The 144,179-nt window shown below is 37.8% G+C and overlaps 1 protein-coding gene across 5 annotated transcripts; it reads left to right on the plus strand.

The window, feature by feature from the left end:
- Positions 1 to 28,036: 28,036 nt before the first annotated feature.
- LOC310903471 (uncharacterized protein) lies at positions 28,037 to 120,078 on the plus strand. 5 transcript variants are annotated; one of them, XM_083846782.1, is made up of 5 exons: positions 73,531 to 74,799; positions 95,412 to 95,556; positions 97,085 to 97,225; positions 118,009 to 118,063; positions 118,750 to 120,078. In XM_083846782.1, exons 1-5 carry the CDS (start codon positions 74,680 to 74,682, stop codon positions 118,802 to 118,804), a joined length of 516 nt encoding a protein of 171 aa, XP_083702908.1. In that variant the 5' UTR covers positions 73,531 to 74,679; the 3' UTR covers positions 118,805 to 120,078. The 5 variants fall into 5 exon arrangements, 3 of the variants coding, with proteins under 3 accessions (XP_083702910.1, XP_083702908.1, XP_083702909.1); XM_083846784.1 differs by lacking the exons at positions 73,531 to 74,799; positions 95,412 to 95,556 and adding an exon at positions 28,037 to 31,234 and having other exon boundaries at positions 118,750 to 120,073; XM_083846783.1 differs by lacking the exons at positions 118,009 to 118,063; positions 118,750 to 120,078 and adding an exon at positions 101,431 to 101,865.
- The last annotated feature ends 24,101 nt before the right edge of the window (positions 120,079 to 144,179 follow it).

The following is a 144,179-nucleotide window of genomic DNA, read 5'->3' on the forward strand; positions in this document are numbered from 1 at the left end:
GCAGGCTGTCCCCCTGCAGCCCATGGGTCCCACACGGAGCAGATCTCCACGCTGCAGCCCGTGGAGGAGCCCCCGGTGGAGCAGGTGGATGTGGCCTGGAGGAGGCTGCGGCCCATGGAGAGCCCCCGCAGGAGCAGGCCCCGGGCCGGAGCTGCAGCCCGTGGAGGGGAGCCCACGCAGGAGCAGGGGGCCTGGGGGGAGCTGCCGCCTGTGGGGGACCCGTGCTGGAGCTGTTTGCTCCTGACGGATGGGCCCTGGGGTACGGAGCTCTGTGGTAGCAATTCTTGAAGAGCTGCTGCCTGTGGGCCGCCCCCACAGGATCTGTTTGGGAAGGACGGCATCCCGTGGGAGGGACCCCATGTTGGAGCAGGGTCAGAGAGTGACTGAGAAGGAGCGGCAGAGGTGAAGCGCTGTGGACTGACTGCAGCCCCCATTTCCCCATTCCCCTGTGCCGCATGGGAGGAGGAGGTAGAAGAGGGTGGATGGGGGGGGGGGGGGGGGAAGGTGTTTTTGGTTTCTTTCCTTTGTTTCTCACTTCTCTAGCTAGTTAGTAATAGGCAATAAATTTTACTAATCTCCACACTCTGAGTCTGTTTTGCACATCACAATAATTGTTGAGAGATCTCCCCCGTCCTTATCTCAACCCTTGAGCCCTTTGCATCTTATTTTTTCCCCCTTTCCCTTTGAGGAGGGGGAATTAGCAGCTGAGGTGGAGCTCGGTTGCCCACCTGAGTAAAACCACCACACCAATATACACTTTTACTCCACACAAAAATGTAGAAGAGACATGGTGAATTCTTAGCTACCAATGGGGAAAAATAAAATAAATAAAAAAAAAAATAAATAAAATAAAATAAAATAAAACATATAAAATAAAATAATTCTCCCTGATATTTTTGCATCTGATTTTTTTTTCACAAATAATTCATGCCTCAGCCATAACTGATAACTGTTTTTTAATCAGTGTCAGTAATTGAGACAATGTAGATGTAGATTTATCTGTAAAATAAAGATTATACTTAAATATTGTACTGAATCACAACCTTGAAGTTGTTATAATTTCTTAATAAAAATAGTATTTTTTCCTCATAGTAAGCAAATTTGATTTTCTGAATAGACGCATTTCCAAAAAGATACTCAGTTGCAAAACTTGTGTCACATATTTTTATTTGTGCTAAAGTCTATTTGTGATAAAGTCTAAATTTAAAAACAAACTCAATTTCAGGCAATGTTCATTTTCTTTGCAAGAGAACTATCAAGATTTACAATACACAATGATTTCTTTTACAAACCAATCTCAGTTATGACCATTAAAGTCTCACAGCAAAAGGATTCCTCATAGAGAACTTGGCTCTGTCTATGGCTCCTCAGTGCTCCCTCTCTTTGTCACTGCAGCCTTTGACACTCTCTACCCTACATACCTCCTCACCTATCTTGCAGATTATGTTATTGTTACTCATTTCTGTCTTAAGGTATTGGCTTGTGGATCAAAGACTTGGCAAACAAAAAGCAGGCTGCTAGCTGCCCCTATAACATACAACTTAATATTATCACTACTTCTACAGATACCTTAAAGGAGGCTGTAGCAAGGTGGGGGTTGGTCTATTCTCCCGTGTGCCTGGTGACAGGACGAGGGGGAATGGGCTAAAGTTGTGTCAGGGGAGGTTTAGGTTGGATATTAGGAAGAACTTCTTTACTGAAAGGGTTGTTAGGCGTTGGAATGGGCTGCCCAGGGAAGTGGTTGAGTCACCATCCCTGGAGGTCTTTAAGAGACGTTTAGATGTAGAACTTAGTGATATGGTTTAGTGGAGGACTTGTTAGTGTTAGGTCAGAGGTTGGACTAGGTGATCTTGGAGGTCTCTTCCAACCTAGATGATTCTGTGATTCTGTGATAGGGTAAGTAAATCCCGTAGGCTTCCATGTTTTCATGGAAGCTGAGCAGAACCACAGGATCTTTTCCTCTTCCTCTCTTCCTCTCTTGTACAAATAACCTCCATTTCAGTCTGCGCTTGTGTAGTGCAGTTCTCCAAGGTGAATAGAGAACAGCTATCAGTGCTGTACATGTTGCTTTCAAAATTTTCAAGTTCCTGACTTCAATGTCTTGACATTCTTTTTCTTACTGGCTTGTTGGGGAGGGAGGTCTGTCAGGTTTGGTGGTTTAGTGTTGTTTTTTTAACAGGACCCTGGGGAAAAAAAAATTGAGAGAGTCTGGTGTGTAATAGAACAACTGTCTTATTGTGCATTTAGTAAGCAGGATGGAAACAGTTAATTTTAGAATCACAATTAATGATTACTTATAATATTTTCAGTCACAGTAAATAGGGTGCTTAATTTCTCTCTGTCCCCTTTGTAGACTGAAATTGTGAAAGTGAATAGAACAAGTAAAATTAAAAAAAATAAATTAAAAAAAAATAAATTAAAAATTAAAAAATTAAAAGATAGAGTTCAAGACAGATGCAATAGCAACTAAACAAGTAGAATATTTTAAAATCTGTTTAGAGTACTGTTTTCAAGCCCCACCTGTCTTCTGTCTTCTTTAATTGTTTCCCGTATCAACTGCGTATAGGCCAATCAAAGAAAGACAGCTGCTGTTTTTATTGCAAAAACCTATTAAAATATGTTTGAAAATTATGTGAAATTAACAGAACAGCTTCATTAATGTACAAATCATATTTGCAACTCCACTAGGGGCTCATTAAATGTCTTTTGAAGGGACTGGAGTAGCTGGAAGCAATGACAATTCAGACAGATGTCTCTGAGTCTCCTGCTCAGCTGTGTTCTTGCTCTACCTCTCTCGGTCACTCAGCCTTTGCAATGATTTCTTGAAGTGTGATGTCATCTAACTGAACATCTTCCTTTTACAGAGTTGCTGCTACCCTTTGTAGTGTGAAGCAAGTTCATTATGAGGTTGAGGTCTGTGATAGAAAAGGGCAGACACTTTTTGAAACAATAACCAGAAGCGTCTTTGGACCTCAAGGGAGCTTCTTGGATTCAGCTGTGTTCCTTTGCTCTGAAAAAATATGCTTTCTTTGCCTTCTATTAACACTGCAGCAGTAAAAAACCTGCTGGAATGCAGTTGTGGATTTCACAGAGTTGATGTTTTCATTTTGTTTCCATTGTTATCTGGAGATGTATAGTAAGACAAAACAGAAGAGTTTTCTCTAATTTTCCAGAAGCTAGTTCAGATAGATCACTATTCACAGAACACTAGCAAATAATTAATTAAATTTAAAAAATAATAATAAAATAAAATAAAATAAAATAAAATAAAATAAAATAAAATAAAATAAAATAAAATGTTCCCAGTGAAGATTTTCTCCTACTTTTCAGAGAGCAAAAGGATGCCTTTTAGTGAAGGAGAAAGTTTCAACACCTTCCTAAAATTAAACAGTTTTATTATAGATAAGTCACATCCATAAAAATGAAATGCCTTGTATTATTCTATGCTCATATTTATAAGCTTTTGAGTAATTTATAAGAAAGATCAGAAGTATCCAGAGCTTCCTATTTTTTTATTATTTATTTTGAAAAAAAAGGCATTCTGATGAAATAGTAATTTTTAAAATTAAAATTAAATTAAATTTAAATTTAATTTAAAATTAATAGTATTTTTAAATTTTATTTTAAAATTTATTTAAATTTTGAATAAACATTTTTCTTCATTATATTCTAATAATAGCAACCTAATCAAATTCAAATGGATGGGAGACTTTAGCATCTACACTTATCCTGAAAATAGTAATCCATTCCATGCTAGAAATCCAACTGAAAATATCAGGCTTTAGCCATCCTCACCCTCCTGCTCTCTACATTCCTAAGTGTATTCCTAAGTGATTCATTAAAGACTCTGGTGATGTGTTGGCAATTCCCATATCTCTAGTTTTCTGAAGGTCTGAAGGAAGATAGAAATCTAGATTCTACTGAAAATCAGTGACATAACGTCCCTAACTCCTTAGTTTTAGTATAGTATAAACCTTCAATTAATGGAGAAGCAGACAACCCTACCCTTTTTCTCTTCTGTGTGATAGTGATCTGACGTATGGTAGGAGATACCTGGATTTAGGAGATACCCTGATGGATGGACCCCTGGGTACAGAGCTGTGTGGTAGCAATTCTTGAAGAGCTGCTGCCTGTGGGAAGCCCACACAGGATCAGTTTGAGAAGGACAGCATCCCGTGGGAAAACCACCACACACACTATTGTTTAACAGAGGTAAAAGCCCTGGTTTATGAAATAGAAAACAAGAAACTCATGTAAAAGTACCACTAAACCAGTTGCAAATTCCTGGAAATATCTACTGAAACAAAGCCCATTGTAGAGGGATAGCGTGGATGGGTGAGGGTGAACATCTACACTGAAACAAGTATGTGGGCTACATACCTACTGGGTATGTGGCCCATAGGTTGCTTCCCTATGTGGGAAGCATGAAAGCAAATTCAACTGTTTGAATTTTACATTCAATGTGACTTTTCCCTGTGCTAATAACAGCATATTCTGTTTTTTCTCTTTTGGACACCACCAAGAGCTTTTGCAATGTCTCCAGGAGGATAAGAAGCAAGCTGTCCATTTAACCTCACATTAAAGTTCAGTGACAGTTAAAACGTTCTCATTTAATATATGTGCATTGGTTTGGGTTTATAAAGTGCTTCTAGACACTTCCAGTAGCATCTAAATGTGAGATACTGTTTATTATTAAAAAAAAAGTTTTCAAGTCCTGATGAATTCCTGTATAATGTTAAAACATGTCAGCATGGCTGGATATAAAAAGTGCATGATTTTTATTGTGCTTATTTTAGAAAGTGACTATTAGGGAGAATTAAAGGAGGAAAGCATGTCTTCTTTATTCAGCAGTATTTTGTGTATGTGCATTATGAGTCTTTTTAAAAATAAGCAGTCTATCCCATTAGAAATTTTCAATCTTCTCCTTTGAGAGTGGAAGACTAATTGAATGTCTGTGACTTCTAGCTGACCGTTTCCAATATCAGTAGAGCACAATTCACTTGGAAGTCAGTTTGACTTGTATGAAAATGTTAAAGCACTGTCCCCTATGCCTGAACATGCTTCTCTACCCCACGAGATAACAGCACTCAAAAAGAAGCTGTGTGCATAGAAGCCTCAGGGGCTACTTGTGAAAGGGCAAAGAAATTTATCAAAATTGAGAGAAAGTCCTCTGTACTTTCAAAAAAAAGTGAAATCTTGCATGACAAATTGAGTCTGTTTTGAGCAATGTAATTGAACAGGGTTGCTCAAGTGGAAATAAGCCTTCTCAAAGGGCATATCATACACTAGGGAAGACTGACCTATGCCTACTGTGTTCAAGGTAAACATGTATGCCTCTGGTTTTGAGTTGAGTGAGTTTGGAATTTTACTGAGGATATGATTAGAGTGATAAAATGTGACCTTTGGGGGGAGGTAAATTAATTATAAATAATTTAATTAATTCATTAAAAGCATTTGACTCTTTTAAGGACTAGTTTTGAGGGTTGCATTGTCCAGAAAAAAAAAAAAAAAAATGGAAAGAAGAGAGAGGAAAGGAAGAAAGGAGAGAGGAAAGGAAACAGAAATCCTGCTACAGGGCATAATAATTTATCATGGATCATTGACTTGTTTGAAAATATTTGAACCCACAGCACAGGTTCAGGATTTAGAATGACTGCATAGCTAGAGTCCACAATACAGATTTTATTTTATTTTATTTTATTTATTTATTTTTCTAAATTTTGTACAATTTTATACTATTTTATCCTATAGAGGCTACAGAAGAATGATGGAAGACAGTAATCATGACTATGTTTGTGGAGTTTCAGCTTTAGGAGGAAAATTACACTGATTTTTATGTCTTATATATATTCTAATGCATAAATGAACAATTATAAAGTATATGTCAACTTATTCAAAGAAAGAATTGTTAAAGCAATCAAATAAAAATGGACATTTTTATTTATAGATATCAAAATATGCAGAGTAAGAATTTTCACTTAAATATAGCAGAGTGCAAATGGGACAAGATGCTGTCTCACTCAGAACAGTCAATCACCTGCATAGTCACCACCAAGCAACATTACGTATTGAAACAATAATTTAAAAGAAAAAAAAATATCAAATCTGTGACTTCAAGGCCATGTAATTTTGGCAGCACATAACTCAGAGCTATTATAACTCAAGAGGTAAGGACCAGGCTTTTTCCTAGAGGACTAGTATTTTATTATTGGCTAGCTATCCTTAGGGTACTCAGCCTCCCAGTCTGGAAGTCTGGGATGGGGATCAGAATAAATGCCCCACAATTCAGGCAGGATCTGAACACAGTTCAGCAGAGGGACCTGGACAGGTTAGGTTGATGGGCAGAGGCCAGTGGGATGAGGTTCAACATGGCTAAGTGCCTGGTCCTGCACTTTGTCCACAACAACCCCATGCAGTGCTACAGGCTCGGGGCAGAGTATCTGGAAAGCTGTGCAGAGGAAAAGGATCTGGGGGTGTTGGTTGATGCTCACCTGAACATAAGCCAGCAGTGTGCCCAGGTGGCAAAGAAGGCCAACATCATCCTAGCTTGTATCAGGAATAGTGTAGCCAGCAGGACCAGGGAGATGATCGTTCCCCTGCAGTCTGCTCTGGTGAAGCCGCACCTTGAGTACTGTGTTTAATTTTGGACCCCTTGCTACAAGAAAGACATTCAGGCCCTGGAGCGTGTCCAGAGAAGGGTTATGAAGCTGGTGAAGGGTCTGGAACACAAGTCCTATGAGGAGTAGCTGAGGGAGCTGGTATTGTTTAGACTGGAGAAGAGGAGTCTCAGGTGATACCTACTGCTCTCTACAACTACCTGTAATGTGGGCCTGTCTTTCTTACCAGTGCTGTTCGGTGAAGCAGGCTGGAGGCACTGCTCACCTGCATCATTACAGACTCACCCCAACATACACAAGCCTAGGCCCAATGAATCAGCTGACTGGCGTTCCTAAATAAATTATTGGAACTATATTTATACATTCAGTTCTGAAGGTTTTATTTTCAAGTAATTCAATTGCTTCTACATCTGATCAGAGGTGTGGGAGAAAAGAATGAGGAGAAACCTTCCCCAAACTCTTCTTTCAAGAAGAAGGATCTGGGCCTAATGTGTACTGCTTGCATCCCAAGGAACTCAGGTTTGTTAAAATTTATCCTAGCCCCTTCTGGAAAATAAATAAATAAATAAATAAAATAAATGTAGCATTTCAACAATATTAAGTTCCTACAACTTAAAAAATAAGTTGAAGGTGAGTGGCTGGGAAGAACAGAATAAATAATTTTTGACAATGCTGTGGCTCATAGAAAGGGTGAAACACACTCTTGGTTAGAAACTCAATAGAGCTGTTAGAAATTTCCAATTTACCAAATAAGCTGGAGTTAGAATTTGCATCTAGATATGAAAGAATATTTAGAAACAAACCGGAGGAGGTACTGACTTCATGAACTGCACTGTTCACAGAATTTTTATCTTAGTGTTTTAGCTCATTTCCTCCTCTTTTGTATTCCATATCATATTTCTTACCGCAACCATTTTGTTCTCCTACAGACTTTATCCCGCTCTTCCAGCTCCATCTTTTTCACGTTTCAGGGTCTTAATACACTGTAAAGAAATACTGAAAATGTACCCATTTTCAATGGTCCTGTCGAAAATTACACCTCGGGTGCTTCATACCCCTTCCTTATAGAAAACTTCACTCCAAACCCATGTACAGAAATATTTTTGTACTATGTCAGCCCCTCAAAAGTTTTTATTTCATCAAGATTCATTCTGGAGTAGCATGGTCCAGATACCTCCAGTAAAGGGCAGCACCTCCTTCTTTTGCTTCTCTGACTGCTAAAACCATAAGTTTTTGTTTTAGTTAGAAAAGGAATTGCATTGAATACCTTTAATACAAAAAGTCATTGAAAGAAAATTTGATACAGAGAAAAAGAAATTGCTGGTTCAGTGGTTGAAGATATTGGCAGGAAATGTCCCTTAAGATAACAGGCAAGACCTTACTGCTTTCTACAACTACCTGTAATGTGGGCCTCTCTCCCCCTATTAGTTCCATGTGTTCTATAAATTACATGTATTTTTATAGTATTCTATGTATTCCATATTCTATGTAATCTGTTCAGTGTGAGACATCAATTTTACTTAAATCTTTCTCAGGTGCATTGACAAAAGATGAACTAGAAGAGAAATGTCAGAGGTGAATCAGAGTGACATTTGTGTACTTTAAAAGCATGTACTTTAGTACTTTTAGTATTTTAATTTAGTACCTTTCTCTTACAATCTTTTTTTTTTTTGAGGAAAAAAAAATAAATGGGAAAAACAAACAAAAAAGTTAAAATGGTGGGGGAAAAAGCTCTCCATTTTTCTATAGAAGAAAAATGTATAGCAACAGTCATGGAGTAGGGATGGCTGGGTATTTTGGGGGAGGGTTACTGGATTCTCTGTTTGATATATTTGTTCAAATTTCCTTCTGCTATGAAAAGAAATTAGACCTTCCAAATTTGTATGAATTAATTTGTTTATGAACATTCAAAAGTAGTGTGTTCTGGAGCGTAACTGAAATTTAAAAGTCCCTAATATTTTCAAAAGTATATCTACCTAGTGACTAAATTAATGTTTATCATGCACTCTAAATTTAAAGGGTTAATTTTCCAAAGAACATACAAATATTATATTTTAAATTTATTGCAAAGAAAACAATTTTACTCTAAACAATGTCTTCTGAAGTAAATGACTTCTGATTCCTTTACACAGACTGAGAAAGGAAAGTGAGGCTGTTTTTTTTAGCACCTCAGTGTCCAGACTTCTGTGAATTTCTGCAAACATTTCCCTTTTTAGGTGTGAAGAAAAAAGGGAAGGGAAGGGAAGGGAAGGCAAGGCAAGGCAAGGCAAGGCAAGGCAAGGGAAGGCAAGGGAAGGCAAGGGAAGGGAAAAGGGAAGGCAAGGCAAGGGAAGGGAAGGGAAAAGGGAAGTCAAGGCAAGGCAAGGCAAGGAAAGGAAAGGAAAAGATAGATTTATGGATAGTTAAACTGTTCTTAGTGGCATTTCACTCCATCAGGTCAGAGCAGCATTCAATAATATGGAGAGAAAAAAAAAAGTACTTTTTCTTTATTTGATGGGTGTTGGCATTCAATGTGGCTGTTTTTTCTTGCAACATATTCTAAGATTGTAAATGTACATTTTAATAGCTTAATGTAATTAACTTGAAGTTAAAATAATATTCAATTTTACCATTATTCCAATTTCTGTTCTACAACCCACCATTGCTTTTTGACCTTTCCAAATTAATATCAAATTGTTTCTATAACATATGGTAATAACCTTTGGCTCTTCTACTGGCAGAGAAAGTTATAACTTCTGGGACTGTCATTTTGTTTGTTACTGGCTAGTGGGATATTTTCAATCAGTGACTTATATTTATTTCTTATGAATTACAAATTAACTGTTAACACTGAGGTTTCCATAAAGAAGCTAAGATACACAGAAGTTACTAATGCATTACTGCTGTCTAGGTTTAATGAATCACTATCGTTATGCCTTTATATTTAAGTAATAAACGCACTTTGTACTCTAGAGATGTAAACAAACTTATGTGATAGATTGCCTGAGCTTTGACCCAAAGGATCAACATCAATAAAGACTGTTTATTTTAGCTATGTATATTAAAAAAAAAAAAACCACTATTCTTGTTTATATCACTTCACATGAAAAATCCCACAAGCAGATCTCAAAAATTATTTGCAGCTTGCTTTCGCTATATACAGACCCTTTGGTCTTGATTCAGTAAAGTACTGCAGTTTGTCTTTATAGTCCTGAGCATCTGTTAAAATAAAGAGACTCTTCATATTTCCTGACATAATGTGTTAGTCACCAAAAGAGAAAAGAAAATTACCCATTTTTAGTTTTAATCATTAATGTTCTTACAAAACAACAAAAATAAAAAGCAGCAGCCCATCCTTCTCTATAAAACAAAGGAAAAGAGAAACTCCAACAACAGAATAGTAATGGTTGAATGTTCAAGTCTGTCTTTAAATCAGTATATCTCTAACTGATCTTTATTTAAGTCATTACACTAAATTTCAGTCAGAAAAAAAAGTCTAAAAAGCATCTTGTTCATCTTCCTGGAATAAAAATATATATATATATATATATGTATATATATATAGAGAGAGAGAGAGAAAGATATCATTTAAAAAAAAAAAGGTTGATCTTTTTATTCATGGCACAAATTTATTAAAAAAATACAAGGAATATAGAAATAACTTTGTGATATTTATACAATTCCACCAAGAACTGCACTGACGTACATTAGCCTACAATATACTTTGCTTTGGTCACACAGTCTTCCTTAGCATTTTTTTAACTTTTCTCATTCTCTTTTCATTTACACAAGTAGAAAAAGCTATTCACCCTGAGAAATGTTAACTTCATTTCTAATAGTAGGGAAAAAAATATAGACCCAGTTCATAGATGAATCAAAATCAGAATTAACATTTTCCTGAATGGCGCACTTAGTTTAGGTACTACAATTAAAGTAGGACATTACAGACCAAGTCCGAAGTTTGAAAGCAATCACAGCCTTAGAAAGACTCATAAGATGTTCCAGCGGCAATTACTTCCATGGAAACTCTAACAGACAGCTTAATAAGAGGAATCCCAATATCATCAGTGGAATTCTTTAGAGAAGCCTTAATATGGAGACTTACTGTACTAGGCTTCATGGCTGTATAATCCAAGGAGGAAAAGAAAAAGTAAATTCAAGATACTAAGTAATTCAGTAACAAAAGCATTTAAAGCATTTTAATGCTTTTGTGTAATATTTTTATTTTTATATATATAAAATAAATTAAGTTCTTTATAGTTTACCAGTAACTTCTGCTTTTACTGAGGTAAAAAAAAAAAAACAAAAAAAAAGAAAACATAAAACCTTAGAAGGTTTTAGAAGAACCTTGAGAAGTTTAATTTAGAATAATAAAAAGAATGTAGTTTACAAGTGTATCTAAATTAAAAATTAAGAAATCAGGTATTATGTCTGTGAATATAAAAGCAACTTTCTGAGATTAAAAAACGAATATAGCCTTCCTCAAAATATTCTCATGTTTATTGCCATTGTATATTTTTTTCTCCTTACTTTACTCATTGCTAGCAGCTAAGGAATAGCGGGCTAGGCAAACATGCTGTTGCTTGGTTTAAAAGGAACAAATAAACAAATAAACAAACAATAAAAAAGATAGATTTTGTGTCCTAGTCTGCAGCTGAAATTCCTGAACCTTCTTTGGTATTGGAAAGTTCTTACAAAAACTCACAATATACCTTTTGCCATATTGGTTTTCTGGCTCAAAAGCAGCACTTTTTTTTTTTTTTTTTTTTAATGCACAGACAAAAATACACTTTGCAATAAATCATAATATTTAGATGGTTATTATGGTGTTGATTAATGACTATACACTTATCCACTGTTAATTTTTATTTCTTTTTAATTATAAGGAAAATATCAAATTCAGACCTATTGATCTTTACATTATACCATTGAATTTTGACCTTCCAGCAAAAAGAGTTGCTTTATGTTATATGCACTCTATTATAACTATACATCATTCTTTACCTTTAAAGAGAGATGTTTGAAAAGGTATGCATTAGAGAGGGGATTCTGCCCCTCTCTATTTTGATTATAACAAAGCACTTTCACAAAAAAAATATTTGACTTCAGTGTCAGAGGGATGAAAACAAATTCCATGACATCCAAATTGGCTTCCCTCTGGATCTGTCATTTCTTTACTTAGCTTTGTAAATAAATATGACAGATTTTATGTTGCTAATGATGCCAGAATGTTGAATAACCTGAGCAGGTCAAGGAGTGAGTTTTTTGTAGTTCTTGCAAAATGAGTCTTCTGAAAGTATTTCAATCTGCACATACCAGCACTTAGTCATTAAAACTTTGAAAAAATCCGTGGGTCCATTGGACCTTCCAATATTTAGTGTAAACTAGGAATCAAGCAAGAGTGTCAGTATCATAAGTTTCTTTGAATAATCATTCCATTTGTAATGGGTATTGATTTTTTACTCTTTACCATTCCAGATTACAAAAATTCTACATAGTCTGGAGCAGGAATGGAATCACCATGTAATCAAAGAACAACCCTGCATCTAACAGGATCACAGCACTTTTCCTTTATTTTGACAAGGACAGATATAGTATATATATATATATATATTGGATGTTTATGACATCAGCAAGGTGATTATAAGGTATACCTGCAAAAACAGATATAAGCTGTACCAGATCTAAGATGTAACAGATAAATGATGCAGAAGGCAGATGGATAAATCCGTGACTGTAGATATACAGCTAGAGATTTTTGGTGACACTGTGAACATGAATGTTAAACAATTTAATTTTTTTCATTCAAAATGGTAAAAAGTGAACTCTTTCTACTATAGTTGTACATTGAAAAGTGGTATTAAAACACTGAATTTTTGTTCATTTTAGTTTTGTGTTTATCAAGTATAATGAATAATGATATAGCCTTTGAATTTCTTACACATCTCTAGAGAAGTTAATATGTTGTACCGGTTCACATTCTTCATTTTATTGTAATTGGGAGTGAATTAAAGTTTAAACCTTTCTTTCCAACAAAGCCAAAAAACAATAGTAGAGTCCTCAGAGGAAAGCTCTTTGGGAAATAATTTACAGTTAAACAGAAACAGATACAGGGAAGGTGATTAAAATAAGAAACAACAATAATACACTGAAATGACTCTAAGGAGACAAAACCAAAGAATCCCTGTGCAATAAAAAAAAATAGTAATGATGACATCTAGTTTTTTGGACTTGCTTTTGTTTATTTCATTTTTAATAAAAAGAACAGTCCTTCAGTCTCTGTAAAGATGCATTGACTTCAAAATGATCTAATTTATGATTACTATATGTGGTGGTTTTACTCAGGTGGACAGCTGAGCTCCACCACAACTGCTCTCTCACTCCCCCTCCTCAAAGAGGAACGAGGAGAAAATACGATGAAAAGGGCTCACGGGTTGAGGTAAGGACAAGGAGATCACACAGTGATTATCGTGGCGGGCAAAACAGACTCAGCATAGGGAGATAGTAAAATTTATTGCTTATTACTAACAAGCTGGAGAAGCGAGAAACAAAGGAAAGAAACCAAAAGCACCTTCCCCCCCATCCACCCTCTTCCACCTCCTCCCCCTGAGCGGCGCAGGGGAACAGGGGAATGGGGGTTATGGTCAGTCTATAGCGCTTCTTCTCCGCTGCTCCTTCTCGTCATTCTCGTCCCCTGTGCTGTGGGGTTCCTCCCACGGGATGCAGTCCTTGCTGAACTGATCCGGCGTGGGCTGCCCACAGGCAGCAGCTCTTCAAGAACTGCTCCAGATATGGGTCCATACCACGGGCTCCATCCCTCAGGATCGAACTGCTCCAATCTGGATCCCCCACGGGCAGCAGCTCCTGCCAGGTCACCTGCTCCTGCATGGGCTTCTCTCCACGGGCTACAGGTCCGGCCCGGAATCTGCTCTGGCAGAGATCTTCCCCAGGCCGCAGTCTCTGTTGGTGCAGGTCCACCTGCTCCACTGTGGTCTCCTCCACGGGCTGCAGTGTGGAACCCTGCTCCACCGTGGTACTCCATGGGCTGCAGGGGGACAGCCTGCTTCACCATGGTCCTCACCACAGGCCACAGGGGGCTTCTGCTCCGACACCTGGAGCACCTCTCCCCCTCCTTCTTCACTGACCTTGGCGCCTGCAAGGCTGTTTCTCACTCCTCCCGCTCTCCCAGCTGCTGTGTGGCGCAGCGTGTTTTTTTTTTCCTGTCTTAAATATGCTCTCACAGAGGCGCAAAACAACATCACTTATTGGCTCAGCTCTGGTCAGCTGTGGGGCCCTTACCTAACATGGGGCAGCTTCTAGATCCTTCTCACAGAAGCCACGCCTATGGCCTCCTGCTACCAAAACCTTGCCATGTAAACCCACTGCACTATAATAATAATAATAGTACTAACACCCATGCATTCAATTCCTCAGATAAGGTATATACTCTGGTACGAGAAATGTTACAGGAAACTTCATCATTCTGACATCCAAATTCAGTTACAGACAGCATTTATTTATGTATTTATTATTTTTCAGAGCTTGAAGAGTTAATCAGAAGGAAATGTTCTATTGTAGTATATGGGATATATTTGGAGAGCTGTGTGAGTTTCTGTTTCTGTTTACATATAGTTTGCTGACATTAGAACATAGGTTGACAAGGTTGCCATTAGTGTTTCTTTGAAGTTAGATGGAAAGCCAAGAATTATCCGTCCTGTGTAGTTATAGTTGCTAAGTGATGAAGAATGTAAAAATGCTCCCCCTAAACCTACACACTTCTGAAGACAAAATGCAGAAATATTAAAGGGGGAGTTCTCACTGAGAAAGATATTGCATCATGAATTGGCAGAATATGCCAATAAAACAAATTCATACATTTGTTTTACAGTAAATCATATCCCATGAAAATTAAGTAGAATGCATTAAGTGCTTTTAGAAGGTAGATGGTAAAATAGAAACTACTGTAAAGTTGTTTTTCTTGATTTTTTTCCCCCCAGGACTGACAAAATCTTTCACTAACAGGAAGTGAGTTGGAAGCAAACAAAACAAACAAAAAATTCCCAATGAAAGTAAACAAATAAAATAGAATAATATCAGCTACTACAAAAGCAAACTTTTGGATCACTGTACCGAGATGTTGAAACTTCACCAGTTAATTAACAGAGCCTAATGTCTGAATATTAAATCCTTTATATTATATTTCTTTTTTTCTTCTTGAGGTCCACTCACTTCACAGTGAAATTATGTGAGTATAAATACAGCAAAATTGTCCTACCACCATGACTTAGTAGATGCAATGTGTTGATTTTGTTTTAGCTGAAGTTAAAGGAGTTATAGAAGGTATCCCTTTGGACAAATGGTTGTGTTCTGGTCAGGGAGTAAAACAACATTTTCATACTAGAAAATAAGGTTAAACATTCCAACATCTTTCCAGGGAACAATTAATAGGAAAAAATACAATATAATATAGCTGACTTCAGTCTAAATGGAATTTCTAGAACATCCCATACATCAATGAAAACTTATGTAGATCATAACTGTATTAATAATGAGATGAATATGCCACATGCAGGCTAGTAAAACTTACTCTGACAGGTAAATAAATATTAAGTACTGGCCTTAAAATGCTAATTGCATATGTGTTAGTGCTCAGAATCTGCTTAATAGTAGTTCATACATACAAACCGTGGAGCAAACAAGAACATGCTTATTTGGAACATTAAAAGCCAAAGCTTTAAGTAATATTTAAAAATATTTAAAATAATATTTAAATATTTAATTTAAAATATATTTAAAATAATATTTAGTATAACTGACTGTAAATTTGACTTTAGGAGTGTAACAAAGACATAAAAACAAAGATATAAAAGGACAACTCAATAGATGTCCAAAGGTCAAAGATTTGAATCCAAAGCTATTGATTTGTAAAACTCCAAGAAGATGGAAGTTGATTAAAAGATGATGTGGAATATATCTAAAATACCTTCTCATGGCCAAATATAAACTGTAGAGGAGAGGAAATGGAAAGAAAAGAGGGAGGAATTTCAGTAATAGATATAGAATGTGGTTGCCTCACTACTTTTGTTGTTGTCAAGCTGTACCTTCATCTTTTTAAGCCTCCCTTCTCCTATAAAACTTCCTGAAGTTGGACAGGTTAATGAATTTTCTCTGAAGTTAGTGAGAATTAAGTTCCTTTAGTGGAGAGGAAATATTGTTCCTATTATATTCACCTGTCCTCCCCACAAAAGAAAATTTGGATGCTAGTCTATGAAAAGTATGTAGCTGACACCAGGTGTCTCAGGTGTAACTTATTGACAGCTGTTACAGAGCATATGTTTTCTCATATGAATTAGCACAATCAGGTATGATGTTTCTGTAATCATCTTTGTTGTTTGATTAAAGGCTAATCACATTCCACACAAGGATTTGTTGAGAAACAGAAGACCATTGATGGATGGAGGAAGGTTAATGACCTAATTGGTGAATATTAGAGCATATGGAATTGGCTATTTCTAAAGATATCAAAGGAGAGGGATTCACCCATTCTGCCTACTGGTACACAAACCCAGACAGGAGTCAAGGGAGCAGACTCTCTCTTCCCAGAAAAATAAACAAACTGAAAGGGGTTATTACCTAATGAGCTAATGGGGCATGGTAAGCAAGGGAAACAGAAGTCAAGGATTGTGTAAAAATTATGGACAGATGGGGTAATGTACATTGGGATGCTTAGGGACAGAAGCAGAGGAAGGGAAAGATCAAGATGGATAAACTGAGTGCCTAATACCAGCTACAGAAGAATCCATAATGCATACATGTGAATCCTAATGAAATTGGAATAGTTAACAAGAGGACAGGTCTGAGTGTTAGTTGTAGTGGTCCTGACCAGAAAACCATCAAAAACTATCACACATTACTCTTGATTAATTTCAATAATCCAGAGAATTATGTGGTTTATAAATCTGAAGATGCAGAAATCTAAAGTCACTCTGCTCACCATGGAATACCTTTTAAGTAAACTCAGCAGATCCAACATCGTCTGTTTTCACAGAATCACAGAATTGTAGGGGTTGGAAGGGACCTTGAGAGATTATCAGGTCCAACCCCCCTGCCAAAGCAGGTTAATTTCTTTCTTTCTAGTTTATACAGTTCTTGCTAATAACATTGTTCAATAGGTGTCACGCTGGATACTTTTTTTGTGTGTGTGATCTATTGATCACAAGGATCTATTGATCTATTGATCCTTATCCCTGATGGATGCCATAGCTGAAGTGTTGGAAGCAACTGGGAAGAGCTCTGTAGACTAACTGCATAGAAATGAATGAAAAGCTCAAGAGGATGACAGCTCTAAGGAACTGCTTCAGTTGGAGAACAAATTGCCTTAATCACCTGGAAACTGAAAACGGTTGACCCTACCAAGTTCACATGGTGCTTTGAGAAGATGTGAAAATACAAGTTTTGATTTATAAAGGCTAGAAAATACCAGAATATATTGTTTGCCTGTCCTCATCCACTTATTTTCCTCTAGTGCAACAACTCTCTTATCTATCCACATTCTTTCACAGCATGTCATTATTTTCCTAAAATTGTATTATTTTTCTATTATGTCCTAAAAATAAAATGCATAACCATATTTGAGAGTATTTATAATTAAATTATAGGAAGGATTCTGTGAGATCTTGCATTCACAAAGCTTTCTTTATTGTGTCTTCACTGATCTGTATGAATGCCAGAGTCAGAAGGGTAGATTAAAATCTCCACCATCTAGATGATAATTGTGTTATTGAAAAATACTTTGTTTTATAAACATTATCTAGAGTATCTCTTTTATTGCATAGCAAATGTAATAAAGAAATTATATATATACAATTTATCGTATCTATTTGTATCAATATATATTTCTATATGTAATTATAAACATAATGTACCTATGTCAGGTTTCTTCTCCCTCAATTTATCAAGGACATGGAAAAGCAAGAAGAAAGGGAGGGGAAAAAAAAATAACCTCTGTAACTCATTCTGCAATGAAAACCCTTAGGTTCACCACTGTTGCTGACCTATGTCTTACCAATCCAGGAAATGGTACTTCCCTAGTGCTCAAAAAGGAATATAAATCTTTCAAAGTACACAATAAACATTTCACAGTATTACAGCATATAGTGGATGTTCCTGCAATCTTTACAGACCTGACTGAATTCAGCACTTAACACTTTTTGTCTACACAGTATCCAATGAGTTTTGTAAATTAGGCTTTGACTTCAAGCTGTTCAGTGTAGAATCATGTAGCTATTGTGCTAGAACCATTGAGCACAAAATCAGATCCATTTTATGCATGTTTATCATAACGTTCATAAAAATCACGTAAGTAGAAAGTCTGAAATTTCTTGTATTTATAAAAAATCTGCACATCTAAAATTCATGAATATATTTTATATAAAGTAGAATTAAGGTATATACAGTATTTTAAACCAGAAGTACTATTTCAGAATGTGCAGAATAGTCCCCTAAAAGTTAAAGATCTTTCTTAGAATTTCTTTAGGTAGATGAAAGATTAAAAAGACTAAAAATTAGGGTCTTTTATACCCTGGAAGAATCCTATACATCTTAGCCTGTAGGAACTGTCAGTGATGAATTCTCTTCAGGTAGATTTCCTGAATGCTGTCTTTCTTCCTCCTGTTTATATTTAACTGAAATTCAGTGACTTTTATAATAAAAAGGTAGTGTGGGGGAGGGAAGGGGTTGATGGATAGGTTTATTTTGCTGAATGAATTAAAATAACTTAACACTAGTCAGAGTTACTGAAAGTAAAACCCCCTTGGGGTCTAAAATGCATCTCTAATTTCAAACTATTTTTTTGCATTTTTTAAATAGTAAAGCATTTTCAGTTTTGTTTGTTTGTTTGTTTGCCTAATATTTTTCCTCCAAAACCTTCATTTTTTGTTTTCTTTGAAAGAAAAACACCAAAACCATGTGTTTATGGAAATTTGACATTTTCTACTTTTACCAACAGTCTCGTTTGCAAGACAAGATTCAGGTTTCTAAGATTTAAAAAAAAATAAAATAAAATTGTAGCAAGCACCTCTTCTGCTTCTGTCGAGCACTACAATTTATTTTCTAGAATTTTAACCCAATTGTAGAAATGTTCTATGTTCAGTGTTTCAAGTCACTTTCAGGTTGCAAAATTGCAAACAAGGAAAATACAGTATTTAACAGACTGTTAAATACTTTTTTTTTCCATCTTTGAACTAAAAAACTAGCCTTACATTAATCATAATCTTAAATTATATTCATTTCTAAACTTGACTCAGTGAGTTATAGAAGTGCAGGAAGTCTATTGTCAAAAACTTCTATTGTTTTTTCTCAGTTTACATTCTGTAAGTTATCATACCTCTAACCTATAAAGTTTTGTTGTTGTTTTTTTTATATATATAGATAAATTGAATTTGTTATTTAATCCAGACAATGCATATCATCTCAAAAAGAATGACCAGAAACTATAGTCTTTGTTGTTAGGAGTTTGTCTATAGGACACAATGTTTTTCCCACAGAACGAGTTCAGCTGCTTAAGTCTCTCAAACTGATGGCAAACCTTTAAATTTCAGCAGACAGCATATGCCTCCGTTTGCCAATATAAGCAAGTATTGTATTTATATTTTTTTCAAGTTACATAGAATCACAGAATCACAGAATGTTAGGGATTGCAAGGGACCTTGAAAGATCATCTAGTCCAATCCCCGTGCTGGAGCAGAAACACCTAAATGAGGTCACACAGGAATGTGACCAGGCAGGTTTTGAATGACTCCAGAGAAGGAGAATCCACAATCCCCCTGGGCAGCCTGTTCCAGTGTTCTGTCACCCTCACCATGAAAAAGTTTCTTTTCACATTTAAGTGGAACCTCCTGTGTTCCAGCTTGCACTCATTGCCCCTTGTCCTGTCATTAGACGTCACTGAGAAGAGCCTGGCTCCGTCCTCCTGACTCTCACCCTTTACATATTTATAAACGTTAATAAGGTCACCCCTCAGTCTCCTCTTCTCCAAGCTAAAGAGACCCAGCTCCCTCAGCCTTTCCTCATAAGGGAGGTGCTCCACTCCCTCAGTCATCCTTGTGAGTCTGCTACGAGTTGTTCAAGCTCAAGTAAAAATGTTGCTAGCTTTAAAAATATAGTTTTATGGTTCTCTTTTTATAAAGTTCTAAAATGTTCTAATATTTGCTTACATAACTTTTTTTTTCTATTGGTTTTATTTATTTGCTTTCATTCTTCCTAAAATTATTCAACCATGCTAAATTACTGAGTCACACGTTGATAAGAAATGTTGCATAAATGTCGAACATGTGCCTTTTTTTTTTTAATAGTAGAAATGAACAATTCCAAGAAACAAAATATTGTTAGTGAACAGCAAAAGTGTAAAATCAAAGTATTTTCTCAATTTATCGTAGAGGAGGAAAGAGTTGACAGAGCTTTTATGTCATCAGGTTGCAGTTCTGTACCTTCACAATTGCTTTTGAGGTTACATGAGCTCATTCAGTGCTGAAGTATTTTTCCATTTTATGAAGCAAGGCTACATGTTTACATGTCTGATAACTTTTAATTTAATCATGGTCCATTCACTTGAAGAAAATTAATATCAGGAGAAAATACCAGATTATTTCTTTATCTCCAGAAAAAAAAAAAAAAAAAAGAAAGAAAGAAAAAAAAAAGAAGAGAAAAAATCCTTCACTAATTAAATTCTTGATGATGCTCAGAGAATTGATTGCTGAACATAAGCCAGCTTGAGTGAATGCTGCTGGACTCTTTAACTGAGACAGCATCCTATAAAAGATTAAAATATGGTTATAAGGCGCTTGAAATTTTGAAAATTCAAAGCAGAATATATACTATTTGGAGTAGAGAAGAGGGCTAAGTAAATGTGTCACTTTCCAAGCTCACTGTTTCAGCTGAACAGACAGAGCCTTAGTCTGGAAGATCCACACAAGGAAGTACCAGTTTTAGCACATGGATCATTCCACCTTTTCCACTGCACCAAAACTTAAAATATATATATTTTTAAAATTATTTACTTATTTTACTGAGAAAGAATCTGGACCCAGAGAGAAACTTTTGGTCCCAAGAAGAACTTAAAATGCAATGTTGTCAGTCTTAGAGGAATATAAAATCTTCTATTCCTGTTTCACTGTTTTTTGTTTTGTTTTGTTTTGTTTTTGTCAGCATTTTTTTCTTTAATATTTGGAATATTAAGCCAGGTATAGTTATAGTTCACAAATAACTTAATGAGAAGAAACATAGGAGCTTCATTGCTATAATAACTTTTTTTTTCTTTGTTACCCCTTTTTACTGTTATTGTTTAAAGTTTGAAAACTCTTCTTAATTAAATAATTTCTTTTAATGGATCCTGAATTTCAAAAGCTTTATGAAAAAATGTCAAATTCTATCATGTAATTGACATTGTTTTTTTTTTTTTAATTTGCTTTGCGTTTGAATACACATATTACCACAGAGATATTTTTAGAGTATCATTTCATAATTCTCTATGAAAACTAATAAGTAAACTGTGCTTCTTCAATGACTTCTAATAAAAGTTTTATTTTCCTGACTGTAACACACATAACAAGAAATTTCTACGTTTTCTGTAATATTTCTGTAATATTTTCATATCAATGTAGGTAGTTTGAGAGGACAATTAAGGAAAAAAAAAGGTACCATCTCTTAGACCTCCTCAGTATACAGTATGGTTCACAAACACAAGAAATGGAATAATTAATCCTAAACATGAAGTGAAGCTTAAAGGTCAGAGGAGCTGATAGACATGTTTTGCGGCATAACAATTTTTGAAATCGTATTGAATTTCTGCAGGTTAACTGCTGGAAATGCCAAGCATCTGTTTGATGTTGAGCTTCAGCATTAGTTTTTGAAGTTACACAGATTAAGATCAGTCTTGCATGGAAAGGAGCAGAAAAGTATAATTTTGTGGGGAAAAAAAATCTGAATTTTTAAGTTCTCCCTTTTATAGAGGACTTGATCCTTTATTCCACTGCTAATAGTAAATTAAGTCTTTAAATGTTAGACCATTCTGCATCTTTTTCAGATCATCACCAAGGAAAAACTCTTGCTACTTCTAATCTAACATTCATCCACTAGGCAGGAGACTTGTAGGGAGGTAGCAAACACCTTTTTCCTTGCTGTTGGTCTGAAAAGGATGCAAAGCAGTGCTCTTGCAGCTCTCATTCCTCAGGTACATTGCACCCCTTTTGGTTTCAGTGTCTTCAGAGGCTCCTCAAAATCAGTATTCCAAACTGATTTAACCACAAATTCTAAAACACTTGCAATGGAAAAATAATTTTTCCAGGTTAGAAGCTAAGTGCATTAGCTAGACAAAGCAGAAATGCCTGAAAGTCTGAAAATAGATTGTTTCTTTGTTTTCATTTACATTAATTTATTACACTTCATCAACATTAAATTCCCTGGTTTAAAAAAAAAAATCATAATGACAGCAACTGTCATTTGAAAATATCTACACTGTAAATTATTAATGTCTCAAGATCATGAGATATGCAGCTAAACAAAAGAAAAAAGTCAGACAGAAGGGAACATAAATTTTAAACATGTAAACATGCAATGTATCTGATAGTATCTGATAATATATTAAACTATCACAGCGTCTTTTTTTTTTTCTTTTTTTCCTGTTGTAATATACTATTCTCTAAACAGCAAAACCTCCTGAGGAAATATGGCAGTTTTGACAGAATACATTTTGTAAATGCATGTAATAATTTTGAGGAAAATACACAGCATTTAGTTTTATTCCTGGCAAAAAAATAACGTGAACTTTTAATTTCAGGATGTTCAAATGTTATCCTACAGAGGGCAAGACTGAAACCAAAGATTTCATACTTGAGACAGCAAATGACTTCACATTCAGTCTTCAGTCAACTACCTTTATTAAGTTATAAAATACAACGTTAGAAAGTTTAGTTCCTCCCTTACACTAGAGTCACACCATTTTTTACATGAAATGTTAAAGACTAATTTTTTGCTTACTATTTAGAGCAGCAACTCTTCTGCTGTTGAGTTAGTTTACTGAGGGATTTCTACAGCCTAATGCAGTTCAAATTAATATCCAGTAGAATAATCATGTAATTTAATTGTATTCATCAGTTCAATAAGTTAGTGTTCTTATAAACCTAATCAGTTCACCCTTCCTGTCTGCAATCAGGTCCCTCAGTGTGGTTTTCATGCCACCACATAGGACTTATTCCCAGTCAAACTTCAGTTTTTCCTCACATTTTAACCTTGTGCTGAATACCACGTATGTTATGTTGTAGGATTAATTGCCTCAAATACCTACATTAATTCAACTCATTTCTATTAAACTTGAACCTATTTTCATGATAATATGTTTACTCAGACTCCTTAATGTTGTAACTTGGTTACGGTGTATGGTTGCAACATGTATATTTTAGGGACACTCACTGCATTTTTGTACTAAGGGTTAAACAAAAGTCATTTCTCCTGCACAGGAAACACTTCTAATCATTCCTCTCTCATTCACTACAATGTGCTTTATCAAACCTTCCATTGAAACAGCAGCTAAGGTTTACATTTCTGTATTTGCTATTCGTCAACAGAATGATTTCAGTTTTCTCATTCACTGAGCACATTACTAGGTGGAAAGGGACATTCTTGCAAGTTACAACCATAGTGGCCACCTCACTAGCTGATATTTTTATTAGAAGTCATATTCATCATGTAGACTTCTATACTAGTGTGAAATTATGATGAATGCCAAATGTAACTTCATACAGTATCACAACGAATAATTAGAACTATAAATAATAATTACAAATATATAATAATAAATTATAAATAACATGTAAATAATATAATAAATAAAAGAATTATAAATAATAAATTAGAATATCTGAGGAAAATCTGTAACAGCAACAAAAATTCCAGCAGAAAGCAATACATTTTCTTTCTGTGGGTTCATCAAAAATGGATGGACAGGAAGTAAAAAGAAAAAAAAGAGAGAGTTTTCTTGAAATTTTAGTGGAAGCTATGCTTTCTGGAAGCAAGTGATACATGCAGTTGTACACTTTAAAAGGTGTAGCTCACATCTCAATCTGACTTTTTCTGTACTTTGTTTGGTCTGTAACTGTGCTATCATGGGGAGTCAAGATACTGTCAAGACAGGAGATCTTCATGTACTGTCTGGATATGTTGCCCACACTTGGAGCTGTGTGGTGTTTTTACCTTTCTGGGCAGCTGAACTCTACCTTCCTCAGAAAAAGAGGGGGAGAAGAAAGTGTGCTGGAAAGGAAAACAAACAAACAAAAAACCTCATGAGTTGAGATACGGATAATTTATATAAAGGGAAAAGGAAAAAACAAGCAAAGGCCACACAGAAGCACAGACAGAGAGGAAAAAAATATATATATATATTTTTGTTGTTGTTGTTGTTGTTTTCTACTTTCATAGAATCATAGGATGGCTTGGGTTAGAAGATCATCTCAAAGATCATCTAGTTTCAAACCCCCTGCCATAGGCAGGGACAAAACCCGCTAGATCAGCTTGCTCAGGGCCTCATCCAACCTCATCTTGAACATCTCCAGGGATGGGGCATCCACAACCTCTCTGGGCAACCTGTTCCAGTGCCTCACCACCCTCTGAGTGAAAAATTTCTTCCTAACTACTAATCTAAATCTCCCCTCTTTTAGTTTAAAACCATTCCCCCTCATCCTGTCATTATCCAATTAAGCAGAGTTGTTCTCCATCTTTTTTATAAGACCCCTTTAAGTACTGAAAGGTTGCAATGAGGTCGCACTGAAGCCCTCTCTTCTGTAGGCTGAACATCCCCAGCTCTCTCAGCCTTTCTTTGTAGGAGAGGTGCTCCAGCCCCTTGATCATCTTTGTGGCCCTCCTTTGGACCTGCTCTAACAGATCCACATCCTTCTTATGCTGGGGGCTCCAGACCTGGGTGAAGTACCGTGTGGGGCCTCACAAGGCCAGAATAGAGGGGGACAGTCACCTCCCTTGACCTGCTGGCTACTCCTCTTTTAATGCAGCCCAGGACACAGTTGCCCTTCTGGGCTGCAAGCATGCACAGCTGGCTCATGTTGAACTTTTCACCCACCAGAACCCCCAAGTCCTTTTCCGGAAGGGCTGCTCTCAATGAATTCTTCACCCAGTCTGTGCTCATGTCTGGGATTGCCCTGGCCCAGGTGCAGCAATTAGTCTTGTTGAACCTCATTAGAGTCACATGAGCCCACTTCTCAAGCTTGTCCAGGCCCCACTGGATGGCATCCCTTCCTTCTTTTGTATCAACCACACTGATCAGCTTGGTGTCATCTGCAAACTTGCTGAGGGTGCACTCGATCTCACTGTCTATGTCATTGATAAAGATATTAAACAGTACTGGTCCAAGGACAGACCCTTCAACTTCCATCAACGAGCGATGTTCGGCCTTGTCCTGGGAAGCAGGGCCTCAATATGCATAGCTTCTTCTTTGGGAGGACAGATGTCTTCATCACAAGAGCCCCCCTGCTCTTTCCCCTTTCCCACCTTTCATTCCTGTGTGTGACCTCACATGGAATGGATTATCCTTTTGGTTGGTTTAGGTCAGCTGCCCTGGTGATATCCCCCCCCTACCTCTTGCCTACCCCAGCCTACTTGGGGTTTGGAGTGAGCCTTAATGCTGTGCCAGCATTACTGAGAAATAGACAAAATATTGGTGTGATATTAATGCTGTTCTAGCTAAAAGTGCGGAGCACAGCACTGCATGGGCTGCTGCAGGGAAAGGTAACTCCAACCCAGCCAGACCCAGTACAGACTGCTCTGACACTTCATCCCTTTTTTTTAGCGTCTCTCTGAGTAACTGGTAACTACCTCACTTCTCCCTTTTGCCTGTGACCTGTGAAAAATGTGATTTCTGGAATGGGCCCAGTTTCTCTCTGAGCATTGTACTGTTTTCCTCAATATCGCCTAAAAATGTAGGTGGACTTCCTGAAGTAACAGTTGATAGAGCCATATAGCTCTATTGGTACAATAGATAAACTAATTATTCAGCTATAGTTTAAGAATGTAGGACATAACATCAGAAAGTCATGAAATGAATTTTTAACATTAAATGAATTTTATCTTGACTTCATCCTTCTGGAGAGCAGGAACAATTTGAAAATTTTCATTAATTCACAGACAATGACAAGGAGTAAAAGTGAGGTAATCCCAGTCAACGTACTCTTTAAGAAGGATGAATTTTTCAAGAAGTAAAAAACACTTCAAGAAGTGTAAACATTAAACTGATTATAAAATGTAAACTCGTAAAACCATTACTGTGTTTGTACTCACTGAACAAATTGATATTGTAGCACTGTGACTCATTTGTCCATGTTTCAATAGTAACATCCATATCTAAAGGTTTGTCTTTTTTTGTTTTTTTTTTTAGATTCTTAATGTAGACATGGGCTGAAATGGAGGTCAGTCTCTCCATACCATGTTTAGAAAATGTAATCTGATTTATACCTATTGAATCTCTTTCCTGATGTTAGTGCGATTGCTCCCTGGAATATAAAGATAAACATGCATTCATGGTACAGATAAAACGACGACATTTCCATATGTACCAGGCAAGTATACTGCTTAAGGGATCAACAAACGTGATGGAAAATGTCTATCTCTGAACCTGGTCGAGACGCAGGAAGGAGGTGCAGCATGAGATCCATAAATTCTCCAGTGAGCTTTTACCTACCTCACCTTGGTATGAGACTTCTCACAACTGTATGTAGACAAATAATCAAATAAATGTCCTTTATCCTGCTATAAGCTCTTGGTGTCTCTGTTTCCCACGTGTAATATTTTCAGCTAGCTTGTAAAGGTTTTAGAAATATCCTTCCATCAGTCTCATGGCAGAGTTCAAAACCCACTCTTGTGACCCTGCTGAGATTGCAGTTTTGCTGTGAGACATAAAGTCTCAGACCACTCAGAGCGCCCTTCCCGCAACAATCACTACAGGGGGTCACCGAACTAATGCCTACTATGTGTTTAATCATGCCATCATCTCCCATCATTTTTTACCTCTCAGTTCTCACCTAAGATGCAGGGAGGATTTGAAACTTTATCATCTGGCTGATTCTTTGGTTTTCCTTTGCTGATCTAGATCTTGTGCCTGGTACAGTGTCATGTTAATTTAATTTTGTCCTTTTATATTTTTTATATCCTTTGCAAAACTGTCATAAGTGCACACATGCTATCAGCAATTCATGGCTTTTCATCCAGTGTAATTTTCTACACTAATTTACAAGTTGGATATAGAGGAAGATTAAGTGACTGTCAAACACTGCACATATAATTAACATTCTCCTAATTAAAGACGTTATTCTTGCATTGTTGATGAAATGATAATGCATAATAATAACAATGACTTGGGTACATTATAATGAAAATCTCACTTAAAAAATCAAATACTTCACAGACCAAAAAGAAGGAGAAAATTAATATCTATCATAACAATAGATTGTGTCTTTTCCTTTTGTGCAAACAGCTAACTGTTATATGATTATACCAGTTCATATGAAAATTATGTTTTATTTCCCATCTGGCTTGCACACTGTTTTGTAAGCAGGAATGTAAAGTTCCAAAGGAATGTTGTTCTAATTATGAGCACTTAATTATATATTTTGAATATTTAACATTATTTACAGAAAACTCCACTGTATGCCATATTCAGCCAACCATGGTTTTATAGGTGGCTTCAGAACAGTACTAGAAAAAATAAGACAGTAATGAGAAAAAATAATGTAAAAGGAAACTGTCATATATCATGCCACATAGACCTTGTTTAATGAAGAAGAGTTTCTTTCTACATTTTTAATTCAAAATGTTGCTAACAGAGCAGCAACAACATTTTAAAGAAAAAGTGTTCTCCTAAAAATCAGGTGGGTCACTTCTGTCTTGGACATCCATTAGTAATATTACAATGATAAGACAGTGATGATTAATGGACTTCAGGTGTTCAGACAGGACAAACTACAAACACCTGAGGCATGCCTGAACTTCTCAGAAGGTGAAGAAATATTGTTCTGAAACTGAATTATTTAAGGTTAAAGTAACAGTGAAGAGTAATATGCATGTAAAACCTAGGACATACTTCTACCTTTTCAGCAGTCTCCACACCACAAAGAACTGCTTAATTTTTCATGTTTGATCTTCAACCTATTTATTTTTCACCCTGGCACTGAAGGAAGGAGGTTTTTTGAAACTTTTGTTGGTAATGTTGCCAATATTCTTTGCAATTCAACAGCCAAATCAACTACTTCATAAGCAGAATAGTAAGAATGCAGAAGGAATACCATTTTATGAAAGGCAACACCAGTGATCCTTGGACAAGATGGGGTAATTCAAGAGAGGAAGAGAGGGAAAGGGAGGGGGTAAAGGGGGGGGGGGGGAGGATTTCTTCCTAATTATCTAATCTAAATCTACCCTTTTTTAGTTTAAAACTGTTACTCCTTGTCCTATCACTATACTCATTCTCCTGCTTTCTTGTAGGCCACTTTAGGTGCTGGAATGCTTCTATACAGTCTCTCCACTGCCTTTTCTTCTCAATGCTGAACAACCCCAGTTCCCTCAGTCTGTCTTCAGAGCAGAGGTGCTCTGAATTTATTGAATTGTATTATAAAGTTCAAATTTATATTAAAATAATAATAATAATAAATAAAATTTTATTTCAGTCCAATTAAAATATGTTAGTAATGAGATAACAAAAACTGGGGTTTCAGATCCAGTGTTAGTGGATCAACCATATGTTAATATTAGGCCATGCAGAATTGATTTTGTTGGTTGGCAAAACTTTTTGGTTTGGAAAATTTTGTACTTCTGCCAGATATAACTTATTTTCCCCACATATCCTCCTTATCCTGACAAGTTTCTGATGGGATTCGGAAGGGTTTGGAGACATGGCTATATTTTTTATTATTTGGTGTTGAGCTTTCAAATGGATAAAGCATGATGAACAGAGTTCCAGAGTCAATTAGGCTTTTAGACAAAGATAGTAAGTGTGAATTTAGTACAACAGGGACGAGATATATACTATAGAATAGAATCATAGAATCATGGAATCATTTAGGTTGGAAAAGAGTTCTAAGATCATCAGTTCCAACAATTAACCTAACACTGTCAAGTCTACGACTAAACCATGTCCCCATCTACATGCCTTTTGATGTGTGGTGCTCCAAGGATGGTTACTCAGCTACTTCCCTGGGCAGCCTGTTCCAATGCCTCACAATCCCATTCAATTACAAGGTTGTTTATCTTTTAAGCCATAAATATGAGCCTGTGATAGTGGTTGAAGACTGTTTCAGTAAAATAATTCAATGTAATAAAGTTTAAAACATCAAAAGAATGGCTTCATATCTCATATATTTCCTAGCTGAGCTCTTCAACAAAGCAACAAAATGTGGAACTTTAGTTGGTTTTGGTGACAAGGTACACTATAGTATCTGCCAGTTTTCTCTCTGCCTTTATATCTGCCTCTTAACAAAAGCTAATATACGAAAACTGAAACAAAAAGAAGAGCACTTTAGGAGTTCAGGTGTACAGCAGAAATTGTGTTTAGAAATGGATGGATTAGAGCAATATGACCTTGTACTACTAAGCTGTAGCAACTGATACTGCTTGTGTGAAGTAGTTCAGGAGTAGTCACATGCTTTTTTTCTCCTTCTGACTGGGAAAATTCTAAACAAAACATCTATGTATGCCAAAACCATTAGCAACAGCATTCTCAAATTTTCTTATCCTTTTTTATTTATTTTTCTTTTTTTATTACCTTCTCATCCATGATTTCCACAGACGTGACATACTGCATTTTCCACTAGATATATTCTAAGAAATAATACCAACACCCTGTGAAAATGATCAGATAAAAAAAAAAACAAAAAAAAAGATTAGAAGCAGGATGTTTGACATGAGCAGGGTTAAGATTTCTTCCTGTTACATTGACATTTTGGACTTGTTTTATAACTATGTGAAATGTGGTATTACAGAAATATCCATCCTAAGAAAGATAAAGGAATTCCATAGTTTTTGGTGTTATGAGACAGGCAGCACAGCGAAATGCTAATATTATTCCTGTTTGCCATACAACAGATAATATAAACAGAAAAAGCATAACTTTTTTTTCTCTTTTGCGTAAAAGTTTGTTTGCTTTTCTGTGGCTAAAATTTATCTAATACAAGTTAAGAAATGCAGTAAATTGCATGTTTTTCATAATGTTCTTCATCACAGTATTCTCAGTGAAGGTCTGGATTACAGGTGTCATCTGTAAATGCTCCCATTTCTGTGGTTAGTTAGAAATATATATGCTGAAGTGAAGTGCTAGGGAAGCATTTTTGATCAGAATATGTAGTTCTGATGTCAGATAGTAAAAATGATGTTGATCATAAAGATTAATAAAGGAGGACTTCCACTGCCAAGTATCACAGTTAAAACCTTCCTGTAGCTATGAATTGCTTATGGAATCAGTAAGAAATCATACATATTTTCTTATTATGGTTTACAGAGTACTTGAGAAGCTTCTCCATGTACATAGAATATGGGAACTCCATTAGAAAGATGGCTATGAACTTATTTTATGCATATGGCTGTAAGCCAAAAGTATCTGAATTTGTTCCAGACTGGAACTTAGTAGAACTTTCTATGTTTTATTATTACCTGGTAAGATTTATTCTTCCTTCATCAAAAAGAACAAAACAAAAGTTGTTGAACAATAAACAGATCAAGGGATCATGGTTCCTCAAAAACCTAACTGAAATTGTGAAATTATCTACTATGAAACTGATTTTGTATCTTCATATACAACACTGAGTGGTATAAGATGACCTCCAAAGGTCCCTTCCAACTTCAACCATTCGGTAATTCTGTGAATTTTGAAAGGTTATTGCACATCGTTGTGAGAAGAATGACAACACAGTTTTGTTTAGTCTTACAAAGGCATTTCATACTTGTGTTAGTGTGCACTAGTCTCATCAATTTTGCTCTGTTTCATCATTCTAGATTAATAAAATTCAGCCTAACATTTTTATTTTATTTTTTCCTAAGACCATAAAAGGTACTTATTAGTAGGAGAGAGATGTTTATTTAGAGAAATGCCTGGAAAAGAGATGCTAAGGAGTAAATAACTCTGTTTTAACAGAAACTACCAGTTGAACCATGTTGAACATAGTGCTGCTCAAATTTATGCCACTAAAAGGACACCAATGCCTACACTAATGAAAATGGAGGCAACATGCCTCTTTTTGTTGTGTTCTATAAATAAACCTAATATATCAATACACATATTTAATACAAAAATATTGAGAAATTATTCAACATTTCTGTGTTGTGTGCCTCTGTATTTAAAGCTGCCCAAAGAGAGAAATACTAATTTTGATCAATAATTAAATTGATAAAATAGCAACTTACTTCAATCTATTTAATGAAATGCTTTATTTAATAAGCTGTATAACTGGCCGGCAGCTGTATAAATTTGGCCCGGCCGCTGTCCTGTCCACATGCAGCCGTCAGCCCAGCACAGCCTCGGTGATCACCGAAGGGAAGGGAGGAAGCGGAGTGGGAGCCGCGCAGCATGGGGCCAGGAGATCACCGGCTTGGTGGTGAGTGCGGTGTTTATCGTTATACCCACCGCCCCCCCTCCCAAAATGAGAAGGAAATAAAAAGGGGGGGGAAAGAAAAGTTGGGACGCTCCCCTTTATCTACTAAACGTGAAGGCTTTGAAGTCGCTGCCGCACCTGGCTCCCCCCTCCCCCCGGAGAAAAAAAAAAAAAGGGAAGAAGAAAAGAGCTGAGGCCATGTGTAGGGTCGTCACTTGTGTGGAGAAGCTGGGGAGTGAGGGGCTCTCTCCCAGCGGAACGCAGTTATGTGGGTGTGGGGTGGTAGTTGCGGGCTCCAGGTGTTCGCAGCCCCTCCGGGGTGCATGCTTCCTTCTGGGGGGGCCGCAGCGACTTGGGATTTGCACTGCCAGTCGCAGGGGAGAAGTGCGTAAAGCGCGTACTTTGTTTCAGATGTTTGCAGCAACTTCGTTGTGGTGCTGGCCACAGCTGAGAGAACTTTTCATTTTGGTCTGTTGACTTTATGTTTGCTTTATGTTTGTTTTTCCTTTTTTTTTTTTTTTTCCATATCCAGGAGGTAAACTTAGTGGTCAGTTTACTTACAGATCTAATTTTTAAAATTGCCTCCAGTTGTAACAATTCTTTAAGTTGGTGGATGAGGCTGGTGTCCTCGTACTCAGGGAGCAGAGGCTGAGGCTGTGCCCCCTTTTCTTTGTTGCTGGCTCTGGTTCTTTGTACAGCCTAAAGGGGAAATGAGGCCCCTGTTAGGGATAATTTGGTGGGGCTGTGGTCTTACTGCCAGGCAAGAGGAATCCTTTCTTTCCTTGTTGAAAGGAATACTGTAGCGACAGATGAGAACCTTTCTTCCTGCAAATGTGTGCTTGTGGTCTTTTATTATGCCTTTTCTTTTTTAATGTTAGGTGGTTATAGTTTAAAAGGCACAGATATCTTTAGTTTTGCTTTGATTCTTGGTACTAATGTCAGAATCCCTAAACAGCCAAAAAGCTGTACTAGGAAAGAGGTAGGAGAAAGTAGGGAAGAGAAATTTTGAGTTGGTAGTGTAATGGTGATTTACAAGCAGTTGTAGCTAATATCTTGCTTAAATCCGTAGACTACAACACATGCAATTAAAAATAATGTAGAGAAGGGAGGAGTATCTGTTGTTAAAGAGATTTTAAAATGCTTTTCTCTGTAACAAACAAGCAGAATTGTAGCATGTTTGTTTATGTGTTTGTCCTTTTTAATTTATTTCTTTATTCCCAAAGCCAACAGTTGTTTTACAGTTCTTTTAGAAGTTCAGTTGTTAGCAGAGCTTTTAGAGTTAATACCTGTAGTAAATATTTCCAATGCTAATTTGTGTTTCAGCAGGTAATTCTTAGTATTTTGTAACACTTTGAAACCAGCAAAGCCTTGAATCGAATTGGGGCGAGTGTTCAAAGCCTTAAATAACCCAAACCCAAAAAGTACAGATACTGCAAGCGCACAACTGAGGTAGCAGAATATCTCCAAGGATGTCATCACAGAAGTAAATGACCATTTTTTATAATAACTGTCCTTCCACACAGACTTTCATTCTCTTTCTTTGAAAATACACAGTACATGTTGAAAAGTACTAGAAGCATATGTGCATATTTTTTTAGGATGCAATAAATTTCTACGTGCTTTTTGTGGTAACTCAGTATGTCATCCAGAGTTGCTTTTTCAAATTAGCCTGTCATTTAGCAAGTCTTGATGAGTGTGTTGCTGTTAACATTTGTTGTTAATTGACAGCTTTAACTGCCTTCAGTCTGTACCTGCAGCCAGTAAGCTTGTGGAAGAAGTTTGATTTCATTTTCTATAGCTTGTTTGTAGCAGAGTGCCAGCTACATCCTGTTCGCAGAGTTTATGTTGTTCGTGATCATGCCTGTAAGGAATTTTATTAAATTTAATACAATATATCATGGGGAAATGTGCAAATTAAGGTATTTTAGTTCTCTTGTCTAAAATATTTTCAGCAAATGCTTCTAGGCACCTTAATATTTGTGATTATAACTTAGTGAAGTCTGTTGCTCACACTGCCAAGTACTGTCCTAGATACGGAAGGATATTGTAGTCCTTTCTTTACATGGGTTTTCAAATCATTGCCGTGGTTTTGAAGCATGTGGCTCAGATGGTTCAGTGGCCAGTTTCAAAACAGGTAGGTGGTGTTACATTGCCCACAGCAGCAGGCAGGACCTGGGATGGTCTTTCCAGCTCCATGTCCTGTACAGCAAAGCACAATTCTATGGAATTACAGCAGCTAGCTCAGTTACAGTTAATAAGTGGGTTTGTTCAGTGCCAGTGCACTAGCAGTATTATTTAGGTTACTTGTCTTGCATAATTCAATGTGGGTGTTCAACAGGCTCAACCTTCATGAAAAATTTCAGAGATCCACATCAGAATGTGGTTGGTTCCACCCATAAAGATGAGACTAAACCTGTATTAATAGCACAGTAGGCTAGTATATTCAGCCAGTGTTTAAGTACATTAGTACTTTGTGTTTAAGTTATCTGCACATGTAAGCCCTAAAATAAAAAAAAAAAATAAACTGAATGTAACATGCCAGTTCTTGTGGGTGAGGAATGTGCTAGCAAGACCTCGCAGTCTTGTGTCTTGGTGAAGGATGAGGATGACATATCCTTTTGCAGGAAGGACACAAGGATTGGTGAGAGGTTGGTAACTATGGAATCACCTGAGTGTGGTGAAGAGGGTATTAGGGCTTCTCCCTCCCAAAAGGTGGCCCAGCTGAGGTGCATTTACCATAATGCACACAGTATGGGTAACAAACAGGAGGAGCTGGAGGCCACCATGCTAGTAGGGAACTATGATGTAGTTGCCTTCACGGAAACCTGCTGGGATGATTCCCACGACTGGAGTGTGGCCGTCGATGGCTACAAACTCTTCAGAAGGGATAGGCGAGAAAGGAGGGGAGGAGGAGTTGCCCTCTATGTTAGGAAATGGGTAGATTGTGAAGAGCTGTGCCTGAGAAACAGGCATGACCAGGCTGAGAGCTTGTGGGTGAAAATCAAGGATTGGTCTGGTAAAGGACATCTAGTGGTTGGGGTCAGCTACTAATCACCTGATCATGGGGAGTCTGTTGACAAGGCCTTTTTGCTTCAGCTGCAAGAACTGTCATGCTCACAAGCTCTTGTCCTGATGGGGGATTTCAACCACCCAGGTATCTTCTGGGGTAGTGGCGCGGTGGGTTCCAGGCGATCCAGGAGATTCCTGGAGTCTCTTGAGGATAACTTCCTGGTCCAAGTAATAGATGGACCGACCCGAGGTGAAGCCTTACTAGACCTGGTGCTCACCAGTGTGGAAGGGAGTATTAGACAGGTTAAGACAGGAGGCTGCCTGGGCTGTAGCAACTATGCCCTGGTGGAGTTTGTGATCTTGAAGAACATGGGTCTGGCAAAAAGCGGAGTCAGGACCTTGAACTTCAGGAGAGCAAACTTCTGGCTGCTCAAGGAATTACTGGCTGGGATCCCCTGGTAAACTGTCCTTAAGGGCATAGGAACAGAACAGCGATGGCAGCTCTTTTAAGGACACCCTTCTGGGAGCGCAAGAGCTCTCCATCCCCCAGCAGAAGAAATTGAGCAGAGGAGGTGGGTGACCGGCACGGCTGAGCAAGGAACTGCAGCTTAAACTGAGGGAAAAGAGGGAAATGTACAAGAAGTGGAAGCAGGGTTGTGTAGCCAGGGAGGAATAGAGGGGTGTCATCCGGATGTGTAGAGATGGGATCAGGAAAGCCAAGGCACAGATAGAGCTGAACTTGGCAAGGGATGTGAGGAATAACAAGAAGGGGTTCTACAGATACATAGGCAGGAGGAGACAGGCCAAGGAGTGTGTTTCCCCTCTGATAAATGAGATGGGAGAAATGGCTTCCTCAGACATGGAAAAAGCTGAGGTACTCAATAAGTGCTTTGCCTCAGTCTTCACTGGTGGTCAAGTTTCCTATGTCTGTCAGGACCCTGAACCTGGAGAAGAGGGTGAGAAGAGCGGATTCTGTCCCACTGTGACAGTGGAACAAGTCCGGGACCGCCTAAGGAAATTGGATGTGTATAAGTCCATGGGGCCAGATGGTATACATCCCAGGGTGCTGAGAGAGATGGCTGACATGGTTGCTGAGACGCTCCCCATCGTATTTGAAAAATCAGGGCTGTTGGGTGAAGTCCCCGGTGACTGGAAAAAGGGAAACATTACTCATTTTTGAGAAAGGGAGAAAGGAAGACCCAGAAAACTACAGGCCGGTGAGCCTCACATCTGTGCCTGGGAAGATCATGGAGCAGATCCTCCTGGAAGACATGTTAAGGCATGCACGAGATAAAGACATAATCTGAGACAGCCAGCATGGCTCCACCAAAGGCAGATCTTGCCAAACCAATCTGGTGGCCTTCTATGATGGAGTGACAGCGTCGGTGGACGAAGGAAGGGCGATGGATATCATCTGCCTGGACTTCAGCAAAGCCTTTGATATGGTCCCTCACCACATTCTTCTTTCTAAATTGGACAGGTATGGATTTGAAGTATGGACTGTTAGGTGGATAAAGAATTGGTTGGCTGGTCTCAGCCAGAGGGTTGTGGTCAACAGTTCTATGTCTGGGTAGAGGCTGGTCACAAGTGGTGTCCCTCAGGTGTCAGTCTTGGGACTGGTGCTCTTCAACGTCTTTATCAATGATAAAGATGGAATTGAGTGCACCCTCAGCAAGTTTGCAGATGACACCAAGCTGAGTGGTGCAGTTGATTCAATAGAGGGAAGAGATGCTATCCAGAGGGACCTGGACAGGCTGGAGAAGTGGGCCCATGAGAAACTAATGAGGTTAAACAAGTTCAAGTGCAAGGTGTTGCACTTGGGCTGGGGCAATCCCAGGTATTTATATAGACTGGGTGAAGAAGAACAGCCCTGCGGAGAAGGACTTGGGAGTCCTGATGGATGAGAATCTGGACATGAGCTGGCAGTGCGCTCTTGCAGCCCAGAAGGACAACTATGTCCTGGGCTGCACTAAAAAAGAGGTGGCCAGGAGGGAGAGGGAGGTGATTGTCCCCCTCTACTCTGCTCTTGTGAGACCCCACCTGGAATACTGCGTGCAGGCCTGGGGCCCCCAGCACAAGAAGGATGTGGAGCTCGTGGAATGGGTCCAGAGGAGGGCCACTAAGATAATCAAAGGCTGGAACACCTCCCCTCTGAAGAAAGGTTGAGGGAACTAGGCCTGTTTAGCTTGGAGAAGAGAAGGCTCCGGGGAGACCTCATTGTGGCCTTCCAGTACTTTAAGGGAGCGTATAAACAGGGGGGGAACACCTGTTTACATGTGTTGATAGTGATAGGACAAGGGAGAATGGTTTTAAACTGAGACAGGGGAGATTTGGGTTAGAAATTAGAAGGTTTTTCACTCAGAGGGTGGTGAGGCAGTGGAACAGGTTGCTGAGAGAGGTTGTGGATGCCCCATCCCTGGAGGCATTCAAGGCCAGGCTGGATGCGGCTCTGGGCAGCCTGCTCTAGTGGTTGGCAACCCTGTCCAGAGCAGGGGGCTTGAAACTAGATGATCTGTGAGGTCCTTTTCAACCCAAGCAATTCTGTGATTCTATGACTCCTTGATTTTACAAGGTGTTGACACTTTCTTCTGTAAATTACAGATGAGATACTGCTAATGTGTATTTGGTTAAAAATAATAATAATAGCAGTAAAGAGTTTAAATATTATGACTTGAAAATGGAATATTTCTACTGTTTTCCAATGAGCCACATTATTTTTGAGTCCATAATGTATATTAAACTATAGTTTTTTACTTTATTGTTTGACAATTACTTCCTTACAGGGCAAGCAAAGTGTCCTAGTCATACTAACTTTTTCATAACTAACTTGACTTTCTCCTATAGCCTTTTTCTAGCCCTTGCTTTTTATTATATATATTTCATTACTCATTTGAATACATTCATGTTATAAGTGATTGATGTGTAGTTGGCTTTTGTAACTCCAGTCTAATGAAAATTGGTGTTGGATCCGAAGTACACAAAACAAAAACTACGCAGTGGAAAATAAAAGCCTTTATTTATCTTGGCTAATATAAAATCATGAATTTCATGATTCACATTTATACCTAGCAGAACTTCTCTTTCCAGTGGAAGAAACATAGGTAAACAAACGAACAAACATTAGATACCATGAAACTTCCACTTTTTTTTAGTATTTAATTGTTCCCAACCTCTTTAGTAGCTCATTGTTAAAATTAATAAGCAAATATTCATGTTGTTAAAAACAAAACAAAAAAAGCATACTAAAACAAATAGGAAAAGTTGATGGGAAACCTATTTAATTACCAGTACATGTGATTATGCCACACTGTAAAATTAAGAGAAAACTCTATATTTCAGAGTAGTTGTGTGAAAGAGAACATTTAAAAATCTCCAGATATTTAAGTTGTCCCTTTCTAATTTTCTGTCCCAATGGGTTTGTTTGTGATTTGTTTGCTTCCATCTTTTTTCTAAGCCTTCATATGAACTTACAGAACTACACAGAAATTCAGCTATGAACAAATAAAAGATTAAGAAAATAATAAACTTAAAAAACTAAGACACACAAATTCATGGCTATCCAAAGTGATGTGTGACTACCGCATTATAAACAATTGTGCCTTCTTAACAAACTTTATGAGATTATCTATGTCCTTAAAATTAATATATTCACAGGACTTGGAAAAGAATGATGCTAAACTCCTCAAACCAGAGGAATTAGCATTTCTTTATTAATACAAAAATTAGGTTTGCACTTCTTCCTTCCTGGAAATTCATAGAATGCAATTATTTGCAATATATGATATGTAAAGAAAATTTATTTCTCTGAATAAAAAAACTTGTTGACATAGTAGGAATCTCTGAAATACAAAGAAAAGCATATAAAACATTATTTTCATCAATGTGATTAAAGAGTGGTAATGAAACACTGGATGAAATTGGTTCCTCTTTAAACACTTTGGAAAATCTCCAGTGCTCATATAGAAGTTTATGCAAAACATTCTTAAAGAGAAAATGAAAAGATAAACAAAGGCTCAGAAATTCTTTGTAGGTAATCTTTTGGTAGGATAGCAAATGCATGTTCCTTATTACCCTGTGGGCCCCTGTTACTAAGTTGCTTAGCTCATATTTGTCATAGTGTATGTACACATACGCATGCACACACATATGTATATGAAATAGTATGTATTTGTCTGTCTTTTTCTCTAACCAAATAGTAAAAATATTGATGTTCAAGTTAATGATATTAATCAAGCAGAAGGTACATTAACTCAAGAGGGCTGGCCCTCAAAATATGAAGGAAATATCTTATTTTTAGTACAGCAAGAAAATGATAATAGACTAGGCAAATATTTTGAAAGTGGTAAGGAAGATATAATGATTAAGTTGTCTAGAAAAAGAAATGATCCTGTGGCATTTAAGATGAATGCTGAAGAAAGAGTAGACATTTTCTGAGTAGAAATTTAACTTGTAGATGGGGGAGAAAAGTTGTGTGTTAAACTCACTAATCAGAGAACAGTCATTAGAAATTAGTATATCTCTCACATCAGCATGTTATAGAAAACCGGATTTTAATATTAAATTAATGTTGATTAAAAAATGAGAATCTGATTGCAATGAAAATAGGAGTTTCTTCTTCATACATGGAGCACAAGCATCACAAAAAAAATATTAATTAAGGGCAAGAAAGAAGACCCTGGCAACTACAGGTCTGTCAGTCTCACATCAGTGCCTGGTAAAATTATGGAGAAGATTATTCTGGGAGTTACTGAAGTGCACCTGGGAGACAATGCAGTCATTGGTCTCAGCCGGCATGGGTTCATGAGGGGTAGGTCCTGTTTAACAGATTTGATTTATTTTTATGGTAAGATCACCCATCTAGTCAATCAAGAGAAACCAACTGATACAATCTTTTTGGATTTCATACAGCTTTTGACACAGTTTCCCATAGGATCCTACTGGACAAAATATCCAGCATACAGCTAGAAAAAAACATCACACAATGGGTGAACAATTGGCTGATAGGCAGGGCTCAAAGGGTTGTGGTAAATGGGGCCACATAAGGCTGGCAGACAGTCAGCAGTGGGGTCCCCCAGGGCTCAATTTTAGGGCTGGTTCTCTTCAATGTTTTTATAAATGACTTGGATGTAGGACTAGAAGGTATTTTGAGCAAATTTGCAGATGATACTAAACTGGGAGGAGTTGTTGACTCTGAGGGTGGAGAGGCCTTTCAGAGGGATCTGGACAGATTAGAGAGCTGGGCAATCACCAACTGTATGAAGTTTAACAAGTGCAAGTGCCGGGCCCTGCACCTGGGAAGGAGCAACCCTGGCAATATGTACAGACTGGGCGATGAGACTCTGGAGAACAGCGGCGCAGAGAGGGATCTGGGTGATTTGGGTGATGGCAAGTTGCATATGAGCCAGCAGTGTGACCTGGCAGCCAGGAGGGCCAACTGTATCCTGGGGTGCATCAAGCACAGCATTGCTAGTAGGTCGAGGGAAGTGATTGTCCCACTCTACTCTGCACTGGTGTGACCTCACCTCAAGTACTCTTTGCAGTTCTGGGCACCACAGTACAAAAAATGTGAAAGTATTGGAAAATGTCCAGAGAAGGGCTACAAAGATGGTGAAGGGCCTAGGGTGGAAGATGTATGAGGAGTGGCTGAGGTCACTAGGCCTGTTCAGCCTGGAAAAGAGGAGGCTGAGGGGAGACCTCATCGTGGTCTACAGCTTCCTCACAAGGGGGAGAGGAGGGGCAGGCGCCGATCTTGTCTTTTTAGTGACCAGTGATAGGACCCGAGGGAATGGTGTCAAGCTGCGACAGGGGAGGTTCAGGTTGGATATCAGGAAGAGGTTCTTCACCGAGAGGGTTGTTGCACACTGGAAGGGGCTCCCCAGGGACGTAGCCACGGCACCAAGCCTGTCAGAGTTTAAGAGTTTGGACTATGCTCTCAGTCATATGGTCTGAATTTTCGGGTAGACCTGTGTGGAACCAGGAGTTGGACTTGATGATCCTTATGGGTCCCTTCCAACTTGGGATATTCTATGATTTTTTTTTTCAGTTGCTAAACTATTTAATATGCCATGGATGGCAAGAAGCTTCTCACTAAGAGCAAGAGTCTTTGGTTTTCCTCATCAGTTCAGTATTTGCTTTGTTCATATAAACCGAAGAACAGTATTGATGGCACTGAGGAATGTGTAACAGGATATTTTTCACTGTTATTGAGACTACTTACTAGTGGCAAATTGGAACAGAGAACTGTAGAATAAACTATCAAACACTCTCCATTCCATTAGAGGAATAGTATATGACAACAGCAAAGATCCTGAAAGAACCTCTGGAAAATCTTCCGCAAATATCTCATCTCACTAGAAGCTGTTTTTCAGAATTTTCACTGGAAATCATGACTGCAGAATGGCAAATGAAAATGGGGTAATCTTTAGCTCCTGGATACATCTGAGGTATTAAGCACTTCCACCTATATTCATCTGGTTTCCTTCAACCTATTATCTACAGTAACCAAGTAAACATCTAGGAATATTTATTTATGAGAAATGTGCTTCTGCAATATCACCACAGGCAAAAGAGTATCTGTATGGGCAACAGAAGAGAAGACAAAATGGCAAACAATTGCACTCAAAACATTGTTGTTAACGTATAAATCATTTTGACATCATTATGTTAAAATGTCTAGTACGTTATCAAATATTAGAAATGTTAATTTTCCAGAAATCACTTTCCTGAGGAGAAAACACAGTAGATATTGAAGTATCAGAATGACTCCAGAGGAGGGTCACACAGATGATCAAGGGGCTGGAGCTCCTCTCCTATGAAGACGGGCTGAGGGAGTTGGGGTGGTTTTGAGAAGGCTTTGGGGAGACCTTATGGTGGCCTGCCAGTACCTAAAAGGGGCTACAGGAAAGATGGGTAGGGACTTTTTTTTGTCTGTGAGTGTAGTAATAGGACAAAGATTAATGGCTTAAAATAGGGCAGGTTTAGATTAGGTATAAGGAGGAAATTCTTCATTCTGAGGGTGCTGAAGCACTGTAACAGGTTGCCCAGAGAAGGTGTGGATACCCCATCCCTGAAAGTGTTCAAGACCAGGCTGGTCTTTGGGTAACCTGATGTAGTGGGAGTTGTCCCTGCCTACAGCAGGGGGGTTGGAACTATATGATCTTTAAGGTTCCTTCCAACCCAAACCATTCTGTGATTCTATTATACTTTCGTGAGTATAATTGCAGGGTAAATTAACTGTGATTTTTAAGCTATTAGGTGTCATTGAATTCACTAAGAGATCATGGGTTTGTTGTTTTTTCATTGTCTCTGACATTTATTTACCCTAAAATATAAAAAATCTTGCTCCTACGGTATATTCACATTCTTTCCTAGTCTTGTTTGAATTGTCACAGTTTGGTTTTGACCCTTTTGAAGTAATGGTTTAATGTTGTTGGCCTTGAAGACTTTTAACTTTTATAGGTGGTAGCAAGTTCAGCCTCCTCCCAGTCCTCTTCATTTCTCCAGCATATTACTACCAAGCAGAAGAAAATCACTAATTCCTTCAAACACAGTGAAGGAGATCAAACACTGCTTTTCCCTTCAGTAATTCAGCAAATCCTATGTATGAATTTTGAAGCTTAGTGAGGCCACAGTTGCATGTGCAGTGAGGTCAATACCAATGCCATATTAGAATTCTAGATCAAGGATTACCCTTGTCAAAAATAGCGAAGGGGACATTTTATGGTAATGGAGCTTTTCCTTTCTTACTGAAGTTGAAATTGTATCTACTGTTTAGAAGTATGTTAATGTCTGTAGCACAGTATTATAACCAGCTATCTCTAGAAATACAGTTGTTTTGTACTTAGTACAACAGTGGTTTCTCTAGACTGGGTTCAGTTCTGAAGTCTAGATATTTTCTTCAGCAGTTCTAAAATCATGTTATAATGTTGGGCTTGTACAATGGGCTTAGAGGAGCATAATCCTCAGATGGATTTAAGACACACATTTACTGCATTTTTTACCCAGCTCTGCAGATAACGTTCTTAGAATTGCATTTGACTTAGTTGAAATAAACTTCTCTGCTCTCTCTCTCCACTCTGGAAGTTATTTTAAGGATATGGCCTCATGAGCAAATGCTCAGACTCTATATGCATCTTTCTGACTGTTTTCAGAGCATCTGTACTTTTGTAAGATATCTCAAACTCTCCTTTTGGCCATAAAACACAGACTGGAAAAATATATCGATTCCTTTGACAGCTTGGCTGTCTCAGAATTTGGATCTGGACTGGTCTCATGCAGTGAGTTACTCATTCTCTTCATGCTCAAGTGAAGCACAGCATATTGTATTAGTGCTTCTGCTTCTGGCTGTTATTCCTTTAAATTGCAACATTTTATCAAGGCTTCTACAGTGATCTTGGAGGTCTCTTCCAACCTAGATGATTCTGTGATACTCAGAGACTGGAGAAAGACTGGAGTCAGAGAAACAGGACCGAGTTTTATTCTGTCATCATAAGTCTATGATAAATAGCCTGCAAGATAGTATTAGAATATTTTATCCTTTTTACTTGAGACACAAGCCATGATCAGAACAGTGTTCCAAACATGTAAACTAATATCCTAAAGACTGGTTGGTGCCTACACCTGATCAAGGCTCCATTTTGTAGTACATATTAATATAAATATCAAATACTGTTTTTGTTTGTTTGTTTTTGCCTCGGAAACAGGAGAATGAAGCAGCAAAATCAGATGTTTCATCATGTAGAGAAGAACCAGCAAAATGTTCTCCTGAATGTGATCATCTTGTCTTTCAACAGAAAATGTGCTGAGTCAGAAATTGCTTTCTGTATTCCTGACTTGAAAAAAAAAAAGTGTGTACCTGTTTTCTCTTCCCTTGTCAAGACAAAAACTTTATCACACCTGACTGGATGAAGCCTAAATAAATCAGCTGTATTTTATGAATTTTAAAAATATTGTGCGTTACATAGATTAAGGTATGCTTTGCATTTGAACTATTTTCCTAGTCTGTTCACACCTGTACCTAGAATACTATAGCTCATTTGTAGCTTTGAATAAATAAGAGAACTGTAGGTGATAGTAACTTATTTTCAAATGCTATTTCCTAGTTGTTTTTTTTTCTTCATAGTATTTTACTGGACAAAAATAAAAGTCCTCTGCTTGTATATGCCTCCATAAAACCACACAAAACAAAGCAGTCATGATCTAAAATATTTTACTTTTATTTAAAAAACCATGTCCATGTGGCTCTTTAATAGTTCTAAGGAAGGAGACTCCCCAACCACTATGGGCAACCTGTGACAGTATTTGGTCACCCTCGCAGTGAAAATGTGTTTCTTCTTGTGGAACTGTATGAGGTTCAGAACAGCAAAAAGGGCATTACAACTAAGCCTGTAGTTGGCATTCATCAAAGAAGGAACCTCCTCCATTCCAGTTTGTGCCCCCTGCCTCTTGTCCCGGCACTGGGCAACACCTAAAAGAGCTTGGTTCCATCCTATTTGCACCATCCCTTTAGGTATTTATAGATCTAAGCTTTCTCTTCTCTTGGCTAAACAGTTCTAGATCTTCCAACCTCTCCTCACCCTACTGGAGATGAAGGATCATCTTCTACTTGCAGGAAACGCTTTGTCTAATGAAGCCCAGGATACCATTAACTTTATTGGCAGCAAGGGCACTTTATTGGCTCATATTCAACTTAGTGTCTACCAGTACCCTGAGGTCTCTTCACTGCCAGCCTGCTTTCCATCTAGGTGGCACCCTTCATGTACTGGTGCCTGGGTTAGTTCCTCCCCAGGTGCAAGGCTTCACATTTCTCCTTGTTATACTTGATGGGATTTATAAGGCTCACAGCAACGAAGTGGGCATTACAGCTAAGTGGGCATTACACCTTTCACAAAGGGATGTGCCTTCAAAGAGATCACTATTAACTGTTTCTGCAAATAGAAGCACCTGATCTGTTCTTCTGTTTTTGTCACCCTTGGTTTGGGTCTGAATAATGATGCTGCATATGATGAGCAATATCTGAACAGGCATTCACAGTATCTTTACAAAAATTGTAACTAAAATGACTATTTTAAAAACAAGTTGCCTGGCAGGCCAAGACAAGCCCAGGCAAAGCCTGACACCTCCAGAGACTTGTGTTATTTGCTTAATGCAAAGCTTTTGCGTTAAGTGGACTGTGGCACTACCGTATCTTTATTACTGAACCAGTAGTCAATCATCTATATTGCTATCAGGCTAACATGTCAAATGTCCCTCGGGGGAAAAAAAAAAAGCATGACATTCTTATCAATGTTGGCAGACCAGTACACATGTATGAATAGAGATGTTGTAATGAATAGCACCAAGATATGTATTAGTTGTCTCTGTACTTTTCCATTTCCTAGCAAAGATGTTCTGTTCTGCCCATTGATGTCACCAGGAGGTAGAATATTGTAAGATTAAGGTCTAAATTTATATCTTTTTAAGAGACATTTTGTACAGCTTCAGAATTCATTCCAGTCCTGACTCTTTGTGCAAGTGCCCTCAGGCACTGGCAACTGGCAAGGTCTCCTTAACTTAACAGATTTGCAACCTTGTCAAAGTCCTTTTTTCAGTTTCCATGTACGCTATCTTTCATTTTCATAATTGATAGCACAGAGAAGACTAAATGCAGAGTCAGGAAATTAATTTAGATATGATGCCCTGATATGCATTTCTTTAATTCAGGCTGATGTACTCAATTATAGGTCACATTCAGTGATATTGGACCAGAAGTGTGTAACTAAGGAGGCCAAAAGCTAAATCTCAGGAAGAAATAGCTTGACCTGCCAACACAATAGAAACCATCCTGATGGGTTTATTTTCAGATGTAATGTTCAGTCACAGAAAGAAGAAAATCCAGTATATTTATAAACTCTGATGGCAGCAAGAAAGTAAAGCACAAAATGAATTTGAAATAAGTAATTCTAAGACTGTGTAACAAGTACTTGATATTAAATGAAAGTTAAAGCTGAAATACAACTCTAGTTAGGATCAAAATGCTCTTTTTTTTTTTTTTTTCCTGTTCCCTTTAAAATACCATGTCCTGGGAAATATCTGTATCATGCCCCGAAGGATGCTTAGGCACAAAGACATTTCAGAATATGTAGTCTATCCAAGTAAAAATGCTTCCTTAGTCCCTCCTCTTCTCAAACAAAGATGTTATGAGACAGATTTTTCACCACCATGACCCTGACCAGTGCTGTTCCTCCCTGTCTCCTTACCCACCACCCCCCAACCAAAAAAAAAAAAAAAAAAAAAAAGGGAGTGATCTCATCTGTGTTGACATAGTTCATTGAAATGGACATATCTCAGGACTTCTCTGACCTTGCCAGGGTTTGCCTCTTCTTCCCTGGTTCTGCTGGATTACCTTGGTTCTACCAGACATCTTAGCTGCTGCTCTCCATTCCTTGCTCTGATCTTACAGACTTTAGAGCTTGTACTCAATTTCCTGTATCCTGTTTGTACAATTATGATGTAAATCCCTGTCACTTTCTTTGTGATTATACTACCTTACATATATATGTACAAACAGATGTGTTAGAAGATTTCTTGCTGCTGGTCATGCCATTAGTACTCTTACAACATCACAAAATGCCTTTCCAATGTTGCTGGTTCTGCCAGGTTAATGTTCTTATCTCTGAGTTCAAGACAAACAAATATTAATTATATCTTACTTAATCTCTTTCTGTTTTATGGGTGTAACAACCCTCTGCTTTGACTACAAGGTTTTATCACTACAATTCATTGACTTGTATCCTTGATCTTTTCTCTTTTCTTATTCCCATTCTGAAGGGATGAAAGACATGGACTCCTGATAGCTCTTGAACAGGAGACTTTTTTTGCCATTTTTCTCCACTACACAGACTTTCCCCGTAGCTCCATGCGCTGTCCACACACCCGAATCTGTCATACAATTGGTTAGAGACCCTCAGACACGCGCCTCAAGCCAGCCAGCAATTGGCCACTGCCCAAAGCTCATCTTTAACACTGTAGGCAAGTTAATTTATCTCGACCTTGCTCAAGTTTTTGTTTCTACCGCTTATTTCCTCATTATCTCTGATTCAGGGACGTGTGAAACAGCGCAAAGCCACCTGCGAATTCCTTCCCCACACCATTCTATTTTGAACACTCAGTTGAAAGCACCATTTTTTTAAATTTATTCGTTTTGGAATTTTTAAGACAGCAAAATACTCCAGAACATTATTTTAAACAAACATTTATGTGAATATTGGGTATACTCTAGCTTCTTTTATGAAATCATTTTAAGAGAAAGGAACCATCAAATAGATTTGATAGGCAATACATTTTTCAGCTGTGGACAGCAGAAAACAAACAAACCAAACAATCAAAAAACTTACGGTTAATTTATAAAGTGTGTAGGAAATGGCAGACTCATTTGGCAAGTTATTAGTATTTAATAATTCTACCAGCTTGGCATGATGTCATAGTTCAGGATACTCAAGGAAAGCATAATTATGAGCCATAACATCATAGTGAAGGAGCCAAATAAAAAGACTGGGAGGCCTCCTACCCCCCTTGGGTGAAATTGGTGTGCTCAGCTCACTCCCTGAAGTGCCTGTACACCAGTGCACACAGCATGGGGAATAAGCAGGAGGAGTTAGAAATCCATGTTCGGTCAGGAGACTATAATCTGGTGACAATTACAGAGACATGGTGGGACAGGTCACATGACTGGAATGTGGTCATGGATGGTTATGTCCGTCTCAGGAAAGACAGGCCGGCAATGCGAGGTGGTGAAGTTGCTCTTTACATGAGAGAGCAACTACAATGTATTGAGTACTGTCCAGGGGCAGAAAAGGAGCAAGTTGAGAGCCTGTGGGTGAGAATTAAGGGGCAGGCTGGCATGGGTGATACTGTTGTGGGTGTCTATTACAGGACACCAGATCAGGATGAGGAAGTTGACGAGGCCTTCTACAGGCATCTGATAGCACCCTTGCATTTACAGGCCCTGGTTTTCATGGGGAATTTCAACTACCCTGACATTTGCTGGAAGGCCTACTCAACCAGTCATCTGCAGTCTAGGAGGTTCCTTCAGTGTATTGATGATAACTTCCTAATGCAAATGGTGGATGAGCCAACTAGGAGAGGAGTGCTGCTGGATCTTGTCCTCACTAACAAGGAGGGTCTGGTTGAAGCGGTGAAGGTTGAGGGCAGCCTTGATTGCAGCGACCATGAGATGGTGGAGTTCAGGATCTCATGTGGCAGAAACAGAAAACCAAACAGAATCGCAACCCTGGACTTCAGTAGGGCCGACTTTGGCTTTTTCAAGCAATTGTTAGGGGAAATCCCATGGGACAGGGTACTTGAAGGTAAAGGGGCCCAAGATAGTTGGTTATAATTCAAGGACTGCTTCTTCCAAGCTCAAGATCAGAGCATCCCAACAGGTAGGAAGTCAAACAAGGGAGCCAGGAGACCTGCATGGTTAAACAGGGAACTGCTGGGCAAACTCAAGTGGAAGAGGAGAGTTTACAGATCATGGAAGGAGGGGCTGGCCACTTGGGAGGAATATAAGGCTCTTGGCAGAGGATGTAGGGAGGCAGCTAGGAAAGCTAAGGCCTCCTTAGAATTAAACATTGCAAGAGGGGTCAAGGACAACAGAAAGGGCTTCTTCAAATACATTGCAGATAAAACTAACACTAGAGGCAATGTAGGCCCACTTAATGAATGAGGTGAGTGCCCTGGTGACAGGAGATACAGAGAAGGCAGAGTTACTGAATGCCTTGTCTCTGTCTATAATGCTGGAAGATGTCCTGAGGAGCCCCATACCCTGAGGCCCCAGAAGATGTTGAAATAAAGGAGGAGTTTGGCTCGGTGGATGAGGACTGGGTTAAGGACCGATTAAGCATGTTGGACATCCATAAATCCATGGGTCCTGATGGGATGCACCCGCGGGTGCTGAGGGAGTTGGTGGAAGTCATTGCTAGGCCACTCTCCATCATCGTCTTTGGTAAATTGTGGGGAACAGGAGAAATGCCTGAAGGCTGGAGGAAAGCAAACATCACTCCAGTCTTGAAAAAGGGCAAGAAAGAGGACCCAGGTAATTATAGACTGGTCAGCCTCTCCTCCATCCCTGGAAAGGTAATGGAACAACTTATCCTTGGCATTGTCTCTAGACATATCAAGGATAAAAGGGTCATTAGGGGCAGTCAACATGTCTTCACCAAGGGGAAGTCATGCTTAACCAACCAACCTGATAGCCTTTTATGAAGACATAACCAGATGGATAGAAGATGGTAAAACAGTGGACATGTCTATCTTGATTTCAGTAAAGCATTTGACACCATCTTCCACAGTGTCCTCGCAGCTAAACTGAGAAAGTATGGTCTGGATGATGGGATAGTGAGGTGGACTTTGAACTGGCTGAAGGGAAGAAGGCAGAGAGCTGTGGTCAGTGGAACGGAGTCGAGTTGGAGTCTTGTATCTAGTGGAGTCCCTCAAGGGTTGGTACCGGGACCAGTATTATTCAATATATTCATCAATGACTTGGATGAGGGAATAGAGTGCACTGTCAGCAAGTTTGCTGATGACACTAAACTGGGAGGAGTGGCTGACACGCCGGAAGGCTGTGCTGCCATCCAGTGGTACCTAGACAGGCTGGAGAATTAAGCGGGGATAAATTTAATGAAATATAACAAGGGCAAGTGTATAGTCCTGCATCTGGGAAAGAACAACTCCAGGCACCAGTATTAGTTGGGGACTGACCTGTTGGAGAGCAGCGTAGGGGAAAGGGACCTGGGGGTCCTGGTGGACAGCAGGATGACCATGAGCCAGCACTGTGCCCTTGTGGACAAGAAGGCCAATGGCATCCTGGGGTGTATCAGAAGGGGTGTGGTTAGTGGGTCGAGAGAGGTTCCTCTCCACCTCTACTCTGCCCTGGTGAGACTGCATCTGGAATATTGCATCCAATTCTGGGCACTCCAGTTCAAGAAGGACAGGGAACTGCTTGAGACAGTCCAGCGCAGAGCCAGAAAGATGATTAAGGGAGTGGAGCACCTCCCTTACGAGGAAAGGCTGAGGGAGCTGGGTCTCTTTAGCTTGGAGAAGAGGAGACTGAGGGGTGACTTCATTAATGTGTATAAATATGTAACGGGTGAGTGTCAGGAGGACGGAGCCAGGCTCTTCTCAGTGACATCTAATGATAGGACAAGGGTCAATGGGTGCAAGTTGGAACATAGAAGGTTCCACTTAAATGTGAAAAGAAACTTTTTCATGGTGAGGGTGACAGAACACTGGAACAGGCTGCCCAGGGGGGTTGTGGAGTCTCCTTCTCTGGAGACATTCAAAACCCACCTGGACACATTCTTGTGTGACCTGATCTAGGTGTTCCTGTTCCGGCAGGGGGATTGGACTAGATTATCTTCCAAGGTCCTTTCCAATCTCTAACATTCTGTGATTCTGTGATTCTGTGGATGGTGAGACCCATTTATCTCATGTAAATTGCCCTCTGACTTGTTCATAAAAACTAGCTTTTTATCTTCAAAATAACAGATTACTAAAGGCAACTACTTGCCACTGTCTATATTCAGAAAATAAGAGTATCCAATATGTAATCAAACAGAATGTCTTTGGATGAAGCATTACCTGAGCATCCTAAATCATACTACATAGATGTGGGACTGTGGATGCAGAGCACTGGTCAGGATGACCCATTTCTCTGTTCATTTTTTGGTACCTGAGAGGCAGAAACATTTAAATTCATACGAACTGAAGGGTTTTTTTTTAGGGGGAAAATCTTCACAAATATCAAGAATCCCCAAATCCCAACAACAAAACCTCAAAGTTAACACTGGATTTTCCAACCTCACAAAATCTAAATGGAAAAAAAAAAGTAATAATAAAAAGTAATAATAAAATATTATCTGTGAAGCTAGTTAGTGATGGAGTTTATGTAAGTACATTAATGAGATGAATTTCAGTTCTTATCCTATCCAATGCCTGGTCCTCATTTTCCCGGCCTGAAATCTGTGACAGAAAAGTACTATTTTCTGAGGAGTGCTTGTATGGTAGTTGTTAAAATAGCAGATCCCTTGCTCTTGTGTTTATGCTAATAACATTTAGTGGGGTTAGCAATCACATTGATTTCCCATATGTAATAAGAGATGTATAATGCTACATTTCTAGTTAGAGTTTATTGAGCAGGCAGGATATTAGAAGTCAGAAGTGATTAATTCAGGGTATAACAATCACCTCTGTTTTGTTTCTTTTTAGTCTTGTTTTTGTTTCCCACTTTTCAACTGCCCATCTCTTTTCCCAAACACTTCAACACATGCCATTATCAGTGCTCATACTTCTGATGATATTTTTTTTTCTTTCATTTTGCTCTGAAAGTTTCGACCTTTCCATTAAAGGACATGCTATTTACTCCTGTCTCAGACTTGACACATGCTATAGAAGTCAGGCTGACCGTAGTAGTTCAGTATTAGCTTTAAATAGACCATCAGTCTGTCCATCCAAATGGACAAGATTTCCAGTTCACACCAACAGTGAATATCTTCAAATTATAATGTAATTAAAAATATATATGCACTGGGCGATGAGACTCTGGAGAACAGCGGCGCAGAGAGGGATCTGGGTGATTTGGGTGATGGCAAGTTGCATATGAGCCAGCAGTGTGACCTGGCAGCCAGGAGGGCCAACTGTATCCTGGGGTGCATCAAGCACAGCATTGCTAGTAGGTCGAGGGAAGTGATTGTCCCACTCTACTCTGCACTGGTGTGACCTCACCTCAAGTACTCTTTGCAGTTCTGGGCACCACAGTACAAAAAATGTGAAAGTATTGGAAAATGTCCAGAGAAGGGCTACAAAGATGGTGAAGGGCCTAGGGTGGAAGATGTATGAGGAGTGGCTGAGGTCACTAGGCCTGTTCAGCCTGGAAAAGAGGAGGCTGAGGGGAGACCTCATCGTGGTCTACAGCTTCCTCACAAGGGGGAGAGGAGGGGCAGGCGCCGATCTTGTCTTTTTAGTGACCAGTGATAGGACCCGAGGGAATGGTGTCAAGCTGCGACAGGGGAGGTTCAGGTTGGATATCAGGAAGAGGTTCTTCACCGAGAGGGTTGTTGCACACTGGAAGGGGCTCCCCAGGGACGTAGCCACGGCACCAAGCCTGTCAGAGTTTAAGAGTTTGGACTATGCTCTCAGTCATATGGTCTGAATTTTCGGGTAGACCTGTGTGGAACCAGGAGTTGGACTTGATGATCCTTATGGGTCCCTTCCAACTTGGGATATTCTATGATTCTGTGGTGAATATTTTACAGGATCAGATATTGTGTTTTATTTTTTTTACACTAGAGATAAGGAGGGGTTTATTCTCATTTTCTTTGTATTTATTTTAAGGTCAACAGCAGCAAGGGAAGCCTATTATTTGTGTAAGTGCATTTCAAATTGCTATTAACAGAAAAGCAGATTTTTAGCTATTCTAACTTGAGTAGAAGTATCTTCTAATGTCCTCTCTGCTCAATAAACTTCTACTAGAAATGTAATAGTCTATTCTTATTATTACTTATGGGAAATCAATGCAAGTGCTAGCCCCATTATATCCTATTGCCATAGCCACAGGAGTAAGGGATCTACCATCACAGCAGTTGCTATATCAGCACTCATTAGAATTACTGATTTGTCACAGAACAGGAATAGGAACAAACACCTGGAGTGTGACTTGATAATGATAGAACTCTATTCCAATAATGATCTAATGAACCTGTTGCCTTAATATAAGTCTTTTTCAAACTAGATAGCTTAAGAAGAAACTACTCTCTGTCAGTGTTGAGTACATAAATATACATATTTACATTTTTCAAGTGTGTTTTTTTCAAGTTTTTATATATATACATTTTATACACTTTACCACTTCAAAATGATAATGAAGCAAAAGAACACCCAAAGTCTCTCTCTCTATATATATTTTTTCCCCTGTAAATAAGGGCAAATGTGACCCATGGCAATTATTTTTATCATGTTCACAAGAGGAAAAGATAAAAGTAAAGGCACAATTGAACTGTAGATACATTAATAGAAAAAAAAGTACCAAAAGCACAAAAGATCTCAACATTATAGAAAGTGTGAGATGCAATAGAAATCAAGTCCTGGTCCTCTCATGGGGCAGCATTTTAAACAGACTAGGGTGGTATAGTAATGGCAATTATACACAAATGAGTTAGACATCTCAGTTTCTGCTTTCCTTCAACTACTCCTGAAATATCTTCCTTCCTTGGACCAACTGACATATTGTTTACCTCTAGTTGGCAGCTATGTTTGAATTCCCAAAGGATGTTGTTCAAATCTCATACCTAATACCATTTGCTTCTCTGTCCGCATCTATGAACAATTTTTTTTTTCTTTAGAACTGTACAGATCCTTCTTTCTTTCCATGCTGCCTTACAGCAAGATTTTTCCTCTCATGTATTTTTATTTCTTATGCTTTTATTTCACTAGGAGACTCCATCAGCTGTTGTCAAATACTACTGTAATCTATTCTTATTCTCATATTATGAGGTTCCTCCCACTCCTTTCAGACAACTGAATTTCTTTACGGCAGCCAGTACCTGAGAAAGGATTATCTCAAACTGCTTCTCTGAGAAGAATGAATTTTCTTCTCAGTTGACTTGAGAGATCAAGAAATGCACCTTCTATTTCTAAGGATGCAGTGATGCAGTTATAAATTCTGTAAAGGTGGTGTGGTAGATTAATGAAGATTATAAAGACGAGAGGAAAGAAATGTTAAAAAAAAAAAAAAAAGTGCAGCATTTAATTATACACTGCAAAAGACATCCTGGTCAGGTGTGGCTTATGAAATGTTATGAAGAAAAACAAACAAACAAACAAACCAACAACAACAACAAAAACAGTGACTTTTTATCAAATGGCTTGTCAACCCAGGAACATTCTGAGCTATTTTTCTTTAGAACATCATCAAAGAGTTGGATTTTTCAGCTAAATCTCTGGATTATATTTGTGTCATCTTCTGTTATCTTCCACTATTTTTCCTTGTGATTCTTTGCATTCAATGTACTGGTCTTTCCTTAACACTATCGAGCTCTCCAAGGAGAGACATTATTATGTTGTTGTATTGTTTTTTTTCTACCCAGAGATTATCTTTAAAACCATATACTTCCCTAAGGCATCCCAATTTGTAGAATCTTTTTTTTTTTTTTTTTTTTTTTTCCCTTTGCATTTACTCTATCCAGGTAGAATCTTGTATATATTATGAAGGAAATTGTATTTGTAGTCTATGAAATAATGTTTGTTTTTAATTAATTTTATTTTTAAAATTTTCTTTTTAAGGGACAAATAAAATAGCTAACTCCCTATCTTGAATGAATTCTTGTGACAATAAGTACCATAATTTGGCCAACAGCAAAATCTAGTACCTCAGATGAGATGTGAGAGCTCCATCAAGATGACTCCTCATCTGATAATTACCAGAATGAAAGCTCTATTTTTAGGTTTGTTTAACCCAGAATTACAAGCAGTCTGAAGAAATTATGCACCCAATATTGCTATGACTAAGACGAGACCCTCCCACTAAAAATTAGAAAATGAATAATAAAACAAGATCATTAGCACGAGCAACCATGTTTGTTTGGGATGATGTTAAACTACGAACTATTAAGAAGGATGTTCTTCCCTTGAAAAATCTACTCAGTCTGTCAGGAAATACAAAGTGCCACAGCTGAAGGACCACCTTTGTGATGAAGCAGACAGAAGACACTGACATTGAATGCTTGCTGGATTGAGAGTCAGTGTACTCTGTAAAAACTTTACTTGCTGTTTTGGAGGTTTTGTTTTGTTTTGTTTTTTATCTTGTTTTGGTATATGACCTAGAACTACTCATGAGCAAATTGTGACAATGTCAATAAAAGCAAAATGTTAAAATTAATACATAACTACTGATACATGGAGAAGTAAAAAAATAAAAATAAAAAAACATGATGCAAATAAAGCAATTATTTCATTTCAGAAGTTCAGCAGTGTGGGTTTTTGGTTGGTTGGTTGGTTGGTTGGATTGGGTTGGGTTTTGTTCGGTTCAGTTCAGTTCAGTTCGTTTGAGTTCGGTTTGGTTCCGTTTGGTTTGGTTTGGTTTGGTAGGGGAGTGAGTCCTGGTCTCTTCCTCACATCAGAGTTTCCAGCTGTTTTTGTGACATTCAACTTCAATAACTGAACTGATTCTGTAGTCCTGATGAAACCAAAGTACTCTCTGATGTAAAAAGTGTTTCAGTACAGGAATCACTATGGCCTTTAGGAGAAAGGATTTAAAGGATTTGGGACTTAGTGTTCTGAACCATGCTACTTCCAATTCCTCAGCTCTTTGCAATGTCCTTAGGAGCTCAGAAATCATGTGTGTGAGAGTATTTCTGATGTAGCTCTTCCTGAATTCATAAGCCCAAAGAATTCTTCCATTCTTGGAGTAAACCTTCAAGGATCTTAAAAGGACTGATGATAACTGTCTCTTCCCTTGGAAAAAAAAAAAAATATATATATATATATGTAAATATATATATAGTCAGAAATAAATCATAAAATCATATTTTTCCACACTCCTAATAAATCTAAAGGGCTTCATTGTAGCATATGTCAGCATCAATCATACTAATTAAACTTCTATAACAATAATTATAAGTGAATCAATAAATGCATAAGAAAAAAATAGATGAATTCAATCAATGAGCTTTTTCTAACAAGACAAAGGATAGAAACTCAGAAGATTAATTCTGATGCATTCTTATGTTAAATTGATATGTACTGATATGAAGAACCAGGTAGAGACCTTTAGAGCTTTTTCCTGTAAAACTAACCTGCATTGATAAGACATTGATATAAATGAGATATTATAAGAAAACTGATACATTTAAGTCACTGAAGAAGTCTTCCTGAGTATCTGTTTCTATCACTTGGAAAAAATGTAACAGATCTTACTGATGACAAGAATAGTAACTTTCTTGAATTTTTAGTTTCTAAAACCATTATAATAATTCTGCCGTGCCCTGTTTGCCCACTCTGCTCTCTGTGCTCCTGATCGCTTGTGCTCCCCAGGGACTGCCTCTGTACAATAGAGAGGGTTGCTCCTGACTCCACCCCAGCCTCATCAGCCAGGCGAGGCCTGCTGAGTCCTGGTGGTTCTGGTGGATGAAAAGGTCAACACGAGCCAGCAGTGTTTGCATGCAGCCCAGAAGGTCAACTGCATCCTGGGGTGCAGCAACAGAGAAGTGGCCAGCAGGTCAAAGGAGGTGATTGTCCCCCTCTGCTCTGCCCTTGAGAGGCCCTACCTGGAGTTCTGCATCCAGGTCTGGGGCCCCTAGCACAGGAAAGATGTGGACCTGTTAGAGCAGGTCCAAAGGAAGACCACAAAGATGAACTGGAGTGCTGGAGCACTTCTCCTATGAAGAAAGGCTGAGAGCTGGGGATGTTCAGTCTGAAGAAGAGAAGGCTCCAGGGAGACCTCATTGCAGCTTTTCAATATTTAAAGGGGTCTTATAAAAAGATGGAGAGCAGCTTTTTACATAGGCAGACAGTGACAGGACGAAAGTGAGTGATTTTAAACTAAAAGTAGGAAGATTTAGATTACATATTAGGAGGAAATTCTTTTCTCAGAGGTGGTGAGGCACTGGAACAGGTTGCTTAGAGGATGTTTGAGGCCCTGGGCAACCTGATGAGTTGGTGGGAGATGTCCCTGCCCAGCACAAGGGGTTTGGAACCAGATGATCTTTAAGGTCCTTTCCAGTCCAAGCCATGCTATGATTCTATGAAATGTCGGCAGACCATGATGGGAAACCATCCCACATTGGTCTTGTCTCTTCCTATCTGCTCCAGTTCCATGAGGTGGGCAAATCATATTGTTCTCCCATGCCTTAGCTTTCCTTAAATGTAATCTGAAAATAATAGTGCAGTTCTTTTTTACGTAACGCTATATGTTCTGATGAAAAGTGATGCTAAGAGAAACATCCGCTTCATGTAGAGGACCACATTAGGACTCTCCGGGATTTAAAAAGGGATTAAGAATAGTAAGGAGCTAAAGCGTTTACATGCCCAGTCTCCAGGAGTAGAATCTTATCACTAGAGGCATTCTTGATTTGATTTATGTTAGATAGTTACTGAAATTTTGTCTGTAAACCTCAGCAATCCCTAAGTATATTGGCCTTCTAGAATAGCATAATATAACAGCTTCTAAATTCCCCTTCAGTTAAGGGAAAGACATCTCTGAAATGAAGCTTAGTACATAATAGGCAGTACTAAAACAGCTCACAATTACTGTAATTTAACATTTAACTTATGTTCAGATTATAGAAAAAAAAAAAGAAAAAAAAGATGTAGCTACTCATGCTGTGTACCTTTGTGCAGCTTTCATTAAAAAATGTATAAACAACCTTTTTCTGCGAGACACAGAAACACTTTCCCAAATGTCACACTAAACTCATTACTCGGAGAATGACAAAGCTCTATAATGTGATTGCTCTTTCTTCATAACAAAGGTAAAAATTACCAGCTCCTCAGAGCCTAAAATGAGTTGTGATTGGAGTTAGATGAACTGATGTTAATGAATATTCACCTGCCTTGTCTATGTGTGTGAAAAGGCATGTTAAAAAGTATAAATTTTATCTTCGTTGATACCTTCTATTCATCCAATAAAATCTTGTCTTCCTTTACGTATGTAGAGATTCAAATGAAGTTAATGACAGGCATACATAAAGAAAGTCATAGCACACCATGTGTGACATCCTTTGTCTTCTGAACATAAAAAATATTGCTACTGCTCAGTCAAATTGAACTGAGTGTGCAGCTATAGTAAGAGAAGGGCAGAAGGGCTCCACTTTTTTTTCTTTTTTTTTTTTTTCCTCTCTCTCCTTTGGGCCTGTGGCATGGATACACATACTTCAGTATTGAAAGGAATCTGTAAAAGTGGTCCCAGGCTGGACCACTTGTTTAGATACAATGGCATTTCTCCAGCTGGAGCAATATAGTAATATTGTATTTAGAATAGAGTCCAGATGGCCATTTCTGTTTGCTACCCATATAGCTGAAGGCTATTCATATTTGTAGGTCCTAGATAAAATATATAGGTTGCATAGTAACAAATACATTTGGAGAAATTGGAGGACCACTAATACAAAATTTGTGTTGATACTTGATCTAGAAAACTGGTATGTTGATGTGTGGTGTAACAGTCCAGAAGAAAATACAGTAATAATTAGTTTTGCTCTGAAAAGCCTCATCTATACTGGTAGCTTTGGGAGACTACCTGATGAGCATATTAATAAAGGGATGGCACGTGTGCTTCCAGAAATAGTGCAGTTTCTTGACCATCGGCCAACACAGAGATTTTTTTTCCCACTTTGTTCTTTAGGATTACGCTACCACAAGTCTTTCAAGTGTTTAGTCTAGTAACTTCACCATTCTGCTTAAATTTCTGCAAAGATTACTAATCTCTAGAGGATTATTTACTAGGAAATAATATACAAATTGCTCATTGATTGGTTATGGTAAGAAAAAAATAACATTAACTGTGTATTTTTTAATGATTTCTTTAATTTATACTTCATTTCTACTATGTTCACTTTTATCCAGTCCTCTCTTTGATACACAGAAGTGCTGAGAGTAAAATGAGAGTGCTTTTTGTTCGTTTGTTTTCAGAGAAGGTATTTAATAAGTATTAAACATGTAGGTCAGGGCCAGAGTACTATGATTCATCCTGATTTCAGGTGTGATCCCAAACTTATTTGATTTTTGCCTTGACATAAGTTTAGAATAACACAGTTTTTAAGAATGTAACATAAAATACTACAGAATATAAACTGGAGAAAAAAAAAAAAAACTTTCCTGAATAATTGAGAAGATGAGGTTGTATTGATTGTTGATAATTTTATAGCTTTTCAGACAAAACACAGAGATTTTGGAAGTCTTTGGTTGGATTTTACGTGTATTTCATGTAATGCTAATCTGCTCCAAAATTTCACAGTATGGGATTGTGTAATTCAAAGCAAGAAAGTTCCAATCTGACAATTAAAAAAATTTACATGAGTATAAAACTGACTAAGGGTGTCTGATATTAGAATAGTCTATCATTTGAAGGTGTTGTGACTCCTTTTACTTATGACATAGTTTTTAGCAAGCTGAAAATAATAAACATGAAGCAGAAGCAGATGAAAATGCAGGCTGAGACACACACCAAAAAAAAAAATTAAAAAAAGAAAGTATCCCAGTATTCAATGTAATTAGGTCTTCTATTTTCTAACTTTAGAAATGGAAACCTTAGAAACTCGTAATAAAATAAGAATGATGTTTTCCATGACGTAAGGAGCAATCTGCGCCTTTTAATAAGCACTTTCTTAATGAGTTTAGAAGTAGTAAAATATGTAACTTGCATTAGGAATACAGCAGAATTATGTTTACCTCCGGTGTATTTCTCTTCCAGTGTAACTATGAAAATAAAAGTAGAAAATAAGGGAAAATTGTTATGCTTTATGCATCTTTTTCAGAAACAAAAGTCATATTGTATTTATTCTTGAGACAAATATTTTTAAAATTATTATACAGATTCAACAAATGTTATATGTTAAAAATCCATGTTGTTTCTATTCTACGTGAAAAGAAGAGATGCATAAATTGTAATATAGAGAGGTTCCTAGGCAGGGTAAACTATTATTTTTCCATTAAAATCTATCTATCTATACACCTGTTTCATCAAGAACATTGTTTAACATTGTTTCTTCAAGAACAGCTGAAATATCATATTCAAAACCACATTTGTAGAAATGACCATTCTTTTTGGTTGTTTGATTTTTTCATAAAAGTGAAAAAACATCTTTTTCTCTTGGGTCCGCCCTGCAATCCAGATATAAGACAAGATGTTCTGACAGAGCCATGATGATAAGGATTTCACACTTTTTTTTTCTTAACACAACTGGAAAAAAAAAAAAAACCTTTTCAATTCTTTCGAAGAGGGAAGAGTTCTAAACACGTACATTTTTGAAAAGAAAAAGTCCAATTTTGTTTTTTGCTGGCAGTAACCTACCTCAGCCAGTGTCCAGATCCTGAGCCATTATATATCAGCATAACATTTTCTGTTGTGTGAGGATTGACCCTAAATATTTCAGCTTTCCAATTTTATTTTTAATAACATATAAGACTTTCCACAATGTTTAACATGTTAGGGTTTGAATTTTCTAAATGTTTAAGAGCAGATAAGTGTCCATGTGCCATACAAATACAGCTGGATAATATTTTCACTTATAAACATGATTGATTTCTATTTATTTATTTTTTTTTCAGAGAGCTCTTCCTTTCTTATAGTCATTTTGTTCAGTGTAAGATTTGTGCCCATTGATTTTCAGATGGCTTTTGCCTTGCTGCTTCTGTAATCCTGTTGATCCTGACAGTTGCACAAAAATGAACTACTTTATTACGTTGCACTAAAACAAAGTACAAAAGCTATCCTTCATCCTGGTAAGAGAAGAACTGGGTCCTAAAATTGACTCCTTTTCCGTAAAATCACCCATACAGAGGTAGGTCAGCCATGCCATCTGCAATTTTGTGATTTTTTTCATTCACCTCAAAGTATGAAAATCTGAAGATATGTTTAATCTTGAAATTTGACACATTTTTCTCACTCACTTGGATGCCTCACAGAATGTAAATATTTGACCTGATCTTGCTCAGTTGCTCTATTGTTCCATATGTAGTATATAACAATCAGAGTATTCTGTGAGATGCAACGTGCTCTGACTTTTCTTAAAGGAATCAGTCTGAGGGCTAAAATATTCCTCTAGAGAAGTGTCATGATACAATTTTGGCAGCTCATTTATTCTCTGTCTACTCATCTGTCCTATAGTCTCTACAAATGTATTCATAGATTATATTTTATACTGAACTCGCTTGAAAATAATTCAGAATAGAGCACTCTGTTTTCATTCTTAAAAGCTAAAACAGGCTTACTCGTTTATTCAGGAATACCAGCAGTTGCACAGACTGTTTTTTACCAGCTGAGACTCTTATCCATGGTCTTGTCACTTAATTTGTTACAGAATAATAAAATATTAATTAATTATGTTTTAATTTGCACCCTTCTCAGATATGGTTTCATTTGAATAACAACCTACCATCATAAATTTAATCTCATATAACCATGTTGGAAAGAATGAAAACTTTTCTGGGGAAAGAGAAATATTGATATTTGCAATTTAGGATGAAGAAAATGCATGTACAAGACTGGTCTTTGATCATTCTCTACAGTGTGTTGCTGAGAGGCATTATTTTTTTTTCAGCTACTATTTCCCATTTGACCATCTTTCAAGTCCTATTATATTAGCTTTCAGGGGGCTTGCTTGTTTACTTAAGGGTCATATACTGTATGGACCCCCGAATGAATTCTGTGTAATAGAAGATGAGAATCCCCCTGGACTTCATTTAAAATTTGCTGCTCAAGAGGCTGGAAACTTGCTATGTCTTTGCTCTTTCCTTAAATATTCGCAAAACCTCAAATCACAGTAGATCACTTGGGAGTTGAAAGGATACGTCTGTTGCCTACAAACCTTGGAGAGAGGAGGGAAATTGAGGTCTTGACCTATAAGTCCAAGTCTGTATGGAAAACACTATTCTCCAAATGTCATCTATATTAGAATCTCTCCTGCTTATTTCAGTTTGTTGGTGAATTATATGTTCAGTAAGTGTTGTCTTTGAAGCCTTTCCAAGAATTACTGAACCTCAGTGTTAACCTTTTGCCAGCCTGAAAACTGACCATTTATTTCTGCTCTTTGTTTTCCACTTTTCTTAGCTAGTTTCTAATCAGAACTTTACCTTTCACCTCAGGTCTACTTAGTTTCCATTATAGCCTTCTGTGAAGGACTTTGCTGAAGTTTTTGGGTTTGGTTATGTCTGTTTGTTTGTTTTTGAAAGTCCGGACAAACTATACCAACCATTTCCCTTCATCCACTCCCTTGCAGACATTCAAAGAATTTTAGCAAATCACTGAAGTGTGATATGCACTGCTGAGTTTCCACTCCATCCTCATTTAGCACAGCCAAATGATCAGTATTTTTTCATGGGTGGAAACTGGGGAAATATGTTACAGGAGAGAAGAGAGTTTAGGGGGAAAAAAAGTGAAGGAGGAACCAAACTGAATTTGTCAAATGACGTTTCCTCCAGGTAAAGTATAAGCTTGTGCTTTGGACTGGATACACCATTTTCTCTGAGAGAAAGGAGTTTGGATGTTTCTTCAAATACATACAAAACTAAAAGTTTCTTCCGCTTGATCATATATCAAGTATAGTGGAGTAATAAGACACTAACAGAAAACACCTCTCATTATGACAGAGGTATGTGTTGGTGGGCAAGAAATACAAGTTACTTTAGCTAAAAGCACTGATCTTAAAAAAAGATGTTAAAGTTTTCCAGTAGAGAATAAAAATAATTGAAATTATTTATTGATGTTTATCAAACCACCATTACAACAGGAGGAAAAAAAATCTTAGATATCTCCTCATGTGTTATCAATCTGTCCATCCCTCCACCCTCTCCCCCCTCCCCAAACAAAAGAAAACCAAACAAAACAAGGGGTCCTAAAATCACTGAATCATACAATAATTCAGGTTGGAAAAGACCTCTTAGATCTTCTAGTCCAATCTCTAACCTAGAACTGACAAGTCCACCACTAAACCATGCTACTAAGTTCTACATCTACATGGTTCTTGAAAATCTCCAGGGATAGTGACTCAACTACTTTCCTGGGCAGTCTATTCCAATGCTGCACAATGCTTTCAGTGAAAAAAATTCTCCTAAGATGCAACCTAAACCACCCTTGGCACAACTTGAAGTCATTTCCCCTTATCTTATCACTTTGTGATTGGGAGAAGAGATCGATCCAGACCTCACTACAACCTCCTTTAAGCTAACTGTAAAGAACAATAAGGTCTCCCCTGAGCCTTCTTTTCTCCAAGCAAACAGCCCCAGCTCCCTCAGTCACTCCTCATAAGACTTGTTCTCAAGACTCTTCACCAACTTACTGAGGGTGCACTCGATCCTTTTGTCCAGATCATTGATAAAGATACTGAAGAGAGGTGGCCTCAGTTCCCAGTATACAATGAAGCGTACACTCATAGGAGAATGCTGTGGCGAAAAAAAAAGCATCAAAAGCCTTACTGAAGTCTAGGTAGACCACTTCCACAGACTTTCCCTTGTCCACTGAGCACATCACCTTGTCATAGAAGGAAATCAGGTTGGTCAGTCTGCCTTCATAAACCCATTCTGACTGAGCCTGATCACCTGGTTACCTTGTAGGTGTCGTGTGATGGCTCTCAAGGTAATCTGCTCCATGAGCTTCCCCAGCACCAAGGTCAGACTGACAGGTCTGTAGTTTTCTGGATCTTCATTCTGGCCCTTCTTTTAGATGGGTGTCACATTTGCTAGCCACCAGTTGCTAGCCACCTCCCCTAATAGCCAGGACTGCTGATAAATGACAGAAAGCAGTTTGACAAGCATTTCTGCCAGCTTACTCAGTACCCTAGGACAGATCCCATCTGGCCCCCTAGACTTGCATATATCTGAGTGGAGTAGCAGGTCACTACCATTTTCTCATGGATTATGAGGGCTTCATTCCACTCCCTGTCCCTATTTACCAGCTCAGGCAGCTGAGTACCCAGAGAACAACTGGTCTTGCTGCTAAAGACTGAGGCAAAGAAGGCATTAAGTACTTCAGCCTTTTCCTCATCTCAGAAGCTCTACATCTACATGGTTCTTGAAGGACCATGGGTTGGTGACAAAAAGAAATAACCAAGAATGTTGACAAAAGGAAAATATTTTCCTTTTATCTAATCAGGTGAGGTATACATTCCTCACATGCTTCCTAGGAACAAGAATAGAAATCTAGTTCAGAATGCCAGACTCAGCAAGGAGACCACACAGCTACAACTAACAGCTCTGTAAGTATATTGGGAGTGTATATAGGAATGAAGAATACAGAAGTTCTAGGAGCAATAAGAGATCTTTATTGCTTGTCACAAACTAATCAGTAATGGTGAAGCACTTTATAAAAAATACTCAAATGCTGTGGGGAATTTCAAGATTTAGATAAAAATATCTGATATCTCTTCCCCCCCCACCCCCGAGTTTGCTCAGATAACTTTACTTGAGGCAAGTTTCTGCCTAGGCTCTGTCTCTGCTCAGCTTTGTGTGGAGTTTTTGCTGAGGTATTGTTCAGTTCTTCATCCCTAATGAGGATGCGGTCTGAATACATCATTTCCTATAACAAAATCAAGATATGACATGTGCCTAGCAAGGTGCACACAAAATGTTGTCTGGACCTGGACCAAAAGGAGCAATGAACATCTTTTTTTCTGAAACATGCTATGATATGTCTGTCTTCAGCAGCCAGTGTGACAAGGGTGTGCATACACTTGAATATAGAGGCCTTGTATGAGTCATGCACTAGCACAACGGAGCAACATTTATTTCTCAGAAATACAGGAAAGGTGCCATTTGCCTGAGCTATTTTTACAGTCTTCAGACTGAGAAAGATTTTTCTTGATGCCCTTTTTTTTTTTTTTTCCCCAAAGGCATTCAATCCAATCTCCCTGCCTCCCATTTTATAATTGACATGCATCTTCTCAGGAAAACTGGAAAACGTCATAAAATAGTACTATTTTTATAGTCTCTATTCAGTTCTCTTAAAATTAATAATTACGTTGTACTGCAATTTCTATACCTGCCAAACTGTAAACCTTTCAAAAAAGCTGTGAAAACACCAGGGTGAGCATATTGCTTGCCCTGTAACTCTGTCACTTGCAGATTAACAGTTTGTCAAGCAGCAGTATGAATAACACAGCTGTAAGAGTAAACACTGAGGTTTTCCAGCAGCAATGTGCTTCTTGGAATCTCTATGTGCAATCCACAGGCTTCTGTGAACATCTTTAACAAAGTGCTTGTTTTTTAGCTTGTTGACAGGGATATCAGAAGTTTTTTATTCAGTCTAGTATATTCATTGCTCCAGTTAACCCATTCTCACATACATGCCTTTTCCTGAACCTCCCAGTCAATCACAAAGAAAGGGTAGGAAGCACCAAGACATCTCTCTCTCCAGTGCTGCCTGTCACTATATGGGAGCAGTCAAAACATTTTTCACTTCTTCCTTCTGGTCTTCCAGAAGACTGAGAGCATTTCACAAAAAAACTGTTGGGATAAGCTTATGGAAGTGCGCTAGATTATTTGCATGGGACTGTTAGTGAAATAGCATCTTGATAAAATAAAGGAAACAAGGGCTCTGAATATGCATAAACATCGTCTTTTAGAGGCAATCAGAGAAGGTTACCATTAGGTAACATTACTGATATTTGCTGTAGAGTCATAAGCTGTGTGCAAGGATTTCAGCATGCTGATGCATCCACCACACTGTTACTCTTATGAAGCAGGGGGAAGTCATCAATGCTGTCTGGTCTGGAAAGGATACCAATATTCTCATATGGGTGCTCAGGCTATGTATCCAGGTACCTCCCATTGGCCAGGGAATGCTCCCCATCCTACTCTCACCCTGGTCCTTCTGCCTGCAAAAGTTCTTTGAACAAGGTCAGAACAAAGACTTTAATCTCCTAGTTTCTCCAGCTGCAGTGATCTCCCACAGGACTGACTGACAGGTAATCCCTGACAACACCATCACATGGTTTGTCACTTTCAGCAGTTTCTCATGCCCTATATAGGGGTTTCCCACATCCTACCCTGTTAATGAAGCTGTAGGCCAGGACCTGGTGAGCAGCTTAACCATTTGTCTCCATCTCTAAACGTTTCATGATGAACCCACAGAAAGTCCAGGTATCCCTGGAAAATAAAATCTCTCTATACACCTGATAGTTACCCCCTTATAGGTATGCCCAGACACATGAGATGTGGGATGATTTGAAAGGTATTTGCCTTCACATTTGGTGAGTACTTACAGGGCTATTTTCATTTGCATATATCAGCTTAGACTTTCAGACTCTTCATGAACAGTGTGGCCCAGGTTTGAGGAATTAATTTAATATATCAGCTCCAAGTGGGTGCAAACTGTATCTCTACTTTTGCTCTGACTGTGTACATAGCACGTCACAGATCAGTACTATCTTGTACTTCTGTTGAGAAACTATTTCAACACAATTTATAGAACTGCTTAAAATTTTTTCTCTTCTTAAAGACCAACAGTAACCACATACTGGTTCCTCCTTTATGATAAACTTGTTATCAACCTATTCAGAGTCAAAAAAAAAAAAAGACAAAAAAAAAAACTGGAGATACAGCTGAATTAAGTTAATACAGAGGAGGATCTCCATTAAGAGTCATTCAATCTATATGTTCTTGACCCAACGCATAAATCTGTTTCTGTTACCAGGAATACCTCATTGTCTGTTTGGGTCAGAGAACAGATAATTTCTTCTTCCAGCTATCCACTACTTTTAAGATAACTTCAGCTGGGTTGTTTTTATATGAAACTATTAATTAACTTGGTAACCACTCTTTTGGGTTAGCTTGTTCAGGCATTATTAGGCAGGTGCAAAGAAACTCTGCAAGCAAGACATGCACTAATTCAAGGAACAAAACAATTGCTTCTTGCCTGGCAGAAATGAGAAATAACTGGGGCTTAGGGAGCTCAAAGACTAGGCATGTGCATGCTCACTGCCCAAGATAAGGCCCCAGACTCTTTCCTGGGGAGACGGGTACTAGGCAGGAGGGGATAGTTTGTACTCTGCACCTCCCAGGCAACTCTTCAGTGCTGCTGAGATGCTGTTTTTCACAAGGAACATCAAAAAGGACAGTGCTGAGAAGTTCAGCTGAGAACAAGATAAGTCCTAGCCTAAAGCTAAGCTCCCTGATTTTTTTTCTTTCAGCGTTTTATATATTTTCACATTGGTAATTTTCTTCTGAATACTTGAGCTACTAGTATTCCCCATGGTTCCCCTTGGTTGTCTGATTTCTCTCTTCAATTTCACCTCTCATTTTTCTGCAGACTTTTCATAGCTCTTGTTCACAATTCAGCAGTTTTCTCAGAGGCTTGAGACAAAGTTAAGTATTACACTCTACCAAACTGGGACTTTGTGTCCTTGTCTTTGCATCCCTCCTGCAGGGAGGTAGGGTTTGGCAGGGGTTACCAAGTGAAAGAGTCACAGCTTTCATTTCAGCAAGAGGTGTAGTATGAAACACCACAGGGAAGGGTGGACAGGAGCCACACTATTGGAGAAGTCAAAGTCAGACCTTTCGCAGTAAAAATAGCCTCTGGGGAAAATAATAATAATAATAATAATCCTCAGAAGCTCCTAAAGCAGAACACAGAGACTACTACATCTCTTGATAAATTTTGAAAGGTGTGTTCTGAGCCTGGCCTTAAACAGGCAGATCCCTAGCACTCACTGGGCCCTCCCAAGTTAGGGACAGATGCAACAAGATCCCAGACACCCTATATCAAAGGCAGCTGAACGTGTTCATTAGAAGCTGATAGACCTTCCTCAGGCCCACCCCCTTGTGGGTCTGCTTATCTAGTCCTTAACAGGCAGCAGCCAACACTCTCAGGTTTCTTAGGAGATTCCCATGAGTTTCCCAATGATCCTGGTGTTTGTCCCCAGAAACTCTCAATTCCAAACCTAGAGACTGGTGTGCAAACTGCGGTGTCTCTTAACTGCCTGCGTCAGCCATGTTCTTTTTCTAAACATCTCATAATAATCATAATACCAGCATCAAATTCTAATGTCCAATTCAAAATTTCTCCACACAGCCACCAGTAGATCCTGCAATAAGACTAATACCCTTTATGCAACAATTCCTCTTAGTTAGTGTCGCATTCTAGAGAGACTGTTTATATGCTTATATTAGATCACTGTAGTAAGTTATGCACCGGAAAAAAAAAAAAATGTAATCATCCGCTTTTTTTTTTTTTTCCCCTGGAATAACTGACTGAGATGCGCTGTGTCCTTTGAGTTCCACACTCTGTTCCCCTTCTTCTGACTTGCCTATACTGAATAGCTAATAGATATGTACAACTTACAGTGATGGGTGTCCCAGGGCTTGTCCTTCACAGAAAGCAACTTAGGATGCACTGAACTGCTGCTGAAGTCAGAAACACAGCTGTAGGTTCACCACCTGTTAATACAGAGATGACTACAGGCAGATGAGTTGGTATCCCCACCTTCAAAATTCCCTGGGGCAAGGGTAGAGAGGGTTGATAGCATATGTAGTCCTTTAGGAGAAAATTGAGACACAAAGAGCTATTGGAATGACTCTCAGGTACAAGAAAATTGCAGCTTCAATTTCCCAATTGGAAGCACAGGTCTGTGTGTGAATCAAGGAAAGAGAATTAAGAATAAATGTAACATATTCAATTGGGGAAAACCCTTAAGCAATTTATCGATCATAAGCAATTAGGAAGGCAATTACTCTGCAGTAATTTTGTCAGTTTAATCTGATAACCAACTGAAGGCATTGGAAGATCATTTACCTTAGTAGGTAAATATTACTTCCCTTTTTGATCAAATCCCTTCTTTTGTATCAGGTGGTACTTTAGTCTCTGTGATAAGGTTCCTTAAGATGTGCTAACTCCTACTTTCTTCTCATTGTAGTAGGATTATTCAGCTTTATTTAGAAGGGGACCAGAGTGACTTCACTCTGGTATGATGCAGTTTCCACAAAATGTCCTTACGGTTGTAGATCTTCTGCAAGTTTCCTCACTTGCCAGTAAAGAAATGTCAAGAAAAACGTTGCCATTTCCTACCTTTATAGTTTGTTTGAAGAGCATACAGGAAGAGTCTAAGACAGATGTGCACCTATGTGGACTAGTGAAATTGTGGCATTAAATCATAGAAGTTGGACATAGAAGCTGCTTATTTTTCAATCAGAAATTCCAAGACATCATTGCACTTACCTCACTTTGTACTACTGGGAGGGAAAAAGGGATTGTTAGCGCTTTGAAATTCCACATGAATTCATTTCAGTTTTGTTTTTATGGCCCTCTGAAAAATAATTCAAAGAGAGCAGGGAGAGAAGGTTTTACTTTTATGGTTCTTCTATATATCTAAACTGACACGAATGGTAAGTGGCATACCTATGATTAGAATGAAGACTATGGGGGACTGGGTCATCATAAAGTATTTATAACGGCAAGTTGTATATTTTCCCTGTCAAAGAATGGATAGGGAAGCAGTAAAGCTATATTAAGTTAAAAATATGAAACATCTGTTGGTGTTGAGAATCCTTGATGCTGTGTTACATTCAATAACCAAAAGGAAGGACAAAAGTGTTTGAGCAAAAAAGGGGCATTGTACTAGTTGACATTTTTCTAAATATGACGTACATGTGTGTGTACATACATGTGTATAGGTATTTGTTTATGGGAAGGAGATACTTGTGATTTCTCGATTACCTTTCTCAATTTCACTCATTAACATATCTTTCTGAAACTGAAGGTGGCATAGGCACGTTGATAAGTTAAAAACAGAATAAGGCATGGATCTGGGAAAATATGGAGAACTATAAATGACCTTGAAAAACTTTTAAAATGATTACATTCTCAGGGAAAATATGATGTTAGTTATTTGCTAAATCTGTAACAAGGTCCTTAAAAACTGTATGTCAATCGATCGTTCTGCATTGTCCAGAATAATTTAGGAACTATGAATATAAATATTCTAATTATCTGACTAAAAATAATCCAATTATCTCAGGGGGTTCCCATGTATATATATATTTTAAAGGTATTTTGATAATCAGTTAAGATACTATCATGTTGGTCACTCCTACACACATGATTTTGTTACTTTGAAATTGCTAAGAAAACATTAAGCAGGTGTGAAAAACTCAGAGCAGAAGTGTTGCATGATGGTATGTTTGTAGCAATATTTTAAAGGACTGATTTAAAATATCTTGAGATGCATATTGAATATTCAGATTCCTTCAGAAATATGTAAATCAGGAAGCACAAAGCAGAATCAAGTATGATATACTGTAGCCTATAATGCAAATATACTACCAGATGCTATTCTATTTGCATGATTGTTGTCACTTCTAGTAGGCTAACAATGCCAGTTTTGATTAGAAACTGTTATCTAACACATTTCAGGGAAAATATAGATGGTGAAAAGTATTTCTAACCTTTGAACATTGTTTGACAGATTCAGCAATAAGTGATACAAATTCTTCCTAAGGGGATTAGCAAAGGGTCTGGCATTGACAATAACATTACACTGTGATATACTCTGTTTTTAATTACTGTTATTTTATTATACTACTAGGGGTGAGATATTCTGCTCAGCTGGAAATTGTGTATGCTTTGGACTAATTATGTATTTTTCATTAATAGCAGTAAATCCTTTAATAAAAGCATACTGCAGATGAAAGGAATTGTATCTTGAACTTGTTGGGGATTTCTGCTCAGATTCCAAAAATGTATTATTCATGTCTTCTGACTTACTTTTCTAGGAATATATATATATATATATTTCTCCTTCAAATGGATATATATATATATATGTCCATTATTATATATATCTCCATATTTTCTCTATTTGAAGGAGAAACTTTTGCGGCCAAGCAGAGGATATGCTGAAGGAAAACAGCTAGGTTTTACTCTCAATGTTGTCATTGATGTACTGAACATTACATCCTCCTGTGCTTTTTGCCTCCTAGATCTATTCATTCTCTTGTCTGTCTACACTGCCAGCATTTTTGGGCAGAAAATGTTTCTGTATCTCTTCATACTGTTTAATTGACGCAAGTTCTTGCTACTGATTTTTGAGATGACGATCTCCAAAACTGAAAATTTGTTTATAGTTATAAAGAATGTTCAGAATCCTGTTTCATAAAGTTCCCTTGAGTATCCCTTTGACAAAATTCTAGACCTCTTTTTCATGAGTGCTTTACCCCCCCTCCCAATTTATTTATTGATTGATTGATCAATTGATATTTTGATATATATATGTCAGAGCAATGTTACTAGATCTCATTTACTCCCTCTCATATTCCCAACAGGGTGCCTGCTTTTTTCTTCAGATATTCAGACCTATATTCCTCCATCAGTCAGGATTCCAGACCTCTCCTTTTTCTATCAGTTGTCATAGAAAACGTTCAGATAAGATTCATGCTTTGTCAGGCATCCATATATTTTCTGGATCCCCCTGCTGTTTCAGCTACTGTGTTCTGTAAAAGCCCCCTGACTCGTTCTTAGATTTTTTTCTGAACAACGTCATTGACAACCAGGATTTCACTGAGTTTTACACAAACTCACTTCATACACTTTATTATTTATAAGCATAACTGACTGAGTTTCTGCTAATGAATAAATATTACTGGAAGACGTTTTGAAGAAACTGAAATTTTACTTCTTACTGCTGCAGTTACAGGGTTTTAAGCATTTAGTAACCGCATAAGTAATGATCTTTCTAGTTCAACATTCACAGCTGCAGAACCTGAGCAAGTGCTTATGAAAGGTTCTGGTGAAATCATCAAAAATTTCCCATGGTCTTCAAGAGTCTTTGGATGGAGCCTTAAGAAGGAAATCATGTTTACAAAGGGTCACAAAATCATAAGATTATTTTTTACTTAGTTGTGAAACTCCAAATGTTTGGTCTCATTACTTGTTTAGCTGGCGTTTAGTCACCCATCCTAATATTAATAATATTAACTAAAATAAGTTTTGAATACATTGAGGTTAAACTAGATGAATCAATACTAATATGGTTTGAATTTGCATATTGTGCTCACTTCATTTATTCAATATGGAAATGAAATCCTAATGGCATTTGCCATTTAAAATGGCCTTCCAGACTAACACTATTAAAGCAAATACAGAATTATGATTTAAATTTTTTTCTTGTTTATTACTTTTTAGTGTTTTAATGAGACTTAATTGTATTATTATTAACACAGAAAGCATTCATTGTAAGTTATAATAAAAATTTTCAAGTGTTTGCATGAAAAAAAGATATTTCTATACTTTTACTGCTAATTCATGTTTTTTAATGACATATATTTCTTTTAAAAAATAACACATTGAAAGAAAGGAGCTCAGGGATATTCTGGAAAAAAAAAAAGAAATATATACATATCTTCTTAAATGAAGCCTTTTATAGCACAAGCTTATAATGTTTTTGTTTGTTTGTTTTTAAATACTTTTGTTCATGTTTTTTAATGACATATATTTCTTTTAAAAAATAACACATTGAAAGAAAGGAGCTCAGGGATATTCTGGAAAAAAAAAAGAAATATATACATATCTTCTTAAATGAAGCCTTTTATAGCACAAGCTTATAATGTTTTTGTTTGTTTGTTTTTAAATACTTTTGTTCCATTAAATATAGAGAAGTAGAAAGGTTTTTGACAGATAGGGTATAGGATCTATAATAACCTTTCATAATTTCTTTTACTTCTTAATAAGCTGAATTTAATTACATTAATGGAATATTGGCATAAATACATTTACTCTAAACATCAAATATCAGAATAAATAGCCAACAGGAGTATGACTGCTATGTGGTGAACCAGCTATTAATGCTATCATATCTCAATTTTTACTATATGTACAGTTAATTGTATGTACAGATGCTTTCTTGAAATGAAGCCTTGGTTTCTGTACTCAGCAGAATGTCCTCAAGACAGAGATAGGACTGTGTGCAACAGCCTCAACCTTGTTTCTTTTTTTTTTCCTCAGTCACAGTTCTAACTTTGAGTGTTCTGCATTCTTCATCTTGGGTCATTTAGCCATGTATTCTGATTCTGTATTAGCAATGTGCAGTTTGCCAAATGTTGGCAGTTTTGTTACATTTTCTGAAATGTTTGCTCTTTTTTGACATTTGTAGTTTCTGACCAGCTCTGTAAGCTCCCAACTTATATCTTCCTCAAGTGTGACATTAATACATGGATGCCTCTGAATTACATAAAACTAGATTTGTTCTCCCTCCAAACCATAAACTGAAACTATGGGAAGCGGCTCTGTGTGCATCTGTCTATGTATGCATCTATCCGTGTTGAATAATATGCTGCAGGTTTCATTTATAAAGTACTCTAGTATGACTGGTACAAGGTAAGCAAATAAGATAAAAGATGACAACAAAGGAAAGAGGTTGCCCTGTTGGTGGTAGTGATTTGAGAATTACCCTGACTGCTAAGGTGGTTGCCTGAGCACCTAATGCTTCTCAGAAATTTTCTTACAGAGCTTCCTTTCCCTTCTAGGGATTCCCTAGATGCCTTCCTTGAGATCACATGACCTATCCTCCTCTGCATAGTATTGAATCTCCTGGGATAAAAAATGTGTTCATTCCTACTAGAATGACAGACAAAAACTTATATAAGAAATATATATATATATCTTACTTGCCCAAAAGATATACTCAGTGAATGTATACATACATAGACAGAAACAAATAACACACAACCTGAAGCTCATTTTTAAGCTCATATGAAGAACTGCATTAGAACAAAAAGCTTGGGACTCCATTTGTTATAGCATATATTAGTGAAACAATCGTTTCAGAAAAAATCTGTCGTGGACAAGTTGAAATAGACAAAGAGAGTCTTGGGAAAAAAAAAAAAAGAGTTTTGGAGGACGTCCAATAACATGTTCTTGTAGGACTGGAAAAAAATAATCTTATATTTGTACCAAAGTGTCAGGTGATGGTATCTTTGATTAAAAGAATATATATAACATATATAAATAATATTATATAATTATTACAATCACATATATATTAATATCACATATATAGTCATAATATTATATAATTATATAAATATGTATTATATATATAAATATATCTGTATAACATGTAGCATAATTAAATAATTAAATGCGGTTCATAATCTTTGTGCTGCAGATAAATAATATTGGAACTATCTATTGTGGGTAGTGCTGGATCAGTAGACCAGTGAAAAAGATCAAGATCAAAACAATGCTTTTTAATTTTTTTCTAAAATAGTTTCTTTATTTAAAAAAAAAAAAAGTGTATCTGCAGAAGGCCTGAGTAAGAGTAGAGGAAATAACCACTTCTAGAGTGTGCAGATCAGCTATCTCAAAAGATATTTTGAAATGTTTCATAACAATGTGCCCAAGACCCAAGAAAAGTTATTTTAAAACGTCATGATGCCACATAGATTCAAAGGCTTCAACTTCTATTTACTAAATGAGTGATAAATTACTTTACTTTATCTGTTGGCAAATTTGTAACTAGCATAAACCTATTTTTTTCTCTCTCTGACATAAAACAATTGTGAAATCAATTGAATATCTTGGAGAGGGGAGGGGAGGGGAGGAGAGGAGAGGAGAGGAGAGGAGAGGAGAGGAGAGGAGAGGAGAAAGGGGCAAGGCAAGGAAAGGAAAGGAACAGCAAAGGATAAATGATTAAATTAAAATGCAAAGTGTAAAACAAAATTCAACTGACAGTTTTAGGGAAAAAAAAAGATTTTTGATTCATGCTGAACTATGTAAAATTACAGTCTTCAGATTTGTGCAAATACCCTAAGGTTGGAATTGAAAGGGCAAGAAAAGCTATTAAAAATATCTTTAACTTAGTAAAATTACTCCTTTTTATTTACTTGAAAAAGTTGTTCATCAGACTGGCATTTTTGGAAATGTATTTTATGCTTTTGGTGAACAGGTTCAAAGAATGAACTGTGTGAAAAACACATCTTCATCTATGAATTACCCATGTAGTGTCAATTGCCCATGGAGACTAGTTAATGTATTAGTTTTGAGAGGATATTGAAAGGCTTTCCATTGTCTGAATTTTTACGTCTGATTTTTACATGATGCTAATGTTGCCCATTGTTTAACAGTCAAATTCAAGTGTTCAAGTGTTTTCTATCCTATGTGTTATTGCAAAGGCTACATGTGTGATCCTACACTTATACATCACTAATACGACCCTGTTCTGCATGGAAAAAGCTTTGCTCAGTGTGTTGTGATAATTTAGGAAAAAAAAAAAATATTTCCTTTTGCTCTCTGACCCTCCAAAGACAGCTGTGGTATCTACAGGGATAATAGTGTTTTTAGTGGGTTAACTATACATGAGTCTTGAGAGATAAGGAGTAAAAATGAACACTATATATGCAAAATGAGGGAGTCAGTTTAATGCAGGTAACTTTCTCATTTTTTTATATATAACTTGCTCTTTTTTAATTACTTTTCCCCTGGTATCTTCTGGGAGCAGGAGCCATGACCATTCTATTAAGGCTCCTCATAACTCTTGTGCATGTTTGAAGAAATAATAGTGGTGTGCACACCATTTTATTTAAGCCTTCACTCTGTACATACGCTTTCCAAGGGGTGTGTGTGTGTGTGTCTGTCTGTCAGTATTGGTAATACACAAAGTAAAAACTGTATAGAAACTCAAATGCCATGTACTGATGAGGTACAGCAAGGTCTGCCATGACAAACCTCTATGCCTTCTGCTGACAGATAGAAGCCAATTAACACTATGGAGCCATCAGCTTTTGCAGTGTATTTGAAAAGGGCAGTGAGAAATGTAAACTGCAAAGAAAAGGAGATTGTCGCACAAGATAAAAGAAATATTTTTTTTAGATGCTTCTTTCTCTGGGTAAGTTTGAGATATGAGTTTCAGCTGTAAACCTGTCAATATCCTATGGGTTCCTGCAGTCAGTTATTCAGACAAACTTCCTTTTGCTTTGCATAGAAGTTAATCTTCTTATAGTCTTTCTATAAAATTGGATATTGTTTCAAAGAAAAGCATTTAAAACCTTTATAGAAGCTGCCATCCCTGAAAATAAGATTGCCCTCACCTCTGTATGTGGCATCTCCAGTCAAGTGTGAAGCCATATCCTTAGTTTAAATGATTTTAATAGGTTGTTATCTCTGATAAATAGCAGAGGCTGGAAGAAAATTTATTTCCAATTGGAAATATTAATTTGTTGATGCATTCATATACATGATCTGACTCCCAAAAGCTTTTATTACAGCATTTAATTTGCATAAATTACATACTTAAGTTAAAAATATGTTTGGGTTTGCATTCATTTGTGACAGAAGCAATCTATTTTAATTTTTGCAGCTTACTGTTTGTTGTGTGCTATGTTTCTTTGAAGATGGATTGACCTGGCAAAGGGACAGATCCCCTTTTTGCCCTGCCAGGCATCTTTGGACAAGTGGAAGATGTTGGAGGAAGGAGGAGAGCTTGCTCTTCCCTGATCTTCCCAAAATGTCCAGGACTGCCTCAGCTGTCATGGAAAAGTTAAGCAGAGTGAAAGCATGTAGCAGACACATAGGAGGTTGGAAAAGAAAGACTTTTCTCATGCTAGAAAGAACAAGGTTAAATTTAACACAACTCAGAAAGCCCCAGGAAGATTGCTGGGATGGGGATGTGCCTGGGAATAAGAATGTCCCTACAGAGCTGCATCGAACAAACAGGAGACTTATTCATAAACCTTTTTTTAACTCTCTTTTCATTAGCACCTCTGGGTTTTCTCTACTTAAGAATGTTTTGATTCTGATTTTTGTTCTTCCACAACCTGACTATTGAAATTCCAGACTCTTCTGTGCCTTGGGGGGAATTAACCTTCAAGAAAGCTGCAGACAGACAGATACTACTTCAAGGACTGTCACACTTGAGGGGTCCTCTCACACTCCTGTATCAGCTAAATAGTATGGTTGTGTGGAGAGGGTAAGAAAAGACCAAATAAATAAATAAATAAATAAATAAATAAAATAAAGAATCCTACAATAATTTCTCTTTCTGGTGATAATTCTTAAATTGTTTAACACCAGTTAGTCATTGTCCAAGGAGGATTCTTGTTATGGACAGACACAAACCACAGAATCAACTCAGTAACTCAGCAATGTTACTTCATTTGGCCAAGATTCATACAAGGTGTAAGAAAAAAAAATCTCAATAATTTTTTTCAGACAGGATCTTCTGTGAAGTTATTCACGATTGCAATGGCAGGCGTCCTGCCAATTAGGAGCACATTATGGTAAACATATCATAACCTTTTATTCCCTATTACCCAACACCTGATCATCACCTCCCCTATTTCCTCATTGGCTGAGTACTACAGGTTCACAAGCTACTTGATGCAATTTTTTTTGATCAACCATTTAATTTCTCCTTTTTCCTTTTTTTTTTTTTCCTCCTTTCTTATGTTTAGAGAAATTGTGATTATTTTTTTATTTTTTTTTAATTTTTTTTAATTTTTCTCGCACTGCTTGTCCTGTTTTTCTCAGTCTTCTACCTTATTTTGGAACAGTGAGGCCTTCTACTGTCCACTTATCTACTTAGCATTTCTCTTCATTATAACTACACAACTACCTTTGAATACAGAAGGTTAGTTTCCTACCACAAAAACACACTCTACTTCAAAAACATGTTCGACTACAAAAACACACCTTAGTTTTTCACAAGGTTACTCTTTTCAGCGTTAGAAGCTGAATTCCAGTAGTCTCTACATATATGTACCGTATGAAAGAAGAGACAAACTCTTATTTTGATAATTCACAAAGAACTCAAGGTATTTCATAAGTGCATCCTTTATAAATTTATATGATACCTTGAGGAAGTTCAACTTACTATAGTCTTATTGCAGAGCAAGAGGAATGAGTCACCTTATCTCCCAACAATACCGCTGGGCAACATATAAACTTATATTGGATTCTCTATATTTGGCTACTGATATTGCTCACAACAGTCACCACTGGGAAAGTAATTTCATTAATGACCTTCCTGTAAAAAAAGATAATCTTCTTTGATTTTGCTGAGAATAAATACTAATATACTTCAGTTGAGGGGATCTTCCTGACCTAATTCTTTGCCATTAATTTAGTTGCTGCCTGTATATTTTCCTTATAGTATTTATCACCTTGTGATATTTATCACCAAGTGTTATTACCAGCTTTATGCCAAAAATCATTAAGTTCCTAATTCTTGGTAATTTTGCTTTTCTATTGTATCAACACTTACGTTTGGATTTTTAATTGTATGATACAGTGTATAAATATCCTCAACAGTCAAACTACTTATGCTAATGAGTCACTACACTCTACTTCCCCAAAATTGTTTTATTCATTCATTGGATTCATGGGATTATTTTATTTTCTTTTTAGATTAAATGAATTTGAAATATGAGGCTGTTCATAGAATTAATTAGTGCCTTTTGCTATTTTTATTTTCCTCTTGGAAGATTCTGTAGCCTTTTCTCTAACACATAATATATACTACCAAATAATGATACTTAATTCTAATATCAGTAAATAAGAAGAAATTTCCCTGTTATTTGTTTTCAAATTAAAGTTGTATATTTTCTTACATTATTATTGGGAATATAGAAGTTCAGGTCTTGATAAGTGACCATGGTTTGACAGGGCTCCATTTTAGGACCAGTCCTCTTCAATGTTTTCATAAACAATTTAGGATTAGATTTTTTTTTTTGAGCAAATTCATGGACAATACCAAACTAAGTGGAGCTGTTGACTCTGTCGAGGGTGGTGAGGCCTTACAGAGAGATCTTGACAAACTAGAGAGCTGGGCAGTCTCCAACAATATGAAGTTTAACAAGAGCAAGTGCTGGATTATACACCTGGAAAGGGGCAACCCTGGCTATACGTAAAGACTGGGGGACGAGATGCTGGAGAGCAGCTCCTCAGAAAGGGATCTGGGGGTTTTGATCAACAGCAAGTTTAACACGAACCAGCAATGTGCCTTGGCACCCAGGAGGGCCAGCCATATCCTGGGTTACATCAAGAATGGCATTGCTAGCCGGTCAAGGAAGCTATTGGGAAGCTATTGTCCCGCTCTATTTTGTGTTGGAGCAGCTTCACCTCGAGTGCTGTGTGCAGTTTTGGACACAACAGTGTAAGAAATATAAAACTGTTAGAGAGTGTCCAAAGGAGTTCCAAAGATTCTGGAGGGTTTGGAGAGCAAGACATGAGGAGCAGCTGAAGTCACTTGACTTGTTCAGCCTGGAGAAGAGAAGACTGAGGTGAACCTCATCACGGCCTACAGCTTCCTCATGAGGGGAGCGTAGGGGCAGTTGCTGATCTCTTCTATCTGGTGACCAGCGATAGACCTAATAAGACCTGAGGGATGTATGTAGTATGTAACAGTATAGAGCTGTGGCAGGGGAGGTTCAGGCTGGGTGTCAGGAAAAAGTTATTCACCAAGAGGGTGTTTGGGCACTGGAACAGGCTTCCCAGGGCACTGATCATGGCACCTAGTCTGCCAGAGTTCAAGAAGTGTTTACATCACTCTCAGACACATGGTCTGATTATTTGTGTGATCCAACTCAGGAGCTGGACTTAATTATCCTTGTGGGTCCCTTCCAACTCAGGATATTCTACGATTCTATGATAAATATGTATTATCCCACTACCTTAAGAAATTGCAATGACTACACTGGAAAACATAATTGTGTGAAAGAGGTGACGAATTCTTAAGAGAAGTTTTTTCTTTTTATTCATTAGATATTGAAGAAGAGCTCTATATAATCACAATAAATATAGAATAAAATATCTTCTTTAAATTTTAAATTAAGACTACCTGCAGTGTATGGTATTGGGATTTTATGAAATCTGAGTGAACAGGAAAAAGTAAAGGTGAGCCCTTTTAATAGCCCAGTTGTTTTGGAAAAAAAAAAAAAAACTGTACTCATGAATATTGGTTGAGTATTTCTAGTATCATAGTTCAGCTCAGCTAGCATTGCAATTTTCTCTTTGTCCACTGCATTATGTGTTCTGAGAAATAAAAGCAGAATATTTTAATGAGAAGGCCATAATGGGAGAGACTGTATCTCTGATGAATGATTTTATTCTTTTATCAATTTACTTATAAAGTAACATTAAATGAAATACTAATGATATTAATTTATATAAAGGTATAGTTATACCCAGGATATTTCATGACATAGTCTTCAAAATACCAAAATACCGAGATGTGAAAAAAAAAAAAAAAAAGAAAGAAAAAGGAAAGAAAAGAAAAAAAAAAAAACACATAAAAATATATATTTTCAGGTTTTGTTATCATTGTACATGTACATTGAACATGTAGTAGCTTTGTTTACATTTTTTTCTGAGACTTAAGCCTAACCAGTTAAGCTATCAGGGAAAACTGTGTCTTGTAACTATCTTCTAACACAAATTTTGTTGTCATCATTTTTATTTAAATTTATCACATAACTCTACATTTTTTAATGACTTGATTTGTGTGTGTGCATGTGCGTTTGTGCTTTTTTTTCCCCATTGCTGAATTTTCCCCATTGCGCTGGTGTCATAGAAGACGAATGCTATTTAAATGATTAAAAGTCAAAAGAAGGTTAAACATTTTTCTATCATGTGAGAACTAGTTACTTAAGTGGTCTGATGAATAATTTAATGCATGTGTAACTGCTTTTAGCTTTTGCACTGGAAAAAATATGGTTACATACTCATAATTTTATGGTTTTCAGTAACTTCACCTAGGCAAAAAAGCTTGCAAAATGCATAACCTTTGCATATATTAACAGGGATTTCAATCCTATACAACATTACATAAAACAGTATCTTTTTTATTTTTTCACGTTTCTTTTTCATAACAAGAAATGGGTGCATTAAATGAAAATGTTCAAATTTTCTATGAAATTGAGATAAGAATGGAGAGATAGAAATAAATTTCTTCCTCCTATTTTTATTCTTAAAATTATAAAATAACTTCTTATTTTTGATTTATTATAGTAATTATATTTTTTTTCAGAGAATAATAGTTTTGATACCCATTTTTACCCTGCACCCAGGGTACCAAATTTTTGTAATCCATTCTTATAGCTTAAGTTAATCTTTACAATGGATTTATTATTAGAATGCAGAACATGGAGTAAATGGTTTGTGTGAGATCTGTCCTTAAAACTACTAGCTGAAATCCAGAAAACAACTAAGTTTAAAATTTCAGTATAGTTGTCCCTTATCGGGAAACTACCAATTAGATTCAATGAGATTTAAAACGAATGAAATAAAATATTTTAGTACAGTAGGAAAAAGAAACAAAACATCAAAAACATCTATTGATTTTCTTGATAGAAACTCATAACTTATTGTCAAAAAAAAAAAATCCCTGGGAAAATAATTCCATTACTTGTCTAACCAGATAACAATCAAGAATATACTTGTTACTAAGACACAGAAACAGCAGTGTTAATGCTTTATATGGTAAACCTATTTCTAATTTCCTTGTAGTATAATACCATAATGAATGTTTTGAAACTTTTTCCTGTTGGTTTCATCAGGTACATGTGTTTCTCTATAGCACAACCACTGCAGTCTAACAGGAGTGGAGAATTTTGAGTCTGCTGTGCAACCCAGTCAAGGGAATAGCTCTCATTCATGTTAATGACAATTCAGTGTATGCTGCAGAAATTTACTGTAAGGAAGAGATGAACAGTCCATCTGAATATACCTGACAGTGGCAGTACACCTCACAGTAGTTTTAATTTGATGTTAAAGCTACCGTGACACAAACAACCCCAAAAGTATTCCATCAAGTAACCCATCAACATAGCACAGAGGAATTATCTTCTTTGGTTCACTCTGTTTATCACAATTTCTCTGGGTTGTCTCATGAATTTTCTGTCTGGAAAGAAATGCAAGAAATTCCCTGAGGAACCTGATGCCAATGTTAATGCAGGACCTTGAAGTCTAAAATTGTTCACAGTCCAAATTTGTTTACAGTTACAGGCGAAAAGGCCATTTGGCACAACATGCCTTCACTTTAAGGTTTATTCATCTCAGCCTCCTACCTACTTCTCTGCATTCTTCAATTAATTCCCTGTACAAATAACCAGTTGTCTTGAACTCATTTATTATTATTTGCTTTAATGGCTTTATGGAATCACTTTGCATATATTAACGGAAGAGAGTAAATATGAACATTTTAAGAATAGCATGCTGTTTTGGCTGCAGAAAGCTGTTATTTTAATGGAAGTCTTGCTGTTATAGCCACATGAATCATTGTCACATTGCAGGGCCTTCAATGATCTCTCTTAAACAAACAGAGGTATCTGTATCTCCTGGCTTGTAGGACAGATTCACTAATTTTTATCTTCTTTTTTTATATATATAGAAACCTGAAATAATCTCCATCTACAACATGAGAACCCTTAGTTAAAAGCTTATTAATTGATTATCTCCCTAATTAGTGTGTGATTACTGTTGTACAGCTTCAAATTAATTTTAAACTACTTAATTTTTTTTTTAAGCGCAGATTGCATCTATAGCAATTCTGAATGCAAATATAATAACAAGAGATATGAATGCCAATTACCAGTTTAATTAGCCTTTCAGCACAGTAATAAATGTAGATATAACACATTGTGCATCAAAATGTTCAAGTTTTGTGTTTTGGTAAAGATACGAATCAGTAAGTATAATAGATATTATATGAAGCAGAAGATTATGTCAAATTTGTCTGGTGTCCATATCAGTGTTCTGTCAGTTGTTTGCTTGTTGGCTTCATTGCACTGAGGGTAATGCCCACATGTACAGAATCTTAATATAGACATTAATTACTTTTTGATTCAGACTTAGGAGCAAACTTCAGCATTCTTATTAAAGATTTGCCTCAAAAGAAAAGAAAATATTCACAATAAACTGACTGCATGAGCACTCCTTAAAAAAAAAAAAAAAAAAAGTAAAAATTTAACAACTTCCTTTCATACTGGGATATGCTTCTTAGATGATGAACTTTGTGGGTATATGTAGACTTTAGGATAAAGTCTAATTGCCTAAGAGAAAGGAATTTTCCATAGGAAGTTTCCATAAGAAGTTTGGCATTTTTACAGGAATTTTACAGGAATTTCCCTGTCTAAAGGAAGTAAAAATACACTGCCTGAAATTAGTTTTGTAGGAGCCTGGCTTCATCATCTAGCCTTCTAATATTTAGGTTAACAATTCCCATCCTGCATTTTAGATGGAGACCCACATACAAATATTTAACAGAACATCACAGAAAGATGTGTTAGTGAGCAGGGATGCAGTAGTCTGTGGTGCAAAACCATAACATACATCACAATTGTCATTTTGTTGCATAATTTTTGCTACCACATTAAAAGAAAAAAAAAATGTATCTTGAGATACATGAAATGCTGATGCCTGTGTCAGGAGGGAAATATCCTTATGGTTAAGGTACCAGTGCTGTGCTTGTGCTTGCAAGGCATGATCTCTTGCTCATGGGAGCCATCAGGAAAAAAATGTTGAGGGGCAGATGTTCTGGAGGGTAGCAGTACTCTGCAGCTGTGCTAGAGGCATGATGTGGGTGGGCCTGGGGATCTCTTTGGTTCTGACAGGATCACAAGCTGTTGGTGATCCATTATCACAAAGTATCATCACTATCTCTCATTTCTTTAATGAGCAACCTTTCTTTTTTTCACCTGTAATCCCTGTTCTGGACAAAATCCAAGACACCATACTGTGAACAGTTACAAGATGTTGTTTCTGCTTGTGCTTTGTTAGCACTGCTGTAAGAAAAATATACCAGTATTTCTAATGTTATGACTTATTTTTAGATATGCTACCATTCAGTTCTTGCAGGCCTTTAAGATCTATTCAACAGTTAAAGGGAAAGTAGCTATATGAAATAGCTAAGAAAAATAGAGCAATGTTTGAATGATACATCATAGTAATCTGTGTGCATGTTCTCCTCTTGTTTTACAGTTTGTCCAATGAAAAAAAAAGGTAAAAAATACTTTTTTTTTTTTTAATAATCTCATTCTAAGTAGTACAATGCAGTGTATAAACAGTACATTGGGACAATCTAGTTAATGTTATTCATGTGATTTTTTTTCTATTACATGATCTATGCTGTTGTGGAAGATGAGCTGAATCTCTGCTCCTCTAAGGCTCATTTTTATTGTTTTGTAGGGAGATTTTCAGCCAGTGGAAATTTGTATGACCACATAGAAGTTCCCTGAATTTTGGTAGTTTGCCCCCTGTATGAGTGTAAATGTGTTTTTTTTGTTTGTCTGTTATGATTTTCCATTTGTATACATGGTAACTACAGCTAATGAAAGACCACTTAAAATCGTCAGGATGGTGTGAATCTTAGCATTGCCAAGAATCAGGCTTACTGTGCTAAATTCTTTTTAATTCATGTTTACATTTGCATTTAAAAAATAATTAAAACAGGTAAAAAATATCTTAAAAATCTGTACAAAAATTTTGTGTATCTATATCTTTTTTTTTTTTAGCAAGTTTTTATTTATGATTTCTGGAAAATATTTACTATCTATTAGCTATGTTTTAGTTTTTGCTATGCCAGTGCTGTTGGTTTAGTTCTTTTCACACCAAACATTGTTGTTCCAGACATCAGCATAAATAAAAAGGTTACTACTGGTAACCTTGTGAAGCACCTTAGTGAACATCTTCAGAAAAGAAAGTGGGTTAATTTACAATCATTAATCTAATGAAGTATATGACAATTACAAAGAATACAAGTGTAAGTCTATATTTATTATCTTTAATATTAAAAATCCCAAGATACTCAACTACCAATACATATATTCTGTAACTGAATGCTTATGTAAGTTCAATAGCCTATTTTGTAAAGCTTTTTGTCTCAGAAAGGTATAGATGATGATAGTTGGTACTAAGTTTTCAGATCAGCATTTACAAGGCATTTCTTAAACCTTTCTTGCCATTTTCTGTCTACTCAATTGGAAAAATCTGTCCTGAGTGTAACTGAAAATTGCACCAGATTGTCATTGAGTGATTTGCAGAAGTATGCTTTGATTATAGTCCCAGTCAGTTTTATACTTTATTGATCATCATACTGCACTGGGAAAAAATAAATAATTCATCAGTTGTGGACAAACAGATAATTGATGTAGTTAATTCAAAGAAAAAAAAAATCTATTTCTTTAGGTGATCTTCTGCAAGGTTAGAAAAAATCAATACCATAAATCATGTTTCAATGGAAATATGATGACTTTACAAGGTCTGGTAAACTGTATCCAAATGTTTATTTTTCTTTGTCAATATAACTTTCCTGCAGTAGGTAAAAACAGCATCTGAACGGCACATATATATAATTCTTACTCACATTCCATACCCCTCCTACTAACTTAATAATTAATAATAATAATAATAAAGTAAGAGAATAAAATGAATATTATGAATGAATATGAGGCGGGAGAGGTTAGGCTAGACATCAGGAAGAGGTTCTTCACTGAGAGGGTTGTCTCACACAGGCTCCCCAGGGAAGCAGTCACTGCACCAAGCCTGTTGGAGTTTAAGAAGCATTTGGACTGTGCGCTTAGTCACATGGTCTGAATTTTTGGGTAGACCTGTGTGGTGCCAGGAGTTGGACTCAATGATCCTTATGGTCCCTTCCAACTCGGGATATTCTACGATTCTGTGATTCTGTGATTATTTTAAGAGAACTAGCCTTGGAAATGTTGGATAAATAGTCTCATATGTCATTCTCTTTGTATATATAGTTCATATAACCTGTCATCCTCACAAACCAAACAAGACTTTATAGATGTCTTGGGTATTGTCAAGCCACATCATCACTGAGATATGTTTGTTTTAGGATGCTGTAGCAGATATCAGACAATTTGACTTATCAAGGTCTCTGTATCAATAACAAACCAACTCTCAGAATAACCTTAGTTATTATAACCTTAGTGAGGAGGGGAGGGGAGGGGAGGGGAGGGGAGGGGAGGGGAGGGGAGGGGAGGGGAGGGGAGAGGAGAGGAGAGGAGAGGAGAGGAGAGGAGAGGAGAGGAGAGGAGAGGAGAGGAGAGGAGAGGAGAGGAGAGGAGAGGAGAGGAGAGGAGAGGAGAGGAGAGGAGAGGAGAGGAGAGGAGAGGAGAGGAGAGGAGAGGAGAGGAGAGGAGAGGAGAGGAGAGGAGAGGAGAGGAGAGGAGAGGAGAGGAGAGGTGAAAAGAAAAAGAGGTGGGGAGGGGAGGGGAGGGGAAACAGATAGTGGAAACTATGACAGAAAAAAAATGCAATATCAAGCGATCAGATAAACAAAAATATTATTGAGAAAAAAGGCATAAAATGGCCAAATATTTAGATCTATGTCATAAGTCTGGCAAGAAAATAGTTGCAGAAAAAAATGTTCCACAGCTACAGTTTAAAAGATCATTCAGATTAAAAATCAACAAATACCTGAAGAGGAGGTATTACAGATCCAGTGCCAAAAAATGTAGGTGCTTTTAAAGTGACAAATGTGGTTAGATGTTAATGGTATTGATTAAAATGAAAATGGGGAAACATTAATATTTCTCTTGGTAATAAATAAATAAATAAATAAATAAATAATAATACTGCAAGAAACTTTAATGGAAGACCTGGGATGTAAATTAATGGCATAAAAATAGTGTATACGTTAAGGAAATAAATACAATGTTATTTCATCCCTTCTTTTAGCATTCAGCATTTCCCAGACATTAGGACTAAAAATCTGTCCAAGCATTTGGTACACTGGCTTCATTTTTGTTTAGTAATTTTCACAGGAACATATGCAGAAATTCTGTTAGTATAAATAAGTTAATATGAATTAGTCTTTTTGCTTCCTTTAGGATGATAACATTCTTATGCAGCTGGATAACATTAAGGGAAATGATGAGAAGCTTTTCCCTTTTCTGTTTATTGGCAAAAATCTCTTCATATAAATTTAAATAAACCCAGAAAACAAATGTGTTTTTATATTAATGCACAAATTAAACTCTAAGGTAATCATTACAAATAAACTCACCATTTGGCCATTATAAAAGAAAGCACTTTTTTTTTTTATTATTAAGAACAAATTTCTTATATCAGAAGGAACTAAACATGTTTAAATAAATTAGCATAAATAAGCTAAATGTGTGTGGTTTGTTTGTTTGTTTCTGGTGGATGGGGACATGGACTAAAATCCTTGAGAAACTACAAATTAGAGCAAAACCTTCAAGTGTAGGAGACATACCAAATCCTGAAATTCCAGTCTAAAAGAAGATATGGTTGTTGATCCTGACTAAGTAATTGCAGATGTCACTGCCTGCTTCTCGAACATCAAATGCCCACTTCATAAGGGAGAAACTATTAAGTAGTTACCAGCACTCTTTTCAAAGATACACGCAAGAAGTTCAAAATTGGAAGAAGTGCTTGGCATTGGCAAGTTGGCATTGGATATCTGCTATCTGTAGAGCTTTCAAATATATATTTGTGCTGAGTCTGGCTGCGATGGAGTTAACTTTCCCTGCAGCAGCCCATACAGTGCTGTGCTCTGTACTCGCTAGAACAGCACTGGTATCACACCAGTGTTGCGTCTATTGCTGCATAATGCTGGCACCACATCAGGACTCCCTCCAAGCCGCCAAGAGCCAGCAGGCTGGGGGTGGACAAGTGATGGGGAGGGGATATAACCACGGCATCTGACCTAAACCGACCAAAGGGATATTCCATACCACATGATGTCACACTCAGCAATAAAAAGAGGGGCTCTTGGGGGGGAGGGAGCTGTCCTCCCAGACAACCATTTTGCATTTTGAGGCCCTGCTTCCCAGGATGTGGTCTAACATCGCTCGTTGATGGGAAGTAGAGAATAACTTTTTTTTTTTTTTTGTCTTTTTCCCTCTCCCTTTTCCCTACAATTAAATCATTCTTATCTCAACCCTTGAGTTCTTTGTGTCATATTTTCTCCCCCTTCCTCTTTGAGGAGGGGGGAGTGAGAGAGTGGCCATGGTGGAAGTTGGCTGCCCACCCGAGTAAAACCACCACGATATTATAACCCTGACAAATATATTGTGATGTTATTTACTTACTAAGGACTCACATCTGTTTTTCCTTTCTTCCTCCCAATAATGTAATTGTCCCATGTTATGTGAGAACCTTCAAGAGAAGGTGCCTTCTGTCCTCAAATGATAAGCATTCTGAAGCTCGGCAGGTACTGTTCACTTCATATACATGTTATAACATGTTATAACATGTATACATGTTATATATATGTTATAATACATGTTATAACTTTCAAAGTCCATGAGCTAATTATAGAGTCATAGAAACACTTAGGTTGGAAAAGACCTCTAAGATCATCAATTCCAACCCTTAACCTAGCACTACCAAGTCTACCATTAAACCACGTCCTTAAGCACCACAGATAACCATTTTTTGAATACCTCCAGGGACAGTGACTCAACTACTTCCCTGAGCAGCCTGTTCCAATAGTTCACAAACCTTTCAGTGAAGAAATTTTTCATAATATCCAACCTAAACTTCCCCTGGTGAAACTTGAGGCTGTTTCATCCTGTCCTATCTCTTGTCGGAGAAGAGACCAACCCCTGACATGTTACAATCTCCGTTGAGGTAGTTGTGGAGAGGAATAAGTTCTCCCCTGAGCCTCCTTTTGTGTAGGCTAAACAGGCACAGCTCCCTCAGTCTCTTCTCATCAGTCTTCTTCTCCAGGCCCTTCACCAGCTCTGTTGCCCTGCTTTGGACATGCTCCAGCACCTCCACATCCTTCTAGTAGTGAGGGTCCCAAAACTGAGCACACTATTCAAGGTGTGGCCTCATGTGGCCTCGCCAGAGCCGAGTACAGAGGGACAAGCACTTCCCTAGTCCTGCTGGCCACACTATTTCTGATCCAAACCAGGTTGCTGTTGGCCTTCTTGGCCACCTGAGCTCACTGCTGGCTTATATTCAGACAGTTATCAACCAATACTCCCAATACTCCCAGGTCCCTTCCTGATGGGTAGCTTTCCAGACACTCTTCCCTCAGACTGTAGGGAATGAATCACTTCTGTGATGAAATTAGCAAAGTTCCTGTGTAATAGCTGTCCTCTAAAGTCACTTCTTGTTTCACCTGTGTGAAGTTCAATTAGTAGGTGTCATCTGTAATCACACATTGAAGTGTCTCTCAATTGCATGTAAATTTTGGACTGCAAAAGCAGGAAATATATGCTGTGTATAACTGTGTTCAAAGATATCCTCCAATGCCTATTTCCTGACAATGACAAAACATTATACGGTGTTTATGAGATTTATTTTTTTCCCCCCCATTTGAGAAAAGCAAGAAAATGCCTGTGGAGAGACACAAAAGCCCAATACTAGAGAAGTGATGAAGATCCCTGTAGGAATGTTGGATAGTATAGAGAATGAAAGTTCTTTCCTTTTCTTTTTTCATACCCCCATACTTTGGGGAATGAAAGATCAGATCTCCAAGTGGATATGAGGGATATGAGAAAAGTTTTTAATCAGCTAAAGCCACTTTGAAAAAAAAAAAATCACATCAGCTAGAATATTTTTATTTAAGGACCAGCAGATGTGGAAGAAGCAGGAGAAAAATAATTGGGTCTAGAGCACTAGAGATGCAGTTTTGCTGACAGTCATTTTAAGGATAAGGAGTTGTCTTAGAGAGGCTGAAGAAGTCCAGATTTCTGGGAAATGGCAAGAATTGAACTTGCAGAGTAGAATATGATGCTGAAGTATCTGAGAAGAAACTGTGGATTGCTGTGTGCAAACAAAAACCAACACTTATGGAAGTTTTGCTTAACCTTTCATGAAAACATGTTGCTTACAGAAGCACAGAATCATCTGTTATTGAGCAGACAAATTCAAGTAGGCCTGTGGGTTCTTACTTTGGAGTACAATGTCATTCTAAACAGAATGTGCATAAACTAAAGTAAAAAATTGAATGGGAGATTAAGAAATAATTAAAAACAGAAAAAAAAATTAAAAAGCTGTAACAATGGTTGCACAGGCAGAAGTTCAGAAACTTGTATTTCTCCTTCTCTAAATGTATTATTTTTATCTGACCTATTTCTCAGCAATTACCCTACTCCTGAACAGTTCTGCTTAAGGAGATTGCTATACTGCAAGAGATGTTTCTTAAATAAAATCCAATTAATACAAGCCAGCAAACAGGAACTGAAAGAGTATGTTAATTTCTCTTCTTTGTTATGATGTGGCAGACATACCACAATAATATTGAATCATATTCTAAACTGACAGATAAGTAAACAATATGAGAATTAGACCTATAAAATCTAAGCAAAATCTCAACTTTTCCAGCAGCTGGCGTACGGCGGCCTCCACTGCTTTTTCCTTTCCTGTTGCAGTTACTGTTATAATTTTCTGCCAAGAACTGAGTTGAGTACATTGCAGCCAGCATTCTCCCTGTAGGCATTAAGCAGTTTACCTGAATGATGTACATTGCTTTTGCCAGTTTAAGGCTTTGAGCCTGAAATGTTTTTCCTCCATGTCTGGTGGCTTTCACAAAAGCTTAATGTGCTTGCAGCTGCACCAGGAGGCTGGCTCCCCTGCATCTGGGGCCCAGAAATCACAGCTGGGTGAAGTGGCATGTTTCATAAACAATTAGTTGGGGGATTGTTTTCTTAAAGCCTTCATCCCCTCAGCTATACCGAGATCGGAAAATAATGAAATGCCTTCCTATCAAAGAAAAAATATTCTGGAACCTGATTAAGCAGGTGTGTCAGCTTTGTAACAGGTCACAGCAACATTCACTTCCACAGCACTAGGAACAGTCATTAAGCTACATGAAGAACTTTAAACATACCTGGTAGCCTGTTTGACATGAGCTAGTACCTGTGCTCCAGCTGCTGCTGAGAAGAAATCCACTCAATGTAAATGTAGAAACCCCCATGACAGAGTTTGGGTCCTATGGTTAGCTCTAGTCACTGTATTGAGCTACTCTGGCTACAAAGGAGGAACTGAGCCATGGATGGGGAGCACAGTGAAAATAACTCCAGACAAATAGTCATAGCAGTGGCAGAGAACTAAAGTACACTTGAAAATGTCAGCTGTCATGGAAGTACTTGATGGCTATTTTCCAGACATATCTATTCTGTTCATTTGGAGGTTGTGATTTGTAGAACTATTTAAACAAATATCTAAAAGAAAGATTCATCAGTGCAGAAGGGTAAAGTTTTCACATTAACAGAAATCTTTAAAATGGTAATAATAGTAGGGTATGAATATAGTGGCTACCATTACCATGGTAAAAGTTAATAACAGGGGAAAAAAAGTAAAAGTTGAGAAGTAGATAAGCTGAAAGCAACAGAGATGGTTAGTGCGAGAGCCAGGGTGGATGTACATTTTTGTCTAAATATATACTTATCAACAACATTTAGTTGTATCTTGAATCATATTTTGTTTGACATCAATCCCACACAGAATTCTATTATTAAGTACATGTATTAGGTACATTATTAAGTACATTCTATTATTAAGTACATTATTATTCTGTTAATTAAGTACATGTTTTACATAAAGTGTAGGGGTAGTCCTGCTTCAGAACACTTTATCCAATTGAAAGCCATGCATATCTGAAAACATTTGTTCTAAATATAGAAATTCACTAAGTGTTTTCAGGCATGAGATGTTTTTGTAATTAAATGAAGTGATGCCATTTCCATTTTATGTTATACAACTAGCATAATAAAAGATTAGGAGAATGATGTAAATAATTATGAATTTTGAGCACTCAGATGTACAAGGTGAAATTCTAAACCCAGGGAAATTTGTGTAAAGTTCATCACTCAGTGGAACAGATTCACTAACCTTTTCTGTTCTCTTTATCAAGAAATGTGATCCAACATATGGTAGTAATAGTTCTGGAGACCCAAGCTTGACTATGCTATCGTTGTAAAGTAAATTTTCTTTTTTAATTTAATCACAGTGTATGTTTATCAAAAACAATTTTCAACATTCTCATAGATATGAAATATCAATATTGAACAGAAATCTAAAATTGATCTTTTAGAGCTCTGTTATATCTATTCTTTGTGATTTTTTTTTTTATACTATATGCTGTATAACAGCTGATTATCTTACTGACAAAGCATGCTGTCCTGCCTCTGGCATTACACAAGCAAAGAAAAACAAATTTATTTCTGTTTATTTTAGTAACAATATTTTCCACTATGAGCTTCACATTTTTTACTTCAGATAGTGATGTATAAAGCAGAAAAAAAAAACATTTGACTCTCAGATACTCAGCAGAGGTTATGCTGGCAGTAAACAAAATCTTTTTTTCAAGCACAGAATCATAGAATCGCAGAAACGTTAGGGTTGGAAAAGATATCCAAAATCATCTGATCCAACTATCCCACAACCATCGATACTACCCACTAAATCATGTCCCTAAGCACCATGTCCAACCTTTCCTCAAACATCCCCAGGCACAGTGACTCTGCCACCTCCCCGGGCAACCCTTTCCAATGCCTAATTACTCTTTCTAAGAATAAATGTCTCCTAATTTCCAACCTGAAACTCCCTTGGCACAACTTGAGGACATTCCCTCTTGTCCTATCACTAGTTAATTGTGAGAAGAGGCTGACCCACAGCTCCCAACAACTTCCTTTCAGGTCATTGTAGAGGGCAATAAGGTCTCCCCTGAGCCTTCTCTTCTCCAGACTGAACAACCCCAGTTCCTTCAGTCACTCCCCATAAGACTTGTGTTTGTACTGGGTCAGGCTGGGATGATAACTTTCCCTGCAGCAGCCCATACAGTGCTGTGCTCTGCACTCGTAGCTAAAACCGCAATGGTATCACACCAGTGTTGTGTCTGCTGCTGAGCAGTGCTGGCACAGCATCAGGACTCTCTCTAACCCCCCTAGGGGTGGGCAAAGATGTGAGAAAAGAAACATCACCAGGGCAGCTGACCTAAACCAACCAAAGGGATATTCCATACCATATGATGTCACACTCAACAATAAAAGGTGGAAAAAGGAGGAAGAGGGGAGGGGTGGGCTCTTGTTGTGAAAACATCTGCCCTCCTCCCGAACACCGGCTACGTGCGTTGAGGCCCTGCTTCAAGGACGTGGTCAAGCATCGCTCATTTGTGGGAAGTAGAGAGTAATTTCTTTCCTCTGCACTTCCACATAGCCTTTACTGGTTTTGTTTAGTTTTCCCTTTCCCCCTCCCTTTTCCCCTTTCCTTTTTTCCCCCTTAGTTAAATTGTTAATTGTTTAGTTAAATTGTTTAGTTAAATTGTTTAATTAATATAATCTTTCCTTAATAATTTTTTTTTTTCTTCCCTTTAATTAAGTCATCCTTATCTCAACCCGTGAGTTGTTCTTTCCTTTACTTCTTCCCCTCCTCATCTAAGGAGGGGGAGTGAGAGAGCGGTTGTGGTGTTCAGCTGCCTAGCACAGTAAAGCCACCACAGTGTTACAGACCCTTCACCAGCTCTGTTGACTTTCTCTGGATGTGCTCCAGAACTTCCATGTCCTTCTTGTACTGAGGGGCCCAAAACTGAACATGGTACTCAAGATGCGGCCTCACCAGAGCCGAGTAGAGGGGGACAATCACCTCCCTGATCCTGCTGGCTGCACTATTCCTGATACAAATCTGGATGCTATTGGCCTTCTTGGCCACCTTGTCACGCTGCTGGCTCACGTTCAGGTGAGCATTGACCAATACGTCCAGATCCCTTTCCTCTGCACAGCTTTCCAGCCACACTGCCCCAAGCCTGTAGCATTGCATGGGTTGATGTTATGAGCAAGTGCATACCCAGCACTTGATTTTGTTGAACTTCATCCCATTGGCCTCTTCCCATCAATCCAGCCTGTCCAGGTCCCTCTGCAGGGCCTTCCTACTGTCTGGCAAGTCGGCATTTCCCCCAGCTTGTTTTCATCTGTGGGAAGGAAGCTTGATGTGGAATTCATTCATGAAGAAAGAACCTGGAATATAGGTTGTTATCAATAAAACTGTAGTTCCCAAATACATTAAGGAATGTGAATGAAAGATGATAGGGAAATACTTGTAATTGCAAATCATCGATTCTATATGTTTTACCACTTCATTGTTTGCAAGTGTTCTGAACAAAAAAATAAATAAATAAATAAAATTAAAATGTAGTATATAATTTATAATTTATAGTATAAGTATATTTCAGTTTCAAAGAAGAATATGGCAGTTGTGTAGATTTGTTTCTTCAGACTAAATATATATTAGAATTGTATCTGTTATTTACCTGCACTGGCTTTTAAAATGTGTAAGCTTTACCTAGTATGCTGTTTAATAGGTTCTTATTGATGAATTATGGTGGAAAAATAAAATATTTAAAGAAAAAAAGGAAAGTCAGTGGCAGCTAAAAAAATACTTGCAAAATGTTTCACACATAAAAAATAAAACTGAGAGAATGGCAAAGAGTAAATAGTTATAATAGGCAATAGATATAATAATCTAACCCTCAGCGTCTACTTTAAATGAACAGAAAAATATTCAATTTGGTATATAATGAAAATTGTATTTATATTTTAACAAGGTTTTCCATTAGAAAGATTTCTAAATGGAAGACATAATTCATCTAAAACTCTCGTGGTGTAGCACAAACAAGTATTTTTGGTATACAGGAAGCGTCTTTAAAAAATAGAAATGATATATGAGGCAGCATAATTGTCATGAAGTTGTGAGCTTTCTCCATTACCACAGTTTTAAAATATTTGAAAGTTGGTTGGTTGGTTGGTTGTTTTTTTCCTGTTTGTCATTCAGTTTACAGTTTTTAAACAATCCTAAGTGGTAATTGTTCATTGTGCTATTATGCATGCCGATGGTTCCCATACAAAGCATGTGAGTTAAAGGATACATAGCTATTAATTTAAGAAATTATACAAGAGAAATTATTCCCACTTTGTTCCCTGCCTTGTAACTTTAACTTGAGCTTCATGGACACTCTACATAATGTTTTATATGTAAATATGTATATATGGTCCAGAAATAATTGACTGTTTTTGAGCTTCTGTTCTGCTCCTCACTTCATGAGAAATGTTTATTATTTGCTATATTTATTTTTTCTATGTGAGTCAACAAGTGAATTTGCTGTTTCAAAAATAAAATCTAGCAACAGGATCACTATCTTACCCAGGATACATGCATAGACAGGAAACTGTTTTCCCTCTAACAACTCAATTGAATGAAGATGTTGAAACAACCCAAAATCCAAATTAAGTATTTAGAGAATAAATCAATATGTTTCCAAATCAATGCCAAAATCAATGTGTTTCTAAAGTAGACAAGACTTTGATGTGAAGGATCACAGTGAATAGTTTTTAAAATCTTGACAGTAAAACATGTTTGTCTGGCTTGATTTTTCACTTTTTTCATTGGGACTTTGACTAGGTGGCCCTACTTGAGCCAGGGGCTTGGAGCAGATGACTTCCAGTAGTACGTTCCAACCTAAATCATTCTGAAATCATGTTGTTTGCAAAAGGGAATTCACAGAATTATTGAATCATGGAATGGTTTGGGTTGGAAGGGAACTTAAAGATCATCTCTTTCCAATCCTTCTGCCATGGGCAGGGAAACCTCCCACTAGACCAGGTTGCCCAAAGCCCCATCCAAGGATAGGACATCCACAGTTTGTCTGGGCAACCTGTTCCAGTGCCTCACCACCCTTCTAGTAAATAATTTCTTCCTTATATCTAATCTAAATCCACCCTCTTTTTCTCTTTTTTTCTCTCCCACAAACTTATTTTAAAGTTTCATGAATGTGTTTTTTCAGTACCTGAGTGGGAAAATTGCTTTCAAACTTTTTTTTTTTTTTTTCTTAACAAATGGAAGTGCCCTGAATTCATAATCACTCAACCAATAATTTGGTGATTAGGTCATTTACCTGGGATAGCTGAGGCTGGTTCACACTGAAGATTTGACCTACAGTTTCCCATATATATAGCAAGTCCAGACTCTCATTCAATGTCTCCTTTGGACCCAGAAAATACTTTATAATGACAGTTTTATTACTTTATTATTCTTTCAATTGAAATACATTTTTAAGGGTTCATTGTTTAAAGTCTCAGTCTGTTCTAATGTTTACCTAAAGCAAATCCATTATCTTATGCAGCATGAGGGCATGAGTACCTGAAAACAAATAGTTTATTTTTATCATTCTTCAGGCTAAGCTTGTCTTCAATGAATCTTCATATACAGGCTGAAGAAATGCTTAGTCTAATAAGCTCTTTAACATCTCTAAAAGAACTGTTCAGCCTTGGTGCACCTACCTAAATTTGGTCTTCTTTTTTCCTTTTCCCGAATTAGAATTCCTCTACCAACTCAGACTGCTACAATTCTGTCTGACCTTTTACATTACATCTGCTCTACCTGGCTGAACAGAGCAAAGAGAGAGTTGCTCCTGAACTCACTACATCATTCTAAAATACTGTTTTTATCAGCTTAATGTTGCAATAATTGATCTTTTTTCCTGTTTGTACCATGTCATTTCTGTGACTGCAGGACAACCCCCTTATTTCTCATTCCATTTCACTGAAAATGTTGCTGTTACAATATGAGTTATCTCTACTTTATGGCATTTATCATTCAGAAAGAAGTTCAGTATCTGAACTTTGCAGCCTCCAGCATGTTATCAGCTGCCATCCAGGTAGGTCAATCATTTATAACACATTTAACTCCAATCCTATATTTTCCTTCATAAGTTGCAAGGTCACCTTAAACCCTGGAGAAGGCCTAAAGAGCAGCAAAAGATGAATGAGCTAGGAAATGGAGTATTCAGTGTTGTTACAACCTGGTTTCTTCCAAGCAGAATGCTATCTAAAATACTAGCAATGTAACATAAAAAGGCAAGGCAATACAGCAAAATCCTGCACTGATCAGTCAGATCAGTCTCTGTCAGGATTCTTATTTAAAACACTAATAACGTATCATAACAAGGCAAAGTAATTCAGCAAAATCCTGCACTGGTCACTCAGATTCTTCTCTGACATGACTTTCATCTCTGGTTCCAGAAAATGCCACTGCTGTTTTGCCCTGGTCTTACCTAGGCCCACAGACCAGAAAGCAGCTCTCTCCCTGTGAGTTTCTTTCTATCTCTCTCCCACTTTTCTGGCTCCAACCTAGACTCTAAGGGTAAAGCCAACAGATCATTTATTCCTAATCTAATGAGGAAGCCAAATGTTATCCTCTTACTGCACTAAGGAAGTCACAAGAAGCATGCTGTTTTTTGTCTGAGTTTCAGGGAGCCGGTATTAAGTAAAGTCGTATTGACCAGTAAGGTAAATGTATTTATTATAGTTTCAGCCTCAATGCTCCTTTCAGTACTGGAGATGACAGTTTTGTGAACGTATGTACCTGTTCTGGAAAGTTGATAGTTTTGAAGTAGCAAATTTTCCATGAAACTATTTTCTCAAAACTATTGAGAGTAGGTTAATCTACAAAGGAGAGATCTTAACAAAGAACAGTATCTCAGCAGCACAATAGGAGATGAAATTCATTGTGACAGCTGCAAGGTAAGGCACACTGGAAGGAACAATTGATACATTGATGGGATCTAAATTAACTGTAAGTACTCAGGGAAAAACGTCCTGGCTGTCATTGTGAACAGCTCAGTGAAAGTCTCTGCCTGGTGTTCAGTAATGATTAAAAACCAAACAAGATGTTACAATGTGCTAAGGAGAGAACAGAAAATACTTTTGAAAACAGTATAAGGCCATTCTGTAAATCAGTGTGTGAGCTCACCTTGAACCACACACTCAATTTTATCACCTCATCTTGAAAAGGATGTATCAGAAATAAAGAACAGGAGCCCTGAAAGTCTGTCTTTTCAGGGAGATTGTTGGGTCAAATTCATTCTTTGATTTGTATTCTGTGTTGTCTCTTTGAAACCCAGTGGTTCTCTAGGTTATAAATCACTACAGATTATGACCTATTTAATTTAGTGAAGGGATACGGGAAAATGCTTATAATGAAGATATACAAAGTAGCGAATGACATACTGCAGACAGAGAAGTTTTTATTTCCCTTGCTGAGCAACCTTCACTCTGAAATGATCTCCAATGTATAAAAGCAAATACAAAAATAACATTTCTATATGTAAGTAGGCATCTGATACTTGTTTCTTATGAAATATATCAGCTTTCTCCAGATTTTCCGTCTTAAAATATCATTTCTAGGTGCAGAAAGAGAAGAGGATTTAAACTTCCAAAACACTATGACAAATCAATTATGGAAAAATATGCCTCAAAAAGAAGGGCAACTCAGAACAAGGCACAGAGAACTGCAGGACAAGTATATCGACATAATTAATGCAGAAGGTAAAAATAAAGTCAGGGTTCAAAGGAAAAAATATATTTATATATAAATATATATATATATCAAACAGAAGTTGATAAATAGGGTAATCTGGATTGGAGAAAATTCTGAGAAACTTGTTAGAGTCTTAGACAACATCATGCGCTAAAGCATGGAAAATCAATCCATTGCACCCATACCCACAGGGAAAATCAATCCACTGCACCCATACCTGTGTTGTGGCAGCAAAAAAAAGCCAACAACAACAACAAAAAAGACTTGGTCACTGAACAGATCAATCAGTCAGTGTGTTTGATCAGATTTTTAGCAACCTCTGCAGCCTATATTTACACTAATGCATAGCTGGTTCAAGGCAGAATATTTAGGCACTATTTAGAAGTGTTTGTATGCTCCTCTTTGAAATTTCTGAACTGAGTCAGAAGTTCTTGCTCTAGCAAAGCTGAATGAGCTGGTTATTAGTAATGAAATCTAATCACAGAGGGAGATACTCAGAGTGTGAATCTACTTCATAACAGGCAAGAGAGAACAATTTCAGCAGGGCAGAAAACGTACATTTCATTCTCTTGTTATATGCCTTGGCAGGGGAGAAAGCCTAAATGGAGTATGTAACAGAGACTCTGAAACTCTGAGATGGATTATGTGATTTACAAGAGAGAAGTGGGGGAGGAGGGAGGGTAAAAAATTAAAAGAAAAGGAAAAAAAAAAAAAGTAATACTCATATTTCCTGTTTCACTTAATTTGTGTTATGACCAATTTATAGTAATGGTTCATGTTGTTTTGCCCACCCAACTAATACAGAAAGGGGCAAGCCGTGGAACAACCTCCATCTTCCCACACTGCACCTATTCTTTGAATATTAGAACCTGAGATATCCTAGCTCAGAGGGGTTGTTGTTCTGATTGCCTTTTTATAGGTACATACATGACAAAGAAGATTTTTGCTGTCTGTGTTAAAGAATAAACCATTTTCTCATTTAGTTTAATATCACATAGCTTTAAGTAGAATTTAATGATGCTGTGATTCTTACTTTTCTCTTTACTTTACTGCTTGGCTAATTTGTTGGATTCAAAAAGCAAACAATTCTGTTTTGGTGTTGGAATGAAGACTGCATATTTCCTCCTGCTTTCTCTCTAGGTCTTGGCTCAACTATTTATTACAGTGACAGGTATATTCACCATCTGTGTGTGTGAACAAATTTCATCCTGTGGGTTGTGCATGACAGTTGGTTACGGTCACCAGAGTCACATAGCTGTGCGACTTGCTATTTGGATGACATAACCTCTGTAACTGCAAAGGGTGCCTGAACAGTTCCCAGCAACATTGGTTTGCTCAGGGGCCTTCAGGGAGCAAAACACAGTAAAAGAGAAGCAAGGTTCCAGAATTTAATTAGGTATGTAGGAAATAGTCTCCTTTTCTACTGCAGGACCATGACATTACGTCTGTGCAAATGGCCTTGGTTGTCAAGTTAAGATTTGCATAGACTTTATATGCATTAATGATGCATTCCCCTGAGAGCTGCATCCGTCCAACAGTGTGTGCTACAAAGGTGAAATAGCCCTTGTGGGGTTCTTAAACAGTGTCCCTTACCAGAAAAAAAAAAAAAAAAAAAAAGAATATAGCTTCTGTGTATGCAGAAAACTATAGTTAGATACCATTTTATGATAACTCTTGGCAAACGGACAATTAGGAACTTTTCTCATGGTAATTGGTATCTTCCTCAGTAAGGTCACAGAAGGTTTTGCAAGCTGTCTATTAACTGCATCTCAGCTTTTCTCACACAGCATGAAGCACATTTTACATACACATTTTCAAGAAATATTTTAACTTTTCAGCAATAGCTTTGGGAAGTGAACCAGAGAAGTTTTGCATGGAAATAATAATCACTCCAGTTCCTAAAAGTAGGAGCAAGCCTGACAAAATATTAATTGCATAGAGACACCTCTAAATATTTCTGTTGTGTCTCTTCCTTTCGAACATTTATAAAGAAAGTGTGACACTTCTGCATAAAGAAAGGATTTCCTTAAGCAGTATGCTACCATCTTCAACACAAATGCAAGTAATTAGGATAACAAAAAAATATTCATCAATGTTATTACAGTGAACATAACACTTAGACAGTGACAACTGAGCTCTTGTAGTCAAGTGTCTAGACAACAAGCCGTAGCAGGTGCAGGCAATAAACCAGCTTGGGTACACCTCACACTATTTAAAATTCTTTATGGAACAGCTTTGTAAGTAAGATTTCAAGAGAAGCAAACAAAAGGTGAAAAATCTCTGTTATAAAAGTTTCAACACAATTTCTAGAGAGGGCAAGCATAAAAGTTTACTGTTCCCATTATGTTTTTTTCTCTGAACCAGAAAAACCCTTGAGATTATGGTAAGGCAGGCGTGCTAGGGTTATAAATATATTTATAGGAAGCACTGGTGCAGTGAGTAAATGGGCTGTTTTTTCCAGCAAGCTCCGAGGAGTAATCATACATAGCCCTGTGGCTTCTCCAAGGGCAGGCATCCTGACCGGCATGTCCCACCAACAGCAGGTAGAAATGAACTTTCAGCAGTCTCTGAGAGTGCCCTGAAGCAGATACGTCATGCAGGCTCTTTCTTGCTGCAGTAAATAACTACTCTTCTCAGCCAGACATACACTCCATGTGAATATATAACCTACACATGCACCTACTGAGGTCTTCAGGTGCATCCAAGAAGCAATGAAGCCAACAGTAGGTGGGAAGAGATGAAAGAGTTTAATCTTTTTATAATTATTATTCATTTACTTTATTTTCTTACCTGCCTACTACATTCCTCTCCTCCCTTCTGGAAATACTGAATTACAAACTGTGGATTCAGGTACCTGCTAATACCATTCACAACCACTACTTTTGTGTGTCCATACATATGTATGTATATGTTAGTGTGCACACCAAACTTCAAGTTGGACAAGCTGGCAAGTTGGACAAGAGATCTGACCACTGTTTGTAGAGGTGTTGGTATGTGGGCATGTGAGTGCACCCTGTGCTTGCGTGGGTGGCATTATGAGCACCGCATGGAGCTATGAGGGCGGGATCTGTGAGGCAGACTGTGCTGGGATTCCCTACTTCCCAAGACCTGGGTTAGGATCTCTTCAACACATATGAGAACAGCTACCAGATCTTGCCTAATTTACACAACAATAAATTCACAAACACAGGTTTACAAAGTGCAGCACCCTTTACCAGTTGCTGCTACAGCAACACTATTTGGCAAGCACTGGTATTACCATTTACTACCTGTTACTGTAAAGCCAACCCTCTTTCTCCAGCATAAGGTTCATTACCAAATAATATGTTCCCAACTGAACAATGAAATGGACACAAAAGTGAAGTGAAATGTCACAAGCATAGTCACCAAATAGTCAAATAATAGTGACTGTTATAAGAGGATATGGGAGACTTAGTTAATTAGGTTATTACAGTATCGTGCTTTTTCCCAGCAGGCAGCTCAGCACCAAACAGCTGTTTACTCACTCTCTTCCCCAGTGGGATGGGGGAGGGAATTGGGAAAAAAAAAAAAAAAAAGTTTGTGGGTTGATATAAAGAAGTTGAATAGGACAGAAAAGGAAGATAAATAGTAATAATAATAACAATAACAGTAATAAAATAATATGTACAAAACAGTGAAGCACAAGACAATTTCTCACCACTCGCTGACCAATGCCCAGCCTGTCCCCAAGCAACGGTCCTACTTCCACACCCCAACCAGCCACTCCATGTAACTGCTCAGCATGACACCATATGGTATGGAATATCCCTTTGTCCAGTCTGGGGCAGCTGTCCTGGTTCTGTCCCCTCCTAGCTCCTTGCTGGAAGACTTGCCCCCAGACTTTTCACTACAGGGCATTGTGAGAAGCTGAAAAGTCCTTGGCTTAGCACAAGCACTACTCTGCTACAACAAAGACATCAGAATATTATCAGCATTATCCTCATCCTAAAACCAAAACACAGCATCATAACAGCTACTAGGAGGAAAATTGACTCTATCTGAGCTGAAACCAGGACATATAGACTACATACAGTTTTCCTCTGATATTATTTAAATCATATCTCTCCTGCATACTAGTTTCCACACAAGCAGAGATTTAGTTTGAGCTAATCATCCTGACTTAAAAATTGGACTGTTTGAATGGTAAGCCTCCAGCTCCCTACATTTAGACTTCTTCTGAATTTTATTCCAGTTTTCAAGTGAACCTGAACCAGCAAGAACTCTCCACCCTCTACTGTGAACTTGTTGCTTTGTTCTACAGAATCTCAGCTTTGATTAGAAGGAAAGAAGAATTCACACTGTTATGGTCCCAAAATGTATTTAATAAATAGAAGATGGGAACAGAGATTGTGTACTGCAAGTACTCAGGCCTGTGAGTGGCTTCATTCACCTCAGTGAGGTTTTAGTTCATGGGAGAATAGTACTGCAATTAGTTGTTCCTCAGGCAGAAGTGAGAGGAGAGGAGTAGTAATATCTAGAAAACGAATGCTGGTGGCATAGGTGAGAATTATTTCATAAACACCATCCCATATGTTTCTACCAGCTCCTTGCTGGAAAGGTGCTCAGTGTACACAATTTATGCATTTATTTTTTATTTCCTCTGTAATATGTTCAGAAAAAAAAATGAGGGGGGAAAGGAGGGGGGGCACTATCTTGGTACATTTAACTATGAATCTCTTCTTCAGTTCCCTGTCTCCCTGGAAAAGTTGCATTTATAACCAGAAACTGTCCATCAGAGCTGGTTAATCAGAGAGCTAATAGGGAACGATAGGCATATTAATTCCACGTGCACTGCAGCATTTACAGAAACATGCTCTTTTTAACACTTCATGGGCTTCTATTGCCCTGTTGGTTTTAGGTAGCCATCATGTCATACTGGTGCCAGGCATTTATTGCCACCAGTACACATTGATTTGATTTCTTTGATGTCCTTCTGTGCTATCACTTCTAGCACTGTTCCTTGAAAATTGTCTTAACTGAGCCTGAGTCCCTCAGAGATCAGGTATGCCAGCTGAACACTTAAACACAGTAGATAACTGTTTAAATCTTAAGTAGAATGTCAGTGGGATAGGAAAAAAACAAACTGCCTGTTTTCTATATGCCAGGGAAGACAGGGAATTAACTGTTCCAACACAAACAATGCACTTTTTTCCTTACTTGTTCAGCCTTTTCTTTTCTGCTGTTGCTGCAAATAAAGAGGTGGTGTGTTATGTAGAGTGGTAACAATTCACTCACAGGCTCCCACATCCTTATTTTCCCCCAGCCCTAGAATTAACTGTGCTGCTACAGCAAAATATAGTTTTGCTTATTGGTCTTATAAGAACTGTGACTGCACAAGAGATATGTATTTCTACCTCACTAATGCATCCTGACTGAGGTCTTTTATCATACTCATAATAGGAATAAAAAAGACTAGTTGTATCACATAAGGGGAAAGTGCTTTGTGTAATGGTGATGTTTTTTAAGCTCTTACTGTAAACACCCAGGGTGAGTGGGAATGTGTGTTTGTACAGACAAGGAAAAGTCTCAATTCTGAGAAAATCTTCTGGGATCTAATGTAGTATAAGAGTTTACTACTATCAATATGAATAAGATTTTAGCTGCTTGGAGTCAGAGTGAATGTTGCCTTTTCCAAGACTATATTAGGTTTCTTAGATATTTATTCAACTCAAGGAACCCCTGAAAAACATAATTTCAAGAGAGCTTCCTTATTATGATAAATTGATTTTGCTTGTGGACACATTTCCATGTGCATTTCATTTTCTCCTTATGAGAAAACTGAAGCAACAATGTGTTTATTAAAATAAAAGTGAATTATGGGAATTATTATGGGAAAACACTTGTTTATTCAATCCATTTATGTCAGCTCATGGTAAGGTCTGTATTGCTGTAGGATTTCAACATCATAATCTTGAAGCTACTTATTGTGCTTATAAGACTTTAGAATGCATTGATATTCTGTACATTTTGCAGATAAGGAAAAGACACAATGAAGTACTAGAATTTTAAAAATATTTAGATGCCATTAAAGCTTTGAAAATCAGAAAGTAGTGTTGCTAAATATAAAAATTAATGTGTTATTTAATGAGTGTGATATTCACGTTTCACATCCAGCATTTTCATAGAGGGTATAATGTTGATAAAGAAGTTATTTTCAGAAACATTAAGGACATTAATGAGTTACTTGGAAGTGTTTCAGAATAACGAGTTAGAATAAAACTCAGCAAGTGGGTGAAATATCAAGGAACCTTCTAATATACACTTGTTTGTTTCTAAATGTGTTGTGTTTTTTTTTTCCTGAACAAAGTTGGTGCTAACATGGATATTTTTCTCAAAAACATTGTAAGATGTTTTGAAATGTTGCATAAATGTAATAAAAAATTATTCTCAAAATGTGATCTATATAGTAAAGTAGAAAAATTGGTTTGCCACTTTCACTCATTTTTTCATGTTTTGAACTTTTATTTATTTATTTATTTATTTATTTATGGTTGACCATATAAATCACAGGCTACTGTTGTCATTTCAATGCTTTTTGGCAAGGTACACAGGATAATAAGTAGTAGTTACTGTTGGTTTATTTTATCAGTTTAAAGTGTAGTAGTTATGAAGAACTTTCTCCAAGCACACCTTTGAAACTGAATGTCAGCTAAAAGCAACATGTGGAGAGTCTCAAAAACCAAAAAAACAAGACAGAGGCAGACATATTTTATGTGAAAAGTCACATGCAATTTAAAGATCCTCAAAATATCTATAAAACTTTAAAAATCTAGTTTAAAATGCACTGTGGTAGTGTGTAACCCTAACCTCAGAAAAGGATTTGGGGACGTTATTGATCCACTTCTCTTTCATTATTTTGTTTTATCCCTAGTCTTAGTGTAATCTCTCTTTTCTTTCCCCTTCCCCTTCCCCTTCCCCTTCCCCTTCCCCTTCCCCTTCCCCTTCCCCTTCCCCTTCCCCTTCCCCTTCCCCTTCCCCTTCCCCTTCCCCTTCCCCTCCGTCTCCTTCTTTTCCTCCTTCTCCTTCTCCTTCTCCTTCTCCTTCTCCTTCTCCTTCTCCTTCTCCTTCTCCTTCTCCTTCTCCTTCTCCTTCTCCTTCTCCTTCTCCTTCTCCTTCTCCTTCTCCTTCTCCTTCTCCTTCTCCTTCTCCTTCTCCTTATCCTTATCCTTATCCTTATCCTTATCTTTCTGTTTTATTTGCTTGTTTCCCAGCATTTGTAGAGATCTAGTTCTTAATCAGTGTACCAGTAGGGATTCTGCAGGTGAAACTTTTGCAGTTCACACATCTGTCTTTTTCAGGAAGGTTATTAGACTAGAGCAAAGATCCATTTGTCTCCTTTCACAGGCTTCTGACAAGCCATTCTTTGTTCCCTGTGGGAGCGTGGGAATTGTAAAGTAGGCAGGAAATTGACCCTGCATGAGGGATTCTGTGAGAGAAGGAATAGATTTGTAAACAATCTCAGAAAACAAGACAAACTAATTTGAAGCATTTAATAAACAGGTGAAAGTATCAAAGAAAAAGAAATACAAGGAACACTATTTTACATGTTATTAAAACTTTTTAAAAAAAATGACATTATTGAAATTATTTACCTTTGAAGTTGACATTGCTATATTCTTTCTGAAAACAGAATGCTTGGGTCTTTGCAGAGAGTCCTCCTCCCAGGTACATTTTTCATACAATCACTCACTAAAACACTGAGATGTGGTGACTACATCAGTCATGCTTCTGGATTGCATCTTTCCAATTCTTAGCTTTCTGCAGCTTATGGGACCTTGTCCTTTAATATCTCAAGAGTGAACAGCCTCTAACAGTGATTGCAGCAAGTCTGAACACTTGAGTCAAAGTTCTGTTGTTGGAGTTTATGCAGTTTAGTACTCTAAATATCTGCCAGCACAGCAATGGTTATTGGAATGCTGATGGTTTACACTACTGTTGGAATGCTTATTCTTCAAATGTGTTATTTGATTACTTCAAGTACAAGGAGGTGGGACCTATTAACAAGACTGCTTTCTAATATTTCAACGCCTGCAAATAATTCAAAGTTTCAAGTTCACTCAAGTCCTTAGTTCCTAAGGAGGAATTGTCTCACTCTTGGTGATATGTATATGTTCTAAATTCATCCTAACTCTGGGCTTCTTGAATGATTCTACATCCCTACAAATGTCAGCTGTCATCATAAGGGTGAATTGTGGGACAATGGTTGTCCTATAGAAATGGAGTCAAATCACTCAGAAATGAATAGTGTTTGAATAATTTTTTGTTTTCAGAATGCTGATTTTTCCATAATATCTACTTGGTTTTAAGTCAGTTATTATTCTTATAAGTATTACTAATGACTAATGCATCTTCACTTACACTTGCATTGCACTTTCATATACACTCTTTGTTGTTGGAGTTTAACTTACAATCCCCAAAGAAATGTGTTTGCTTTCTACCTCCTAGTATTACTATTCACATGTCTAGATTGGATTTTTCCAGTGCATCTTTTCTCCCTTCTCCTTCTGTGTTTTTGTCTTCCTTATAGAGCATTCACTGTAAAATACTGTGGGGCAATTATCATAGCAGCAGGGTCTGAAAATGAATGGTAATATATTGTAATGGAAAACTGCTTCATAGATGGCTCCATTATTTCCACCATCAGACAAATGTCTTCACCTGACATAATAATCAATAGGCAGCAGGCATTTAAAGCAGTATGTTTTGTGCTGGTTGAACATCTGGAAGGCAGTATCTTTTTATTTGTTAAATTATGCTGAAGAAACTTTTGGAGGAGCAGAAAGTTCATTGATGCTTGCCCGACCTATTCCATGGGGGCCCTTTATTTACTGCAGGTTGCCAGTTTCCCTTCTGCTTGGTCATTGAAATCACTTGACATGAAGCTTTTATCTGCTAGTAGAAGGTTGTTGACCATGTCCTTTGTTTCTGTAAAGACTTATTCTGTCACTTTTTGCCATAGTTCCATAAGTGTTATGATGATAATAGCAGAAAACTTTATCACTTAAAGTGGCAACTGTTATTTTATGCCCTGGAGCAAACTGTCAGGATTCCTAAAGGTCTTATATTAAATTGCAAATCTAGCATTATCGTGTCTGAATTCTAATTTTAGTTGCTCATATTAGAAAATGTAGCTCTGAGCAAGTGTTCACTCAATTAAAGCTATTGTTTGGAATTTTTCATCTAAGAAAAGCTTTTCCAATTAGTTTTAAATGAAAACATTTCCAGTCCACTTTTTTTTTTTTTTTCTGAAATGTGGTAACGACAACTACCACAACAAAATCATTAACATGTTATGTACTTTAATATTCAATTTTCTGAACACATATAATTAAAGATTATTTGCTTGCTAAGGGGGAAAAAAAAAGAAAGAAAGAAAAAGAAAAGAAAAAAAAAAAAAAGCAGCTTATGTAGTTGATGTTCCAGTAACTGAAGCCCACCATCCTTACATTCTTTTATTAACAGCTAATCAGAAACACTGGGACTCCTTGACATCAATTACTACAGCTATAATCTAACTGACACAAATTTAAAATAACTTTCAGTGGGCCCTAAATTAATGCTTCTTGAGATGCTCCACAAAAAATATGTTTCATAATTCATATTTAACTCACGAGAAAGACATGTTTTAAATCCTTCTTCTACCTGATCTACAGAAGAGTGATAAGTAGTTTTGCTGAGAAGTCATTAGACTTGCTTAGTCCTGAATTTTCTAATTTAATTTCCAGTGTGTTGTCCATGACTGCTGGTATCACTGAAAAGCATGATAAAACTTCATTTAGAGAGTCTTTATTTTGGGAGATTCTATTTTTGAGACATAGTGGAGGTCTATAAAATTCTAAATGGCAGGAGAAGGGTGAATAGGAATACGCAAAAATTAGTGGAAAATTTGTGGGTAGTGAAAGTAATGAAAAATCATCATCAGTTGAAGCCACGAGGTCACAGGATATTGTGCTTTACACACACTTAAACCATGGTGGGAATGCTAAACATCATGTGGGTGCAAGGGGAGTTCATGCATATCACTCTCTTTGACCCCTTCTCACTACATGCACACACACATTACTCCAGTGTACTGATTTTGGCTGCGACAGAGTTAATTTTCTTTATAGTAGCAGGTATTATGTCATTTTGGGGGTTTATGTTTAAAATAGTGCCAATAACTCAGGTGTTAAGGTTTTAACTAGGATAGAATTCATTTTCATTGTAGAGATTCAAAAAATGCTCCATTTTGTACTTTGGATGAAAATAGTCATGGTAACACACCGATGGTTTTAGTTCTTGCAGAGCAGAGCTTGCACAGAACCAACGACATTTTTGTTCCTGAGGCTGCCCTGCCAGCAAGGAGCCTGGGGGTGCATGTGAAGCTGGGAGGGGACACAGCCAGGGCAGCATACCCAAAGGGATATTGCCATGCCATATGAGGTCACGCTCAGCAATAAAAGCTAGGGAAAAAGGAGAAAGAGGGGGGAAACACTTGGAATGATGGCATAACCTAAGTAACCATTATACATCATGAGTCCTGCTTTCCTGAAAATGTCTGAATATCTGTCTGCCAAATGAAAGTAATGAATGAATTCCTTATCTCGCTTTGCTTGAGCACGCAGCTTTTGCTTTACCTATTACACTGTCTTTATTTCAGCCCATGAGTTCCCTCACTTTTAGTTTTCAGATTTTCTTCCCTATGTCACTGTCTAGGGAGTGAGTGAGCACTCACTCACTTTCCTTTCAGTGTGATGGTTAGATGCCTACCAAAGTTAAACCACAATGTTCTTCCTTCTGGGAAACAGCTGCTACAATTTCAGACAGCTCTGTTTTGCATACTGCTATAAAATGAAGCGTGGAATCCATGTTTATGATAGAATAGTCTCACAGCATAAAAGTACTCGTTGCAAAATACATGGATGAGCTCTGTTTCTAATAAAATCAGCCAAACTTCCAACAACAACTTTTTTACCTGCATTAAAAGGTTTCTTTGAAGTTTAGGGTTTCTTTTGGTGCATGTTAAAGTTGCACTAAGTGGAAATGAGTAAGGAATAATACACTCTCAGTAGCTAAGGTTTGGTTTTTATTTTATTGGGAAAATATTTAAAGTAATCTGCTGTGAATATCTTTTTATTATCCTTTATAAACTTACATCTCAGTTCTTCTCCTTCCAGGTGCCTCTCACTCTGCACACCCAAACAAACTCATGAAGATGTAAAATCATTACTTCTTAGGAGGTCCACAATTAGCTTACAGGAGGGGTGAAAAGAAAGAACGTGTCTTGACAAACTGATTAAAAATGACCATATGATGGGCTCATTGCTCCTATCCTCTGATGACTACCCAGCTGCCGCTATCTTCGTCTCCAAAATAAAATCCAAACTACAGTAGCACCTTAATTTCTAATCAGCATGATAATTCAACATCCTCCACATATCCCCCAGGACCAATTAAGGAAAACATCAAAAAGTGCAGTGACTTTAATTAGGCAGTTATTCTGCATGTTTTCATCATTAGCCTACTTTGTAACCACCATCATCATCACAACTATACTGACGGAATAAATTAAGCTATAGATATTGACCATATTTAAAAAGGAACACCAAAAAAACTGAATTTAACCAGAATCCAGTGAATCAATGGGTATGTCTGCAGATCACTACAGATTTAAGGCATTTCAAGCTTACCTTCTTTGAAACCATAGGTATGAATTTGAAACTCTCTCTGTGAATTAAAACACCATACTGAATTCTTAGGGAGTCATCAAAAAAAGTCAAGATTTCCCTTCCCTTCCCTTCCCTTCCCTTCCCTTCCCTTCCCTTCCCTTCCCTTCCCTTCCCTTCCCTTCCCTTCCCTTCCCTTCCCTTCCCTTCCCTTCCCTTCCCTTCCCTTCCCTTCCCTTCCCTTCCCTTCCCTTCCCTTCCCTTCCCTTCCCTTCCCTTCCCTTCCCTTCCCTTCCCTTCCCTTCCCTTCCCTTCCCTTCCCTTCCCTTCCCTTCCCTTCCCTTCCCTTCCCTCCCCTCCCCTCCCCTCCCCTCCCCTCCCCTCCCCTCCCCTCCCCTCCCCTCCCCTCCCCTCCCCTCCCCTCCCCTTCCCTTCCCTTCCCTTCCCTTCCCTTCCCTTCCCTTCCCTTCCCTTCCCTTCCCTTCCCTTCCCTTCCCTTCCCTTCCCTTCCCTTCCCTTCCCCTCCCTTCCCCTCCATCTCCCTCTCCCCTTCCCCTTCCTCTTTCCTTACCCCTTCCCCTTCCCCTTCCATTAGGCCTGCATTTTAATTTGTCTTATGTCCTGTATGTTAAACTCAGAGGTGACTAAGCGTAACAAATTTATTTCAGAACTAAACCAACATATTAACCTTTAGTGCCAAAACCGATGCTATCAGGCTGGAAGAAGAGTATTTGAACTCCTACATATACACCAAAGATGGTAGTTCAAGGCTGTTAAGGCTAGACTCACTACAGGAATGCTCTGTCCAAATTTCAGTTTACAGTGAGGTACTAAGACTCATGGTTCTTGCAACCGTGGATTCTTCTCTTCAATGTCTTAAGGCATGACAAATGAATACAATGACCTCTGGATATGCACAGATGTTTACACCCAGCTCATGAGGTTCAGGATAGACCATTCCTCCGGTGCCCAGTTCATGCTAAGGAGTATTAACATTTGGGAATTTCAGGAGCCATATCAGAGCTTTGAGCAGGATCTTACCAAATATTGTGTAATACCAGTGGAGTCCAAAGTCAGTGCTGAGACACCATAATCACTCCTACTCAAACTAATGAATTCTTTTTCCTAAGTCATTTAAGGCCAAGAGAAGGGTTAATTTTCCCATTTTTTACTTTGCCAAGGTATAAAAAAATCTAGATAAAGTATATCAGACATATTCAGTGCTATGTTATTTCAGAACAAGATTCCACTATACAGATCTGGATGGTAGACAGTAGAAGAAAAGTGAATGGGAAAAAAAAATCTTCATAAAATACAATTTATATAGCAGAATTTCATGCTCTTCAAAGAAGCTAGAGATACTACAGACCTAGCTTTTATGAATACATTTTCCAGACAAAGACCACATTAAAAACCAGTAACGTGTATAGACACCTAGTAGTCCCACTGGCACACATGGATATATAAAGAGGGTGGTGCAAGAGAAGTGTCATGATCTAGATGATTCCGTAATTAGAGACTCTGAAAAAGAAAGAAACTGGGAAATAGGGAAATGCCCCACATCCTGCATGCCAACTAATATGGAGTACCAACTTATTTAAAATGTTTTTCTCTCTGCTCCATTACTTTATTTGCACTTGAACCAGCAAAGAATGTGGATAAATGACTTCTCCCTTTGTAATCCCTAAGTGTAAAGAAACTTCCATAATATCTAAAGATCAGTGAATATTTATCAGTAATGCTAATACTTTAGAGAAAGCTTTTCCTGTTTAGTTTGCTAGGATGGTATCTGCCTGCCCCAAATCTACTTCAATTTATTCATTACTTTTGGCAAAAATATGTTTGCATGTCAAAACTACAACCTGACATTGAAATGTGTGTTTCTCATGTTCAGACATACTAATAATAAAGTATTACTTAACTAAGGTGATGCAGGAATGTGAACTACTAATTTAAGAAGATAATTTATGAGATAAAAGTAAGCTTTTGCTTATTTCAGTAATTACAGTGAAGTCATTAGATTACCTCTAAAGTCAATTATATTTTCTTCAGTAAAAAATATTTTAATAGCATTATGAAACCTTATTACAGCACTTTCTGGTTCTTCTCAAGGCCAAAAAAAAGAAAATTTGAAAGAAAAGAAAAATAATATCTATCTACAACATATTTCATCCAGTTTACTCCAGGCCAAAGTCAGACACAAAACACATTGCTAGGAAGAACATTCAGGTGTTCCTACTAGAATTTGCCGTTCAGAGTTACCCATTTTGTAAAACTGAAAATACATTTTTAATGTTATAAATACTGTTTTATTATTAGCAGGTGAGTACCTTGAAGTATGAAGTATGGTACCTTGAAGATTGTACAGTCTTGAACATGTTGTTATAAAGATATTTTTCCCTTATGGAGTTCTAGCTCCTCTCATTCCATATGATCATCACTGATTTTGAACATGAATCTTCTATTAAAAAACACATACATATATATTTTTATATGCACAAATTGTACAGCTGATACAAATCTGCCAGTAACAAATTACATGCAAATTGGAAAAAAAAAAAAAGAAAAAAAAACATAACGTAAAAAAAAAAAAAATCTGCATTATGTTCTGATTCTGTACTAAAAATAAATAAAAAAATAATTGACTTTAATCCACGAATGAGAGAAAACTCACAGATAGAGTTAAAAACAGTTTAATAGGTGAAGTACAGCTGTATGAGTAAAGCAAAAGGAGAAATTATTTCACTACTTCCCATCAAAATACATTTCCCATTTCCTGGAAAGTTGGGCCTCGGAACACATAAAGGTTACTTAGGAAGTAAAGTGCCGTAACTATGAATGTTCACCCACTTTTTCCTCCATTCCTTGAATTCTTATTTCTGAGCATGGCAACATGTAGTATGGAATGTCCCTTTGGTCAGCTGGGGTCAGCAGTCCTGGCTATGTCCCATCCCACCTTCTTGCCCACCACAGCCTGCTTGCTGGGGAGGTAGAGTGGGAAAAAGAAAAGAAAGGAAAAAAATGTAGAAAAAATAATCAGAACTGTGCAAGGAGAGAAATGAACAAAATACTGCTGTGTTTTCAATACTACTTTAGTCACAGATGCAAAGCACAGCACTGTGTGGGCTGCTATGAAGAAAATTAACTCCATCCCTGCCAGACTCAGAACATAAATATAATACTTATTAAAACAATATAGATGGATCATAAAGATTTATTTTGATTTTTCTAAACAACCCATGCATTTGCATGGATCCCGGAAGAGGTTTTCTATAAGCAACGAGAAAACTTTATTTAAGTAATATGAAGTTATTTAATTAGCTTAATTGATATGGAAAGCTTTTAACAATCTACATTCATCTAACATGGATGTAAACTCTAAATTGTTAGTGAGGGCTTATTGGTTTATTATCATGGAGCTTTGAAAAAGAGTTTACAGTATATAATACAAATTTCACGTTTCCTTTCTGAAAAAAGAGCTGTTAAAAATACTTTATTAAGAGTGTTTGAGTGGTGTAGTTTAGCAATCTCCCACAACCACTGCACATTATTCTTTATATTCCCTATTGATTTAAAACAGCAATTAGAATTTGATGAGGAATGTCCGGGGAAAAAAAAAAATAATAAAGATCAATTAAAAATCCATGTTGCTAGGACTAAATATTTATTAAAATAACAGAACCTTTCAAATAATAGTTCAAACTTAATTACTCAAATACTTCCTTATACTTCTATTTTCTGCCTCACTTCATTGTAACTGGAAACTGCAATAGTGACAGTAAACGTTTCAGACTAAAGTACATAGAAATCATAAAGCTTTTACATTATAGTAACAGTGGTTGAGATTTTGTAAACAGATTTGAGCAGACTTTTTTTTTTTTTTCTTGTATATTTCGAAAGTTCTTTTCTGGTATACAGTGACAAAAATCTTCCCTTTAGCTAAATTAAACTGGAACCATAGACTACCCTTTACAGTCAGATGGACAAATGACCATAGTCGTGATGTTCCTTTTCAGTAGCAGAAATGGAGGAGAAAAGAAATTCAGAAGCTGGGCTTGAGCAAAGAAATCTTTTTGCAGCAAGACATGGCTTCCTTTAGGATTTTTATTTATTTATTTATTTATTTATTTATTGGGGGGCGGGGGGGGGGGGGGGGAGGAGGGTCTGACAAAAATCAAGAAGGGTTTCTGTAATTAGATATGGCCACTACATGTTAAAGTGAAAATGCCATATAATAAGAGCAGCAGCTATGGTTTCTGTCCATTCCTGTCTCAGTGTCTTTGAACTATTGTCAAAGTAAAAATTTGGTATGCAAGAGGTGTACAACCCAGTGTTGCTCAAATGCATAATGCAAAGGCCTGCTCTGGCTCATTTAAAATGGTAACCTAAACCAAAACCTGATGGAATTAGTGGCCAACACATACAAATATTAGCTTCACAAAAGGTAAAAATATAATTCATAGAATCACGGAATTGTTGAGGTTGGAAGAAACCTCTGGCAATCATCTGGTTCCACCACAAACACTAAGTTTAGCCTACTGATTGCATTGTAATTAGGCTGCCTAGTACTAAATAAAATAGTTAATTTGGTGGTGCGAAGTGGATAATCAGATTATATTCACTGAAAGAAGCCTTCAGCATGCACCCAGAGGAACATCTCAAACTCATGGCCCTAGAGCTGAAGTGAGGCACACTGGGACAGCAACAGTAAGCACATCTAATTTGTGCTTGGCATGTTGATATGGATATACAAAATGGCATTTTTTTTCTTAACACTACTCTCTACATATACATTGTGAAGAGATGTTATGATCGTGTTCATTGGCTGGTCAGGTTTGTGTCCCTGCATGTTCTTTTGAATAGCTTTCACTTTTTCTTATCACTTTTTTTTACATTGAAAAAGGCCACTGGCCAGATATCCTTAAAGGAGCAGGCACTGTCCTTCCACATACCCTTACACCTGTACTTTCATGAACAGAATCTATCAGTAGCTAGAATAGGTAATTGTGGAATAAGGACCAACTATTAAATGACTGCTCTCAGCAAGGGTATGAATAGAAAAACAGATTCCACAAATTTAAGATGATGGTCTGCTAAGTGCTGAAATCTACTTTGATGTTTGAGTGTGCAAAGCTTATCCTCCAAAATTATAATAACCACTATCAATGAGAGTGATATTATCTTCCATCAGAACAGAAAGTTCCATAATAATGCACTATAAACACCCTACATTTTGCTTTGGGTGCTGTCCTCTGGCTTTTACAGTTGACTAATGAAATTAGTTCAAGTAGTAACACAGACACAAGGCAAGTGAGGCCTAAATATTAGAAAACAAAATCTTAAACTATAGAAATATGAAAAAGTTAGCCCCTTATTAAAGAGACACAGAAGATTTTATTCAAATATTAATTCTTCATTTTCCGTGAAAGAAGTTTAAAATTGAAAGAAGAAATAATCATACATTGAAAGAAGTAAGAAATAATTATAAATTATTTTAACATTTTAAATTAACATCTGTTCAAAACATTACCCTTAATGTTTTTACAGCTCTTCTCCATAAGAGTTTCTTTAGAATTCTTAATGGAAACACCATCAGACCTATCATCCACATAAGCCATGTAGCAGGGCCAGCCTGTGGTACTGGTTTTTTCCACAGCAGTTAATGACAGGAAAGAGACAAGATGTCCTTCAGCTGATGCCCATATCTCAAAACCAAGCATAAATATGAATGAAAATGTTATAGTTCCCAGGTTTTATGCATATCTCATGCACAGAATTATTGACTGTCTGCTCTGAAGCAGCTTTCTAGAGAATTTCTAATGGAAGATTTCATCCTGTTAAAATAAGCAGATTTTACACTGATAATTTGTCCTCAACTTTATATCAGCGATCCTGTAAAGCCAGCTTGTCCTGCCAGATGCACAAGGGACAGTGCTATTTTCAGAGTATTCAGCTTTTCTGGAATATATAGAAATTGAATGGAAATTCCTACTTTGTTCTTAGACCTAATAAGAATGTTTTCGTTGTTTGTAAAGTACATTAGCAGAGGATGAAGACTCTTATTAATATATCAAGTGATCAGTAATGTTCATAAACATGTTTGCTCCTGTTGATTTTCATTCTTCGCAATATGTCCTTTATTCCTCAAAAAAAAAAAAAAGTATGCTGAATTTTAGTTTAGTAGCAAAATAATGTTCTAAAGCAACTAAATTAAGAAGCATTTGTGGGCAACTTCAGTTTGAGTCTTTTTTGACAAAAAAAAAGTACATTCAGAAAACGTAAAACTATTTATTTAAGCATAAAAATGTCTAATGGATTTTTCTTAAGCAAGTTTCATACTTCAAAGCCTTTTTCTTTTTACGCTCAAAGATTCTATCTCTAATTTTTAAAACCCACTGTATTTCTTTTGCTGCCTCTATACATTGAAGGGAAAACATGCTAATCATCCAGCTCTTTCTTTCTCATGTTCTGAACATATTTCACTCTAATGGTTCCATGCATGATTATAATTTGAGAATAAGAGAAACAATTTAAAATTCCAATTATGAAAGCATGTCTTTGTTAACTCACTCCCAGCTAAATGACTTCCTCTCACACTAGGAAGTTAAGCATCTCACAGCATGACTGAGCTTCAGAAACTTCACTATTCATTCACAAAATCCTGCTTTCATAGCTACTTTTCACAGTCTTGTTGGAATTTATGCTCCCTCTTTTATTTATAGTGTCAAGGATTCCCAAGATAGTCGACCTAGAGCTAATATTTGCATCTAGGTTGGACCTCTGATTCTTTGTTTTAGTTTACATTACAGTGTGTATTGGGTTTTTGTATATTGTTTAATATCTTCAACAACATAGACAGTAGGAGCAAGTGCACCCTCAGCAAATTTTCAGATGACACCAAGCTGAGTGGTGTGGCTGATACAAAAGAAGGAAGGGATGCCATCCAGAGGTACCTGGACAAGCTTGAGAAGTGGGCCCACGGGAATGTAATGAGGTTCAACAAGTCTATAGGCAGGGTGATGCACCTGGGCCAGGGAAATCCCAGGAGTACAGACTAGGAGAAGAACTCATTGAGACCTGCCCTGCAGAGAAGTACTTTGGTGTTCTGATGGATGAAAAGCTCGACATGAGTTGGCAGTGTGCGTTTGCATCCCAGAAGGCCAACTGCATCCTGGGCTGCTTTAAAAAAGCAGTGGCCGGCAGGTTGAGGGAGGTGATTGTCCCCCTCTACTCAGTCCTGGTGAGGCCCCACTTGGAGTACTGCACACAGGTCTGGATCCCCCACCACAAGAAAGTTGTGGAGCTGTTAAAGTGGGTCCAGAGGAGGGCCACAAAGACGATTAAGGGGCTGGAGGGTGTACTCGATCCCCTCATCCAGATCATCAATAAAGATGTTAAAGAGAACTGGCCCTAGTACTGAGCCCTGGGGGACTCCACTAGTGACCGGCCTCCAGCTGGAAAGAACTCCATTCACCATGACTCTTTGGGCCCGGCTAGCCAGCCAGTTTTTAACCCAACGAAGCATATGCCAGTCCAAGCCATGAGTAGCCAGTTTCTTCAGGAGAATACTGTGGGAAATAGCGTCAAAAGCCTTACTGAAGTCAAGGTAGACCACATCCATAGCCTTTCCCTCATCCACTAAGCACGTCATAGAAGGAGAACAGGTTCGTCAAGCAAGACCTGCCTTTCATAAACCCATGCTGACTGGGCCTGATTGCCTGGTTGCCCTGCAAGTGCCACGTGATGACACACAAGATAATCTGCTCCATGAGCTTCCCTGGCACCGAAGTCAAATGAACAGGCCTGTAGTTTCCCAGATCTACCCTCTGGCCCTTATGGATGGGCATCATGTTTGCCTTTCTTGTAGATGGGTGTCACGTTTGCAAATGAATATGTTAACATTAAGAACCATCATATACAGTGTTATTTCTTATGTTGTTTTTTTCTTTATTTGACTCATTACTATACACTTTAAAGGCAATGAGATCTGAGATAAGCAGGTCTTTTTGCTCATATCTGTCTCTTTTCATCTTAGAGTCTCAAAGGGTCACAACACAGATAATAGCCTTTGCTAGAAGACATAAAGCGTTCATTTGGGCTCTTCTTATTTTTTGTCCCACAAATGCCTTTAACCTTAATACCTTTATACCTTTTAATACCTTATAATGACCTTTGCAAACAATGCCCTTCTCAAATCAGCACAAAGCAGAAATTCAAATAAAAATTGTTTTTCTCAATCTAAACATGTTGTGTTCCAGTTTAATCTGATTTTACCTTAAATTCATCTTCAGTCTACGTATACTGATGGGATTTTTTTTTCTTATGAATAATGTCAGGGTCACTAGTCTGCACAAAATGACACTTTTAAAAAGGAGAGGATGAAAAAGCAAGTTCGTTGTACAGCTCCAGAAACACTTTTTGCAGTGAAAAATAATATATATTAGAGAAAATCAACTCTTAAAACACCTAATATTTAAATATTTTTCTAACAGTATTAAAAGCAGAACACTTGACTGAAGCATGTTGGGAAGGTCTTGGTTATAAAACCTCCTTGATCCATCTCAAGAAGATAAGCGTTAAGATAATGTATTACACAGATATGTGCTGTATAAATAAATCTTTTTTCAAAGCTACAAGCTCAGAGCCACATTAAGTTTTCTCTACAGTTTGGCCCAGTCCTTAAATACCTGTATGATGACATATTGAGGTTAGAATTCCCAGGGAAGCAATGTTGTTTATCAGATGGCATTTATATTGATTTTATCACCAGATAGCTACAATGTGATAACTGATGGACTGTAGTGAGCACACTTCGTTAATTCTCTATGCCTGTCTCTAGTAAGTAGCCTTTTTAATTCGTTCATTTTTTAACACCCCATTCAACATTTTCTCTCAAGAGCATGTATGTCTGGTTTGTCCTTTACTAGTCTTTCTAGATGGGGAAATCAATGATATTAATTCATTATGGAATAGGACCTAGATTAGGAGCTATAGATATACATATATGTTTTAAAGTATTTTTGATCTAATGATATAGTATAGGAGTCTGCATTTTTTATGTTGTTAATTATTCTTCCACTTTATATAGCTCTTCAAAAATTGTATTACTTTCTTCATTATTTCAGTTTACCTGAAGAGAAGGAGAAAAAAGAAAAGAAAACAACCCAAGGAAACACACATGTATGTATATCATGCGTGTGTATATATACATATATATGATTTACATTTAAGGATCTTGAAATCACATTCTGCATTTAAATGAATTTTGTCAGATCAGTTTTAAACAGACTTTAAAACAAAGCAATGAGTATCAGAGGTAACAATTTAATAATACAATCAAATGGCAACATTATCATGTTTTGCCAGGCGTTGTCATCACACCAGAGAAAATGTCAAACTATAGTCACCTGGTAATGAAACAGACCTGTGCCATTTTCTGTTTCTGGTTTATATGTTTGTGGTATTTGAAACACATGCATTTAATTGCTTTGAACCGTGGGATCCAACATTGTTCTGATGACTACTGAACTGTTAAATTGATCAGAGCACTGAGAATATGTATATGTTTTTAAATCAATCTACTGGCAAATTTCCTTTGCTGTAATGCATTCCCATTGCCCTTAATTAAATTTGTTTCTTATCCATTGCCTTCCAAATTATATCACTAAATCCTCTCTTTATCATCTTGGTAGTGCCTCCAAAGTTTACAAAAATTAATGGCTCCTCAAGCTTTTAAACACTTTGGGCAAAATTCACCACAGTTAATTTCACTGGGAATAGATGGAGCTGCACCACGAATGAATTTGGGTGCTATGAACTACTGAGCAACCTGAGGAATAAGCTATTTATGCATTCTTGTTTTGCAGATCTGATTTCTCCAGCAATGTCAAGAAAGATAAAGAAGTAAAAGCACAATGCTAAAGACATTATGATCTGTGTGAGACACAGGCTACCCTGAATTCACATGTTCAGAACTCAATGAGTATGATGAGATGTCTGCCATGGATCAGGAATAGTCATAACCCTGTGTGTGATGATGGGCGGAAACATATATTTATCTAAATAAATTTAGAGCTCTTTCCCTATGGACATTTTTACTACGCCATATGGCTATCAGAATTTAATTAGTACTGCCTTAGTTTAGCTTTATGCCTTTGTGTTGATATTAAAAGCAACAGTTAAAGTAAAACTAGAGAAAAGTGATGTTGAATCTGGCCCAATTCATTTTTTGGTAATTGTGTATTTTAAAAAGTTGGAAATGATCTGAGTATGAAAGAATAAAACAAGTACCTTCCTTTAAAATATTTTCTTCCTTTAAAAATAAATAAATAAATAAATAAATGTTAATTTTCTTTCTCCACAGTATGATGAAAAAGACTGTCTTGGAAACATTTTTTAAAATCTTATTAAAAACTCTATTTTGACAATAAAATATATGTATACAACAATTGCCAGAAAAGCAGAATGACAAAGAAACAATATCTCTTATTAACTTTGAAACATTTAAAGCAATCAATTGAAAGCCTTTTAAAGCAGCACCTTCTGATTGTACAAACCCCTTTAAAACAGCAAAATGGCCTGTAGATGTTTTGGCATTTTTGTTATTGTTTGTTTGCTTGTTTCAAACTGGAAAACCTGGAAAAGTTCTCAGTAAACTGCAGACAAATTGCTTTGAGATTCTGGAAATATGTTAGCTATAGTAAAGTATTCTATATTACACAGTCTGAGATAGGAGGAGGGAAAAAGTGTGACAGCTGGCTTTGTGGGCACATGAGCACATTTCCCTCCAGAAGGCTGTCAGGCAAAACCAACTTCCTTGTTATAATTAAATTACATTATATATATTGTTGAAAATTCATCTATATTGCTTCTAAAAATAATTAATTGATTCAATGGCCAAAATGCTGTCATTTTACAAAATTATGTTTTCCACTCTGTACTTCACTGTTATTTAATAAACAAACAAATAAATAAATAAATAATCATCATCGAAAGGATTCTAGATTCACTCTGTCACACACACATAAAACTGTCATCTAAGCAAATGGCTTGCTAGGATTGATTTATAGATATTATATAATGATATAATGACATGTCACAAAATTTCATGTCCTTCTTGTAGTGAGGAACCCAAAACTGACCACAGTACTCCAGGTGTGGCACCACCAGAGCTGAGTACAGACAGTTACTTCCCTAGCCCTAGTCCTTCTGGCCACACCATTTCTGATCCAAGCCAGAATGCCGCTGGCCTTCCTGGCCACCTGAGCACACCACCTGTTCATATTTAGCCAGCTATCAATCAGTGCCCCCAGGGCCCTTCCTGATGGGCAGCTTTCCAGACACTCCTCCCCCAGCCTGTAGCACCGCATGGGGTTGTTGTGCCCCAGCTGCAGCACCCGGCACTTGGCCTTGCTGAACTTCAGGCTGTTGGCCTCTGGCCATTGGCCCAGCCTATCCAGACCCCTCTGCAGAGCCCTCCTACCCCTGAGCAGATCAAAACTCATGCCTAACTTGGTGTCATCTGCAAACTTACTGAGTGTGCACTAGATCTCTGTGTCCTTACTGATAAAGATATTGAAGAGACCTGGCCCCAGTTCTGAGCCCTGGGGTACACTACTAGTGACTGGCCTCCAGCATAATTTATCTCTATTCACCACAACACTTTGGGCCTGACTTCATTAATTTAATGAAGCATACACCCATCCAGGCCTTGAGCAGCCAGTTTCTACAAGAGAATTCTGGGGGAAATGGTGTCAAAACCTTACAGGAAGGGAGGATAGAGAAGAGGAGAGGAGGGGAGGGGAGGGGAGGGGAGGGGAGGGGCAGACTGCATGTCATTCACGTGCTTAAAATTGTTATTATCTAACTCCCAACTATAGAAGTCCACAGAATGAGGTTCAGAGAGGGTTGCTGGCACAAAGCAGCAGGGATGGGGGAAAGGAGGGTTTGCCAAGAAAAAAGGGATTCTGGAATAGATGTCCCCATGGATTCCATCTCTTTCTTATAACCTATCCTTCTACTGACCTGAAGGTCTTTTTCACATAATGTACAGTTGTAAATGTGAAAGCAAGATAATAATAATTTCAGTCAGATGCTGAACAAACAAAATACAGGTTTTTAAAATACAAGGGACAGTGTGAATTATTCAAATTGATAAAGAGAAGTCAGGTGCAAAGAGATCCTGTTTTTTTCCATTACAAAATTAACATGAGGGAATGTTAGAGTTATAAAGAGAAATATTTCATTGCAGGCTGGCTGAACCACCTAAAGATGCGTAACAATGACAGGGGCTCTACCTGCATGGATTTTATTCAAGATATTATAATTTAGAGTCTCTGCTATGTTTTAAACTAGATGTAAGAAATATGTACTTACTGGAACTCAGTAGACTTTCATGATCATAAAATTGGTTGCTACAGGTGGAAGCAGGCCCTGAGAAACTGTTAATGAATGTAACAAAGGCAACAAAAACTTTGAGATCAGGAAATAAGTTTCAGCTCGTCTTCTTCAATATTTCATTTTCCCTATAACTGCTTACAAAATAATCCAAACCTTACATTTCACTCTCACTACCATTTATCACAAGATGAGATCAAGTCCCCATCTGTGTTAAAAGAGACGTCACTGAAAACACAGCAACACATTGCAGGGGGTAGTGAAAGCCAAGATAAAACGTGAGGTCTGAAAGACAGCTTCAGCCATTGACAATTTTGTGCATTTTTTTTTTCCCTTCTTCTTCTTAAGAAAGTACTAACCTTTCTAAATGTGAAATATATGAGGACTTCATGCCCTTAACAAATGAATGAAAATGAGAGAGAGAAATGGAAACCAGGCCTGGGGGAGAGTTTGGTCCCTGGTTCTTAACAGATACACAGAATGCAGTGCCAGTATAATCACACTGAGTCTGTTGGAGAAAAGATATGTGTGGCACACCAATTACTGACAGCAGGGAAAACTGAAAGAAATTACATTCAGGGGAGTGTGAAATGTGAAAGTCAAGGAAATAAATTAGATGTTGTATGACCTCTAGTGTAATATGTGGAGAACTAATACATTTAACCTAGTTGTAATCATGTCATAGCTAGACTGCATTAGGAATTTTTTCATTTAAATTTTCCTCTCTGTGGCTCTCTGCTCAACTTTTCAAGATGGAAAATAACATAGCAACACAGGCAGCCGTGGAGTTGGTTCTGGAAAGAGTAGCTGCATGAAGTTTGCACTGCACAAAGAAGCTGAGCTCAGAATTTGTTAGTCAGGAACCATTCAATCTGACAACATTTAATATTAGCAATTATGGATGTTTCCTTGAAAAAGGAAAAAGATGAGATCTCTACTGCAAACTATTGTGTATTTTATGGACTGGTAAACTAGCTACAAACTGAAAACAATCTACGTGGAAATATCTTGCTAATATCAGAAAAAGGGAAGGAGTGGTTCAAATTTCTTGAAGATGTGATTATAGAGCCTTGAGTATAATGAGACTTCTTTAAAGAAGGCATGGATTTGGCTGTCATCTGTCTCAAAGAAGGTACTAAAACTGGGAAAAGCTCTACTAGGGAGAAACAAGAGACCCTGGAATGCATCTGATGATATGATCATATTGAAGCTTTGAATGTCTCAAAGTCTGTCCGATACCTTATTTAAGTACCTCAGGACAGTTTACGTCCATTACGTTTTGTCCTTATGTCCCTTTGTCCATGTCCCATGGGCCTGGAAAACAATGCATTCCTTTTTGCAACAGCCTTTTATTTCTTCTTGTCTTCAGGATAAACATGTGCCATTCTTTTAATTGTCACTTTGTGGTTTCTGCTAATCATCCTCCTTGTGATCCAATTGATCTATATTCTTAATATGGTTAAGATAATGCAAGAATGGCTTTTGGTAGATGTGAAATACATTCCTGAAATCCCATCATGTGGTCACTTCAAAGAGATTGTGGATAATCTGTCTGCCTGCCTGCCTGGAAAAAAAAAATGTAAGAACATTAATTGGTAAAGTTATGTATTAGAGGTCGTGTGTATATTAGCGGGTGGGCAGGAAAAAGTTAATAAAAATTCTCTATCTTATGATGCTACGACAATGCACAAGAATAAGTCTTGTTCACAGAGATCTCCATCATAAACAGAAACATTGTTTTGCCTCTGCAGAACTGTTGTGAAGGGCACTGGGACAGCCCAGTTGTCTGAGAGTTTTCTTGAATGTCACTAATTAGCTCAGTTAACAGGTTGGATACAAACACTTGAAAGGCTTTATAATGTTAATGATGGTTATTAATTGTTATGGTTATGTCTGGCTCAAAAATGAAATTTTGTGGACCTGTACCTTTCAGAAAGGTTGTTGCAGCTGGTCATTATGCACCATAGTATTGATTAATTAAAGTTCCAACATTGCTAAACCAGAGATCACTAAAAGACTTTCTTGATGGTGATGAGTCTGAGCATTCTGGCTCTAGTGGCCTGTTGTATTTAACTAAACTTTGCTTGATCATGTTTAAAACAGGTTAAAAAAAAAATCAGTGTTTTAGGTTTCAGTAATTCTTGCATCAGAATGCTATCTTTTCTGACACAGGAAATACAATTTTATTAAGAATATTCTTCATAATTTTAAAAGATGTTTTATCTAAAATAGAAGCCCATACACAATATTCAAAGGAATTGTAATTACTCTTGTCTGAAAATCTGCTTATATAATTTGACTGAATCATGACAATCAACTTAATACATATTTGCTAACTGTCTTTTTACAGATAAAAAAGTAACTTTTGTCTTGAATTTGCGAATGATGCAGATTGCCTATCTCTGCCATTGATTAAATGCTCCCTGTTTCAGTGAAAAAGTTGGCTTTTCCAATTTAAAAAAGAAACCGGTCCTGCCAGCAATTATATCCACTATTACATCTCTTAAAGCCCAGCTGTCATACCAAACTATTCTCCTCTCAAAGGTCTCCTCACTAGGTTTGATGATCAGGTGGTGCCTGCATGGTCTTTCCAACACCTAGCAGGATGTGTTGTGTTGGTGCAGGTTGCCATACCCTACCAACCCCAGGCATGTGGGATGGCTGACCTGTCACCCTGCTGCAGACCTGCTGTTAGATTCACAGACACATCAGCATCCTGCTCATCACCACAGATCCTTCTGTCTGTCTCAGGATGAGGCACAGGAATCTTGAATTCTGAAAATACGGGAAAATCCATATCACCTCCTGAACAGCTCTCACTGAAATTACAAGAAAAGGTCTAATATTTATTCTGAGATCTGTTTGCTTTTATACTGTTTATGTTCATCTCATATGGTGAGTGAACTTTGGTTTGTCTGTATAGCCATCTGTACAAACCTATCCTGTTTTGGAGAAAAAACACAATTTAACAGAAAAATCTAGAAATGAATGTATCTTTATATCTGTGTAACTTCTGACCTCATTTGGAGGAATTCAGCCTGTCTGTAATCTTGAATACTGACATACCAACAGCTTCCACTCAGCTACTAAATGTTTTCAGCTTTCAAAAAACCTTTCAATAAAATCAAGAGCTTTTTCTTGTGAAGAACATAATAACATTGTTTTCACTCAGGCAAAAGCAGTATTAGAGTAAAGTAAATTCACCACAGAAAATAAAAAGATGAACATAAAGAAAAGAAAAAGAATGCGATGTTAAAAGTACAGAATTACACTGAAAGAGGGCTGGAATATAAAATATAGCTGGGATAAGGGATACTATAATTTCACTGTGGCCTACAAATGGATGAAGCTATTGAGCTTTAATAGCAAGGAGAAACCCTTAAAAAGAACATGGAAGGGGGCAGAAGCACACTTAGCTCATGGCAGAACTATGTACATTTCAGGTTACTATCTGCAATAATTTAAATCAAATTCTGGTGACCACTATACTGTCAGAAAGGCAGTCTGAGAGCCTGAAATCAAGACTGTTTCCAGAACGTATGATTAAGCTGTCATTTGAGTCCAGTCTTATGTTGACAAGGCCTAGCATAAAACCTGGAATAGAGGATTTGATTCCCACTTTTTCAATTATTTAGGAGGCGAGATTTGAACCATTCTATGAGACCCAGGTTATTACTGGAAATAATCATATATTCAGAATTAAACTTCTTTATTAAGTTATTGACATTGTTATTGCATACCATAACACTGTAATGATGGCAGTTTCTAACTTTGGTCACATAACTGGGAAACTCTGCCTTTTACTTTGTTAAAGATTACTTCAATGCTGTTAATGAGTAACTGATTCCATTTTTCTGGCCATCAATTGAAACACTCAGAAAAATTGAATTTGTTTTTCATCCCATGTTTTTAAAAGAAAAAGAAAGTGGATGTTCCCTCTTCCATGATCCCTAACACTGCTTCTTGGGAGATCCCCACGTTACATGAGGCACATCGTAGGGACTCTGGAAAGAGGCACTGGAAGAGAAATAGCTTTTTGAGGGAGTGGCAATTAATCTGACAGGTCACTTGGTATCCAGTGGTGAATGCAAACTTCACTAATTAATCAGTCTGACATCCAGAGGTTGTTTCCCAGCTATTCATAGATCTTTACATCTCTGGACATGAAGGTGAGAAACTAGTGATGAAGTTGAATATCATGACTTCCTCCTTAGCATTGACCTGCACTGAAACAAGCTGTTAAAAGACTGTCAGTTGCGACAGCAATTTGAACCAAAGAACAGAGAGTAGGTAGTGCTGCCTGTGTTGTCTCATTCCTGCCTATGCAGTCTATGTTCCACTGGAGAAAACTCTCAACAGATGATCATTTCAACAGAAAGCACAATCTTCTTCAGACGGTCATGGAGTTAAGTGTCTAAGCAATAGAATTGAAATAGAAAGACCACAGAGAAAGTATCAGCACCTGAGATACATCTGCATTAAAATGTGGAAAAGTCATGGATACTGTGCTGCTCCCTTTGGTTCTAGATTTGTCATGAGTCTCCCTGTAACACGGTGCTGGACTATGTGGATTTCTTTTTCATCTAACCATAAATGATGAAGGCAGGAGTGGACCTCAGGAAGTCTCTGGTCCAACCTCCACAGGGGCAGCACTGGGATCAGACAAGGTTGCTCAGCATTTGACCTAGTTGACCCTGAAAAACCCCAAGGATGGAGATGGTACAGCCTTGCAGTGCCCCAGAATGACCAAGCCTTGCTCCAGAAGCTTCTCCTCCCAGGGCAAATGCTCCAGCCCTGACAGCCCTGTAGTCTCATAGACTTCATCGCTTCTGTGGGGCATTGCTGGTTAATTTTTAATGAGGTGTTCACCAGGGCCTTTCTGCAGAGCTGCTCTGTCATCAGGCAAGAACAGCCTGCACCAGGGGACAGGTCCATCCCAGAGGTGGGTCTTGTCCCTTTTCTTGTTGAATTCCATGAGGTTCTTCTCAGCACATTCCTCCAGACTGTCGAGGTATGTATAATAATTCAGCTAACTTTTTTTTTTTTTTTTTTTTGGCAGATTTGGTCTTAGAATCATAGAATCATAATGGTTGGAAAAGACCACCAAAATCATCAGGTCCAACCACCACCCTACCACCACCATCACCCACTAAACCATGTCCTTAGCACCATGTCCAACCTTTCCTTGAACACCTCCAGGAATGGTGACTCTACCACTTCTGTGGGCAACCTATTCCAAAGCCTGACTGTGCTTTCTGAGAAGAAATGTCTCCTCATTTTCAAACTAAACCTCCCCTGACACAACTTGAGGCCATTCCTTCTAGTCCTAGCACTAGTTATCTGTGAGAAGAGACCAACCCCCAGCTCCCCACAACTTCCTTTCAAGTAGTTGGAGAGAGCAATGAGGTCTCCCCTGAGCCTCCTCTTCTCCAGACTAAACAACCCCAGTTCCCTAGCTGCTCCTCATAGGACTTGAGTTCCAGGCCCTTCACCAGCTTCGTAGCCCTGCTCTGGACATGCTCCAGGGCCTCAATGTCCTTCTTGTAGTGAGGGGCCCAAATCTGAGCACGGTATTCGAGATGCGGCTTCACCAGAGCAGAGTAGAGGGGGACAATCACCTCCCTTGTCCTGCTGGCTACACTATTCCTGATACAGGCCAGGATGCCGTTGGCCTTCTTGGCCACCTGGGCACACTGCTGGCTCATGTTCAGGCAAGCAGCAACCAGCACCCCCAGATCCTGTTCCTCTGCACAGCTTTCCAGCCACTCTGCCCCAAGCCTGTAGCACTGCTGCATGGGGTTGTTGTGGTCAAAGTACAGGACCCGGCTCTTAGCCATGTTGAATCTCATCCCATTGGCCTCTGCCCCTCAACCCATCCTGTCCAGGTCCCTCTGGAGAGCCTCTCTGCCCTCCGGCAGATCAACACTTCCCCCCAACTTGGTGTTGTCAACTTAAGTTTGCGAACTTACTGAGGGTGCAGTCAATTCCCTCATACAAAACATCAGTAAAGATATTAAAAAGGATGGGCCTCAACATCGGCCCCTGGGGAACGCCACTGGTGACCGGTCACCAGCTGGATTTCACTCTGTTCACCACCACTCTCTGGGCTCAACTGTCCAGCTAGTTTTTAAACCAGCAAAGAGTGTACCTGTCCAAGCCATAGGCTGCCAGCTTCTCCAGGAGAATACTGTGGGAGACTGTGTCAAAGGCCTTGCCAGAGTCTAGGTAGACTATATCCACAGACTTTCCTTCATCCACAAAGCAGGTCACCTGGTCATAGAAAGGGATGAGGTTGGTCAGGCAAGACTTGCCTTTCATGAACCCATGCTGAATGAGCCTGATTCCCCCGTAGCCCTGCATACATTGATTGCATTCAAGATGACCTGTTCCATCACCTTCCCTGGCATCGAGGTCAGGCTGACAGGCCTTTAATGTCCTGGATCCTCCTTACGACCCTTCTTATAGATGGGCATCACATTAGGAAGTCTCCAGTCATCTGGGACTTCTCCGGATGACCATGACCACTGATAGATGATGGAAAGTGGCTCAGCAATCACATCCAGCAACTCCCTTGACACCCCTGAGTGGATCTCATTTGGCCCTATGGACTTGTGACAGTTCAGGTGGAGCAGCAGGTCTCTCTAACTGTTTCCACCTAAACATCCTTCATCCTTCATCTCTCCACCCCCTCCTTGAGCTCTGCCACCAGGCTGACCAGATCGCACTTCACGCAGGCAGTATCTCTGCCACCCTCCTTTGACAGCAACAGGCTCAGGCACTCCCTGCATCCAGAGACCTGAACAGCCACATCTTTGGGAAGGCATTCGGTCTGGGTGGCCACGGACTTTTTCTCAAGTGCTTTGGTGAGTGCATGCAGCCTGGCTGGGTTTTCTGTCTGGGAGGCAGCCAGCAGGTGAGCCGGTCTCCTCAGTGGGGACGGATCCTCTGCCCTCCCCGGTTGCCCTGCCTGAGCAAACTCATGTGCCATGGCCTGACTGATGCGCCATGCCCTGTTTACCCACCCTGTTCGCTGCACTCCTGGTCGCTCTCGCTCCCTTATGGGCTGCCTTTTCACAGCAGGGAGGGGACTTTTGGCTCCGCCAAAGCCTCCTCAACCTCCCTCATGAGGGCTGCTGGGGCCTGGTGGCTCCCTCATCTGCCTCGAGAAGCCTCAATGCAGAAAAGCACCTGCCCACCTTGATTCCCTGCTCTGCTGCAGAATGCTTCTGCCTCAGATCTGATCACCTGGCAAGTGTTCTGAACTCTTTAGATAGCATTGATCCAAAGATGTTTCTAATGAGCTGCAGACTAGAATTTTCCAAAACTTACTAGCATAGTAAATACAGGTTGTTCCTGTAAAAAAAAGGTACATGAATTTGGTCACAGAAATATGTGAAACAATTACAAATTTAGCTCTTTGTGACTATTATTATCAATGACTCTAGAGGGGGTGGTAACCTCTAGATGTTTATTGCTATATAAGAAGACAGCATTTTGGAAAGTGTACTTTTATGACTTTTATCTATCTGTAATATTATATATAATTATATACATTATAATACAATTATTTTATAATACATTATTATATTATAATCCTATATTATTATTATGTGTATTATAACATGCTTATATGTAATGTAATGATATATGCGTAATATGTAATAAATGACATATACATATTAAAAATAGTATCGCATAATAGAGCAGCACTATCTTTGGTGAAAGGTCTAGATGCCACGTGGCTTATAAGAACTTATCTTCATAGCTACATGTGAAGTTTCATAGGGATATGAAAAAGCAACAAACACACTTCAGAACCATTGCACTCTATCTTGTCCACAATAATGCTGACCAGATATAACCATACATGAAAGCCCTAAAAAAAGTTAGGAAAGACTATTTTTGTGAACAGTAGTAAGAATGGACATGAGAGCGATGAAACAAAGTGACATTAAGGTTGCAAAGGACCCACACCAGCACGTTCAAGTTGCAGAGGTATGAAAAATATATACAAAAGTTTTTCAAAGTCACTGTGCATGGATATTGGCACTTGTTTTTCTTAATTAAGGAACCTGCATTTGAAGTTAGAGGATGTAAAATATTCATTTAAAGACAGATACTGTTAATTAAATTAGATCCGAGAAGGACTTTGTATGGCCATATTCTCTTATCTTCAAAAGGATTAAAATTTTGAACTGATCTTCTTATCTGAGGGTCACTCATGTTCTTTGAAAGGGACTGGTACGATGAAAAAATGTAAACTATAGTGTTATAGATATTTATGTGAGTTTTGATGGTTATCTATACCATGTGAAATGTAAAACAGTTTTTTGTAATTAGAGCTTTCTTGCTTTTTTGAAGTCTGGTAACAGGAAATAGGTATTGCTTGGAGAAGTGTAATTTCCTTTATATAAAGGTGAAGGATGCTCAACAACTTAACTTTTAAGGGCATGTGGAAACAAAGATCACTTGACACAGGTATTAGAGGAGAGAGAGGACGTGCTGTGGGGAGCCCTAACTGTTTAAGGTATTTCAGTTAAGATAGCAAATGAAAGATAATTTGAAGGAGTTTTGAAGAATTATACCTTCAAGAGAGAGAGCTCCAAAGCAAAGAATTGTTCTGCTTCACTGCAGAAGATTTACTGTAATGCAAAACAGCTATAGGGGAACTGATAAAATATTGTAGTAGGGGATTTGCACACCTTATTCCAAGCTTTTGCCAAGCTCAAATTTTTTCCATCAGAACATGGGCCATCTAGAAATCTTTATCTAACAACTTTTCTTTCCCCCAAGCAGAGTGAATAATAATGAGGAGCAATTGTTTGGGGTTTTTTATTTGTTTGTTTTTCATCATGTGCGCAATAATAATAGTAACTGCCACATTAACAAAAGTGGGTTTGTCTGCCTATTACTCTGCTGATATATAGCTGCAATAAATCTAGTGTATAATATAAATTTTGCTTCTGTATGATAATTTTAATATTTTATTCATCATTCTGAGATAACCACTCAGAACAAATTCTGGAAGGGATTTTTTTTTTTCCAGTTCACTCCCTATTAAAATGTATATACAGTAGGGCTGAATGCAGATACAATTTCAGAGTGAACTGAATCTACACTACTAAATATATGCCAGACTTTCTGAAGTTATGGTATCTATCCCATTTTCTGTAGACAAGATAAATATGTTTTCCAGTCTGTATAAAATAATTATGAACTTCATAGTCCACTTTACTTATGACTTCCTTCTGAATATTTCAGGAGATATAGTCTCATACTTATTTGTTGTGCTAGCCAACTAGTTCAACTCGTGTGTTAGGGTTTAAACTGAAGCATAAAACAAGAAATGAAACACAAGACATTCCACTTAAAAATAAAATTTCTTTACTCTGAGGGTGATCAGACACTGACACAGGTTGGACAGAGAGGTTGTGGAGTCTTCCACCATGGAGAAATTCAAAACCCAGCTGGATGCAGTCCTAGGCTTTTGCTGATCCTGCTGCAGCAGGACTGTTGGACTAGGTGATCTTCAGACCTGCCTTCCCTTTTCACCTATTTTGTGGTATTGTCAGAAAAGTCAGATTTTAGAAGACATCAGTACAGGGTGTTTCTTACAAGACATCCCAAAGGTCCACATTTTTCCAGCATAATTTCAGGCAGTTTAAATAAAAACACAGGTCCTTTTACAGTTAATACCAATGGAGAGAGATGTAAGTCCAGGTGAAAGTTCAAATATGCCTTAGTGTAAGCACTCCAAGTGCAAGTACAACAAAAGCAGCAACATGATGTTGCAATTTTGGAATACCTTTAAATATATATATATCTAAAAAAGTTACTTCCTGCAAGACAAGAATTTGAGGTTTTGATCTCATTTCCATGGTGTGAAACAAGACACATAAATCCCTTCTTTCTTCTATTTCCATGTGCTCTGAATGCTTTCTTGTTAAGGTTCTGGAGCTGTGTTTTCAATGGGTACATGAATGCAAGCTATGTATCAAGGTAACATCATGAACATTGCATATCACAAATGCTTCTCTGTGTTTGAAATTGCACCACTTAACTGACAATCCAAATCGACTTAATCCACGATCCAAAAGCCACTTAATTGACGTGTAGGAAAGAATTTTTTTGTTCATATCAATATGCATCTTGACATAATTTTAAAATATCGCCTTTTTAAAATAATTTTTAAAATGTTCTTAAGGAAAGAGGTATGACATTGACAGACAGAATATGTATCATTTTTTTAAGGCTGTTTTGTCACCATCAGATTATATAAGACAGGTGTGAAGGATAAAAATAATCATTTACTAGAAAATAATGAACAATGCAACGACAGCTTCCCTGTGTTATAGCCCACAGCTGCTGTTGCATATCATGAAAAATAACTGTCTCAATTATCAACTTGGCACAAAGAATAACGTTCATAAGTCATAGTTCACAGAATCACAGAATCATCTAGGTTGGAAGAGACCTCCAAGATCACCTAGTCCAACCTCTGACCTAACACTAACAAGTCCTCCACTAAACCATATCACTAAGATCTACATCTAAACGTCTTTTAAAGACCTCCAGGGATTGTGACTCAACCACTTCCCTGGGCAGCCCATTCCAATGCCTAACAACCCTTTCGGTAAAGACGTTCTTCCTAATATCCAACCTAAATCTCCCCTGGCACAACTTTAGCCCATTCCCCTTCATCCTGTCACCAGGCACATGGGAGAATAGACCAATCCCCACCTCACTACAGCCTCCTTTAAGGTACCTATAGAAAGCAATAAGGTCGCCCCTGAGCCTCCTCTTTTCCAGGCTGAACAATCCCAGCTCCCTCAGCAGCTCCTTGTAAGACTTGTTCTCCAGACCCCTCACCAGCTTCATTGCCCTTACGTTGCTAGGACCCGAAAGACATTGAACTGTGCCTGGGCAGGGCAAAGCCAGAGGAAACTCTGGTGGAGGTCCGTAGCAGTCCTGATGTTCAAATCAGTTACCAACCTGGGTACAGGGGTGAAAGACTAATCAAATTAAAACAAGTTGTTTCAACTGATTTTGCTGTGCTTTCTGACCAGTAACCTGAAGGTGAACATGAAGTTCCACTTTTAAGACCTACTACATAATTTAGACCAGATTAACATTTAACATACACTTCATGCTCATTTGTGAATTTAGCAAAGACCTGGCTGTCTTGTTCTAGTGAGGAAGAAAAATGCAGAGGAAAGGACCCATCAACTTCAAGGAGAATATCAAGGATACCATGGAGATATTTTTAGAAGCCCCTCATTCTGTCATATTTATTCATGTTACATTTTTATGACATTAACAACTTTAAAAAGTCATTTGCGCTGCTCTACTGTATTTGTTTAATTACCTGCTTTTCTGTAGTGAGTTAGTAATATAAGATACTCCAAGCACTGGAATGGAGTCATTAATCAAATTGCAATTTAACTGTCACAGGGACCAACAAAAATTGGCAGGAATAGATTGTGGAAAATATGAAAGTGTTTTGGCAAAACTTGACTTGTGATGTTTTGCAAACAAGTCCCTACTTAATGTGATTGCTGTTCCCATCTCTTTTCTCTCAGGTATTTGGGTGGCTACCAATAGAAAAAGATTTAATCAGCTACCAGCACTGCCCATGCTTGCAAAGCTTATTCAGGACTAGTGGTGTTGCTTCTGCCACCCTATACAGGATTGATGGAAGCTTATGACTCCAATTAAAATTAAAACACAGCCCTCCCACCTCCAAAACAATTCACCTGTCTACAACTGACTGGAATAGCAGTAATGCTTTCCCAACTGGGAACCATATCTTTGTTTTTAACTTCTCTGATGTTGCACAAAGCTCAAAGCTCTGCAAAAATGGATACAAATGCTTATTTCAGAAAAAGGCTTACAATGTCGTTAACCTTGGGTAGACACGCACTTCTGCTTCTTTCAGGTATCTGAAGAGTCAGGACCCAAATGTAAGGATAGGTTAAAAAAAAAAAAAATCTATGGCTTCCCATGGCATTGGGCAGATCATATGCTGTGTTGAGACTACAAAGCAGTATATTTTTATAAACTTTTCATTATTTGAAAACATTTTTGGGTTGTTTGTCTTTCTGGCAAACATGAATGAAATTAGCTAGAAAAGTTAAGAGTTCTATGAGATCCAGACAAGCAAATAGTTGTAAACATTCCATTTCCTTAGAAAACCAGGCTAAAAAATTACCAGTATATATGGAACCACTACAAATATTACTAACGTTTAATGTGTTTCTCTTCCTTCTGCAACATTGCCACTCTTCCATCCGTATGTTGTCCGTCTTTTTTTGTTCCATCCTCCTTCTTCCATAAGTAAAACATGTGAACTGGAAGTCTGCATAGAGTTTAGCTTTCTTGTGCCAAGTTATCTTTCTTTAAAAAAGCAATATTTCACATATAATACAAAGGAAATTGATACTTAATATTTAGTCACTTTCCAGTCTATTTTCAGATATTTTAGACATCCACTCAAATAAAACATGCATTGTAGCTTAAAAGGAAATGTAGTTCAAGGAGTTTTCATTTATACTCACACTTCTCTCAGTTAATATAGTGCTCTGAAATCAATATATTGAATAATATATGCCTAATTCAGTACAATTGTGTTAATCCTTTAGGAATGGCCCATTAGCAGTCTTGTTTAGATTGAATATTCTTTGCATGAACATTATTCAGTCAAAGCATGTCATTCACAATTCATGTCAGATATCTGGTATCATCGATTAACGGGCATGAACTCACTTAAAACAAAAGAGCTGGGTATATGATGAATCATTTTTTGTCTCCTAAGGAAATGAAAATTGTATGATAATATGTCTGACTCTAATGAGTTTTAATCTAGTTTAGGCTTAACTGAATTCAACCAAATTTTCAGAACATAAAGGTCTAGCAGAGTTCTGGATTCAATCTGCTACAACTTGAAGGGCAGGTTGGTTGTGTATGGAAGTTTTGCATTTTGTTTTATCAAAATATTTATTGCTGAAAATTTGGTGAATAGTGAGATATTCCTGGAAAAAAAAAAAAGAAAAAAAAAAAAGCCCTTGATCTCCAGCAAGACTGAATCACGGAGGGCTTGGTTTGCTGTTAGGAAGGTGGAGGAGAGAGAAAAGTGAAAGAGAAAGAAAGCTTGCAACTTGTGAAGGATCCTTTCAAAACATACACATTTGCTCTCCGAAAGATTGAATAGCAGGCTGGTCATCGGCAATGTCATGACATTGTTTTGGCATCAGTGTTTTGAAAGACTCAGGTTACATTGCCTGTCACTAGTCCACAGTGTCTTTGATGCAGTCTTGCTTTAGAGTAAAATAAGAAGTAGCAGACAGGGACTCAAAGCCCTGTTGTCTATATAAAGACATGTTTTCAAGATGAAGCAACACTTACAGATACCTAGGCCGATTCTGTCTTTGAACTGAGAAAAGCAGGAGTATGGTTTTGAAAAGATTTCAAATGCTTGTTTCCCCTCAACAGAAGGATAATTTTGGTGTTCAGAGTGTAACCCGAATCACATTATTTGAATGAGGGGAAAAGTGGTGATATATAATTGAAAGATGGTGGAATGCAGAGCAGCACAGATATGAAGTAGCATCACACAGGCACCAGTGGTGACAAAATGAAAGTCAGTAAAACTGTTAAGATGATGGAAAAACTGAATCAGGATGAAGTGGCTAGTGTAATCTACAGCAGGTCTTATCTGCTTAGCAACATGTTGTAAGGTCCTGGTTATATTCCAGAGCTGGGATTCAGACTTGCATTTTACATTAGTAATGCCATGTGTGTTTGTGCAGGAGTTAGTAACATCCCTATGTGATTTAACAATGGTACAGGAGGGAGCTTCACAATATGATCACGCTATGACAATAAACTTCATCTGTCCAATTTTTGCAGGATGCTGTCATCATTGTATCATGCAAATGTTTTTGGCTAGGAGTGTTTTAGTGGTTCTCCACAGCCTTGGTTGCTGGCTATGCAAAAGGAAAACGGCATGTCTCTGTTCTCTGCTGGAAAGGAAGGTTGCAAGAGAATTATGATCTACATGCAGAGGTTAAGAACAGGACCACAAGGAAGGGATGAAGGAAAATGCACTGGACTTGCTAAGGGGCAAGTAAAGTGGGAAAGATGTACATGCAGTAACCGTTCTGAGACAAACTCTCCAAATTCAAATCCATTTAAGAATGATCCTTCTCCAGGACTGCTGGAAAATATTTGATCTAGAAGAACATCTTTAAAGGGGGGTATTGCTTTGTGCTATTTGATTACGGTGGTTATAATTCAACAGAAGGCATGCCCCCCACCCCCTACCCCCCCAGTTACATACTGGTATAAAGAAATCTGATTTTTTTTGAAAATTCAAAGGTGACATTGATATCTTTGATTTCTCATTCAATAAATTAAGATCTTAATTTTTCCTTCTCCTCACATTCTTATTTTCTGGCCAAAAGTAACATATTTGCTCACTACCCAGACTATCTGAGCCAGTATACAGCACTGGCTATAATATTGATTATCCTTGTGCTGACCTGTGTCAAAGTAAATTTACTACTGCCTAGAAGCAAGAAGGAGAACTACAATTGCAAGATGTGTCTGCTTTGTGCTGAATGCACTCACGCAGATTAATTATTATGGCTTGCTCTGGGATGTGTCTTAAACCTCACTCAAGGTCATTATGCTATAGTTGGAAATCATGTTAGATTTAGAATCAAGTCTATTTTTTTTTCTCAACTCCATTCCACACACACACCCCACATGCCCCAAATTTTCTAACTAAAGCCAAGCTGCCATATGTTCAATATCATACCCGTATAGAATAATGGAAATAGAAAACCGTGGACTGTGTAAATAAAAGAAACAAAATGTCTCCCTTTACAGAAAATAGATGAACATTTATTTGAATTAAACATTTAAGTGTGGCTAATTAAGTCGCTAACCTTTACTTTAACAATTATATTTCACACTGTGCACTACACTGCTGCTCTGCTGTGCTTCATGGGATTCTTAATTAAATCTAAGTCCACTGGTCTTTCAAAAATTTGCCATTAATTTAACCACATCCACAAACTGGAGGAAAGTGTTTCTCAAGAGTTTGTCTTTTAGTAGGCTTTGTTGTTAAGCTCATCCCCACAAGAGCAGTGGTTCACCTTTAGTTATTCCATTAGAATTGCATAACTCTCTGGAATTTTATTAGGGAGTCTATTTAAAGAGTTTATGAAGCAAAAGGCATAGGAAGACTTCTGTGACAGTGGTTAAGGTTTCCACTAGTGAAGGTGTTTGCTTGTATTCTCCTTTGCCATCTCACAATGACTCTTCTGGGTCCTCTGCAGAGCTCTGTAGTGCTGAATTCCTATTAAAATTCCAGTCTTAGCTTCTAACTTCTGTGTATGCCTGCCTTTCCTTTTTAAATGAACTTCTAGATGAGGATCAGGATACTTTAATATTTTGAAATATTGCAGAGAAAACCTTTTCTGATTAAAAAAAAAAAAAATCAGTTGTAATTATTTGAGCTGCAAAATGTCTGGTGCTGTATGTATTAAATTTGTCTCATGTTTTGGCCTCAGGTAATTACACAATGCCTGTTAGTAAATAGTATAACTGCCCTTGCTAAACTAGTATAAATATCAGATAGCTCAAGTGTTATAGTGCAGCACTGATCAGAGTCTCCTCCTGTGGGACATGACCCCTGGGCAATATTTGCAGCACATTAAAGCACAAGGTTTTCTACAAGAATGTTAACCAAGTTTAGAATTCTAACATATTGCACTGTTCCTCAGATGTGAACATTGTCAGCTCTGTCTCAAGACACAAACCTACTTAAATCATTTTTTCCTGGAATCACAAAAAAAAGAAAAAGTTAATTATTGAAGTTCAAGATATATGATAGCCTTTTAAGTACAACTATTCAATGACAGAAAAAATTTAAGAAGTTATTGCAAAAATGATGACATTAGATTTATGTCCTCTCATTTTTTTTCTCTTTCTCTTTTGACTTTCATCCAATTCATCAGGTGCAGTTTATTGCCAGACTAAAAGTCTGTTTCATTAAAATAGCTTCTATGTCCCTGTATATAATCATTTTTTTTCTGTGCATAGGGTTTCAAGATCTGTTATTTGGTGATCTTATCTAAATATGATATCATAGAGTCATAGAATATCCCAAGTTGGAAGGGACCCACAAGGATCATCAAGTCCAGCTCCTGGCTCCACACAGCTCTACCCAAAAATTCAGATCATATGACTGAGAGCATAGTCCAAAAGCTGCTTAAACTCTGACAGGCTTGGTGGCATGACTACATCCCTGGGGAGCCTGTTCCAATGTGCGACAACCATCTCGGTGAAGAACCTCTTCTTGATATCCAACCTGAACCTCCCCTGTCTCAGTTTGACACCATTCTTTTGGGTCCTATCACTGGTTACTAAAGAGAGTAGATCGGTGCCTGCCCTTCCACTCCCCCTTGTGAGGAAGCTGTAGACCACAATGAGGTCTCCCCTCAGCCTCCTCTTTTCCAGGCTGAACAGGCCTAGTGACCTCAGCCACTCCTCATACATCTTCCACCCTAGGCCCTTCACCATCTTTGTAGCCCTCCTCTGGACACTCTCGAACAGTTTAACATCCTTTTTGTAGTGTGGTGCCCAGAACTGCACACGGTACTCAAGGTGAGGCCACACCAGTGCAGAGTAGAGTGGGACAATCACTTCCCTTGACCAACTACCAATGCCGTGCTTGGTGCACCCCAGGATACAGTTGGCCCTCCTGGCTGCCAGGTCACACTGCTGGCTCATATTCAGCCTTCTATCAACCAAAACACCCAGATCCCTCTCTGTGGGGCTGCTGTCCAGTGTCTCGTTGCCCAGTCTGTACAACCCAGCCAGGGTTGCCCCATCCCAGGTGCAGGACCTGGCACTTGCTCTTGTTAAACTTCATGCAGTTGGTGATTGCCCAGCTCACCAATGTGTCCAGATGTCTCTTCAAGGACTTTCCACACTCAACAGAGTCAACAACTCCTCCCAGTTTAGCATCATCAGCAAATTTACTCAAAACACCTTCTAGTCCTACATCTAAATTGTTCATATAAACATTGAAGAGAACCAGCCCTAAAATGGAGCCTTGGGGGACCTCACTGGTGACTGGCCGCCAGCCTGATGTGGCCCCATTTGCCATAACCCTTTGAGCCCTGCCTATCAGCCAATCGTTCACCCATTGTACGATGTTTTTTTTCTAGCTGTATGCTGGATATTTTGTCCAGTAGGATCCTATGGGAAACTGTGTTGAAAGCTTTACTGAAATCCAAAAAGATTACATCAGCTGGTTTCCCTCGATCAACTAGTTGGGTGATCTTATCTTAAAAGGAAATCAAGTTAGTCAAACAGATGATGTGGGACACTGAATCATAAAACATCAAAAGCATCCTGCTTCCACCACATAATCATCCTTCCACTTCTTGTAATTTACCAGTGATACTTCTTCTGGTTTATGAAGCTTCACATCCTTCAAAAATGTGTAAAAAACAGTGCCTGGATTTGGAAAAGAGAGAGGAGTGTTGACATTTGTGCCTTATATTTCACCAATTCTGTGTGGGGGAAAAAAATAAATAAAGGATATTTAGAACTATTCTGTTTTAAGATTCTAAACCAGAATCCCAGAATTGCACATAGAGAAAATATAACTTGTTGAACCTGTCAAAGTGTTGAAATAAAGTAGCACATTCATAGAAAAGCATAGACATGGACTCAATTTAATATTTTATATGAAAAATTATAAGCATCTTTAACGGCATATTCAGACATTGGCTTGGACCACATGCCCAAGGAAAAATTATCCCCTAGGAGCGCTACTGACTATTCAGAAATGCTAAACACCAGCCCTTGTTTCCTAGAACAAAGCTATTGATGTTCCCTTGACCTAGCTTGACCCACATTCACATAGTCATCATACAGAAATACTGAAAAGTAAAGTTTGTGATGATAGGACAGCTTAAACCAATGTTTTCAAAGGGATCCTCAGGTTTCTGAGAAAACACCTTTACTGTCATACATTGCAACGATCTTGCATTGTTTGAATTTTACATCAAGCTACTGACAACCCACGGTATAAATGAAATTTCACTTATGTGCTTTTTTCACTAATAGAGGGCCTTCACAAATTTTTCTTCTCTGTGTGACATCCAGAAGAGCATAGTGAAATAAATGATAAGACACAATTACAGTCTTACTTTGCTAAGCTTCCAGATGTGACTAGCTTTCAGTTTTGCTAATCAACGTATTCCGATTTTTCCCTGCCTCATCTTTCCAACATTTATAACAGAAACCTGTTGTCCATCTTATGTTGTTACTAAAGAGTTACTGAGTAATATATCATATCTTTGTGACAGACTAATGAAATAATGCCAAGTAGAAACACTTATGTTTATTCATACAGTGTTGCCCCTTTTAACAGTCTCATTCAGTTTGTATAACATTGATGAATGTATTCTGTGTATAACTGTATAACTCTGTTGCCAGAAGGTTCTTTTTATTAGTACATTTTTTTCTGTTTTCCAGGAGCTAGAGAAGATTGTCTGGCTTTCTCTCTCTCTCTCTTTTTTTTTTTTTCTTTTTTTTTTTTTTCTTTTTCCTCCTGATTTCATTTAGACATTGAACACAAGCACTGAGACAGTAATAAGGAGGCAGTTGCATTTTAGGAGTGCTAGACAGATTGACCTCTCTCTTTTGTAGAAACAAAGAACTTTAATTTGTTTTGAAGTTGCAAGAAACTATTTTCAGGAAAAAGCACAGAGAAACTGACTTTGAGAGCCTGCAGCAACCTGACCTCACACTGATCATTATCCCAAAAGAAAAAGAAAACTTTCCTGTACATGACCCCAGATATCCTACCCTCCCTGATGAATCGTACCATACCTTTTTCTGGGCTGAGATCTAATAACAAAAATTCTTAACATTAACCCAAGCTTCACGATGACCGTGGTATTTCATAACCTGATCAACAGTTTATGAAGCTGCAGATCACAGAATCACAGAATCACAGAATCATCTAGGTTGGAAGAGATCTCCAAGATCACCTAGTCCAACCTCTGACCTAACACTAACAAGTCCTCCACTAAACCATACCACTAAGATCTACATCTAAACATCTCTTAAAGACATCCAGGGGTGGTGACTCAACCACTTCCCTGGGCAGCCCATTCCAATGCCTAACAACCCTTTCGGTAAAGACGTTCTTCCTAATATCCAACCTAAATCTCCCCTGGCGCAACTTTAGCCCATTCCCCTTCATCCTGTCACCAGGCACTTGGGAGAATAAACCAACCTCCACCTCGTTACAACCTCCTTTAAGGTATCTATAGAGTGAGATAAGGTTGCCCCTGAGTCTCCTCTTTTCCAGGCTGAACGATCCCAGCTCCCTCAGCAGCTCCTCGTAAGACTTGTTCTCCAGACCCCTCACCAGCTTTGTTGCCCTTCTCTGGACTCGCTTGAGCACCTCGATATCCTTCTTGTAGTGAGGGGACCAAAACTGAACACAGTACTCGAGGTGCGGCCTCACCAGAGCCGAGTAAAGGGGAACAATCACTTCCCTAGCCCTGCTGGCCACACTGTTTCTTATACAAGCCAGGATGCCGTTGGCCTTCTTGGCCACCTGAGGACACTGCTGGCTCATATTCAGCCGACTATCAACCAATACTCCCAGGTCCTTCTCTGCCAGGCAGCTTCCTAACCACTCATCTCCCAGCCTGTAGCGCTGCTTGGGGTTGTTGTGCCCCAGGTGCAGGACCTGGCACTTGGCCTTGTTGAACTTCATACAGTTGGCCTCAGCCCATGGGTCCAGCCTATCCAGATCCTCCTGCAGAGCCTTCCTACCCTCAAGCAGATCAACACATGCACCTGACTTGGTGTTTGCAAACTTACTGAGGGTGTACTCGATCCCCTCATCCAGATCATCAATAAAGATGTTAAAGAGAACTGGCCCTAGTACTGAGCCCTGGGGGACTCCACTAGTGACCGGCCTCCAACTGGATTTAGCTCCATTCATCACGACTCTTTGGGCCCGGCTAGCCAGCCAGTTTTTAACCCAACGAAGTGTAAGCCAGTCCAAGCAATGAGCAGACAGATTCTCGAGGAAACTGCTGTTGGAAACGGCGTCAAAAGCCTTACTGAAGTCAAGGTAGACCACATCTATAGCCTTTCCCTCATCCACCAAGGACGTCACTTTGTCATAGAAGGAGATCAGGTTCGTCAAGCAGGACCTGCCTTTCATAAACCCATGCTGACTGGGCCTGATCGCCTGGTCAGGATAATTTGCTCCATGAGCTTTCCTGGCACTGAAGTCAATCTAACAGGCCTATAGTTTCCTGGGTCTACCTTCCAGCCCTTCTTGTAGATGGGCGTCATATTTGCTAGCTGCCAGTCACCTGGGACCTCCCCTGATAGCCAGGACTGCTGATAAATGATGGAAAGTGGCTTGGCCAGTTCTTCTGCCTGCTTTCTCAGTACCCTAAGGTGGATCCCATCCGGCCCCATCGACTTGCGTACATCTAAGGTCTGGAAAGTCAGGAAAAAAGAATACTGTTACTGGAAAAAAATAAAATAAAATAAAATAAAATAAAATAAAATAAAATAAATAAAATAAAATAAAATAAAATAAAATAAAATAAAATAAAATAAAATAAAATAAAATAAAATAAAATAAAATAATAAAATAAAATAAAATAAAAATAAAATAAAATAAAATAAAATAAAATAAAATAAAATAAAATAAAATAAAATAAAATAAAATAAAATAAAATAAAATAAAATAAAATAATAAAATAAAATAAAATACTATTACTGGAAAAAATATCTGTATATTTTAAGTATTCTAAATATTTCTAGCTATTGAGTGTATCTAAATGCATCTAACCTTCTTCTGTTGGTATTTGGATCTGAATTCCAAATACAATCAAATGTCACAGGATAAGCACCACTGCTTTGTCTTCTACTTCAGGGCAGAAGTGCAAGGTAGCAATAACAATAGTTGTAAAACTCAAAGAGTTGTTCATTCACTATAGACAAGGAGAGTTTTCTCTCTACAACTCTAGGTACTAGATACTAGAAATAACTCTGTTCCTAGGTAGTTTAACTATTTAAGAAATTCTCTTTACCAACTATTCGGCTCATGGGCAGATGACTTGTTGCTAAGCAAATGAATGGCAATGTTTTGTCTAATCAGATTATTTTGTTTTCAGTTAGAGAAAGGACAAACAAACAACAAAAAAAGACAGATCAAATTAAAGTGACTAAAACTGTTCCTCTGAATGCAAAGTCAGGCTGTTTTTATGTTTCAAACAAAGAAATACAATAACTTTTAGTTTTCTTTGGTCTTTCTTTTTAATGAAAAGCTCAAAAGTTCATTTCTTCATTTCATGAAGAAAATAGCAATGTTACGCCTAGTAATAATGGTTCTCAAAAGTTCAGTACCGTTACAAATTGTTTTCTTTTGGGGAAGGGATAGGATGTAAGGACTCAAGAGTGAAAAGAAATGTGAATCTTGTATCTGTATCAAGTAATCTAGCAACTGGATCTTTTGGAGTAAGTTCCTCAAATCTTCTGATTTTTACAGCCCTTCATTTAGCTTAACTTGTTCAAGCATCATTAGCTAGGTGTGAAGAAACTTTGCAAATAGGACAGGCAAATTCAAGGAATAAAATTATCTATTGCCTCACACACAAATAATAGCTGGGACTTAGGGAACTATTAGGCTGGGCATGTGCATGCTCACTGCCCAGGACAAAGCCCCAGAGACTTCCTGGTCAGACAGGCATGAGTCAGGAGAGGATGAATTGTGCCCTATATCTCCCTAGCAAGTCCACAGTGCTACTGAGATGTAGAACTGCAGCACTCATTCCATGAGTTCCATCAGCATGGCCAGCATCAAGGATTTCAGCTGAGACCTAGACAACTCCTAGTCTCCAACCAGCCTACCTGTTTTTCCCATGAGCATTTTATGCCCTTCTGCATTGGTGATTTCTCTCTTGAATCTTGAACTGGTAGCATTGCTCACTTCAACAGTCCGTACTGGCCCTGTAGTTTTTCCTTACTCATTTTTCTACAGACTCAGCAAGCTGAGACAAGGTTATTTAGTTGTGGCATATCAGAGCCAGGACTAAACAGGGAGCTAAAACTGAAATAAATTTATATATATATATATACTTTATTTATTTTTATTATTTATTTATATTTTTTATTTATTATTTTATTTACTTTTATATATATATATACACTATATTATTCAGTATATATATACTTCTATATCTCAGGGTTACAGATAAAGATCACAGAATCACAGAATAGACGAGGTTGGAAGGGATCCATCTTTTAAGATCATCTAGTCCAACCCCCTGCCAGGAAGAATCACGTAGAGCACTTTACGCAGGATGGTATCCAGACAGGTTTTGAATATCTCCAGAGAAGGAGACTCCACAACCTCTCTGGGCAACCTGTTCCAGTGCTCTGTCACCTTCACAGTAAAGTGCCCTCTCATATCCAGCTGGAACTCCCTGTGCTTCAGTTTGTGCCGATTGCCTCTCATCCTATTGCTGGGCACAACTGAATAGAGACTGGTTTCATCCTCTCGAGACCCTCCCTTCAGATATTTCAGGATTCGGGTTGCTTGTATAATCCTGAGTTTGCTCCCACCTTTTTCCAGGCTAACATTATTCTTTCTTTTTATTCTTGTCCACACATTTTCCATTTCAAATTCAATAGAACAGCAAGTAATTTTCCTTTATTTCTTCCCACGTCTTATACAGTAGTTTTCCTCCTGAGACCATCCATAGAAAATTTCCTGATCGTCAGACAAACATGGGCTATTATGCCAAAAGGAAGAAGGAAAACTGAATTGAAGCAAAGGAAACAA

Source organism: Anser anser (genome assembly GCF_964211835.1).
Source record: "Anser anser genome assembly, chromosome: 8".
Classification (NCBI taxonomy): Eukaryota; Metazoa; Chordata; class Aves; order Anseriformes; family Anatidae; genus Anser; species Anser anser.

Bases quoted from the DNA above. Each gene is read 5' to 3' on its own strand.
- LOC310903471 (XM_083846782.1), top strand. From the start codon at position 74,680: ATGGAGCCATCAGCTTTTGCAGTGTATTTGAAAAGGGCAGTGAGAAAT. The intron at 95,557-97,084 runs GTAGGTCAATCA...TATCATTTCTAG, and splicing joins TGTTATCAGCTGCCATCCAG to GTGCAGAAAGAGAAGAGGAT. The intron at 118,064-118,749 runs GTATGTATATCA...CTTGTTTTGCAG, and splicing joins CAACCCAAGGAAACACACAT to ATCTGATTTCTCCAGCAATG.